Genomic DNA, 111918 nt, shown 5'->3' with positions numbered 1-111918 from the left:
CCTAGGGCATCATCTTAGGACCCAGGGTTTAGAGTTTTTCTCCACACTTGACCTCCTACCTATCCAGGGTTAGTTAGGGAATTCTATGGTACTGTTGCACGGGTTAGCGGGGGTATCCAGGGAACTGTTATGGGTGTCCCTATTTTCATCTCGGAGGACTTCATTGCTCGAGTCCTCCATTTCTCGAGTGAGGGGATTGTTCCCACACACCCCTCTGATAGGACAGAGGCCCTTACGGCCATCTCAGGGAGTCCACCTCTGTCCCCCATAGAGGAGGTGTTCGCAAATCAGCTTTCGGCTGAAATGCGGCTTCTCCTTAGTGTCATTTCTAGGACTCTCTTTCCAAAGACTGGTAGGTTTGACTTCATTTCAGAGAGAGACCTAGCCTTGATGTTCTACCTCCTCCAAGACACTCCCATCAACTTTTCTAAACTCATCTACAAATATCTTTGTGAACCCCTAGACAAACCTAGGTTGAGTCTCCCTTACGGTATGCTATTCACTCTCATTTTTAGGAAGTTAGAGGTCCCTATCCCTGAGGGGGAACCCTCTCGCTCACTGCGTTTTACAGATCGCATGGGTGAGGGGACCTTTCATCGGATGGGATTCCACAAGGTCGGGGGAGTCTGGGTTCGGAAACCATCCACTTCCACACCATCTGACCCTACCACTCATCACTCCCCTAGCCCTGACCATGACTAGGAGCACTATACAGATCTTTCCACCTATCCTTCTACCTCTGGTCCTACACATACTGAGCCCTCCACCTCTACTGCCCCACCTTCTCAGCAGCAGCCCCTGGAAGTTAGAATATCTTCTGAGCAGCTTCGGGAGTTGCGGCAGGAGATAGTGAGGGAGCTGAGGGATGACCTGCTGAGGGAGCTCCGAGGTCCTCAGACTGCTCCCTCCACCGAGCTAGTTCCTTCCTTGGCAGCAGTGGCCGAGATGACTGCGCACCTGAGGGAAGAGATATCCAATGTGCGCAGCCTGGTCCAAGCTCAATACTGGAACATGAGTGACGTCAAGGATGACACGAAGAAGATGCGAGACGGCATCCGACAGGAGCTAGGCAGCCAGAGCCAGGGTGCGGAGCTACTAGCACATGCATTGATCTCCCAGTTGGACACCCTTCAGAAGAGTGTGACCGAGCTTACCACGATCCAGTCTAGGGCCACCTCGGAGATCATAGTTCAGCTAGAGAATTTTCAAGAGGCGCTCAGCTTGGTCTTGCAACACACGAGACTAGGTTCAGGAGCCTCATCCTCAAAGAAATCCTAGTGTAGCTTTGTTTTCTATCTTATGATGTACTTGTTTCTATACTTGTATTTTTTTTTACAATTGTACTCAAATTAGCATCAATACAATGAGTAGACACTTTCTTACAAAACTGTGCAATACTTTTCTATGTTCTGCGCTTCTTTTTCCTATAATGACAAAAAGGAGGAGAAAATATGATGAATTGAATATAAAGGGAATCACAAAAAAAAGAAAAATTCTTAAAGCAAAATGTAATTTGTTCTAAGTGGATTCGATACCTTGAGGCTCATTATCTCTCTGTTGGAGCTCCTCAAGGAGTAATCTCCAGAATCTATTCAAAGAATATTCGGAGATTAGTTGAATCATACTCAAGAACAAATTGTCAGATTTTTCCTCTAAAAGTAAGAATTTAAGCAAAAAAAAAAGATTCAAGATATTAAAAGAAAATTCAAAAATTTACACAAAATTGAATGCATATGTTGAGGGAAAGAATCTGAAATCTTAAGAAAGCGAAATCATTAACTACATATAAACCAAACAATTGATTGCATGATATGAAGGCTTATATAATTCCAAATAAAAGGAGGAGCTTTAATTTCAGGATTTACTGATTCATACCTTTCAATTCTGGATAGATTAAAATAACCAGACATTTGAATTCATTTCAAAACTTTTACTGAATGATTGAGGAATTCCCTTCAAAAATATTTAATGTTTTGTCATCATCAAAAAGGGGGAGATTGTGGAGTGATTGATTATAACCCTATTTGATTTTGATGAGCACAAAGCCATTGAGTATATTTTTTGTTATACTAATGAATTCAATCCAGTATATCAGGCAAAATTTGTAAGAATCCTCTTTTGAGTGCATGTGGAAAACAACTTAAGTCAAAGGCTGAAACTCGAGTCGACTCCGGAGGATTTCGAGTCGACTCCAAGTGTTTCAGATGTTCTGGCACAGGCTCGAGTCGACTCCGGCACACTGTGAGTCGACTCCGACTGAGAACAGACAGCAGGACAGAAAGATGAATCTCAGACCTAGTCACCGAGTCGACTCCTGAAGAATTCGAGTCGACTCCGATGCTTGCCAAGTCGACCCCCGATAGTTCCGAGTCGACTCCAAGGAGTAACAGACAGAAAGACAGAGAAGTTGTTTTTTGGACTCTGAGAGCCGAGTCGACTCCAGAAGAACTCGAGTCGACTCCAACAGTTGGCGAGTCGACTCCTAAAAAAGCAAGAGTCGACTCTTAGAGGAATGCAAGACTAAAAGTCAGAGAGCCAACTTCGGTGTCTGAGAGCCGAGTCGACTCCAGCAAAGTCCGAGTCGACTCCGAGGCAGTTCAACTCCAACGACAGAAGAGCAGTTTTTCGGTCACTGAGAGCCGAGTCGACTCCAGCAAAGTCCGAGTCGACTCCGAGGCAGTTCAACTCCAAAGATAGAAGACTAGTTTTTCAGGCTCTGAGAGCCGAGTCGACTCCAAGAGAATCTGAGTCGACTTGAGGAAGTAAATCCGAAAGAAAGACATTTGGATTCCTGAAAACGAGTCGTCTCCAGAAGGCAGAGTCATTTCCGGATATTGGCGAGTCGACTTCAGAACGGGACAGCACCTTATTTCAAATTCTGAACAGTGGGCGAGTAGTCTCCAGTAAAGCATGAGTAGACTCCAGCAACAGGCGAGTCGACTCCAGATCGAGCGAGTCGACTTCGAACCCAACGGACACTATGTCAGGAGTTGCAGATTGTGCAGAACGGCTCTAAAAGTGTGTCTAATGGTTAGTTTTCGATGGGGATTGCTTAAATAGCAAGAGTGAACAGTAATAGAAAAGAAGAGAGAGACTCCATTCGAAGGAAAAGGAACTTCCACCTACCAAAGTCACTCAAGAGTAAATACAAGAGAAAGAAGGAAGAAGTGCATTGAAGTCCATCCTCCAAACGTCTTCCTCGCATTCGAGGCTTCCCTTCTGACAGCAAATCTTCAGCACACTCAAGAGGAGTTGCAGAGTTCGAGAAGCCCCTTACTTCACATCCAAAAATCTGTTTGAGGGCTTCTAACTCTTCTTTATTCATATTGTTTATATTTGCTTTTCAAGAAGCTATCCTTGTACTCCTTTCAAACTGCTTTTCTTACTTGATTCAATCAAGGGATTGAATCAAGGGTGTTAAGGTTGGTTGGTGAGCCGAGGGTAAAACCAGCATGTAAGGGTTCGATTGTGATTCCGGAAAAACAATCGGGTGGTTCTAGTCGGTGAGCCTGTGAAAACCGACCGAGTTCGTTGTGATCTCGTAAAACAACAAGTTGGGTTGTGAGCTTGTAAAACAACCGGCTGTAATCCAAGGGATTATAGTGAACTCCCAAGTGAAGCTTGGGGAGTGGACGTAGGAGCAAGGGTTAGCTCCGAACTACTATAAAATCTCTTATGTTTGTGACTGTTTCATTGTCTCTTCCATTCCCTTCATTCACTGCATATAGTAAACTAATTAATCCACTTGCAATAAGGTTTAATTAGTTACTCATTAAGTTTTTACTTGCAATAATTACTTAAAACCCAATTCACCCCCCCCCCCCCCCCTCTTGGGTTGTCTTTTTAGGCAACAGCGCTGGAGAAGGAAATACGGGTGCCAAGCTTCGCCCAAAGTGTCTTCCAAAAATAGCTAACGAACTTGACATCACGATCAGATACAATAGTCTTCCGAAGTCCATGTAGACGAACCACTTCTTTTAAGAACAAATCAGCAACTCGAGATGCATCATAAGTCTTCAGGGCATAAAGTGCGACAACTTTGAAAACCTGTCAACAATGACAAAAATAGAATCATGTCCTCGTATCGTCTTAGGCAACCCAAGCATGAAGTCCATGCTAAGGTCCTCCCATGGTGATCTCGACAGTGGAAGTGGAGAATAGAGGCCGGCGTTAGTCTTGGATCCCCTGGTAAGCTGACAAGTGCGACACTGCTTGATGACTCGACTAACATCCCTCCATAATGTTGGCCAATAAAATCGGTCCTCCACCATGCTGATAGTCTTATCACGGCCAAAATGTCCTGCAAGACCTCCACCATGAACCTCTCTAATGATGTGATATTGAAGTGAAGACTCTGGGACACATAGGCGAGTGCCCCGAAAGAGAAAACCATCGTGCACAGAAAATTCTAGGTGCTGCCGTCTATCTTCTGCTGAGATTTCTGCAAAAATAGACTGAAATTGTGTATCTGTAGAATAAGGTTTTTAGATCTTCAAACCCTATTACCTCAGCTTCCAATAGAGTTAGGATACGTGACTTCCGGCTGAGAGCATCAGCGATACGATTTTCTGCACCCGGTCTATGTTTCAGCATGAACGGAAACTGCTGCAGCACCTCAACCCATCGGGCATGCCGTGCACTTAACTTCTTTTGGGAGTTGATGTACTTTAGTGAGTTATAGTCGGTGTACATGACGAACTTCCGGTGTAGGAGATAGTGCCTCCAATGCTTAAGAGTTTGAACCACAGCGTAGAACTCGACGTCATACATGGAGTATCGGCGCTTTGCGTCATTGAGCTTCTCGCTATAGAAGGCGATGGGATGACCTTTTTGACTTAGAACTCCACCAATTCTGATGTGGGATGCGTCACAAGCAACCTCAAATACCTGCTCAAAGTTTGGAAGTCGAAGAATTGGAGCTTGAGCTAGCAGTACCTTGATTTTGTTGGAAATTGTATCCTAAATGTCAATCGTCAGCATGTTGATGATTGAATTTTGTAAATGAATTGATAAATTAATAAAGTGTTATTTGGCATTATTCATCATTTCATTGTACATCTTCAAATGAACTTTTATATGATGAAGTTCTTAGGACTTGTTTTATGATAAAGGAGGATTTATCTTCAAGTCCTTAAAACTGTTCGCGATCAAATGATATGTTGTTACTAGGACGACAGCATTATCGAGATTAGGTCGTTGTGTGACATATATGTTGGTTGTCCTCTTAACCAAGGAGTGTGAAGACACTGATATGTCACACAGGTGAAGTGTAGGAGTACATTTCACTGAATGTGACCAATTTTGGAACTCTCTACTGTCAAAAGATGTTCCGAGTGGATATGGGTATAAGTTTGGCCCTCTGACCTGATATCGCAACCTGTGACTAGCAAGCAACTCACTGTACTTTGGTACCGAACTACCTGAATTTCTAATTCAGTGACGGAAGGTCACTAGGTACAGTCAAGTACTTGCGTAGTCAGTTGTGAGTCAAGATGGAATTGATCCCTCCTGAAAACAGGAGATAATGCCTTATGTTCAATTTAGCAAAACTTTGTCCAGGGTAATCCTTGTGAGGAGTCACAGGATTTCTAAAGTTGAATCACATCATGGATGCACTTATTACAGAGTTGACAGAACTCTGAAATCATCCTGGCATTTAGGAGTCTGATAGTCAACTTTAAAGACCACGCAATAGCACGTATCTAGTAGGATAATGTTTATGGGTATCGATCCACAGAGATTGGGGGATAGTTGTTTTCTAAAAAAAAAAATTAAAAAGGAGAATTTGTAAAGAAAAGTAAACTAAGAAATTTAATGAAAATGCAACTGAAGTGATATCAGTGTGGAGGGGACCTAGGGCAAGGAATTCACCACTAACATCGGAACAAGGGTTATTTATAATTTATTTCGTTCTTGGATTAACATGCAAATTGGCTACAAGCCTAATAAGCATTTAAATAAAAATTCACAAAAGTAATTTGGGCATAATCCATCTTCAGTTGGCATGAAATGTCTACCCTAATCTAAGGTGGCAGCACATCGCATCTTCCCTAAGCATGGACTATCTTATATTTACTTAGTGATTATGAAGAACAGTTGTACGAAAATCATACTTAAAATCACAGAAATTAAATATGATTCAAAAGAAGATATCCATCGAAAACAATAAGTTCATACAATCCCAAGAATATAAAATAAAATATAAAACCCTTAGCCCTTTGTTAGGGCTGCATCCAGCCCTAGTGAGGAGATCAGCCTTCCATGGAGTCGTGGGCGACAGCAGCAGCGATGTAAAAGGCCTTCATCACGACTGGATTCTTCCTTGTTTCTCCCGCCGGCTTCCTTTCCCTCTTGAACTCTATTATTTTATTTCTTTGGGAAATCATTCCCAAAATATCCAAACTATTATCTCTCCCTCTTATTTTTGTGGGAAGTCACCTGAGAAGAGATGGCTGCCGAACCCCAAGCTTCATGGAATCAACCCCGGTGGGAAAGAAGGATGGAACGGAAGAGAATGCCCCTCAATCTCGTCGACTCCCCTTTTTATAAGCTGCCATCACTCCCTCTCTCCTTCCCTGTTTTGATTCTCGGATAAAGATGAACCTTTGCCGTTGCATCGATTCGCTGGGCTGCTGTGATTTGGATTTTGATCCGGAGAGGTTTGAGAAGCTGCGGACGTTGGAGTTGTTCCATTTGATTCTGGACGAATATTGAAAGGATGCGGAAGATCGGCTGGGAGTGATTCCAGAACAGAGGAAACGAGGAATCTGATGACGTTGGGATTCACGGACGGCTGGGAACGAACTCTGTTTTGAGGCAGGGGATGATGACATGGCTGCGAGTTCGGTTGGAGTTTATCCCGTGAAGATGGAGGATAGAGCTGATCCGTGGGATATATGGGATTATGAACGGGATGTACGAGAAATAGGGGATTCGGAGAGGAGCATGGGACGTTGGAACGTTGATGCAGAGAAGTTTGGTTTGTTCGATGGGATACGAGAGCTGGGAGATCCGAAAGAAGGTTCTGGTTTTCATCCGTATGAAACAAGGGATTTGATATGGTCATGGGATGTTTGGATATCGGCTGATAACAGGGAACAGATGCATGGTTTTTTTTGTTGATGGATACAGGAGATCCTTGGAACGGTGAGAGTGATTCTAGAGAAAGCTGAAGTCAGGGATCTGGTTGGATGCAGGATCACGAACGTGATGCGGAGGGATAACGAGATGAAGCTGTGTTTGTTTGGGATAAAGTTGCAGCTGGAACAGGGAAGTTGATCGAAAGATGAAGATGAGAAGAAAGCCATTGGGAGGAACGAGATCCTGAGGTTTGCTTGGATAAGGATGGATCACGTCCGTGAATGGGAGATGATCCAGAAGACGGGATTTGCTTGGGATAAGAATTTAAACTGGTTCGGATGAGAAGTTGACGATGACGTTGGGAAGAAGAGATTTGCCTGTGGACGATGGGATTCTTTTCCGAAGAAGGGAGCTTGGATTCATTCTGTTTCGAAGCTTAAACAGGGGGGGGAAGCTATGACGTGGAAGAAGGATTTAAGGAGGAAGAGGATCACGGAGAAGATGGGATTGAGCTGGCTCTGTTTTGAAGAAAAGATAAGGATGCAAGGCTTGGTTTGATAGAAAATCGTGGGAGACATGGAAGCTAGAATGTTGCCCATGGCTGAGAAGGGATGAGGCTTTGGGATCCGTGCGACTATAGATGGTATGCTGAGAGATAAATAATTAAAGGGATTTGACTGCTTTTGAGATTAAAATAGGAAAATTGGATCCTGTGGAAAAAGAGTTGGAACGAGTAGGAAGAAATTTAGGTGAACTTAGAAAGCACTGAATTTTGGAGAAGAGTTCTTGAAGTCGACTCCGGAGAATGTGAAATTGTAAAATGATATAGTGTCCGTTTATGCTTTACCTAATTGAGCTCGACTCAACCTGCATGCATTAAGCTTAATCAATAAATAATCAAATCAATCTTGAATTACCTTGGATAATTTATTAAAATGCAATCATGAAGGTAATACAATTTTTAGTTAAATTTACAAAATATGTGAATTAAAATAATGATAAGTGCTATGATTAAGATATTAATTTATGCATTATTTAGCACTTATCACACCCCCCAACCTACATTTTGCTAGTCCTCGAGCAAAATAAAATAAAAAAAACTAACTCACTTTCGCAGGAATCGCGATTGCATTTACCGTATGCAATAAGGCTTTAAACCCCTAGGTGGCCCTAGTGGACGATTTTTGTCTCGTGAGGGTTTCCGGCTTAGATACCCACAAACTGTGGTCTCTTTCCAATTTATTTTATCGTTACATAAAATCTAATTTCAAATGCATAAGTGCCAATAATTTCAAAAGCACACAAAGTTTTAATTACTAAGTCAGCCCAAATCCTACGTCAGTATGCAACTTAAGTTGAAGTTATTATGTTTCCGTTAGAGAGTTGTAAGACTTATTTATACTTGGGTGCTCGGTGATATCTAGGCCATACACAAGCTAAGGCTTTAGATTCCCTAAAATACTGATAAAACTAGTAGTTTCCAAGAATTGGTCAGATAAGACCTAATCACTGATTCAAAATCATCCTATCTTGCAGGATTTCGAGAGTTGTGGATGTTTACTTTAATACCTCATGGGCTTTATCTGTAATATTCCAGTTTATTCGAATTTTTACAACGACGGCTTTCACACTATCGTCTTTTTCAAGGTCAATATTATTATTTTTTTTAATTTATTTATTTTGTATTTATAAATAAATTATGCACTTTTACTCTTGTAATGATTCCCCCGTGAGCATTCAGTCAACACTCCCATACCAGATGGCATAAGGTGTTGGGTATTAAGACTCCCCTACGGACCTATGCTCGGGTTCATCATCACAAGCCCGCTGACCTTTGACAATAGGTAACCCTTTTCGATGTACCTCACTAAATTCACTCTCTTTTTTTTTTTGATAATAGTGAATTAGATAGGTATGATTCATCAGGACTCAAGGTTGATACCAGACTTAACAATATAATGTTGAACCTAACCCTTAGAAGTGCAGGCCATGTGTGTCGTGAAATTCCAAAGTAAAAATTATCTTACAACTCACTAAAAGAACTTTTAACGAAAAGAACTCAAGTTGTCTTACTTCTGACTAATCATTGGGCTTTTTAGATTTTATTTACTTTGTGTATTTATCATTTCAGCACTAAGGCATGGAAATTAGGTTTTTTTTTAATAGGTAAATCTTATTCAAAAATGCGAAAATGCGAAAAATTTCTTCAAAAATTTCAATCTTATACCCCCCAACCTAGACCAAACATTGTCCTCAATATTTTTTTGAATATTATATTATTATTTTTATTTTTTATATTTTTTTATATTTTTTAATTTTATTTTATTTTAGTTTGGACGAAAATATGATGCAGATGGAAAATAGAAGCATTTTACCTTAGTTGCATCAGTAATATGAGGACTCCTGCTAAGAAATTAGAAAATATGTAATAAAAAATGCAAAAATGTTCTGCGAAAATTGGGTTGCCTCCCAACAAGCGCTAAGTTTAACGTCTTCAGCTAGACGCAGTGCATCCTTAATTATATCATACCGAGCTCATGTCGAGTTCTCCAAGGAAGAAAATTTGTAGAAAACTGATTGTTGGGCACAGAGTTGACTGCTGCTATGGCCTTTTCTATATCAAAGTCAAAATGGGCCAAGCATGTTTTCAGAGGGTCATCTGCCAAAATATAGGGAAGGGCTTCTTCTAAAAGATCATCCATTTTATCTATTAGGAAGCACTCAACTTTCCTCGTAGGTTGGTCGGAGGCACGAAATATATTCAACTTGACCTTCATATTCCCAAAGGATATATTCATCACCCCAGTTCTACAATTTATACTCGCATTGGCTGTAGCTAAAAAGGGGCGCCCAAGGATCACGGGAATTTGTTTCTTAGGATTAGGCTCATGTTCCACATCAAGGACGATAAAATCTACTGAAAAATAGAATTTGTCTACCTTGACAAGAACATCTTCAATTATCCCACGTGGTGTTTTTACAGATCGATCAGCCAATTGAAGGGATACCGAGGTTGGTTTTAACTCACCTAACCCAAGTTTCTCATAAACTGAGTAAGGTAAAAGGTTGACACTTGCCCCTAGATCTAAGAGTGCTCGATCAATGAAATTATTTCCTAAGACACAGGAGATGGTGGGAGCACCAGGATCTTTGAATTTCGGAGGGGTGTTGTGTTGAAGAATAGAACTCACTTGCTCAGTTAGGAAGACCTTTTTAGGCACATGTGTCCTAGATTTTCGCTTTTGGGTACAAAGATCTTTGAGAAATTTGGCATAGGAGGGAACTTGTCTAATAGCATCAAGAAGCGGGAGATTGATTTTGACTTGTTTGAAAACCTCCATCATCTCCTCTAGTGAAGTTCCTTTCTTGCCAAAGGGAGTGGGTGCATTAAGTGCTTCCGAAAATGGGGCCTTTGGAATGTAAGTTTTGGCAGAAGGTGGACTCATTGAAGAAGAAGAAGGTTTTAGATTTTCATTTGACACATTTCTATCCTCTTCTTTACCTTCCTTATTGTTACCCTCCCCAATCTTATTGTCTACTACACGTCCACTCCTTAGGGTAGTCAAAGCATTGGCTTGTTCATGATGAATTGTATTTAGTTGATTTTCTTGAGCCATGTATTGTCCCCTAGGATTACTCACTGGTTGGCTTGGAAGCTTTCCTTCCTCTCGCTTGTTTAGTGCATTAGCTAGTTGCCCCATTTGGGATTCTAGCTTGGCGATAGATTGTGTGTGAGAGTGCACCAATTGTGTAATAGTTTCCAAACCTTGAAGGGAGGTCAACACTTTCTCCTCAAAGGCTGTGTTTCTTTGATGTGGAGGAGGATTGTGTTGAAATTGAGTCGAGGGACGGTAGGGATGAATATTTTGTGGGGTTTGAAAATTCTTAGGGTTTTGAAAATTGTGGGAGTAGGGTTGGGCAATATTCGAAGCTTGCTGCTTCCAAGAAAAGTTTGGATGATTCCGCCATCCGGGTTATATGTATTAGAAAATGGGTCATTACCCGGTCTGGGCTGTGTTTGGGCAGCATTAACTTGTTCTTGCACAAATTCAGGGAATTGAGCTGCCAAAGGGCACTCAAAAACAGGGTGAGACGGGCTAGAACAGAGAGCACAAACTTGTGCTTGGGGAAAGTTTGGAAGCTGTTCTCTAGACATTAGCTGGTCCAACTTGCGGGATAGTGCATCTACTTTGTCAGATAGACCTATGGACTGGCTAACTTCATATATGGTTCCTTTTCTTTGAGAACTCGGGGGTGCTTGACGAGCAGAGGAAGCATGGTGGAGGAAATTTTCATTAAGGTTCTCAAACAATTGCCATGCCTCATGTTCACTTTTAAGCATGAAAGTACCCCCACAAGAAGCATCAACCATCTGACGGTTTCGTTCAGACAACCCGTCATAGAAACATTGCACTAATTGCCATTTGGGTATTTGATGATGTGGGCATTTTCGGAGTAAATCTCTAAATTTTTCCCAAGTTTCATGAAATTCTTCCCCATCAGATTGGGAGAAGCTCGTGATAGCACGCCTAAATTGGTTTGTTCTTTCTATGGAAAAATATTTTTTTAGAAATTCATGTTGCATTTGAGCCCATGAAAGAATGGAATTAGCTTCTAATGAATGGAGCCACTGCTTAGCTCTATCCTTAAGGGAGAAAGGGAATAGCCTGAGTTTCAGAGCATCATCAGTGAAGTTCTGAATTTTGACAGTGGTGCAGATCTCAAGGAACTCATCTAAATGTTTGTATGGGTCTTCATTGTTGAGTCCATAAAAAGAGGGAAGCATTTGGATGACACTAGATTTAATTTCAAATTGTGCAGCAGCAGTGGTATCAGGTAGTCGAATACAAGATGGAGAGGTATAAATGGAAGGAGTAAAGTACTCCTTTAACAGTTTGGGTTGCTCTTCAGCCATCTCGACAAGTGGTGTAGATCCTATGGTTCTATAGGGGCGGATTTCAGCTCGAAGGGCCCTAATAGAACACTCTATTTCAGAATCAAAAGGTACTAATTCAGAAGTTCTGGAACGACACCCTAGCATACACTAATACCTTTCTGATCAGTCAAGTACAGTCAAGCATGCACTAAGAAAAACACATCAAGTCCTTGTATTTGCCCTAAAATCACTAGACAGCTCCTAACTGGTTTGAAGAGGGCACCTAAGCCTCCAATCCGGTCTAATGAACTAAGTTGACCAGGTAAGCTCCCAGGTAAGTGGGGGGGTCACGATGCGTTGCAAAGGTCCCACTTAAAAACCACTTGCCTCGAACAGATGAACTGTCTCCCTTGGGACAAAGCTTGCCTAGACATCAACTGAGCCACAGAGCGAAATTGGTGTAACTTTCGGTGATCTTCGTCCTATTGAGCTAGAATGCCCCTAGGGGCCAACGTCTAATTGATTTTAATTAAAGTGATAGCTATGTGCGAATTGGTTCACCTAATTTGGGCAAGAATCTGGTGATGAAATTCAGTTCTTATCTTGTTGGGGTGATTGTCCTTACTATGTGCGGATTAATTGGTGTATGTGTATCAAGCATGCATTCACACTTTTACTGAAATTAAAATCAAACAATCACCACAATATTTCAGGCTAATTGGGAATCAATTTAAATATGAAAGGTTCAGATGTTACCAAAGGAAATTTTTCCAGCAATTTTTTTTATTTTAAAGCAAACCTCTACAGCATTCCTTTTCCAGCAGTTCCCTTTTTGATTGTCCCAGATGCTCTCTTCGATTCCTGATCAAATCATACAAAAAAAAAACCAAAAATTAGTAAGAGAGAAAAAGGGGATAAGTAAAGTAACAAAAATAGAAAATATTTTTATTCTATTTTAGATATATATATTATTATTATTATTTTATTTTTATTTTTATTTTAAATTTTTTTTATGAAAAGAAAAACAACTATGCTAGCAATCCCCGGCAACGGCACCAAAAATTGATAGTCAACTTTAAAGACCACGCAATGCACGTATCTAGTAGGATAGTGTTTACGGGTATCGATCCACAGAGATTGGGGTATAGTTGTTTTCTAAAAAAAAAATTTAAAAAGAAGAATTTGTAAAGAAAAGTAAACTAAGAAATTTAATGAAAATGCAACTGAAGTGATATCAGTGTGGAGGGGACCTAGGGCAAGGAATTCACCACTAACATCGGAACAAGGGTTATTTATAATTTATTTCATTCTTGGATTAACATGCAAATTGGCTACAAGCCTAATAAGCATTTAAATAAAAATTCACAAAAGTAATTTGGGCATAATCCATCTTCAGTTGGCATGAAATGTCTACCCTAATCTAAGGTGGCAGCACATCGCATCTTTCCTAAGCATGGACTATCTTATATTTACTTAGTGATCATGAAGAATAGTTGTACGAACATCATACTTAAAATCACAGAAATTAAATATGATTCAAAAGAAGATATCCATTGAAAACAATAAGTTCATACAACCCCAAGAATATAAAATAAAATATAAAATCCTTAGCCCTTTGTTAGGGCTGCATCCAGCCCTAGTGAGAAGATCAGCCTTCCATGGAGTCGTGGGCGACAGCAGCAGAGATGTAAAAGGCCTTCATCACGACTGGATTCTTCCTTGTTTCTCCCGCCGGCTTCCTCTCCCTCTTGAACTCTATTATTTTATTTCTTTGGAAAATCATTCCCAAAATATCCAAACTATTATCTCTCCCTCTTATTTTTGTGGGAAGTCACCTGAGAAGAGATGCCTGCCGAACCCCAAGCTTCATGGAATCAACCCCGGTGGGAAAGAAGGATGGAACGGAAGAGAATGCCCCTCAATCTCGTCGACTCCCCTTTTTATAAGCTGCCATCACTCCCTCTCTCATTCCCTGTTTTGATTCTCGGATAAAGATGAACCTTTGCCGTTGCAATGCGGAAGATCGGCTGGAAGTGATTCCAGAACAGAGGAAACGAGGAATCTGATGACGTTGGGATTCACGGACGGCTGGGAACGAACTCTATTTTGAGGCAGGGGATGATAACACGGCTGCGAGTTCGGTTGGAGTTTATCCCGTGAAGATGGAGGATAAAGCTGATCCATGGGATATATGGGATTATGAACGGGATGTACGAGAAACAGGGGATTCGGAGAGGAGCATGGGACGTTGGAACGTAGATGCAGAGAAGTTTGGTTTGTTCGATGGGATACGGGAGCTGGGAGATCCGAAAGAAGGTTCTGGTTTTCATCCGTATGAAACAGGGGATTTGATATGGTCATGGGATGTTTGGATATCGGCTGATAACAGGGAACAGATGCATGGTTTTTTTTGTTGATGGATACAGGAGATCCTTGGAACGGTGAGAGTGATTCTAGAGAAAGCTGAAGTCAGGGATCTGGTTGGATGCGGGATCACGAACGTGATGCGGAGGGATAACGAGATGAAGCTGTGTTTGTTTGGGATAAAGTTGCAGCTAGAACAGGGAAGTTGATCGAAAGATGAAGATGAGAAGAAAGCCGTTGGGAGGAACGAGATCCTGAGGTTTGCTTGGATAAGGATGGATCACGTCCGTGAATGGGAGATGATCCAGAAGACGGGATTTGCTTGGGATAAGAATTTAAACTGGTTCGGATGAGAAGTTGACGATGACGTTGGGAAGAAGAGATTTGCCCGTGGACGATGGGATTCTTTTCCGAAGAAGGGAGCTTGGATTCATTCTGTTTCGAAGCTTAAACAGGGGGGAAAAGCTATGACGTGGAAGAAGGATTTAAGGAGGAAGAGGATCATGGAGAAGATGGGATTGAGCTGGCTCTATTTTGAAGAAAAGATAAGGATGCAAGGCTTGGTTTGATAGGAAATCGTGGGAGACATGGAAGCTAGAATGTTGCCCACGGCTGAGAAGGGGTGAGGCTTTGGGATCCGTGCAACTATAGATGGTATGCTGAGAGATAAATAATTAAAGGGATTTGACTGTTTTTGAGATTAAAATAGGAAAATTGGATCCTGTGGAAAAAGAGTTGGAACGAGTGGGAAGAAATTTAGGTGAACTTAGAAAGCACTGGATTTTGGAGAAGAGTTCTTGGAGTCGACTCCGGAGAATGTGAAATTGTAAAATGATATAGTGTCCATTTAGGCTTTACCTAATTGAGCTCGACTCAACCTGCATGCATTAAGCTTAATCAATAAATAATCAAATCAATCTTGAATTACCTTGGATAATTTATTAAAATGCAATCATGAAGGTAATACAATTTTTAGTTAAATTTACAAAATATGTGAATTAAAATAATGATAAGTGCTATGATTAAGATATTAATTTATGCATTATTTAGCACTTATCAGAGTCATAGGGATAAATTATATGGTAACCATAGTCTAAGGGTTATTGAATGTTGCTTTGCAATCATTCGGCCTATTCGAACGTCAGGTACTATTGCTAGATGGTCATTTCGATTAGTACAAGAAGTTGTTCTTATGCTACCGACTTAAGTTCGAACCTATAGGGTCACACGTATAGAAGTTTCTAAGTTGATCAAATGGCTGATTGATGATTAAGAATAATTTAAGAGTAATTTGGTCAATTCGATTGACAAATTATCCTAAGCAAAAGTTGCATTAAAATAATTATTGAATTATTGGAGGGTTAATTAGTAATTGGATTACTAATAAAATCAATTTGAATGAATTATTGGACTTTAATTAAGCCAAATTGAATTAGATTCAATTTGGGCTAAATTAGGGTTTGACCTAATTCGATCGGGTTCGACCCGAGCCGATTGGGCATAACCTAATTGATCGAACTTGATCCAATTGGATTGGATTGACTCAAATAAATTAAGAGTCCTTATTTGATGAGGATTAAGTGTCCAAATAATCAGAATTTATTATGGAGAAGAATTCCTAAAATTTAGGACCCTAGCTTTCTTTCTTGGAGAAGAAAAATACCTCATCCTTATCCCTAAAAGCAGTGGTGCCTATCCACTTTATTTTTGGCCAATTTTTGGCATGAGGAAAGAGGAGACGTGGGTTTATTTTTTAGAAAAATACGGTGCCTCAAATCTTCCTAAAAAGATAGGAATCAAATCCCTAATTTGTAGGGACTGCATGACGCATCAAGCAGGGTGGCATGCAGCTAAAGTTTGGGGACCAATAACCCCCTGATATTTAGGAATTCCTGGCACAAGATTAAAAGAGAATTTGTTCACCTCTTAGCTACCGATTCACCAAAATTTTTTGGAAATTTTATCAGCCAAATTCATTGGCCAAAAGATGTGTGAGGCGTGGGGGGTTTTTTGGCTATAAAAGGACCCCACACTTAGGGTTTGTAGAGATGGTCTTTAGAAAGGGTTCTAAATTCTGAAAAAATTCTGAGAACCAGCCACCTTCTCTCCTCCTTCTTCTTCTTCATCTCCATCCTTCATCCTCTCGAAGAAGAATCAAAAGTTGAGTGCTTCGAGGGAGAAAAGTTCAACCACTGCAGCACCTCTGCATGAGCTAGCACTCCTGCAGTTGTGGATCTTCCTAAAGCTTCGCGTGGACTATCCGTAGAGGCAGGATACGTGTGAGGCTATACAAGGTGATCAAGGCATCATCAAAGTTCTCAAAGCAAAAAGGTATGAAATCTGATCTCATTAAAAATTAAAATTAGAAAGCAACTAGGTTGCTGAAATTCTGCATGACTATATGTTAGACATAGAATCATGCCTACTTGTTTAGGATAAATGTTTAAAGTTTTGGATCTATTTTTATTGTAGAGATATGATCTCTAGCATGCATAGGAATTAAATAGTTTAATTCATGCTTCTGCTGTAAAATTTTTAAAAATATATACATGCGACCACCAGGGTTTCCAACAGTGGTATCAGAGCCAGGTTCAAAGTAGTTTAAACATTTATACCTAAAACAAGTTTTCTAATCCTAGTAGTCAAGTAATCTGATTGGAATGATCACCAAACCGTCCGGTCATAGGAGAAAGAAGGGTTCATAACCCTCTTTTGCCATTCAATGGGATCTCTTATGGCGTGTAGGGGTGCCACTGTGATTCAATCCTTGAAGATGAACCACAAAAAGAAGATTAAAAGTAGTTTTAATCTTTGTAATTAAATCTAAAATCATGGATATGTTTAGATCAGATTTAAAAGAGATTTATGATTGATTTAGTTGCTGTTTTTACATGATTAATTAGATCTGAAAAATAGAATGCATGTGATGCATGAGATCTAGGTAAATTCATGCTGATGTATATGTGATATAAAGAACATGAATAAATCTGAAATCATAAACTTGTTTAGATTAGATCTAAATAAAATTTATAATTCATTTATTTTCTGATTTTGTATGACAAATAAAATCTAAAAACAAATGCATGTGATGTATGTTGTTTAAGTTAATTCATATGAGTTTGTATATGTGATATATGGACATAAATCATCTAAGATTTAAACATGAATTAAATCTGAATTTAACATGATTAATTACAAATCTCAGATCTGAAAAATAAGTTTTAAGAATTGAAACTTTGTAGTTAGTATGTAATTAAGAATAATGCAATGATCTGAATTTTCATAAACTTACACTTAATTAAGAATTAAGTGATGATAAAAACCTAGATCTAGAATTGTGAACTCAATTCAATGACATTGCATAATTCGTGGGGCATTTGGATTAGCTCAAATCAAGTTCTTAAGATTGGGTTAGACCTAGGGTTAGAATCAAATATGGTCCAATTAGAGTTAATTGATCAAATCTAATTAAGTAGTAACTAGATTAGGTCAAGAAATCTCTAGGTCAAATACACTAGTTGTAGATTGATCAATTCCATATCTTTGATCAGACCAAGATGGAACTTGATTTAGGCTCTGTGGTTGAGCCCAAGTCATTAGGATGGTCAAAATCAAAATTGATTAACCAATCGGTGTCTAAGGTAAGTTTGGCAAACTCGACCGGTGGTTTTAAATTGGGAGTTACTCACACCGATGCGTCTTTATCAAGTTAATGGCATATCCCTTCCATCGATCTCACTTACCTGGCCGATTTGGTCAATCATTTTTTATTGGATCATTTAATGATTCGAGTTAATCCATGCCTATAAGAAAAATCAGTTTGACTGATTTAGGTGCCTTCTTAACCGGTTTGAATCTAATTCTTTATAATCTGACTTGGTGAAGTCAGTGGGACAATTTAGGTTAATCGGATCTTCTTATCTATCCTAATTTAATCCTCTAAAATTATTAGATCCTTAAAATGAAATAGTTATGGGGATAACTAGGTCATAGCCTCCCATGAAGTTAGATGAAAATGAGTCTAATGTTTCGATAATCATTGGAGGCGCCCCACGCCTGGTGCTTATCGGGCATTGAAATTGTCATTTGATATATGATGAGTCAAGTGTACCTTCAATAGGTGGTCAGGTGGGCCGAGCCACACTCGGGCTTGGTCATCTATTAATTGATTACATGGAACCCTATCATTTAATGGTTGCACCTAACCAGAATCTTCGGTGGAGGCGCCACACGCCTGCCAAAGAGACTGGGGTAAAATTATCACTAGAAATTATTTGGTAAAACAATTGGTTCAGAAAGAGATTGGGGCAAAATTATCACTAGAAATTGTTTGGTGAAACAATTGGTTCAAAACCAACCAATAGGTGCATATGGATTGGCCGAGCCACACTCGGGCCCATATGCGATCAATTGGACTAGTGCTCACTAAAGATTTAAGTATAATTCTTCGAATTTGAGGTAGAGGCTACAAATTTGTATACAATAGTGGGAGGACCTTTAGACTAAAGTCTAAGTCCTTAGGGTATTGTCAATTCATATACTGATAGCCGATTTTCTTTTTATGCAGAAATGACCACTAGTTTGTCACTTCGTTCATTATTGGATAATGACAAGTTGACTGGATCCAATTTCAATAACTAGCTTAGAAAACTTAAGATTGTGCTAGAGCATGAACGGATCCTTTATGAGATAACGAATCCAGCACCTGAGCAGCCTATTGGTAATGCACAGGGTACGATCAGAGAAACTTATCAGAAGTGGCTCAATGACCATATCACTGTTCGATGCATTATGTTTGCTGCAATGAGCGACGAGTTCAGCTGCCGGTTCGAGAATGCCCAGCCCGAAGAAATTGTTCAAGTGTTGAACGAATCTTTTGGCACTCCCAACGACGTTGAAAGGCACAAGACTAGTTGTGCTATTTTCAGAGCACGGATGAAGGATGGAGCATCGGTGACTGATCATGTATTGTACATGATTGAGTTGATCGAGCGCCTGAGCACTCTCGGTTTTCCCCTTCATGATCAATTGGGAAAAGATGCTATACTGAACTCTCTTACTGGTTCGTACCGCCTATTTCTCATCAATTTTCGTATGACGAAACCGGTAGTAAATTATCACCAATTGTTGGGTTTACTACAAACTTTTGAGAAGGATCACCAACTCCTAAAAGGGTTGGTGAATTTAGGGAGAGGTTTGTCCAAGGGTCGTGGTCTCTTTAAGAAAGGGAAGAAGAAAAACAAAAATTAAAAGAAAAAGGTGCATCATGCTGAACAGAGTCAGACTAAGAAGAAGAAGGCTGATCAGAGAGTAAGGCAGAGCGCTTCTACTATAAGAAGCAGGGGCATTGGAAGAGGAATTGTCCTCTATACATTGCCTCTTTTGATCCGAACAGGCTTAAGAAAAGTGGAAAATCAGTTGCCAATCAAGGTATTTATATGATAACGCCTTGTAATTTTTCTATTTGTGATAATTCGATTTGGGTATTGGATACTGGTAGTCCTTTTAATATTTGCAATTCGTTGCAGGGACTTCAGGTCAGTGAGAGGTTTGAAGAAGGAGAAAGATTCCTGAATGTTGGAGATGGAAGACCTGTTCCAGTTCTAGCTTTAGGAATTCTTAAACTTGTATTCAGATCTTATGTAAATGTCCTTAGTGATTGTTACTATTGTCCAAGTTTTTATTGAATGTCATTTCTGTAGGTCTTTTGGCCAAAAATGGTTATGAAATATCAATAAAAAAGGATTATTGCAATATCATTTGGAATGGTATTGCTGTAATGAATGAAATTCTGAGTAATGGCATTTACATTTTGTCACAGCCCGTTCATATAATGTACAAGTCCAATAAGCATCCTAGAATATATAATGTCACGGATGTCTACCTTTGGCATCATAGGCTAGGTCATATTAACAAGAACAGAATGAACAGGTTAAATAAAGAGGGAATCCTCAATGTTAATGATTGTGAATCATTAACAACCTGTGAATCATGCCTTCTTGGTAAGATGACCAAGTCACTTTTTACTGGAAAAGGTGAACGAGCCAATGACTTATTGACCCTAGTACATTCTGATGTATGTGGGCCAATGAGCATAAATACTAGAGGCGGATATGCATATTTCATTACTTTCACAGACGACCTTTCGAGGTATGGTTATGTCTATTTAATGAGACATAAATCTGAAGCATTTGAAATGTTCAAATTATATCGTAATGAAGTAGAAAAATAAACTGGAAAGAGTATTAAAACTCTTCGATCAGATCGAGGGGGTGAATACCTTTATAATGAGTTTTTGACATATCTGGAAGAGAATGGGATTATTTTCCAATGGACTCCTCCTGGTACACCGCAGTATAACGGCGTGTCAGAAAGGAGAAATCGAACTCTATTAGATATGGTTCGATCCATGATGGGGTTTGCTGATCTGCCCATATCCTTTTAGGGATATGTACTTGAGTTAGCCTGTTATATACTTAATAAGGTTCCAAGAAAATCTATGAATAAAACACCACATGAGATGTGGACGGGACGGAAATCGGTACTCTCTCACCTTAGGGTTTGGGGATGTCCGGCGTACATCAAACGTTTGAAGACAGACAAACTTGAACCCAAGTCTGACAAATATTTCTTTGTCGGTTACCTTAAAGAAACTAAAGGATATTATTTGTAAACCTTAAAGAAACTAAAGGATATTATTTCTACCTTACTGAAGAACAAAAGTTGTTCGTAAGCAATAGAGCTGTTTTCTTAGAGAAAGAATTTCTTAGTGAAGGAACTAATAACTCTAATGTTGAACTTAGGGAAGTTCAACATGTAGAAGATCCGACACCATCCACTGAACTAATTGAGTTGGATTTGATTAGATCAGATCCAGAACCCATCTTAGATGCATCATTAAGGCGATCAGGTAGAGTATCATGTCAGCCGGACAGATACTATGGTTTCTTGGTCCGAAACGGGGATCCTGTCGAACTTGATGAAAACGATGAGGATCAGATCACCTACATGGATGCAATGCAGAGGTATGACTCTGATGCATGGCTTGGAGCCAAGCAATCGGAAATGAAATCAATGAAGGTCAATGATGTATGGACATTAGTTGACCCACCCGAAGGAATTAAACCCATAGGGTGTAAGTGGATTTTCAAAAGAAAACAGGGCGCAGACGGAAAGGTAGAGACCTATAAAGCCCGTCTGGTTGCCAAAGGATATTGTCAGCGTTATGGTATTGACTATGACGAGACGTTTTCTCCTGTGGCAATGCTCAAATCCATTCGGATATGCTTGCGATAGCAGCATACTTAGATTATGAAATCTGGCAAATGGATGTAAAGACCGCTTTTCTAAATGGAGATTTAGAAGAGGAGGGGTATATGATGCAACCTGAAGGTCTTATATCTACAGATGAGTCTAAGGTGTGTAAGCTTCAAAAATCCATTTATGGATTAAAGCAAGCTTCACGGGGTTGGAACAGACGATTTGATAAGGTGATCAAATCGTATGGTTTCATTAAGAATGAAGAGGAACCTTGCATTTATAAATGGGCAAATAGTTCTGTTATTATATTTCTTGTTTTGTATGTGGATGACATTCTTCTAATCGGAAATGACATTCCTGCATTAAAAGGAATAAATGTTTGGCTATCATCTCAATTTGTCATGAAGGATTTGGGAGAAGCATCTTACATCCTAGGGATGAAGATTTATAGAGATAGATCTAGAAGATTGCTTGGATTATCCCAATCCATATACATTGATACTATACTGAAGAGGTTCAGTATGATTAATTTCAAGAAAAACTATCTTCCGATGGGCCATGGAATTATATGCTTCAGCAGTGGGATCTATTATGTAAGCAATGGCATGTACCAGACCAGACGTGACATACTCACTAGGGGTAGTGAGTAGATACCAATCTGATCCAGGTAGCAACCACTGGAAGGTTGTAAAAATCATTCTTAAGTATTTGAGAAATACTAAGGACAAGTGGCTAGTCTATGGATATGCTGACTTAAAATTAGTGGGATACATTGATTCCAATTTTCAATCCGATCAAAATGATAGCAAAAGTGTGTCGGGTTATGTTTTTACCCTGAAAGGTGGTGTTGTATGCTGGAAAAGTTCCAAGCAGCATAATGTGGCTGATTCAGTGTGCGGGGCAGAATACATTGCTGTATCCAATGCTGCCAAGGAAGTTGTATGGATGTGAAAGTTCATCACCGAGCTTAGAGTGGCACCCTCCATTGATGGTCCAGTTCTACTATTCTATGATAGCATTGGAGCCATTGCTCAAGCAAAGGAACCAAAAGTACATTAGCAGACTAAGCACATTCTGCGGTGATATCATCTTATTCAAGAGATAGTAGAACAAGGTGATATAGATCTTTAGAAGATCGATGGAAAGAAAAATCTGGCCGACCTATTTACTAAAGTTCTCGGCATCAAAGAGTTCAACGATTACAAGTCGAAGATGGGTATACGATACTGTACCGATTAGCTTTAGTCCAAGTGGAAGTTGTTAGGTATTGTGTCCTAAAAGTCAACCGTCGGCCAGTTGATGATTGGATTGTATATGAATTAATAAATTAATAAAGGGTTATTTGGCATTATTCATCGCATATATTTTGTACATCTTCTTGAACTCTTGTATTGTGATGAGTCCTTAGAACTCTTTTAAAAGATAAAGGAAGATTTGTCAATGAGTCCTTAAACCTATTCGCGACCGAATGATATACTATTACTAGGATAATAGCATTATCAAGAAAATATCGTTATGTGCCATATCGTGTTAGGAATTGTATCCTAAAAGTCAATCATTAGCCTGTTGATGATTGAATTGTATATGAATTATTGAATTAATAAAAGATTATTTGGCATTATTCATTGCATATATTTTGTACATCTTCTTGAACTCTTATAATGTGATGAAGTCCTTAAGACTCTTTTAAAAGATAAAGGAGGATTTGTCTATAAGTCCTTAACCCTATTCGCGACCAAACGATATACTATTTGTTGCCCAGAGGTGCAGCCCAAGAGGGAGGGTGAATTGGGTCTCTTTAAAAATAATTAAAGTTAAAACGTGTGGAGAGTATGAGTTACTGTTATCTTATAGATTCAGCAGCGGAAATAAGATTGCACAAATACGACAATGAATAAAGTTAGAAAACCAGTCAAGAATATGCAGAGGAAAGGAAAAGAAGAACTACAATCACAAACACCAAGGTTTATAGTGGTTCGGTGCACTCCCAGCACCTACGTCCACTCCTCAAACCTAGCTTGAGATTTCACTATAATCCAGCAAATTACAGTCTGATTGTTTTTCGGGCTCACAATCAAAATCTTGTTGATTTTCCCAGGCAACTAACTGAAAACCTTTTGTTTTTCGGGATCACAAACAACCCAGTTGGTTTTCAGATAAACCAACCAAAAACTTTACACCATTTGTTTTTCTGGGCTCACAAACAACCCAATTGGTTTTAGATAAACCAACCAGAAACTTTTTCCTTGCTAAATATTTCCGATTCAGCAACTTCCAATCAAGGCTTGGAAGAGCTTTTACAAGTTTCAAATCAATGAAACTGTTACAACAGCAATTAATCCAACTAAAAGAATGCTGTAACTAGAAAATTTAAAGCTTCAGAGCATATAAAGAATAAATCAATGAAAGTAAAAGCTGAAGCCGATGAAAAAGTTGGCTGTGGAAGAATGTTCCAATATCCGAATAGCAGCTCTTCACGATGCAGTGAGAAACTTCGACTGATCTTCTCATAAGAGAAAGTTTCAGATTACAATGCTGGTGAGAATGATGAACTGTTAAGCTTTCTTCTCTTTTTCTCAGTGGAAACCTTTTGTTTTCAATAGAATCTTTTTTTCTTTTCTTTTTTTTCTCCATTCTGAGGTTCCCTCGTATTTATAGACAAATTCTTAGGCAGAATTTGAATTTCTTCCTTTCCGTTCTAATGAGAATCTTTTTCTATTACAGAAGAAGACAAAAGTCATTCACAGCTTGCCGTTGTGGTCCCAGCAGTACAAGGGTCGACTCATATAACTCAGGGTTTGACTTATGTTCATTCTGGATCGGCACTTCAAAATGTGGAGAAAGCTTTTGCTGTGTCATCTTCAAAGGGTCGACTCTTAATTCTTTAGGGTCGGCTCATCTTCATCAGGAGTCGCCTCTTTAAACACAAGGGTCGACTCATCGTCTTCAGGAGTCGCCTCTTTAAATGCAAGAGTCGACTCATACCATAATTTTTTGGCTGTCGCTTAAACTGAACTGGGGTCGACTCTTCAATTTCGGGGGTCAACGACTCTTCAAGCTTCTCTCAGGCGGTAAAAACTTTCTATTTACTTTAAACTATATAAGGGTCGACTCATGTTTTGCGGGGGTCGACTCATTGACTGTATTCCTTGATTATCAGAATCAACTTAAACTTGTCCTTTTTGCTTAGGAGTTGACTCAAGTTTTTCAAACATAAATCTTAGACTTCTGATCTCCATGGATTAGATTATGATCATTTTCTTTTGGAACATGTCCAATGAGATGTTTGCGAAGAACTTATGATTTTGCAGTGCTTCATTTCTTCTGATTTTTCTTGACTTAGAAATCTTCACTGTGGAGTGATTGAGCAAACCCCCATTTGATTTTGATGAGCTCAAAGCATTTGAGTATATTTTATGTTGTACTAATAAATTCAATCTAGTATTTCAGGCAAATATGTGTGAATTTCTAGTTAAGTGCCTCAAGCTCTGATTCAAAGTAATTTGGATAAGTATTGGACTCAATTTGAACCAAAGTCTGCATCCCGAGTCGACTCCGGAAGATTACGAGTCAACTCTGAGTGGTTTAAAGGTTCTGGCACAAGCTCGAGTCGACTCCGGTACTCTACGAGTCGATTCCGACTAAGAACAGACAGAAAGACAGAAAGAATAGTTTCAGACCCTGTCAGCGAGTTGACTCTAAAACGTTTCGAGTCGACTTCGATGCTTGCCGAGTCGACTCCCGACGGTTCCGAGTCGACTCCAAAGGGTAACAGACAGAAAGACAGAACGATGGATTTTAGACCCTGTTACCGAGTCGACTTCAGAAGGTTATGAGTTGACTCCGACGTTTGGTGAGTCGACTCCGACGTTTGGTCCGAGTCGACTTCCAAAGGAAAGCAGTTTGAAAGGCAGAGAACCAATCTCGGAAATCCTGTGAACGAGTCGACTCCAAGAGTTCCAGAGTCGACCCCTAAGTCAGCCGAGTCGACTCCAACAAAGGGCGAGTCGACTACGAGGCAGATCTGTTCAATAGACAGAGAATCGGTTTTTCGGACACTGAGAACGAGTCGTCTTCCGAAGATCTCGAGTCGCTTCTCAAGACAGCCGAGTCGACTCCAAAAAAATCCGAATCGACTCGAGGAAGAAAACAGAAAGATGGGTTTCTGGAACTCTGAGAACGAGCCGACTCCTAAGTGCCCGAGTTATCTCCAGATGTTGGCGAGTCGACTCGAGGTTTGGTCCGAGTCGACTCCAGGACGGGACAAGCACTTTAATTCAAATCCTGAACAATGGGCGAGTCGTCTCTAGTAAAGCGCGAGTCTACTCCAGTAACAGCTGAGTCGACTTCAGATCGCATGAGTCGACTCCGATCCCAACGGATACATTGTCAGGATGTGCAGACGGGACAGAACGGCTCCAAATCTCTCTCTAACAGCTAGTTTTCGAATGAAACCACTTAAATAGCCAGAGTGAACAGTAGTAGACAACAAGAGAGCTATTCTATCTAAGCATTAAAGCATTTCAACCACTAAGAGCTTCCGTTGAGTAAATCCAAGAAAAAGAAGAAAGAAGTGCATTCAACTCAAATCTGAAAGTGCTACCTTCGCATTCAAGGCTCTACTACTGTCCTCCATCAGTCGGCACATTTAAGAGGAGACTCAGAAATCGAGAAGCCCCCACTTCCTCATCTAAAATCTGTTTAAGGGCTTCTAACTCTACTCTGTTTATATTGTCTCACACTTGCTTTTTAGAAGCTTTCTTTGAGAACTTTTAAACTCTTATTTTATATACTTGATTCAATCAGAGGATTGAATCAAGGGTTGTAAGGTTTGTTGGTGAGCCAAAGATAAAACCAATAGTGTAAGGTTGTGGTTGGTGAACCGGAAAAAACCAACTGGGTTTGATTGTGAACCCAGAAAAACAATCGGTTGGTTCTAGTCGGTGAGCCCGTCAAACCGACCGAGTTCGTTGTGACCTCGTGAAAACAACAAGTTGGGTTGTGAACTTGTAAAACAACCGGCTGTAATCCGAGGGATTATAGTGAACTCCCAAGTGCGGCTTGGGAAGTGGACATAGGAGCAAGAGTTGGCTCCGAACCAGTATAAATTTTTCTGTGTTTGTATTGCACCTTGTCTCTTTCACTCTCTTCACTCATTGCACTAATTCACTTGCAATATATTTAGTTAATCACTCACCTTATTTTTAATTGAGCAATAATTAATTAAAACCCAATTCACCCCTTCCTCTTGGGTTGTCTCCTTGGGCAACACATCTCCTTAAACTTTTGGGATTTTAGAGCAAAAGGGACTCTTCCTCTAGTGCCAATTTATTACTGCTAAAATTCGGCCCAACTATTAGGCACTGAGATGACAAGAATGATGAAACTTTTGATCAGATCATCAAGGTGGGCTTGGACTTGCTGTCAGTCTCAAAGCTTGAGAAGGAGTAGCTAGATGGAAATGGCTGTGCTTGGATAGGAATTCTAGTGTTGGATTTGATCTGAAATAAGGAAGAAAAAGTCCACTTGCCTGAGTGTCTGGTCACAACCCTTTGATGCCTAAGTTAGGCAAGATCTTAGGAAAACAATGGAGGTCTGAGAGAGGCAAAGGTCTGAGGAGAGAGAGGGTCAAAGAGTTATAGGCTAGGTATCAGATGAATGTACTTCGAGGTCCCCCGAGCTTTTTTATTTATAGATGGAGTTTGTTGGAGTCCGTTGAGAGATCGTAGGAGAATCCTAATTGGATTATCTCATATCCAATGTCTAATATAGTGGGCCGAGCTGTAACGGCCTAATATTAGGCAGATCTTAACTGCATGTTTAGTGGTGGGCCACTTAGTGAACCTTAGTACGTCAGCTCTGATCAGATCGGTTAGGGCCTGATTCGGCATGATTCAGGTGAAGTAGTAGCCATGCAGCGAACTCTTGTTGGTTGGCATTTCTCTTGCTTTCCCATCAAAACACTAGGGGCTTGTTTGGTTCGCGGGAAAAGAAGGAGGGAAAGTGTGGTCAACAGGAAAGTAATAAGATGCCTCTTGTTTGGTTGGAGTTTTCAAAAGAGAGAGATGGAAAAGTTATATTCCCATGGAAATATGATTCCCACATTTCATGAGAAAGTCTTTCCTATGAGAAATATGAAAAAGTTACTTTTCCATGAGGCGCAAATCACTCCATCTATATTTTTTTCCAAAAAGACCCTTCAGCATTAAAGAGGCATTAAAGACCTAACTTTTATTAAGGGTATAATAGGAATTACACATAACTTTTTCAGGAAAGTGGATGATCAACCAAACATAAGCACTCTAAAAATCTGTCACTTTCCCATGTTAAACCAAACATGCCAAAAGTACATTCCCAGGCATTCTCTTCTTAGGAATCTTCTTCCCAGGAATCATATTCCTAGGGGGGAAAATGCTTTCCGCGAACCAAACAAGCCCTAGATGAAGACTATAAGAGGACCAAAGAATCTCTCACGTTGCTACTTGAGCAATGTTAGTTACAATTTTTTCCTCTTTCGGATGGGAATGTTAGCACATTTAGGGCCCGTTTGGTTTGTGGGAAAAGAAGGGGGAAAGTGTGGTCAACCAGAAAGTAATAAGATGCCTCTTATTTGGTTGGAGTTTTCAAAGGAGAGAGAAGGAAAAGTTGTATTCCCATGAAAATATGATTTCCACGTTTCGTGGAAAAGTCTTTCTCATGAGAAATATGGGCTCATTTGGTTCGCAGGAAAAGAAGAGGGAAAAGTGTGGTCAGCGGAAAAATAATGAGATGCCTTTTGTTTAGTTGGAGTTTTCAAAGGAGAGAGACGGAAAAGTTGTATGCCCATGGAAATATGATTCCCACATTTCATAGAAAAATATTTCATATGAAAAACATGAGAAAGTTACTTTTTCATGAGGCGGGAATCACTCCATTTTTATTTTTTTTCCAAAAAAACCCTTCAGCATTAAATAAGCATTAAAGACCTAATTTTTATTAAGGACATAATAGGAATTATACATAACTTTCCTAAGAAAGTGGATGGCCAACCAAACATAAACACTTTGAAAATTTGTCACTTTTCCATTATCAACCAAATATGCCAAAAGTATTTTCCTAGGCATCTTCTTCCTAGAAATTTGTTTCATAGGAATCATATTCCTATGAGGAAAAATGCTTCCCGCGAAACCAAACGAACCCTCTGGAAAAGTTACTTTCCCGTAAGTCGGAAATCATATCATTTTTATTTTTTTTCAAAAAAGCCCTTCAATATTAAAGAGGCATGAAAGACTTAATTTTTATTAAGGGTACAATAGGAATTATGCATAATTTTTTCAGGAAAGTAGATGGTCAACCAAACATAAGCACTCTGAAAATCTGTCACTTTTTCATTGTTAACCAAACATGCCAAAAGTATTTTTTCAGGCATCCTCTTTGTAGGAATCTCTTTCCCACAAATCATATTTATAGGAGGAAAAATGCTTACAGCGAATCAAACGAGCCCTTAAAAATTTATGTAAGGTCATGTAACATTTAAGGGTAACAATGTTGGACTCCATCTATTTGACTTTCTATTTAACATGATTTGTTAAGATTGTTTACTAAATTGCCCAACTTTAAAGTTCATAGGTTCGATTACCAGCAGCCTAGAAGTTGATGGTACAAATATATATATTTTTTTTTTCTCGCACCGTGACGGAGAGAAACGTGGTCCGTTAGGTTGCCGTTGATGGGTTTGAGCGGACCCGGAGGATAAAAAAAGACCCAACAAAGTCCCGTAACCGGGTCGTGGTACCAGGGAGTCGGCAATAGAGAAACCGAACTCGTCTCAACCGTCTTTGTTCAGTCTGTCTCGTTGGTGGAGTTCGCCAGCCAAGATGTCGTCGCTGCTATCCATCGGCGGAGCAGCGCTCTCCTTTCCCCCTCCGGCTGCCGGCCGCCGCCGCCCCATTCGTGGCGGCGCCGAGGCCGGCGGAGCAGCGCTCTCCTTTCCTCCTCCTGCAGCCGGCCGCCACCGCTCCATTCGTGGCAGCGCCAACGGCCTCGGATCCGCCCAGGAGGCGGCCCTTGTCCGCCGGGCGGCGGAGGTGGCGGACCTCTCGGCGGGGCTCTCCGCCCCCCACCCCAACTCCGGGTGCCTGATCACCATGGGCTGGGACGTGGTCGGGCAGGGCTTCCTCTACGCGCAGGGCACCAAGTGCGCGGAGCTCCAGGCCGTCGAGATGGCCGGCGGCCTCGCCCGCGGGGCCACCGCCTACCTAAACTTGGAACCCGACGACTGCTATGGCGACCGCACCCCCGTCTCCTCTCTCGTCCAGGTTTGGACCCCCCCGTCTGCTGACCTTCAAACTGCTCGAAAAGCTATTCTTTTTTATGTTTACGGATTAATTGGTCGTGTGGTGTTTGTATGAATGTCTCAAATGTATTCGATGTTATTTGGATTGATCACGTAGCAAGATGTTGGCTTTTGTCTTGGACACTTTTTTTTCCTTTTTATTTGCTGATCATCAAGTAACAAGATCGGTTTTCTGGTGTCTGTATTGATTTTATCAACTGATATTGGTTTTATTTATATCAATTTTCTGTCAACATATGAACTTTGGCGTCATGCTTCCAGTTCAAATACGTCATCTTAGGTCATCCGTTGGGTTTGAATTTAATGTTCGTTTCTATCATCTGTACTCAGATGGGTTCCTTTTCTTTCCCTTTTGTCAATTTTATTACTAAACGGTTGTCAAATCATCATATTTTTAGTTTTCTACCTCAGTAGGAACTTCTTCTTCGTGTTTGAAAGATTTCTCTGTCCAAAATGCGGAAAAGCTTGCTGGGTAACTCTATATGGTCATCTAACCTCATACTTTTGAGCCAATTATGTTCGCAATCGTCATGGTTCTTCATAATGATCAACTTATTGTAAATTCCTGTTTTTATGGTCCACTGAAAATGGATATGTTTGTTTATAATATTATGTTACATTTGAAGAACATTACATGTATATTTATGAGATATTGCATATGAGACATGAAGGGCTGATGTTAGGCTAATGTCACCTGTGTGTTTTGTAACATTTGGAGAATTTTGTGTTTGTAATTGCATGAACAGGATGAATTTTCATCAAATGTGTTCAGTGCGTATGATGTTGATATTCTATCCATTAGGCAGGAATTTCAAGAGTTGTGGTGGGGCTCAGACATCCATTGGAGCACCTGCGAGGAAAGGCGATCAAATCATTAAGGAGTGAAGGTGTTCAAGTTGATGTTGTTGGAGAGGATTTAAATGGTAAAGTATTTGAGGTAATGAAACCTTTCAACCTTCTTTCTTGTAGACTGGTAAGATGAACGAGAGCCTGTGGCTTTTCGCGAAATTACTGAGCTCACTGTTTAGGTTGAAAGAATTTCAGAAAAGATGGATGCCGCAACTTCATCATCCCCATTACATTGCTCATGTCACAATGCATCTTCTTTCCTCTCATGCGTATCATTTTAACATTATTTCATTAGAAAATCATTGCATTTCTGGGGTCTATGGGTTTTAAGGAGGCATTATCTCTATTCTCTATTCTCCAGCATGATTTCTTGCTTATTTCACTATCATGAATGTTGAATATCAACAAATACAATGCCTACATTTAAAGCATTTAAACTCCAATTACAGTGTATGCATGAGGACATTCCAAACCGATTTATCATGAACTGTTCAAGAAACTGAATGGTGAGCGATCAGTTCCTAGAGCGGGATAAGAAGGCTACTGATGGGATCGGGGGAAAAATTTCTTCAGAATTTTTAATATCATAGTTTAAAAGATACCCTTCCTATGATGCTTTAGATGCTTCTTTTTTCTTCTGTATTAGTACATGATGTCCTTTGGCACTTGGCTTCTTCTATAGAATTTGGAAACTACTTTCTTCTGAACAAAATTTATTGATATGAAGCCCAAAGCTTCAGTTCTGTACCCTTAATTTCCTAGTTTTTTGGCTTTCAATAATCATTTTCTCTTCGCATTTTGGATAAACATTTTCCTTTTTTGGAAAATTTGGCTATTGAAGATCCATACATCTGGCCTCAAATAGTTTGGCTGGATGTTTAGGGTATAAAATTAAGGTGATAGCATGCATAAAACAGCTCATTTACAAACCTAAAATGAAAATGATGAAAGGAGATTTTCCTTTACGTTCTGCAGTTCAATTGTGCATATTTTCTGATTTAACTAGAATAAACTTAAAAACTTCTACATTGATTTTGATTTCATTTTGATTCACTCTACATGCTGCTGTATTGTCTCTATTAACTAGAATAGCAAAGGCCATCACCAATCTTTTTCATACAACATGTTTTTCCTTTTGATTCAATGGTTTATTGCAGACTTTCCATATTATAGTCTAAATTCAACATGTGCTGTGGATGCATTTACCTGCCTGACTGTTAATGCATGACACAACTTATTGAAAAGAAAACTTTTGATGCATGACACATATTAAAAATCATTCTCAACTTATCATATATTGCAAATTTTATGCTTAAATTTTGAATCATGCTCTCCAATCCTTCTCTTTTATCTACTCTTTTTGTAAACCTACAAGAGAAAGGCCTTTTTATAATCAATTTCAAACTATTAGTGCGCTGCTTGCCTTAAAAATGGGAGGTTTTAATCCCTAGTCCTTTTCTTACCAATACATGATATTTATTGGTTTAATAAAGCATGATTCAAGTTCAAATCATCATTGCCATTAACTGGGCACTAGTATAGGCTAGTCCTTACTAGTTTGATGTCTGTGATTATCATAGATTCTCATCATTAAAATTTTAATTTCTAGTATCATACGTTTTGAGCATTTATGAATACCACGTAACCTTGTTTTGTTGCTCTTTGAAGGGATTTTTTTGCAGAATTGCCAATTTTAACCCTATGTGTAGCTTTGCTATCATAGTGTTTTTGGGAAATCAGTTGATGATAGTTTTGCTCTTATTGGAAAATTTTGGATATGGAGAGTTGAATACACATTTTATCTTCATGCAGTTGTTCATGCAACAATTTTAAGGTTTACTTTTTTCTCTCTTGCTTTATTTGGCAACTTGCATCTCAACTCCATTAGTCTCTTACTTTATTCCTAGGGATCATTCATTTCATAATTGGAAATATGACCTCTCTTGTCCTTCCCTCCCCTATAAGCATGACCATAAAGATCAGCCTTGTCCCAACCATTTGATCTTGGATCTATGAATTCTCATTTGCCAATTGCTCCTATTAATGCCTAGCTCTAGTATTTTTCCCAGCTTTTTTATATCTTGCCTCACAATTTCTATGCATGCTAGCTTAGGTCTTCCTCTACAAGTTCTATATCCTTTCCCATAAATTTGAGCACCTCTTCTTGCTTGACCTTCGTCACATCTCATTGCACATGTCCAAACCATCTCTCTTGGTTCTCCATCACTTTGACCCTATGTTGCCATGGATGGCCACTTAAGCATCATGTGTAATCCATTGTTGGACTAAGTGGTTCTTTGGTGGTCAAGCATCGGTCAATTTAAAGTGATGATAGCATTCAATAGAAATAACATGTATTTTAGCTTTTAAATTATATATAATTATATCTAATTGAATCTAGAATTTTTGCACTTAACTATATTAGAATATGCATATATTTTGTTTGCATGTATGTGTTTGTGTATATAGGCATATGTTTCTTTTTAGCAATATATTTTATAGTCCAATGACATCTGAAAATTTACATTGGATATAAAACTTTGTTCCTCATATTTTACCGTTGTTCTCTTATAATTTAGTTCTCGCTTTTTCCCCCAATTCCCTCTTCTCCCCTTCTTTCACCATTCCTTCATGTTTTTTTTCATCTCTTTTCTGTTAATTTCTTTGGCATATCTTATCTATATTTCTCTTTCTTTGCTCTTTAGTCAGACTAAAGTCATGCTAGTTTACTTCCTTATAATTTGTCCTATTCTCCTAAGCCTTCTCCTTCTTCACCTTATGGATTTGTTTTTAAAATTCCATTTCTCTCTTCTTTTAGTTTCTTCTTTTTTTCCTCCTTTTATGTTTTATGCCACTTGTTTTCCTTCATTTTGTCTCTCCATCTTTTTGCTTTCTTGGTTTAGGCCCACAATTATGCTTGCTTACTTAAACTTGGAAGTATGAGTATCCTTCATTTCCATTAGTGTTAGTTACCATGGTTAACAAAGCTTAAATTCAAACTCCTTACCTATTTTCTATAATTGTCCACTAGATTATGAATATGAAGCACAGGAAATATTTAAAGTAGATAATTTTTAATTGAGCATCTATTATATTATCATGTCATAGAATCTGTATTATATATAAAAACAGCAGTTTTATATTTGAGGAATACTTGATTCCACTTACAACTGTCATTTTTCTTCCAAAAATTCCATCTGTATCTATTACAATATAGGACTAACTCCTAACCAAATAAATCTGACTTTTTTTTTTCAAAAATAAAGCAATCATTAAAAGAATGGATGAAAAAAAATAATTAGATTCTAGTTGCTCTTCTTAAGGGCGATAATTCAAGGAAAAATATGAGAAAGATTCCACTGTTCTATTACAATTTATGCATATAATATAATTTACAATTTTATATTTCACTATGATATGATCATTTCTCCAATATCATGAATATCAAGTCTTTTTCTAGATTTCCTCATATTTTATGATTGTGGTTATTCTACTCTATCATGATGTTATAATAGAAATTATTTAAGTTTATTTGCAGATTTATATTATATTACTCTTAAATGATACAATTTTTTTCAGTTCAGTTATTAAAGTATGCTACCATAAATGATTTACTTCCTTTTTTGTGCAATTACACATGCATATCTGTTTAAGGAAGAAAAGTGGAAGTAAAGGAACTGCCTAGGTCCCTAATCAGTCCAAGTAGATGCTTAGGTGTTGACTGTACATTTGGAGATCCCTAGTGTCAACGGGCATAACTGAGCCGAGGTTGATCGAGCCTAAGTCTGATCAAGCTTGTTGAAATTAATTTTGAGCTTGAAATTTGAGTTCAAGCTTGATATATTTACCACTATCTTGAACTTAGTTCAAGTTAAATTTTGAATTGCAGCCACGAGTCTTATTGATGAGCTTGAAAAATCCTAAATCGAGCTACAAATCAATTCAAGCTTGAACCAAGCTTGATTCAGCCTGTATTAACATTTAATTTATTTAAAAAATTAAATAAACATTCAAGCTTGGAACAATCTTAGTGCTATGGACCGTTAGATCCAAATCCAAAGGCCACTGTATAAATATATATGCACATTAGCAATTAGGTATATGCAATGTACATTTGAAGGAGGGGAAGTGGATATGTTTTTATGTTGAATCAGATAAAGATAGAGTTTGATTTGTTTGGGAGTTTTATTTTTTAGTTCTTGTAGTCTATTTTGATCTGATCAAGGAGGAGAGATAGGCAATAACGGGGGAAAGAGAGGAAGATATCCACATGTGGTAACTGATATGAAGAAGAGAGCAAGTGGGGTAATTAATGTAAGATAAGCGAGTGGGCATTCTTGGCATAAAAAATGATCATACGAAATCAAGAGAGAATATCCCTTGATATCAAAACTATATAATATATTGAGCCCAATTGAACAAAACCTAATCGAGCCGGGTTTGTATTTGGCTAGGTTTGAAATTAATTTCAGGACTAAATTGCTATTCTATTGTGGAAATAGCCCCAGTATTTGACATAATAGGTGCAAGACATGACAAAAGAACATATGTAAGCAAAGGAACAAAAGAAAGCAAACAAAGAAGATATTATAATTTATATGGTTCACCCAAATTTGGGCTACATCCATGGTTCAAAGATATTGAGACGGCTACTCTAGTATTTGCCTCTTAAAGGATAGTCCGACTCCCTGGAAGAAATCCTTACCCTTCGTAAATATTGAAGGTCCAATACAAATGATCACTTGCTAGATCTTGACAAGAAAAACACCATGTGTCACATCACCAAATCCCTTTTTGTTGCCCAAGCAGCCCTCTAGCTCTCTCTCTTGAATATCTTGCTTTCTTCTATCTTACAGACACAACATTGAGGGTTATTTAAATAATTTTTGAGCAATTAGATGGCGAAATGCAACCTCTATTTGTCTTATGTAATATTGAGATCAAGATCCGCCAAACTGATTTTGGGACCTATATCGGTTAGCGGCTGGTTTAGTACCGTACCGACACTCGGTATGCCAAGGCATGCTGATTCTGAAACGACATGCCAATTTTTTCCCAATGCCTTTTAGGTTTGATTTATTGGTAATCTTTTTTTTTTAATTTTTTTCAATGATTTTAAGTATAATTTAATTTTTTTCATGTTTGTATGACCCCAATACAATCTAAGTGATGCATCTTGTTATTTTAGAGTGATGCAAAACATAAAATGATCAGTGAGATATTGCATGTTATAAGAAGCAACATAAAATATCCTAAAATCAATTAGTGAGATACAAAATATAAAATGATGCAATTAATTACATATATTTATAGTACAACATACATACCGATATCTAAAATCTCTTCGAGTAATGATGCCTCTCGTAGTTATCCGGATCATTAACATAATGAGGTGGCACATTAGCTTACTCTAACCAAACGACATTGTAGTCCTGTATGCTTATTCCATAAGGAACGTGCTCTGGGTTATAACCATTCTCAGATGTTTCACTAAAGCTCAAGCTTTGAGAGGTGTTCCTCTGGCTGATAATATGACTATGGAGGGGCCCATCCTAATATACCGGAAGCAAAATTCAACATGTAGGATGCTCTAGGCTGCGTAGGATAATGCTCAGACGCACTATATCTAAATTCGTATCTCTATGGGTCATAGGTTGCCTGTAGCTGCGGATAATAGGATCCAGTATATGACTCAGAACCTGATATGTTTATAGATTCTACCTGTGTGAGGTCATTGCAGCTGCATTGTGTCCTTCTAAATGACCTCGAGGAGCCTGTCTTCTATATACATCGTATTCTTGCGGGCTTTACTAGATCGTGCACTGTGATCCCTATTCTGTATAGAATGCGTAAACTGGAACTTACTGGTGAATCGAAGACTATCCCACAGCTTTCTCTTATAAATAGTGGTCTCATGTCCTCCACTCCCTCCTTGGCCAGTCACGACCAGAATTGTTATCGCTACTCTTTCTCGTCTTTAAATTTGAGTGAACTAACGCCTCCATACTCTCCATCGAGATTGCAACTACCTTTTTTTTTCTTTTTTGTTGTGCTGAGCAGCTGCCTACTTACTCTTCGTGCCCATCTCTGTTTGGCTATGCTGGGATAGATGTTGCCCTTTGGACTGGGTCGACCAAGTAGCGCGGTGGTCGCATCTATGCAACTCTCGATCATATCTTTAGGAGGATGTCTCGAACAAGGAGTCATGTGATGACCGACTTTCCAGTGACCTTTGTAGCTGATCAGTTGGAAAGATGTGTGAAATGTTGCGATTTACCCATTGCCCTGCATCCATCCTAGCCTTGCTAGCTATAAAACAGGCCGATTGTAGAGGCGATCCTAGCTTATCAAGCTCCAACTTTTGTTGCTGGCCCATAAGACATCAGATCATAGGATCATCCTCATCGTCAACAAAAGTATTGTGAATCGGATTCGTATACTTCAGCTCCACTTCGTCCTGAATGCATTTCAGCCTTAACCTCAGATCATAGTCTTTGAACGTTTCTATGTCAGATGGTTCCTCGGCTTGCTGTGGATGGGGGCGAAGGTGGACTAGTTGCTCTCACAGCCACTCAAGGAGACTGTTTGGGAGAGGATCCGGATAACAAACCAAAATAAATTCATCATTCTGCTGCAAAAATATTGAAGAAACTTACATATAAGATAGTATCATATTAGTAACTATCTAACGTCAAGCCATAGTTATCATTGATACGTAATATACCAAAAATTCATACTTTTCTTATAACAACTGTCGAGATTCCAAAGTTGTCAGTGCCCTCTCTAAAGATTTTTGGATGTGAAAAAGAGCTATATTGTAATTTATTAATCATTGAAGACACGAGTTAACTTACGTATGTCACTTAAGTTAATTTAACTCTTTTGCACATAGGGCTGCGACTTCTGGATCAGGCTCGATCTTGTAAATCACATTACGCAGAGCGGCCAGAAGTTTGTCGTCCATAACGATTCTACGTATGGTGTATTGGAATCTCGGGTTCAGATAGTAAGCTGTAGATAGAGTTCGTAATTGTTTTAGTAAAATTATATAAGTATAAAAGCAGTCTAATTTTCAATATTTTTACTTACTTGCTAGATGCAAGTTCTTACCCATCTGGTAACTCCACCGCTGCTTAATGAATGTACTCCTAGGCATGCATCGAATCTGCCTCCCTGATATGATTTTTTGCCCTCTCCATAATATGATACAAGAAGCCTATCTAGGGATATCTCTCATTGTCCATGGTCCAAAGCACTTTGTATAATGGCTTGATAACTTTTACTATCTTCTCAACTTACTGCTAGAATGTCTATCTCATCACCAAATCCTTTACAATGCCTCCCAATGCCGGCCCTCGCAAATATGCTTTTCTGCCACTCGGCTTTGACAAATATCTGATGTAGGCTTGCTTTTCTCTTAAGGAGGCTATTAAATACAAGATAGTTACTAGCAAACCGTATCACACCTGGTCTCAAGATTTCTCCCCCTGCATACCTCCTCATCAGTGATAGGACCTATGTATGGTTATAAATATATTTAGTAATGGTTTGAATTGTCTCCACTATTTGTTGCACCCTACGAATCTTTGCAATATCCATCAACATTAAGTCAAAACAATATGCAACACAGGCTTCAGAAAAAATGTGGTCACTGCTCCATTAAAATCTTTTTGATGGCTTTATATTGTAGCCCATTATCAGTGATGATCTGCACGACATTCTCCTCTCCTACCTAATTAATCACCTCCTCCATCAATCTGAGGAAGTATATGGCATCGTGTTCCTGATGGGAAGCAACAATCGACTTTTGGAAGAAAATCTTTATATCACAATATGTCAAGAGGTTGATGATGCTCTACCTAGTAGGACCGATCGAACCATCACATATCATTGTTCATCTATATATGGGCCACTTACTCTTGTATGAGGCAATCCACTTCTCTAGCTCATTCTTGTCAAGAAGCTCACCATAGATGTCCTTCGGTCCTATAGTACTTACATTGGGATCGGTAGCCTGTATGGAGAAAATGGCAAATCTATAGTATGTATTGTCTACCGCATTCGCTGGGATGTGGCTGAAGTGGAACTAAGATCCAATAGCTCGCCGCATATCTTTCTTCTTATTCTTCTTTAGTATGGTGTTGACCCTCTGCTGCTTCGAATCTTTTCTAAAAAAGACATGTGGATCTAAATTATGGATGGTAGCTCTTGAAAGAATCTTTCTGGAGGGTTTCTTTATACTATGAAAAGCTCCTAGCATAGATGCAATATGGTCACCTCCTTTACTGACTGCCTTTCTAACTGAGAAGGTCCTCTTGAACTCTGACTTTGCCCTATTGGTCGTAGAACCAGAGTCCCGACTCATTGCGTGAGGGCTCAATTGAGCTCTATGCTTGGCCACCTCATCCTGCTACCACTGATCATGTAGACTTGCCTGAATAGTAGCTTGGATCTGCCTTCTTGTCATCTGGAGTGGACACCTCCTGTAACTCCTTAGAGTAATAGGAAGGTGGCTTTGTCACTCGGCGGTCCATCTTTGCCTTCTTCATGAAAATCTTCTCCTTCATTGCTCTGAAATCAATGAAATGCTTTTTCATCAACTGTATACATCCAGATAACCACCAGCTAGGTGCTATTCAACCTGATTACACCTCTCTTGAACTCTGTGTTGCACCAGTTGCACTTCCAGTGATGCCACCAACCTGAGAGCATTTGCCTGTGATCCCAATTGATGTCATGCTTTGGATCCTTCTTTTTCTTTGATGGCTCCATTGTTGTAGGTTTATCAAGCCCATCAGTTTATTAATTATTTAAAAATAGCAAAATTTTGTTACAATTAAAAAAATATTTTCTACTTTAGAAAATAAATCTGACTTATCTAATACATAGTGCTAATTTTTCATATTTTTTGATTTATTTATATATTTTTAATATCTTTTAAATATAAAAATATATTTAAATATCATAAATTCAAAAAATTATTTTTTTATTTGAGAAAATACTTCTAAAATATGTAATATACTACTAATTTTATAATATTTTGTATTAATTATATATTTTTATTTTTATAAAAAATAATTTTTAAATGCAGATATTTTAGAAAATTAATTTGAGCTCAGATTTATGTAGGACCCTACCATGGATGCTACATATATTTTTCTAAGCACCTAGGCCTGCATCAAAGGCTACTTATTTCTTATTTTTTTAAAAATTTAGGCCTAGGCCTAGGCCGGCGCTCCATCAAGATCTCTCCGATGGTTTTATATTGTTGCCTATTATCAATGATGATCTGCATGATACTCTCCGCTCCTCTAACCCATTATTGTTGTCAAGAAGCTCACTGTAGATGTTTTTCGGGCCTGAAGGATCTGCATCGAGACGACAGTCTGTATGGCGGAAATGGCGGACCTATAGTATGTATTGTCTGTCACATTCGCTGGAATGTGGCTGAAGTAGAACCGGTATCTAATAGCTCGCCATATATACTTTTTTTAGCATTCTTTAGCATTATGTCAACTCTCTATTGTTTCGATTCTCTACTGGAGAAGGCATAATCTAAATCATGGATTGCTGCTCCTCATGGAATCTCTCTAGATGACTTCTTTGCTACCAAAAGCCTTCAGTATAGATGCAATATGGCCACTATCTCTGCTAACACCCTCTCTAACTGAGGAGATTTTTTTAAACTCTGGATTTGCCTTGCTGTTCGCAGAACCGGAGCCTAACTCGTAGTATGAGAGCCCAAATTGACCTCTATGCCTGGCCACCTCATTCTGCTGCCACTGATCATCCAGGCTCGCCTGCATGGCAGCTAGGATCTTTGCCTCGTCATCTAGAGGGGATGCCTCTGACTCTCTGGAGTGATAGGAAGGTAGTTCTGTTGCTTGGCGGTCCACCATTGCCTTCTTGAAATTTTTTTTCTTCATTGCTCTGAAATCAGCAAAATGCTTCTTCATCAGCTCCTTCAATCTGGTTATCCCTCCTCTTTTGAACACTATGTTGCACCAGTTACACTTCAATAGTGCCGACCTAAGAGCATTTTTTCATGATTCAACCAATATTACGCTCTGGTTTCTTTTTTCTTAATGACTCAATTTCTACGGGTTTATAACTACGTCAGTTTATCAATTATTTAATAAAAGCAAAATTTCGTTATGATAAAGATAATTTTGTTACGTCAGAAAATACATCTAATTTATTTAATACATAATACTAAATTTTTATATTATTTATTGATTTATATATTTTTAATAAATTTAAATTTAAAAATATATTTAAATATCATAAATTTAGAAAAATTTTCACTTCAAAAATTACTTCTGAACTATGTAATATATACTACTAAAAAAATTAATTTCAGCTCAGATCCATAGAATCCAACAATGGATGCTACATGTATTTTCTAGGCTCGTTGGCATGCATTAAAGGCCACTTATTTCTCATTTTTTTTTCAAATTTAAACCTACACCACTATTCGCATGATCGCATCAAAATTTGAATAAATGAACTCCAAATTCTGTTGGAGAGTAGTTTTTATGCCCCAAAATACACATCTGATTTTACAATTTTTTTGTAATTTTTATTTTTTAGATTTTTTTCTATTTTTTAATTAAAAATAATTTTGAAATTTTTAAAAATTTTATATAGTTCAAAAATTAAAAATTTTTATGTCATCATGTAGATCATCATAGATCTATAACATATAATAAAATCAAGCCCAAATCAAAAATTTTTGCACGATCTTTCTTTAATTTGCAATTTTCGAGTTATTTTTTCAAGCCTCTGTAAAAATGAGGGAATGAGATTAAAAAGAGGAAGTACACTTTATTTAGGCTTGGATCTTCCTTTTGAAGTACTGAATCGGTGTGATTTTTGCTATGAATGGAAGGAAAAAAGGAGGAAAGTTCTCCATCCCTTAGAAAATGATTCTCGGGCTTTCTCAAGATCATTTTATCAATAAACAAAAAAAAAAGGAGAGGGTCTGGTTCAAAACCGAGTCGACTCGGTGCGAACTGTCTATTTTGCATCATGTTCAAACGAAACCGGCTGGTTTTAAACGGTTCCGGCCTGTTCTAGGTTAGTTCTAGCCAATACAAGTCGGTTCGGACCTTGTCTGGCCGGTTCCGGTTGGTTCGGAACTGGTTTCGGCCGGTTCGGGGCAGGAATCGACTCCAATGGTCGAATCAATCCGGTTTTCCACCGGGTCGGCTTGGTACGGGCCGAATCAGGTGGTTCGGTCGAGTTCGGCCTTCCTTGCCTACAGGTTTATTAAGCACATTAGTTTATTAATTATTTAAAAACAGTATAATTTTATTATGATGAAAAAAGTTTATTTTTTACATAAAAATACTTCTAAATTATCAAATATATAGTGCTAATTTTTCTTTTATTATTATTTATATATTTTAATAAATGTTAAATTATTTTTTTTAAATATCAAAAAATTTAAGAAATATATTTTATACTTCAGAAAATACTTTTGAATTATCGAATACGTAGTACTAATTTTTTATATTTTTATTGATTATATATTTTAACAATTTTTAAATTAAAAAAATAATTTTTTAAATATAAAATTTTTAACAAATTAGATATAGCTCAGATTTATATAGAACCCTACCATAGAAGCTACGTGTATTTTTCTCGGCTTATGGGGCATGCATCAATGGTTGCTTATTTTCTAATTTTATGCAAATTTGGGCCTTGGCCACTGTGCGCATGATCGTATCCAAACTTGAATAAATGGACACCAAATTTAGATCTAGAGTAGCTTGCATCCTCCTAAACAAGCTTATAATTTTACAATTATTTTTTAGATTTTATTTTATTTTTTAATTTTTAATCTAGAAATATATTTTTATATTAAAAAATATAGATTTAACAAAAATTAAAGATTTTAATTTCATCATGTAGATCATTCATAGATCTATATCATATATGAAATCATGCTAAAATCAAAAAAATTGGCATGACTTCCCCTTATTTTTTATTTTTTTGCATTATTTGATGTTAAAAAAGAAAAAAAGAAGAAGAGATGAGGTGGAGGAGAGCCACCTTACCTTGTTTTGGGTTGGAACTAGTCTTTAATTATTGAATTCACCTATTTTTTAACGAAATAGTGTTGGGGGGGGGCTCTGAAAATAAAAATAAGTAGAAGGCCTAAGAAGGCTCAGGAGGCCTTCTTAGGCCTCTTTATTATTGGAAAGAGAAAAGGGGGGGGGGGGGCAGACTAGTTCATACTGGTGCGAACCGCTCACTTCATACTAGAGCGAACTGGTTCATATTTTAGCAGTTCGCATCGGTTCCACTTTGAACCATTCTGTTTGGAGCAATTCTTCTCACTTCTTAGAAATTAGGGCCAAACCATCTTGGTTCAGTTCGGTATGCCCTGATCTAGGCAATTCAAGTTGAATGTCCTCTATTCTTGCTGACATCCCTAGACACTATAATGCCAATCACACCATTACATTCACATTTTGTTCCACCATCTTTCATCTAACCTCACCCATAGCAGTAGCAGATGATGCCTCCAGTTGCTTTTCTATTTTTGCAGTTTTTGAGTCCTAAAAGCACTTGTATAACCCTGTTATGAGTGTACCTACAGGTGAAGGGGTTGTCCTCCATGCCCATCACCCTAGCCACCATTGCTTGACCAGCTACCATGCTTGGGCCCACAAGAGCTGGTGAAGAAGGAGACCACAACCTCATCCTTGGGAACTATTAGTAACACCAGTCTTGCATATGAGTTATACTTGATAATGTTAAATTCAAGTTCCATACCAAACTTATGAGCCTATGTGTCCGACTTTCAATTTTTCCTTTACCCAGTAATGATATATCAGACTTGGAGTATTTTTTCTTAATTTTGTGATGCAATTTTTGATCCGAACATATTTAGATGAGTTTTCTTTCGTGTCATTAATTGTGCTCTAGATAAGAAGAAGAGAAACAGCTACTGTTGAATATGGCAAGCTGAGATTGTAGTTTGATTTCTTTAATATGTCATAGTCCACTATCCTGTTCATGATTTGTAGATTCTCTTTTCATGAAATCTGCTGTAGGCCTGAAGTACTTCCATTTTCTTTCTTATTGTTCATTGCAAGCTCAATAATTGTCCATTTATGTGATATGAATATATGTTGATCTTCAAACCCATAAATGCCTGTTCATTCTTTCAGATATACTGTGTTCCTTGTGCTTGCTTACATAATATATCTATTTGTGTAAATTTAAGTAGAAGGCTGATATTCAGATACCCTAACATGTCATACCAGCTTGTTTATGTGTAGCAACTGATCTTCATGAAAATCATTCTTAATGAAGTATATCATATTTTGTCGCATATGTTATCACCTTGTTAACTTGTTGAAATCATCTATTATAGGAAGCTTTGAAGTCCTGCCTCGTAGTAAATGCTCCATTGCTTTATAGAACTGCATGTCATGTTCCATTCTCTATTCTCAAGTACGCAATGACCTTGGATGGTGAGCAATAAAATTTTTCTTGGGTAATTTATATGGTTCCTAATTATTTATCTTCTCTTCATGTTACACATCTTTTCTCCTTTTTCTTAAAAAAAAAAAACTCCTGCAGCTTAGAAAGAGCATCATACTGAAGATATGTATAATATCTTTGCATTTATAAACTTATAGCTGGGGATTTGCTGGCAGGAAAAATTGCAGCTAGCAGTGGACATGCATCTTGGGTAAGCAGCAAATTGTCTAGAGGTCGAGTTTTTGAGCTGCGTGGGAGAAGTGATGCCATTGTTGTTGGAGGAAATACTGTACGCCGTGATGGTATATCTCTTTGAATAGGTTGTAATTGTGAGTCCATTTAATGAGGAAGTGTTGGTGCCACCTCACATGATTGTATTGTTTTCCTTGCAATCTTAGATCCACATCTAACAGCAAGACATGGAGGGGGCCATGTTCCGGTACGAATTGTAATGTCACAAACACTTGATCTCCCTGAAGAAGCAAAGCTTTGGAATGTCTTTGATGCATACACTATAGTTGCAACACAAAGGGGTGCTCGAAAAGAGATGCAGAAGAATCTAGCAAGAAAAGGCGTTGAAGTGGTGGAATTTGACATTTTGAATCCTAGAGATGTTATGGAGTATTGCTATGACCGTGGATACCTCTCCATATTATGGGAGTGCGGTGGGGCACTTGCTGCACCAGCAATATCTTGTGGTGTCATTCACAAGGTAGATTCTTTTTCATCAGGGAAACTTATGTTTGATATCCATTGTAACTCTTTCATTAGGAAAACTTATGTTTGATACTTAGGAAAACTTATGTTTGATACCTATCAACAAAGTGGTAAAATATGCATATATAATTGTTTTGTAGAATGTATCCAGCATGTGCTTGTTGTCCTGCAAAATCATTTAGAAACCAGTCCCTCAAAGGTCCCATGCTAAGTTCAACTCCATGAGTTATCAAGGCACATCCAACATGTCCTTGCTATCTTGCAAAGATCAATTAAAACACTAGTTACGAATATACAACGTGATATGGCAAATCTTGTAAATACAATTGGGATACACACACGCGCGTTATGTAAAAGAACATTAATGAAGCATAATAAAATTATCACAATAACAGAATCTATACTTCATACAATCACATCGACATCCATAAATTCCATCATTTAGTCATCATTTATATTCATAGATCCTAACTCATTATGCATACAATAAAATCAACATCAAGAACTTTGAGATTAACCATCTATATTACATTAGAAGTGGATTTTGGAGTGTATCAAGGAAGTTGTTTCTTAGAGTTAGAGCCTTGTCATCTCCCTAAATAACCCAATTTACTAAGTGATACCTGGATAAACTCTCGGAATTGATTGAGGTAATGATTTATGATTTTTTTGAACAAGAACATATTAAAAGAATTTTCTGTATCTTTTTCTGGGTTAAGCATTCAGCATCATTTTGAGAAAGGATGCAATAACCTGTATCTATAGTGTTGTGGATTTAAAATTCCATTGTGAAGATAGGTACATCGCACCTATGACATAAGGGCATCGATGATGGTGGGTATAATGGGGATAAAGCTCGCATATCTGCTTCGAAAGAATCTATTTAGGTCTATTTGTTTACCTATACGAGTTGTGTAAACTAGTTGGTTGTTGGATCTGATACATACGAAAATGAATCTACATGGATAATAAGCAAGGTCTGTTGTGCCAAAATTGGGGCTTGGACTAGTTGCCCAGCAGCACGGGTCGGTATGCCCCCTTATCGTTCCATGCTGAGCTTGTACCGACACAATGGAGGAGGCAGGGGAGAGGAAGAACAGGAGAAAAAAAGAGAGAGAAGGGAGAGAGGGAGGGAGAGAAAGAGGGTGGCGGAGGCCAGCGTGCGTGCGGAGGGAGAGAAGGAGAAGAAAAGAGAGGAAAAGAGAGAGCGAGAGGGGGAGGGAGGAAGAGGAAGGAAGAGCGGAGGCTTCACTGAAAAATCGCAAAATTTAAAAAGGAACCTCTATTGGAGCCTCTGTTTTGAACGAAACAGGGATTGAAGGCAGAGCCCCTCCTCCGCGGCCCTCTATGCGCTCGCCAGCCTCCGCTCTTCCTTCCTCTTCCTCTCCCTCCCTCCCTCCCTCGCTAGCTCTCTTTTCCTCTCTTTCCTTCTCTTTCCTTCTCCTTCTCCCCCTCCACAAACTCACCAGCTTTCGTCGGCCCTCCGCACACTCACCGGCTTCCGTCGGCCCTCCGCCAGTCTCCGCTCTTCCTTCCTTTCCCTCTCCCTCCCTCCCTTGCTCTCTCTCTCTCTCTCTTTTTCTCTCTTTCCTTCTCCTTCTCCCCCTCCGCGTGCTTGCCGGCCTCCGCTGGCCTCCGCTCTTTCTCTCTCTCCCCCACCTGCTCTCTCTCTTTCCTCTCTTTCCTTCTCCTTCTCCCTCTCCCCTAGATGCATTTCGTTTCGGTTGCCGGAACTGTTTCGGTATGCCGCCAGTACAGCTCGGTACTCTTCGAACTGTCCTGTTCGGGACAGTTCTGCCAACATTGATAATAAGTAATAGATAGCCCTGAAAAACATTATATTGATGGTCTGATGCAATGGCAGAGATGAAAAACTTGCCTTGATCTTTGACTGATTAGTTTTGGATCATCTAAACCATTTAAAGACCCTCTGTAAGTAGTTCCTCACCATCAGGATTTCTTCTAAAGTCTAAAAGGCTAACACGTTTAACAACTTGCTTCCTACATGGTGTAGCCACGATACAAATAGAACAAGAAACATGATTTAACCTGGCTTCTTAGAAAGGATTGTAAAGTATAAAGAAAAAAGTACATTTCATTATCTTTTGGCTTTTGATTTGAAGTAGGATGACAATTTTGCATTGTTATAATTTTTGACTCTGGCTTTCAAATAGTCAAAGAAACTTAAAAAGGAACCAAAGGAAAAGATTTCCTGATTGTGCTAAATAGAGACAAAGCTGTTTGGGATAGTTGAACATGACTTTAAAAAGGGATGCACATGGGAATGTATGCATTAACTCAAAATATACATGCGATATGTGCTGACAGGTTTTTATTTTGGTTTTGCAGACTAGCATAGAACATGTACTGTGCCAATAACTTTCTGGCATAATATGTATCGTGTAAATGATACAAAAGTAAGCACTTAGATCCTTTTGTTCATTGTATGGACCATTAATGTGCCTAGAAAGGATGGGACAACAATCTTGATAGACTAATAAAGGTACAAATTTTTATTCCAAAGAAAGGTATGACCAAGGTCCGCTGAACCGGTACCGGTAGGCGTACCGGTGGCCTACCGGACCAGTTCGTACGGGTGTCGAACCGGTCTGCTGCGCAAGTGCGCTGCCCAGCACACCTAGGCGCGTGCTCGTGTGGTTCCCAGCGCATGCAAGCGGGCTGCTCAGTGCGGGGAATGCGTGCACGGACGTGCTGCCCAGCGCGGGAAACTGCGTGCAGGCGGGGTTCTAATGGGGGCTTACAGTCGAAAGCCACTCACCATGCCTCTTTTCTCACGCTTCTTGCATCCGCCTTCAAAAAACGCTGATGATGGGCCGATTGTAGGCAATGCCGGTGGAATAACTCAATATAAGATCAACCATGAAAGCAAACTGAATTCTATTCCACTAAATTGGAGAACAAATAACAAGAACAATGAAATCAAAAAAAATCTAGCAAAGAATTGAAAAAATCCCTTCCTAGCCCAATCTAGTGGAGATTGATGTATCTACCACTAGCCCAAGTCCTAGACACAAGATCTAAGGACCGAAATCTATTTGAAGGCCTAACTTCTCAATAACCTAAGTCTAAGGCCTAACCCCTAGACCGAAATCGGCATAATGCTGCCTAAGCCTTACGGCCGATCTATAACAAGAGAACACAACTCTAGAATAATTCTCGGGATGCCTCACAATGGCCCCTTACAATTCTATTTATAGGCTAAGACCCTAGGCAAAATTAAGTAAGCCTCCTTAGATAAACATGGCAAATCGTATTTCCATGGATCCAAGGCCTTTCCACCGTCGATTGGCATGAGATCAATGGTTGAAAATCGCCCAAGAAGAGGTCCTCCCGCAGCTGGTGTTGACTTGGTCCTTAGTCATTGAAGGGTGGGCAATGGAGGGGTGAGATGGCTCGGGTCGCACGGGCTGGGTGCACGGGACGGTGTCCCGGTTGACTGGGTCGCGCGTCCTGGCTGGAAGAATCCCAGTCCGAGAGGGACTGGGGCAGGGCAGGGCGTGCGGCCTGGGCGCATGGGACGCATGTCCCGGTTGACCGGGTCGTGCGTCTCGGCTAGGAGAGTCCCAATCCGAGAGGGATTAGGACTTGGGGGCGCGTGCCAGCCAGCCCGCTAGCCGCCCGCGCGGGCACTGTAGCCGGCGAGGTTCTTGCGGCCGAACCTCGCCGTATTGTAGCAGGCGAGTGCACGCGGGTTGGCTGGCGCGTGGTCACTGTAGCTGGCGAGGTTCGTGCGATCGAACCTCGCCGCACTATAGCAGGCGAGGGCGCGCGAGCGGGCTGGTGGGCTGGCTGGCGCGCGGTCATTGTAGCTGGCGAGGTTCGTGTGGTCGAACCTCGCCGCACTGTAGCAGGCGAGGTTGGCCGCGACAGGATTTGGCTGCGGCAAGGCTTTGGCGGGGCTGCGCGCGCGGCGGGCTTGGCCAAGGATGGGCGTGCTCGGCCGAGGCTTGGGCACGCATGGGCGCACGGTTGGCTCGGCCGAGGCTTGGCGTGCATGGGCGCGGTGTGTGCGGCACGGGCATGGTCTCGGCCGACCATGGATGTGCTTGGCAGAATGAAGAGGCTTGGTCAAGGCTTTCCAAGCAAAGTAGTTGGCCTTGGCTTGACCCTCCATTGGCCTCCTCATGGCCCAATGTCCTCCTTGGTTGACGTGGCCATTTTGGCCTTCGGTTGGCAGATGGTCCTCTCTCAGCTTGGCGCTTCCTCGGTGTTGCTTACGTGGGTCCTCAACAGATTCCTAGGTCGCGCCAAGCGCCGCTCATACCAGTGCGAACCGGTCCAGTTCACAACCATTTTCCACCTCCGAGCTGTACTGGTTAAAGGCCAGACCTGTATGGTACGTGCTGAACCGGCCGGTATGAACCGGTTTAGCATACCTTGGGTATGACACAACCTCATTAATTTATGCAAATATAAAAGGTTTTTTATACCTAATGGAACCAAAGTTTGGAACCAAAGGGAAAGCACATTTTAACATTTTTAGAATAATTAGGTCTTCAAAACTTTGTTACTAAAAAATCGGGAGCGGGTGTGGGAGTGAGATTGGTTGCGGGTGCAGAGATGTAGATATTTAGGAACATGTTTAATAAGAAAACACTTAAAAAGTGGGTGCATGCTTGAGATTCCGGAAACATTTTGAGGTGGGTGTGTTATCCTAGATAGAAGATTCCAACTGCAAGGATTCCAAACTTCATTAAAGGCTGTAAATACAAAAAACTCTTGCTTTATATCAAGTTACTCAGATCACCTCTCATACAACCACAAACATTATATATATGCATGATAGAATCATATAATGATACCCACTCTGCCGCTCTGAAAAAATCTGCAGAGATATCCATAAAACATTGGGTAATTAGTACTGTTTGTTTCATCTTTAGTGTTGAACAATAACTTAATAATGACTTGCTTGAATGAAAACTGTTAAGCATTTTAAATAGGTCTATCCACCTAGAAATAACATAAGATGTAATCCCAAGAGGCTCTATATTAGTGAAATACACTATAACCCACTTACCTATAGTTGCATCTTAATTTGATAGTTTACCCCTGTTTTTGTCCTCGAAACCTCAATAATTTGAGTAGAAGTTTCTCTATTAAAAGGACAAATAAATTTTTGAAATGAGACTGCTTTTGGTGGTCTTATGTGGTTAAGCATTTTAAATAGGTCTATCCACCTAGAAATAACATAAGATGTAAGAGGCTGTATATTAGTGAACTACAATATAACCCACTTACCTATAGTTGCATCTTAATTTGATAGTTTACCCCTGTTTTTGTCCTCGAAACCTCAATAATTTGAGTAAAAGTTTCTCTATTAAAAGGACAAATAAATTTTTGAAATGAGAACTGCTTTTGGTGGTCTTATGTGGTTAACTTTTAATGGGTACGCATTTTTATTGACTATTGCAAGTGGACACATGCTGTAGTATATCTTATGAGATTCCTACATTTCCCAATGATACTGTCTATAATTCTATATAGCCCTGGGCTGCATAACCTTCCATAAGCTTTCCATTACATGATAAAGTGTGATGCTCAAATAAACTTAATGTAGAAGTCGCCAGTTAGACTATACTGTAATTAAGGGGAGAAGGATGGCCTGGAAATGACCTTATGCACTTATTAGCTATCTTTTAGCTGTACTTTCACAGCAGCTGTAAGGATGCAGATACCAAAAGGTTCAAAAATTGTTTGCAGGGGACGATCTATCTGTTATGTTCTTAACTTAGTTTAATTCTTTGTTCATTTTTTCCCTCATATTTCTTGGCTTACCTTGCCTTCATCCTTGGTGATCATATCTGATGAATGGTCAAGTCATTCTGACAATCAAATTGTGTTTCTTTACACTTTTGATATTTGTTAACTTTTTCCTTTCGTGTTTTAACTTGTTGCTGAAAGCTATATCTGGTTCTAAATTTTTAATCCTTGCAAGGACCTCTATTCTTGTGTTATGTGTTTGAACTGGTAAATTTGATGCTATTATTGGCATAGTTCTCTACCGGTAAACTCTTCATAATCAAGGATTTCTGAATGAGGACAGAATGGTTAGCATGAATAGTCTTTCTGTGTGTATCTAGAATCTGTTACCTGTATATAGCTTGCATATTAGTATCTTCACTTCATTAGTTCTTTACGTTCATTTTCAAGCCCAGAATACTGTTTCATGCTCTTGTATGAGGGACGCTTCTTCCATGGCAATCTTTATTTGAATGGTCTTCGTTGCAGGTTTGTGCTTTTGTTGCCCCAAAAATCATAGGGGGAATAAATGCTCCATCTCCAGTAGGTGAACTAGGGATGGTTCAAATGTCACAGGCTCTTAATGTAATTGATGTCTCATATGAACAGGTAAGGCCTCATATTTCTTGTTACACCATGTGCTGATCATAGTTTCTATAATTGAAATTCATGTTGCAATAAGTGTGGCGCAGCACTCAAGTTGAGTGTAGATTTCAACCTTGATCATGTTTATATTCATGGATATCCTAAAAAAGTGTTTTAAAAGGTGGCTTGGTATGCTAGTGGTCAAGGGACTGCATAGGGCATATGCATTATGCAGGTTGTATATGTGGTTAGTATTTTAAATATTTAAGAATAAACAACATATATTAGATACAATTAATAATAATAACAATACAATAACAATGACATCTAGCAATTGGTGCTTATTTCTTAATACTTAAATTCTTAATAACAAATTACCAATAATTATAACATAATTAACATATTGACATTATTGGTACACACATCCAGTCCATCTAAAACCAGCATCAACCAACCATCAACTTGAACCTACCCTATTTGTATGGGCCTCTGTATGAGTGGGCAAGTTTGAGGTCATATAATTCTAAAAAGGCCGCATATGTAGTCACACAATGATTAGCAGGCTGTACATGCAGGGGACCACATAGGCATAAGGAGCTGCATCTGTGGCCTCATGCATAGCATTTTAAAATACTGTCCTAGAAGAAGTTTAATTTCCTAGTCTTCGCTTTGATGCTCCATTTTCTATGGACCACTCTTTCCAAATCTGTCACCTAAGGACTCATTTTCAGAATTTTCTTCGTCAATTATTCATTCCAGAAAATTGATACCATCTTGTTCAAACTCTTCTCATACACAATTTATGGTGCGCAACTTTCTGTTTGTTAGCCTTAAGATTGGTTCACTCCAATTTTTAGGCTGATATCAATAATTATGGTGGCTGGAAACTCGGCAAAGTTGGCAAGTGGCCAACTTCAAGGATAGATCTTAATTATCTTTATGGAGTAATGAAAACAACACATGCTAAAGAGTTGTCTTTATAATTGGGCTAGAATATTAACTTTTTTCAAATTTTATCTAGGAGAAATGGCATTGCTTAGATGTAATTGTGGATTATCGGGTTGTGTTTCTAACTCAAAAATTAGTAGAAGGAAATTTTAGTGCCACCTATGGATTAAAATTGGATTAAATGGGACTAAGGTCCCATTTTCCAAAGCTTTTGGCGAGTCAAAGCACTTTTTGGCCCTCTTAAAGCATTTCTGGATGGCATAGTAGTGTTTGGTAAAAAAATCTGAAAGCTTTTTTGGCTTTGCCAGAAAGCTGAAAATATGGTACGCCATACCATATTGAACCAGCTTGTATAGATTTGCTATACAATACCATACCGGTTCGACATTGGTACACAGTACGGGGAGGCTATTCACACGCAGTACGCCGAACCGACCTCGTAATGGATGCATCGGCATAGCGACAGGGCGGCCCCAATATGGGCCTTGGTATCGAGATGGTGTACCTTGGCTGAAAAGGTTTATTTGAAATGGAGTTTTTTTCCAAAAAGTGCTTTCTTGCAGATGTCATGAAGCTGTTTTAACTTTAATGAAATTTTTGTGATGACTAGAATGCCCATGAACAAATCTCATAATTACATTTGTCCCTTTAAAACATAACACACGAACATTAGCTATATTATATTATTTTATTGTATTGTATTATATTGTATTATATTATGTCATATCATATTATATTTCTTTATATTATGTTATATCGCATTGTAAATATAATAATATTATATTATAGTATAATATTATATTAAACTATAATGTTACATCATATTATTTAACACTACAATAATATTATACTATGTAATAATATTTTAAAATGTAGTAATATGGAATATTACATTGTATTATACTCTACTGTACAATATTATGCAATATTCTTTATTATCCTTTTGTCATACCGAAAGCACTCTCAGTTTGGTTACCAAACATATGTTAAAGTGCTACAGAATTTTAGAAATATAGTTACCAAACAACAAATAACATTTTGTGAAAGCTTTACTTTTTAAAAGCTCCAAAAACTACTACCAATAGCAATCCCAACTAGGGCCTAAGAAATTGTGGAATAACTCTTAAAGCGGTTGGCAGTTTGTTTAAACTTTTCGAAATCAACATTTTTGTATATTCTTTTCTTAAATTAATTTTATCTAAATTTAGTGAACTCTTCAAGTGCTTCCCATATATTTTATCTTTCTAGAACCCAAGGAACCTAATACTTTAAGTGAATCAATTTTTAGGTCTATCATATGCTTAAAATGTTTTTCTCTAAAAATATAAATAGCAATAAAATTAACATGAGAAGTCATTGTGATGCTCGGTAGTCGATAAGAAATGCAATACATTCACCAGTTGCATTAGCATTTGACAATGTGGTATGGGAGTAAGGCTTTGTATATTTGACCCTCCCCAAACCCTGCAGTGATAGAAACCTCGTGCACTTGGACACCTTTTGTTTACCTTCTGATATATACATATATGTATATATATATATGTATATATATATATATATGTATATATATATATATATGTATATATATGTATACATATATATATATGTATATATATATATACATATATATATATATATGTATATACGTAAGCATTAACTTTTCTAAGAGAAATAGAGATTAAGGTCTGCAATCTCGGTATTGGATACTGTACTGATACACTACCGATTTTGTATGGGATGTTCGGTACGCTATGTACCCCGTACTGATATAGCTCTCGATCTCTTTTTCTCACTTTGGTTTATCATGGTACCATTTAAAATTCGGTGGTACATGTTAATATGATACAGTACCCCGGTGCAATGCAGTACCACTCGGTTCGAACCGATATAGGTCGATTCGGGCTGGTTTGAGGCTTATACCGAGCTAAAACCCCATCTTGTCTTGGTTTCAACTGTGTACGGATAGGTATGCCCTGAACCTAGCAATTCGGAATGAAATTACTATCATTGATAGATATTAGTTTTACCCTAGAAACTTACTTAAGCAGTGAAGTTTTATATACTGCTTGAATAGCGGCAGCAAAAAGAATAATATTAGAGAAAACTAAAGAGAAAATAGAATTGGGGAGAGATCAAAGAGATGAAAGAGATCAAATAGGAGAAGAGGTTGTTAGACCTGTCTTCTCTTCTTCTTTCATCAAAATAATTCCGAATTTAGTTAATATTGCAGCCAAAACTCGCCCTCCCATGCCTCGCTCCTTCCAGAAAAAAAAGAAGAAAAAGGAGGAAGCTAGAGTAGACCCACAAGCCCTTTGTATTATAGTTCCGCTATGATTCTATACGAAAAAGAAATAAAACACCCTCAATTTGGCACTGAAATCCTTTCCTTAGATATTGTAAGTTAGGGAATTGAGAAAAGGGGGAGAACAGAAAGATGTAAGATAAAACGTGAAAGAGAAAATCCAGTGCCTTCCCTCACATGGACTGATTTATATACTAAAAGTCTTGTAGAAAAATAAAAGATGAATATACCCTCACTATTTGGGTATATTCTAAACCAATATATATGACACTCTCCCTCAAGCCATTGAATGTATCATATAAGCCAATCTTGGAACATATAAACTCAACCTGATTTTGCCTGAAGGACTTGGTAAGCAAATTAGCAAGCTGGTAACCAGAATGCAGATAAGTGGAAATCAGGGTGCACATTACTTTTTTCATGAACATAATCACAATCAACTTAAATGTTCTTCGCATGTTCGTGAATGACAGGATTGGAGGCAATGTGGTTGTAGCTTGATTGTCATAGAAAAGCTTTAGAGGTTTACCAACATTGAAGCCAATCTCTTGAAGAAGATATCTTAGCAATATTACCTCACAAGCAGCATGTTCCGTGGCTCTGTATTATGTCTCAGCACTCAAATGAGCAACCACTGTTTGTTTCTTACTCCTCCATGTGTGACAAGGTTACCTCCTAAGAAAGTGCATTATGCCATAGTTGACCTTCTATCTATAGGAAAACCAGCCCAATTAACATCAGTATATCCTAACCTAGAGATGGCCATTACATTTATATAGTATTCCTCTTTCTGGAGCTCCTTTCAGATATTTTACAATAGGAATCACATAACTCCAGTGAGCTGCACGAGGAGCCGCCATGAACTAACAATACTCACACACTCACAGCAAAGGAGATAGCTGGTATAGTTATTGTAAGATAATTTAGTTTGCCAAGTAATGACTGTTATCTACTTGCATTGGAAAGTAGATCTCTTTGATCCGCCACCAACTTAATATTAGGATCCAAAGGAGTATCCACTGGTTTGGTACCCAACAACACTGTCTCTTCAAGTAAATCCAGCACATTTTTTCTTTGAGACATGCTGTTTCCAACTTTGGACCTAACAACCTTGATAGCTTAGAAATATCTAAGCTGTCCTGGGTCCTCGGTACGAAATTGTTGTTGCAGATACTTCCATTTTCCGATTTCTTGCTGTGTATCACTAGTGATGAATATATCATCAACATATACTACCAAATAATTCTCCCATGTGTGGAGCTGTGACAAAATATTGAATGATCTATTTTGCACTGCTTGAGTCCAAATTTCGTGACAGCTTTACCAAACTCTCCAAACCATGCCTGAGGAGACTGTTTAGACCATAATTTGCCTCATTCAACTTGCGATCACTCCTAGAATCCCCTGGAACAACACACCCAGGAGGTTGCCATATGTAAGCTTCCTCTTGCAAGTGTCCCTGAATGAAATCATTTTTTACATCCAGCTGAAAAATAACCTAATGAAGGCTTTGATACCATGTAAATTTAGGGTTTTGAGAGAAAGGAGAGATGATAAAGACGTAGGAGAAAATGCGCGAGAGAAAATCTCACATTTCCTCACACAGATTTATTCTTATATTTTAACTAAAAGTCTTGCAGAAAGATAATATACTCTTACCGTTTGGTATATTCTAAACCAATATATATAACGCGTACAAAATATGATGAAAGAGGAAATCAAAAACTCTCTTTCTGGTCAACAACCCATCCAACTCCGTATTCACTTTTTAAAGTACCCCACAAATGCTTTATTTAAGTAATCTGTAGTAGGCTTCAAATCGACTGGAAATCTGAGCTGTTGGATGATGATTGAAGCTCTGAGTTGTACTTGATCATGTCTCTATATCCCTAATTTGCCGATAAGATTATTGCTTGATTAACTAGTTGCACAATTTGAACTCTTTGTAGGCTAAAATAACTAAGAAATGCTTCTTTTATTGCTCCTTGTACGCTCATAAGTCTTGATTACTCTCAATCACGTTGAGCAGCTTAATTCTTTCTTTTGTTTCTCTTCATTTATCACGAACCTATATTTGGTCGATGCTGCGTCATTCCTCCAGAACTCAATTTTGTTTAGTTAGGGATTTGGCATAGGATGTCATCTTTAAAAGAGTCCATGACTCCATGCACTATTGAAAGCAAAGGCTTGAACATCTGGCCTTGCCCATTGTGTTTTGATTTCAATGGTTTCAATGATTTTGATAGTTTCATATCTATGTTTAGGAGTTTCAGTCAAAAAATTTAGAAAAAATTGTGAAAAATAAGTAAAAGTTAGAGAAAAATAGAACCATCGAGGACTCATGTAACATCATGTTTGTCTATGCTATCCAATTCATATCTATGTTTTGGAGTTTCAGTCAAAAAAATAAGAAAAAATTGTGAAAAATAAGTAAAACTTAGAGAAAAATAAAACCATCAAGGACTCATGTAACATAATGTTTGGCTATGCTATCCAATTCACGATGTTTGGATTTATGGTAGTGTGTGAGCTAAAGTATAAAAGTAAGCAAATGATACGCCTTTTAAGGACCAATAAATTTGTTCATTGAGAAAAAAGAACCAATAAACTATGTTAATGGAATATATTATGGTCAATTATTTGCCTACAATTTAATGAAACATTACATATAAGTATCTATAGAATTTTTAATGCAATTATCGCAATTACATATAAATATTGAATCAAATGCAATGATTTCTATCATATTAATATGATGTAAAAACATATTAACTTATGATTTAGACAATATGAAAATAAAACCATAATTTAGCATACATATAAGATTTAAGCTACTAAATAATAAATATGATTACAAGAGCCAAGTGATGTGAATACATCTAGGGTCTATATCTACTACATGGACCTATTTTCTCGTCTTTCCCTTAAAAGATATCTTAGAATTCAAAATAACTTTTTACATATAGGAAAATTTACCTTTGTCTTCAAAAAATTAATACCAAATCACAAATGCTTCCAAATTTCTAAAACTTAGTAGAACTCCATGTTTATATTTTAAGAAAATGCTTGTTGGTTGCTTGCAATTCAATTACATTGGATTTGCAAAAAAGACCCCAAAACTTTCTTTTGGTATTGCAGTAAAAAATGACCACAATACCAATTGCAACTTAATAATATACAATACTAACATATTAAATGTCAATTAATTGTTATAATAATATATACCATAAAATATATTTGTTAGTGCAATAGTAATGTATAATTACTATAATATTGACTAATTTTATAGTAATATAATTTATCATAGTTATTGTTATAGGATTGCAATAATCATTTAAAAATGGTGTTTCTATTGTAATTATAATTATATTATAATAAAACCATATTATATTATATCGATTGTTTTAGATAATTATTAGCTATTAAATCATACATATTACAAATATATTGCAATAACTATTTTGTAATATTATAATAATCTTATAATAATATTACTACTATTATAATTTTAAGCAGAATATAACAATAATTTTCATTATTATATTTAATATGTGATATAATGATTATTAAGCTTATCGTAATAAATACTAAATCATGTAACTATTATCATTGATATATAGTTAATATAATTTCAACTAATTTTGAGAATAATATAATTATTACAATATTTGTACTAATACTAGATACAACTATAATATAACAATAAAATTTCTATCATCATTATGATAGTGCACTAATTGTTATTATACTTTTATTATTATATCATTATAATATATATTAGATAATTGTTATACTGGAAGAGATCATATTATTTAATTAAATTAAAATATTTTATTTTAAAGAATTACTATCTATTTTATGTTATTCCTTACATATTATTGGAAAAATACTTTAGTAGTCTACTTCATTAATGCTAATATATTATTATATTTTAATACAACAACATGATGCAATATAAAATTATACTATTTAATATATCAATATGTGATGATTATATCGTAGATAATATTGTAGTAATATCATATTATATTATGTTACATAACAATATGATGATAACATCATAAACATTGTTATATACAACTATGATATAATAATCTAATTATCGTATAATAATTCAATAGTTTTTGTTGTAATAACATTATAATAATTACAATTATGATCACTATGACATTACTCTCTAGCTAGGAGTTTTCTTTCCTTCTTTCCTTTGTTAGCAGTTACAGTTTCAGTTCAGTCTACGGATAGTGCAATAATTTTTACAAATATTAATTATCATAATGTATAGTATTATTTGTATAAATATGGTCGGCGGAACCTGTTGGGAACCCGCCCATGCCGCAGAAAATTTAAAAAAAATTCAGATGCAGCGGAATGGGCATGCACGGGATCAACGTTCATCTCATGAATTTCAAAAACCATTCGTAGATAGATTAGGATTAAAAACTTTTAAACCATTAGGAAGATCAGATCTTCACCTTGTGCGGGTAGATGATCACCGCAAATTGAAGTTCGTGGTTTAGGATGAAGGTTTGCTTGAAGCCGCACACGTGTCCGGCCTCTACGGGTATCCACACGAAGTAGAGAACCGATCAAAGCTTCCTTGTCTCCCCGAGGTGCTAGCTCCCTTGCAGAGACTACTTTAGATGGCTGATTTCCTCCCTTTGAATCAACCCTTGATTATGCTTGGGAGGAGGAAGAAGAAGGATGAGTCTTGAAGAAGAATCAAAAGCTAGATGCAGCCTTTTCCCTTGCCTGCGCTGAAACCCAAACAAGAGATGAAGGAGGGGCCGCCAAGAGCTTTCTTTTTCCTTATTTGGTTGCGGTTGAAGACCAAGGAGAAGAAGGAGGAGGCCACGGCTGGATGAAGGGGACTTCAATTGCCCTAGGTGCCGCCCCCTTCATCTCCTTTTAAAGGTATGTAGGGCTCCTACAAATTAGGAGCCCTTGATCTTTTTCCAAGAGGGGCGCCGGCCCCTCTTGTGTTGCCACACCAACAAAGAAAAAGGGGAGGGGCGTGCGTGATGGAATGCGTGTGGAGGGCTGAGCATGAATTTCAGAAAATTTTATGCGGAAAGAACAAGTTAAACATTTTAACCCAAAACATACTTGATATTTTAGATATTTTGACTCTGGTACCAGTCGAAGACAGTCTTCAACTGCACATCACATGTGGTGCGGGCTTAGTCCCAATACATAGGGTGACACCTGCGCATGCCTATCAAAGCACTCATCATATGAGCCTCCGGGTGGAGAGCCACGCTTCGTCACACAATCACGCGTGAGAGTTTCCGGGAGTCGGATAGTCCACTAATCCTTTGCTTTGACACCAAATATCACAAAGCCCTCAGATCCCGAGGATTGTGTGATTCAAATAAATATGCATAAATCACAACTTCTTGTGATTTGAAGATTGAGATCATATCTCAACTGTAAAAGAGATAAGATCTCTTACCTTTAGAAAGGGGTTCCTTCAAGGATGCTTTGCAGCCGCATAAGCGTCCGGCCTCGATGACTCGTCCACGCGAAGCTCCGGAATGATCAGCTTTCCGGGGAGTGCTAGCTCGCAGAGAGGCCGAAGGTTGGCTGAAAGGGAGAAAAAGGAAGAGGATGGACCTTCACAGCTCAAGAACTCCTTCTTGGGCTTTCACTTTTAGAGCTTCTCTCTCCTCTCACTCTCTTTCTCTAGTGCTCTTCATCCAGAGAAGAAGGAAGAGGGGTGGCCTAGTTATAGGCCAAGAAGAGGGTGAGGTGTCCCTATAAGGTGTCCGATGAGGTGTCACGTCACACATGCAAGAAAAAGAGGTGTCCTGCTCCGCCACGTGTCACGCATGCAAAGGGGTGAGGTGGCCGGGATGTGGGTCCCACATACAGTATGTGGGTCCCATAAATGCAGGACGTGGGTCCCACATACAGTATGAGGGTCCCACCTAGGCAGGACGTGGGTCCCACAAAGAGAAGGGAGTCCTAGTCATACTAGGATCATAATTGATTTTAATCTAATCTGACTCAAGCCAAATCTGATTTGGTTGGAGGCAAATTAAATATTTTTACCAAACCAATTTTGGTGTCAATTACGGTTTTACCAGTTTCAAATCATATTTGAATTTGTCAAGCCCAATCTCTATTACTCAATCAAATTGAGTCTAATCAGTAATCCAATCAGTAATTAACTTCTCCAAGCAATAATTGCTTAGGGCAATCAGTCAATCACATTGACTATTTTACCTCTAGACGATTCTCAATCGTGAATTAGCCATTTGATCAATCCAGAAACTTCTAAGCGTGTGATCTCACAGGTTCGAAGCTAAGCCGGTAGTACAAGAACACTTCCTGCACTAATCGAAGTAACCATCTAGCAATGGGACCCGACGACCGGATAGGCCGAATAGATGCAAAGCAACATTCTAGAACCTATAGACTATGGTTACCGCATAATTCATCCTCTTGACCAGAAAATACCTAGGGTGGGTTCAGAGTCTGTCTACCCTGAAACGATCCATTCGGAAATATGTTTCAATTCGATAAGTCAAGTGATAGTGATTTGACTTTTCCTAGCCAGGGTACTACTTAATTGAAAACACAAGGCATTCACCCTTATTTCTAAGGGAGGTCAATCCCATCTTGATCTGCAACTGACTACCACAAGTACTTGACTGGATCCAGAAACCTTCCGTCGCTGGATTAGAAATCCAGGTAGTCCGGCACCAAAGTACAGTGAGTTGCTTGCAAGCCACCGGTTGCAATCTCAGGTCTAAAGGATACATATACCCATATCCACTCGGAACAACTCTTGACAAGAGAGAGTCCGTCAATTGGTCACGTTCAGTGAACGTACACTACCATTCACCTGTATACCATACTAGTATCTCTATACTCTTTGGTTTGGAATACAACCAACAAATATGATACACAATGACCTACGCCCGATGATACTATCGTCCTGTTAATAGTATATCATATGGTTATGAACATTTAAGGACCTGTGTGACAAAATCATATTGCATTATACAAAGCAGTCCTAAGGACTTCATCACATCGAAGTTTGTGAAGATGTTCTGGTGATGAATAAATACCATGTTATTTATAATTGATTCAAATATATTTACAATCAACAATTGATTGAATTTAGGACACAATTTCCAACAACTCCTACTTGAACTAAAGCCAATCACTATAGTATCGTATACTCATCTTCAAGTAATGATGGTCAAACTCCTTTACACTGAGGGCCTTAGTGAAGGGGTCGGCTAAGTTATCCTTCCCGTTAATCTTTTAAAGATCAACGTCACCTCGTTCTACTATCTCACGAACAAGGTGATACCGGCGCAGAATGTGCTTGGTGCGCTGGTGTGCCTTTAGTTCCTTAGCTTGAGCAATGGCCCCAGTATTATCCGAATAGACAAGGACTGGTCCACTAAGGGAGGGTGCAACTCCGAGCTCAGCAATGAACTTCCGTAGTCACATAGCTTTCTTTGCCGCATCCGATGCCGCAATGTACTCCGCCTCGTACATGGAGTCCGCTATAGTAGTCTGCTTGGAACTCTTCCAACAGATAGCCCCACCATACAGGGTAAAAACAAATCCAGACACACTCTTGCTATCATCACGATCTGACTGGAAACTGGAATCAGTATATCCCACAAGTTTTAAGTCAGAATCTCCATAGACCAGCTACTTATCTTTAGTATTTCTCAAATACTTGAGGATAGATTTTACAACGGTCCAGTGGCTCTCTCCTGGGTCAGATTGGTACCTACTCACTACTCCTAGCGAGTGTGCCGCATCCGATCGTGTACATATCATGGTGTACATGATGGACCCCACAGCCGAAGCATAGGGAATCCAATGCATACGGTCTCTCTCTAGCGGAGTTGTCGGACAATCTCTTTTAGAGAGAAAAATTCCAGAAGCTAACGGAAGATAACCCTTTTTGGAATTCGTCATGCTGAACCTTTTCAGCACGGTTTCAATGTACATGGATTGGGACAGACCGAGCAATCTCCTAGATCTATCTCTATAGATCTTCATCTCAAAGATGTAGGATGCTTCTCCCAAATCCTTCATAGAGAATTGTGATGAAAGCCATATTTTTACTTCCTGTAGTGCAGCGATGTCATTTCCTATTAGGAGAATATCATCCACATACAGTACAAAAAATAAAACTACCGTACCATTAGCCCATTTGTATATGCAAGGTTCCTCTTCGTTCTTAACGAAGCCATAAGTTTTGATAACCCTGTCAGAACGAATGTTCCAACTTCGAGATGCCTGCTTTAGTCCATATATGGACTTTTGCAGCCTGCACACCTTAGACTCATTTGCAGAAATAAAACCTTCAGGATGTATCATATACATCTGTTCCTCTAAATCTCCATTTAGAAAAGCGGTTTTAACATCCATCTGCCAGATCTCAAAGTTCAAATGGGCCGCAATCGCAAGCATGATCCGAATAAATTTTAGCATTGCCACAGGCGAAAATGTTTCGTCATAGTCAATACCATAATGCTGACGAAATTTCTGGGCAACCAGACGGGCTTTATAGGTTTCCACCTTTCCGTCTGCGCCTCTTTTCTGTTTGAAAATCCACTTACACCCTAAGGGTTTAAATCCTTCGGGTGGGTCAACCAATGTCCATACATCATTGACCTTCATGGACTCCATTTCAGATTCCATGGCTCCAAGCCATTTATCAGAGTCAGACTTTTGCATAGCATCCATATAGGCGACGGGATCCTCATCATTCTGATCGAGACTAATGGGATCATCGTCCCGGACCAGAAAACCGTAGTATCTATCCGGTCGATGCGGTACTCTACCGGATCGCCTAACGGGTGCTACCTCAATGGGTTTTGAGTTTGATCCAATCAAATCAGACTCCAACGGTTCAGTTCTAGTTGTTTGATCCTCTACCTGTTGAACTTCATCAAGCTCAACCTTAGAGCTGTTCATTCCTTCACCAAGGAATTTCTTCTCCAAGAAGAAATCTCTATTGCTGACGAACAAGCTTTGTTCATTAGCCTGGTAGAAATAATACCCTTTGGTTTCTTTTAGGTAGCCGACAAAAAGACATTCTTCCAACCTAGCTTCTAGTTTGTCTGCTTTCAAATGACGGATGTAGGCTGGAGACCCCCAAACTTTAAGGTGAGAGAGTACAAGCTTTTGACCGGTCCATATCTCATATTGAGTATTAGTCACAGATTTACTGCGAACTCTATTAAGAATATAACAAGCAGTCTCAAGTGCATAACCCCAAAATGATAAGGGCAATTATGTGAGAATTTGAAACAATTTGAATATTACCTAATGCTAGAACTGGAACAGTTCTTTTATCTCCAACATTTAGGAATTTCTCATTGTTACCGAAATTCTTAATGACTTGCAGTCCTTTCAACGTATTACAGATATTAAAAGGACTCCCGGTATCCAATACCCAAGTCATAATATCACATACAGAGAAATTATAAGGTGTTATCATATAACCACCTTGACCAGCAACCCTTTGCTGACTTTTCTCATTAGCACTCGAGTTAGCCTGATTCTTAATCAAAGGTCTAGTCGGCTCATCACTATCCAATAGTGATAGGGGGAACTTATAAGAGGACATTCCTGCATAAAGGACAAAACCAAGGCCTTATTAGTAAATGAATCAATTAATCTAAAGACATGGATTTTAGTCTAAAGATCCTTCCACTATTTTATACGATTCAGGAGCCTCTATCTCTAATCCGAAAAATTACTCTTAATTCTTTAGTGGGCACTAGAATCCAATAGGCTACACCCGGGCTCGGCTTTGGTCGGTATCAACCCAAATACACCTAAAGGTAGGTTCAAAACAAATTGTTTCAACTAAACAAATTCCAGTGATCATTTTGCCCCAGAAATCACTTCAGCAGGCGTATATCGACACTACTGAAAGTTTCGGTTAGGTCCAACCATTAACATGTAGCAATCAATGAAAACTATCTAATAGATGGTCAAGCTCGACTTTGGTCGGTATCCAACCGGACCACCCATTCCAATAGTTGCAACTAACTCATCATTATTGTATGACAATTCCAATGGCCGATACGCACCAGTGCGTGCATGCGCCTCCAATGTATATAGACGCATTGGACTCATTATCACACAACTAATGGAAGGCTATGACGTGGTCATCTCCAACTAATGTCAAGATTTGTTTGACTTAAGTTCGGGAGTGGAAAACTCTTTCTCCACTGTGTATACTGCCCCGGCCGAGGTCTTACGAACTCAGTCTTATAAATCATATAGGATCTCTCCTTATCTATCAAGGTCGATAGATTCTATATAGGTGCATACCCTACTTCTACAGTGAACCTACTGCAGCCAATCTACACTGCATGGATCCATATGTCTAGAGACTGTATACGTGTAGTCAAACTACAATAACCTCACTGTGAGCGGCCGAAGCACCGCAGGTCAAAGGACCAGTCACACTACTGCAACATCAAGCAAGTTACTGACGAGTGGATAGACATCCAAGTGACTTCTTGTTTTGGTCACGCTCAGTACCCTTGTTCTCTAACAAGCATCTACACTATTACTTCAGTGTCGCCACGCCGTGGACTCGAGTCTCGTCCATCCATAAGAAAAGCAAAGTATGCACTGATCTCATCGGATCGATCACCGTCCTCATGGGATGTTCTTGAGATGACCAAGATTTGGTTTCTTATCATGCCATATCTCATATGGTGTGGTAGGAACGGATTTAGAGGGAGCTCTATTCAGTAGATAAATTACGGTAAGTAAGGCATCTTCCCAAAGAAACATAGGTAAATTAGTGAAGCTCATCATGGACCGGACCATATCCAATAGAGTCTGATTTCTCCTCTCTGACATTCCGTTGAGTTGAGGCATACCCGGAGGAGTCCATTGTGAGACTATGTCATTCTCCTTGAGATAGTCCCGAAATTTTCTATTAAGGTATTCTCCTCCTCGATCTGATCGAAGAGCCTTAAGGGATTTTCCAGTTTGTTTTTCTACTTCATTTCTGAACTCTTTGAACTTTTCAAAAGATTCAGATTTGTCTCATAAGATACACATACCCATACCGTGAATAATCATCAGTAAAGGTAATGAAGTATGAATAACGACCCCTGGCTAGCACATCGAATGGGCCACACATATCTGTATGTACCAGGGTAAGTATTTCAGTGGTCCTCTTCTCATGTCCTACAAAGGGCAATCTAGCCATTTTTTCTTGAAGACAGGACTCGCAAACTGGATATGACTCGGAAGTCAATGAGCTGAGAAGCCCATCTTTATCCATTTTGTTCATTCTGTCCTCTCCAATATGGCCAGGCCTGAGGTGCTACAAATACTTTTGGTTTATTTCATCCCTGGATCTCTTGGATCCTTTGGCACTCACTTCTTGCTAAGACACATTTACAGATACATCTCTATGCATATGATACAGACTGTCAATCATAAAACCACGTGTGACTATTTTATTTCTGAAATAAACAGAACAGCAGTCTTTGTCGAATGTAAAAACATGACCTTCCTGTGCTAGACAGGAAACAGAAATCAAATTTCTGCTAGCAGCAGGTACATAATAACAGTCTCTAAGTAATAAACCAAAACCAGACGGTAGTCGCAGAGGGTAGGTGCCCACAGCCATAGCAGCAACTTTTGCCCCGTTGCCAACCCGGAGGGTTACCGCACCTTCCGCCAGCATTCTACTTTCCTTTAGACCCTGCATAGTAGTGCATAAGTGAGCACTAGAACCAGAATCTATAACCCAACTAGAAGTAGAGGAAACCGTAAGGTTAGTTTCAATCACGAGCAAGTCTAACATACCTTCTGAAGGTGTGTCTGCCTTCTTGTTCTTCAGGCTCTCGAGGTATGAAGGACAGTTCCTCTTCCAGTGACCATCGATATTATAGTAGAAACATTTTCCTTTGTCATTAGCCTTTTTCTTTTGAACTTCCTTCTTTGGCTTCTTGTCTTTCTTCTGCTTCTTTGCAGGCTTCTGTTTCTTCCAAGTAGACTTTCTTTTGGAACCAGAAGTCAACTCAGCAGCAAGGACATTGCCCCTTGAACTTTTCAATGCTCCCTCAGTAGTTACCAACATGTTTAACAGTTCAGTCTTAGTGCATTCAATCTTATTCATGTGGTAGTTTACTATAAACTGTCCAAATGAATCAGGAAGGGATTGCAAGATCAGATCTACTTGCAATTCCTTGTGCATGTTCATATCGAGCTTCTCAAGCTCCTCTAGGTCCTTGATCATAGTCAGACCGTGATCATGGACAGACTGCCCCTCGCGCATTTTTGCCTTGAAGAGCCTTTTGGACACTTCAAAACGAGCTGTGCGACTCTGCTCACCATACAACTCTTGTAGGTGTGCTAGTATGTCCCTAGCAGTCTTCATATTCTCATGCTGGCATTGGAGTTCATTGGATATGGATACCATGATATAGCACTTGACCCTAATATCATCGTCTGTCCACTTTTCATGCGTCGCATGCTGATCAGTGGTCGGACGTGCTGATAATGTGGAGATATCATTGTCGAGCACATAGCCTATTTTCTCGCAACTCAGAACGATTTTGAGGTTTCTAAGCCAGTCTTTGTAATTTGTACCGGTCAGTCGGTTGGTCTCAAGAATACGGGTCAAAGGGTTTGAGGCTGACATTGTGATCTGCAGAGAGTAAAGATTCTAGTTAGATTTTGTACTTGATCCTAATTTGTTCTAGGATCCTTTTAGAACAAATGTACCTCCCACTATTTTTTCGAATTCCTCACACTTTCCTGGTAGGAAAACGAAAATCCTGCACGACTAGGATTTCTAGTGGGTACTGCGGTCCCACCGATTTACATGCCACCTAACCTAACAGTTATTGGTGACACATAAATGGATGAGTGTACAACTCTTGTACAATGCTTCTCAAGCATGTTGCAGTGCTACTTGGTCTCTAAGTCATGAAGACCTCACCTAACAGTTATTGGTCCTATTCCTTAATTAAGTCAGACCCACCGTATTACCGTAGAAATAAAGTCGTCATTGAGTCCTCACCAAACAGTTATTGGTGCCCAACCCCACCTTTACCCCTACAACATCTCATGTCTATAGAGAGGTCCAGCCCCCCAATGCAATTTACCCACTATGTCCAGCCGAGACAAGTCAACACCAGAAAGACCTTAGCAGCTCTACTATGGTGGAAGACCTATGGACTTAATATTGGTTAATCATGTCTTAGTGTTTGCAACCTTGAGCTCTTCATAAGAGGTAATCGAACAATTAGCTAGGTAAGCAGGTGGAAGGCTCCCCTTACTCAGAGAGTAAGGTCCTAATTAAGTAATCACCTTTCATGCTTTCTAGACACCAATTAGATCAATTAATCTAATATGACTCGCTCATGTTGGTTCACTCTCGACTGATTGAGGAGGTTTTAGTTTAGGTCTCATTGGGATTGCTCTACTAGATTGCATCATATGTAAATCTATCTACCCCGCTTACATTTGCATCACATGCAAACGGCACATTGCAGGCAGTTATAATTGCAGGCTTGCAGCAATAAATAAAAGCTGAATTTTAAATAGGTGATGATCATGGATTCTAATTAGGTCATATTACAAGCACATGCACGTCAATCGATCAGCTGGTCTTTAACTCTTGAATTGGTCCCGAGCCTCCTTGATTCAATCCTTGATCAACTCTTGATCCAATCGCCATCAACCACTCAGATCGCCGTTCATCTCATGTACTATCTTCGACTGATCGTTGACGTACATTATATCACAGAAATACAACCAGATAATAATTTCATCCCTTTTAGGAGGCACGCATGCCCCTCAAAACATCAAATAAGATGCATGCAAGCATCTGAAAAATTACATGACATTACAGATCACATCGCAGGTCTTTACATTTGATACCAAAAGGATTTGCATCCTATGATCATCACCACATGCAACAATTATAATTTTCAGATCTGAAATCTAATTGATTACGTCATCACATGAGTTGCTGATTGTGCAATACATGATTCTAAACCTTTGTAATCTTATTAACAATGCAATTGAATCATCAACTTATGCACATAAAAATCAGCATGCAAAAATCAGCATGCCTGAAATTCTGCATGCAGAAAATTTCAGCATGCATAACCTTTCAAATTTCAGATCTTATACGCCTTTTAATAATTAATCCTAATCTTATATTACGAAGCCTAGGCTTTGATACCACTGTTGGGAACCCGCCCATGCCGCAGAAAATTTAAAAAAAATTCAGATGCAGCGGAATGGGCATGCGCGGGATCAACGTTCATCTCATGAATGTATTTCAAAAACGGTTCGTAGATAGATTAGGATTAAAAACTTTTAAACTATTAGGAAGATCAGATCTTCACCTTGTGCGGGTAGATGATCACCGCAAACTGAAGTTCGTGGTTTAGGATGAAAGTTTGCTTGAAGCCGCACACGCGTCCGGCCTCTACGGGTATCCACACGAAGTAGAGAACCGTTCAAAGCTTCCTTGTCTCCCCGGGGTGCTAACTCCCTTGCAAAGACTACTTTAGATGGCTGATTTCCTCCCTTTGAATCAACCCTTGATTATGCTTGGGAGGAGGAAGAAGGATGAGTCTTGAAGAAGAATCAAAAGCTAGATGCAGCCTTTTCCCTTGCCTGCGCTGAAACCCAAACAAGAGATGAAGGAGGGGCCGCCAAGAGCTTTCTTTTCCCTTCTTTGCTTGCGGCTGAAGACCAAGGAGAAGAAGGAGGAGGCCACGGCTGGATGAAGGGGACTTCAATTGCCCTAGGTGCCGCCCCCTTCATCTCCTTTTAAAGGTATGTAGGGCTCCTACAAATTAGGAGCCCTTGATCTTTTTCCAAGAGGGGCGTCGGCCCCTCTTGTGTTGCCGCACCAACAAAGAAAAAGGGGAGGGGCGTGCGCCCCTCCCTCTTGTGTTGCCCTAGTCCTCCTCTAAGGAGGATTGGGTGGCCCTAATGTGGCTAAGTCCTAATCTAATTAGGCTTAGTCCAAGGGTGAACCATTTTGGGTTTAATCCATGCAAGTCCTAATCCAATTAGAACTTAATGAATCATGACTCAATTGAACTCTTCAATCCTAATCCAATTAGGAGTTATGTTAATTCATTAGATTAACAATTAATTAAGACTTAAGAAATCCTAATCCATTTAGGATTTATTCAATTTCAGTTCTAATCCAATTAGGACTCTTATTTGAATCCGAAGTCCTAATCTAATTAGGACTTCTAGGAATCCTAATCCAAGTAGGACTCCAAGTTGAATTCAAAATCCTAATTTAATTAGGATTGTAGGAATCCTACTCTAAGTAGGACTCCCAGTCCTAATCCAATTAGGACTTCAGGAATCCTACTCCAAGTAGGATTCGTGTTTAAGTCCAATTAATTAATTCCCATTGTTCCTTCTTCAACTGATTATCAATCGAATTGATTACTCGTGATTCATAATCACATTTCAACCATCGGATCGGTCAATACCTCTAGTGTATGTGACCCCATAGGTTCTATTCTGTCTGGTAGTGAGATATATTGCGATCCTTATCACAATATCATTGAAAACTTCTTTCAATGGGTTGGAACAGTTCCAACTCAACTCATCAGGGTTTATCATTCATCAAGATATTCTCTGTGAGTCTCACCATCCACCAGTGACACCTAGCAGCATGTAGTAGCTACCCAGCAGAATGGAATGATGAACCTCTAGGTGCAGTTATCGTATGATACAGTCCTTCCATCATGGATCCCTACAGGACGGAGGTCATGGACAACTCGTCAAACCCTATCGTCTGTCATATGTCAAGATTTATTTGACTTAAGTTCGAGAGTGGAAAACTCTTTCTCTACTGTGTATACTGCCCCGGCCGAGGTCTTACGAACTCAGTCTTATAAATTACATAGGATCTCTCCTTATCTATCAAGGTCGATAGATTCCATATAGGTGCATACTCTACTCATACAGTGAACCTACTACAGCCAATCTACACTGCATGGACCCATATGTCTAGAGACTATGTATACGTGCAGTCAAACTACAATAACCTCACTGTGAGTAGTCGAAGCACCGCATGTCAAAGGACCAGTCACACTACTGCAACATCAAGCAAGTCACTGACGAATGGATAGACATCCAAGTGACTTCTTGTCTTGGTCACGTTCAGTACCCTTGTTCTCTAACAAGCACCTGCACTATTACTTCAGGTCGCCACACCGTGGACTCGAGTTTCGTCCATCCATAAGAAAAGCAAAGTGTGCACTGATCTCATCGGATCGATCACCGTCCTCGTGATGATCCATCGATCAGGAGCATTTAGAAATTAATCACCAATGATACATGGCTCAAATTTTCAACTCCTGAGAATATGTATCATCATCTTATTAATTCATTGGACGATTCATAGACATATAAACAATATGAATGAAAAAGATGCCTTTTATTTATTCAATAATAAATAGTCAAGTACAAAATTATGTTCCAGAATTAACAATGTGTCAGCCAGATTGGCTTCTAGGGCATACATCTAACAGAACCGTCTCAAACCATCCGGTTTGGAGCATCCCAAGCCATACCAGTGACGGATTAGGACGGTTCCGGCAACAAACCGAGACCCCGTCGCCGGAGGGGGAGAAGAAAAAAGAGAAAAAAATAGAGAGCAGGGAAGGGAGAGGGAGAGGGAGAGGGAGGAGAGAGGTCAGGTGGGGAGCCTCCGCCTCCTCTGCGCGGAGGCCGGCCGACCTCTCCTCCCTCCCTCCCTTCCTCTCTCCTGTTCGCCCTCTCTCCCGCCTCTACTGTGTCGGCACAAGGCCGGCATGACAACGCAGAGCCATACCGACCTGTGCTGCCAGGCAACCGATACGGAGCCCGGTACCAACACAACAGACGGTTTAATATATGAAAAAAATAGTTCACCATGTCTAAGTGGTTAATCTTACTAGGTTATTTGCAGGGTTATCACACCTTGTTCAGCATCAACAACCAAGTTCCACATACATCAGTTATAGGCAACTAAACACATACAGTTTTTGCAACTACAATTCCTATTGCAGCAATTTAAACAGAAAACAATTAAAAGCCCCCTAAAGAAAAAACCCAAAATTGACACTACGTAGCTCAGTCTTGTCAAAGGCACAAGGTACACCAACGCGAGGCAACATTGATGGTCTAAAAGAACATCTTTTTGGCACCTTGTAGGAAAGCCCAGGAAAAGCATGTTTGATTGAGATTTTGGGGCTTGGTGGCCAAAAGAGAGAAGGGGCAAAAAGACACTATTGCCGAAAAGGGTAATAGGCAGACAAAGGGAGAGAAAGAGGCAGATCAAATGTTTCCACCATGGCTTTCCCACTAGGTGTTCTTCTTCCATCCAGGAAGTACCCTGGTTTTCCTCCTCATCTTCACTTCTTTCTTGTCTTGTCTCCTTTTTTCTTTTTCTTTTTTAATTTTGGGAGATGGACCAGATTTCTTCTTCTGTCTCTGTCCATTAGAAATGGGGGTTGGAATAAACCATGCACTGTTTCTTCTTCTCCTCCTTGTTGCTGCTGAAACATGTTGGTTTCAATTGAAACTGGATTGGAATGAACTTGTGGCCCTTGTGATTCGTGAACTTTAGTACAGTAGCCACATGTTGAAGCTTTGGATTAGAGCACAATGGTTAACATAAGAAGGTATGATATACCTCAGCAAGTGGCATATCATGTGCATTATATCAGCCATTATTGTCAAGCAAAATAAGCATGAATTTAAGATTGTTTTATGTTTACCTTAGTCGCCATATGGATTTGGATTCAGCTTTTGACTTTAGTCCTGACTTTTGAACATCATCTAAAATAGTGTTAATGTAATCTGTAATCAGTGTATAGGTGCCCGTTGCAATGAATGCAATAAAATATGCTGATCTTTGTTGTTTTCCAAAAGCATAACGGAAAGAGTTAGGGGATATTGCAAGGATTTTGTTCCTCTGGTAGTTCTTGTGTTATCTTCCTTCAAATTCCAAAATGGAAATTTCTGTTGACTTTTGGTTTGTATTGGTAGAGGCCATAAAGACAGCCTTTTTGGTGAGCAGAACCAATTGATTCAGGCACTAGGCTGAAAAATGTGAAAAAATTTTACATGCGCTGCTATGAATCTGCACTCTAGTCTTGGAATTAGATATAAAGCACTCAAACACTGGAATATATAGAAGAACCAGCTAGTATATATTTGGGAAAAAAAAACAGTGTGATATCTGTTCTGGGTTTGGTACCCAGCTAGCCTTTTTACTCCTAGCAAATCCTTCAGCTGTGGCAAGTGCTCACTTTATCTCTTATTCCATCTAGTAATCAACTGAATGAACCATGGTTTATAGCCTACTAGCAGCCAGTAGCTGAGAATTCGGCCCTTTATCTTGTTGTTTGTCAAATTTAGTTGTATACTCAAACCATTGTGCTCCCTTGCACTAGAAACATGTAAGCATGGCTCATAAAATGGAGGCACAAAGCAATGAATCTTCATTCTTGTCATTTCATCCCAAAATTTTGCAGGTACATAATGACTTTTGGGTTATATTGCCCATCAACTCTAGTTGCTCCTTACTGTTTCTCTACCAGAAAGAAAAGGTATTTTTGATGTATCAAGCAACACTTTGGAAGTTGCCCATGCGGAGCAGCCAATTGAGAAGCACATCTGGATAATGCTCGACTTCCGGTTTGGCTCCTTAGTCCATATCTACAAGTCATCATTCTTATGAAAACTAGAACTTCAGGAAGTAATCAAGTCAAAGTATTATGGTTTTAAGTCTTGTACTAGGCATACTGATTTGTGCCAGTGGGAAATCAATACAGTACGCCTCCACCCCCCCCCCCCCCCCCCCCTCCCCCCCAGTACCAAGTTGGTATTGTACCAACACTATACCAGTTGGGTACCAGTATGGGTATTGGTACCAGTAATTAACTTTCATAGGATTAAAAATTAGGGGGTTGAAATGAGGGCCTGTTCCACAGCAACATGCTTCTCTGGTCTACTAATTTTGCCATCTCTGACAACTGCAATACCAACATCCAGTGTACTTTTTAGGGCAGGTGTCAAACTATGAATATCATCCATGGGTTCAGCAAATCTAACAATTAATTCTGCTCTTATAATCTTCATATAAACAATCAAACCTAGTGTGAACCCTGAATTTGACACCATTATGATGGATAAAAAAGAATCTAAAGCAAGGTTTTGGCTCTGACCAAGATCACACAAGATCCTAAGTTGTGAAAGTCCTATGTGGTTAATGTTAGGCTGAAGGAAGAAGGGTTCTATCAGGATTCTAATGATACTAGTGGCTTGCTGTCCTTAGCAAAGATTAGACATATCTGGAAAAATCTAAGATTTATGGTTAAAAAGGGAAAGGAGAAGAGGTTTCCTATGGTTTCGAGGGAAGGTTCCATAATGGGAGATGGGATTTGGGGTTAAGAAAAACTAGGGAGAAGAACTAATGTCTTAGTAAGAATTTTGGTTCGAGAAATAGTATTCTAGGTTCACATTTGACTTTTCCATAATCTAGCAGATTTTTATGCAAATATGCTGTAGAACAAGGGTTTTAGGGATTAGTATCTACTAAGCCTGAAATATATGGTGACTAGAAATCTTTTGTTTTCTCGATCAGAACTGTTGCCCAATTTAATCGAGTATAAAACCATAGATACCTGGAGAGCCACGTGGAACTATAGTGATCATGATGTTTGGAAAATCCTTATTGGAGAATCTGGAGCTTAGTGATACGATGTTAGTGAAGACAGGTGAAGTAGCTAAAGGCCTAGGCTATGATGCAGAAGTAGTTGTGCATTTGATATTGTTGCTGCTGCTTCTCACAAGGCTAGTGCATGACAATTAGATGGCCTAGAATTTTTCTGTGAGCTAGAAAAAACCACAGGAAAAGAGAGAGAATGACAAGAAGAATGCTAGGGAGCAAGAAACTCAAGCATTAGCTGACCAGATAGTAGTAGTTTCATAATATAATTCATACCAACTCAACTAATAAGTATATCCAAACTAATAACACCACCATCAAACAGACTCAATAATTCAAAAATAATAATACGACCATCCAACAAATACAATAATCCAAGTTATAAACATGTCCAACTATATCAAAGAAAACATAATGATAAATTTTTCAATACAAGAGAATTTTAGTGAATAATCGAATCCTCCATTTTGTCTTCTCCAATCCATGAACATATTATGCCTAAGAGAAGGAAAAGGAATACAAGAAAAACATGCTCAATTAATAAAATAATTTATAATATAATTTACAACCATTTATTTAAAGTCTACAATTTTTTTAATACCAAGCAAGGTTCTATAGATTACCTAATCAACATAAGAGTCATCTTCACTACTATCTCATGGAGTTCCTAATTTGAATTTACACTAAATATAAAAGGTATTAAGGGTATTAATTTTCAAGTATGTTTCGTTTTCGGGTTTAGGGCCAGGTTTGGTGTTAGGTTCGGTTTTGGGTTCAGTGTTAGATCGGGTATGGGTCAGACAATTCACCAAAATCGAAACCAAAACCAAACATTTTTTTAATTTTTAAAACCATTACCGAAACTATACCCATTCAATTTTGGTTAAAACTGCTCCATTCAGTTTGGGGATGGGTAATATATGCGGGTATACGTCCTTGTTGACATCCCTACTGCAGATGCAACCTATAGTTTCAAGAGTAAAAAAGGCTCCATAGTAATTTCTCATCAGTGAAAATCTTTGGAATTGAATTATAACCCTGGCTGTCTCTCTTAGCACCGGCATGTTTCATTTATCTAAATATACATGTCATAAAGATGGTCCAAAATGACCTTCATAAAAGAAAGGGTACCCAGCCACAGACACAAGATAGGCATGTCAGACTGAATGTGAACAATAAAGGCATAACTTTGATAAATTAGTAGCTATTTCATTTGCTGGCTTCACATCTATTACCCGCTGAATAGTTTGCATTAATGCTGTAAGTGACTCCGTGTGATGCCTTATGAGATGAACCATCATGTATGCAGACCATGCCCTCTTAAGTGGTACCATCCAACTTCACCTTTGTACCCTAAGATGGTGAAATTTCGTTGCCATACTCTAACAAGTAAAGCAATAGCCATGGTCAAGGGAAAGGTTCTTGAAGAAAGGAGACTAATGCAGGTAATAGAGGAACATGAATGGGGAAAACTGTGCATAAAAGAGTAGGTTCAAAATAAAACAAAGAAAAAACTGAGCACGAAGGAAAGAATCGATTGCCAGGTAGCCAAGGGACAAAGTGGTGTAGCAGAAAGAATATTAGGTGAACAATTAGGATCTGTCCCTTTCCCCATGACCTCCTTTTTCAGGTTAGCTTTTTCTATGCTCTCCTTTGAACATCAAAAGATGTTTTGGATGACATTAATTAGATTTTCACATGGATGACAGATTGGACCAGACATGCTTATAAGTGGATTCCTTCAGCCCATCCCCGATCTCTCACCTATAATTCCACAAGCTGATGAAACTTCTGCTCTTGATCCGGCAGTTTCTCCTTATGATACAAAAATCATATCCTTTTATAAGACATGGGATCTTTATGGAGCGTTATCAAACTTTTCTCCTCATCCTGTGTGGATGCCTGACGAAGATGGAACTTATTTCACGTGGTCAAGTGTAGAACACTATTATCAGGTAATTCTTGTGAACTAGATGATTTCAAACTGCATATTATTTGTTCATAATTTGTGTTGCTACTGAACACTTAGTCATTGTTGGTATTTTTTTTAAAATATTTTATGATATGTTATTTCTTGTAACATTTACAAACAATACTTGAAGTGCTTTCACTTTGCAGGCACACAAATTTGTGGGTGTTGATAGTCCACAAGCAAAGGACTTCATTGAACAAATCAAGTTAGCAAAGAGCCCTGAGGAAGCAGCACGCTTAGGCAGGAAATTGCAGAGAGAACACCCTGAACTGGTATGCTCTACACTGCTAATTGAGGTGTCATTCCATTTTGCTAGACTATCAGATTACTATTTTAACGCTGTTCTCATTCTTCATGTGAATCAAGACTTTTTTATCTGGGATGATGTTTTGTCATTCTGAAAACCAAGAGATAATTTAATCTTGCCTTCTCATAAAATTAATGGGTGCAAATCATGGTCCAAAGTTAAAAGTCACAATTTAGGGAATCTATAAAATAGCTATGAAGCTTTTCTTTGCTAGAAACAATTCTATACTTATTGATGCGATCCAAGAGGAGAATTTGCAGTTTTGGGACAAAGAATGCCGATTTGATTTAGGAGCATTACTTAGGATTAATTTGCTGCATACGTTCTACAAGGGAAAACTGGTGCGGAAAACATTAACAAAGCCTGAAATGGGAAATGATGGTCCGGGAAAAACCTTAATTTAGGAAAAGAGAAATGTGATTCCATGTCAATCATATGTATGTGTGTGTGTATATGTGTGTGTATATATATATATGTATGTATATGTATAAAAATGTATATATATATATATATATGTATATACATATATATGTGCATACACTCACATCAGTCAGTGAATCACTGAAGGGCACTAATTTTCCTGCATTTATATTTGTTTCTCAAATATGAGGGTGATTTTATTGTAATCATAAATTTAATTAACAAAAAAAATCCATATCTTTGTTTTTTGCTTTCTTTCGGTCTTTCTTTAAGAAAAGAAATTAAAGGGATATGATATATAATAATAGAAAAGTGATTTTGTCAAAGTCCATAATTGGACCTATTTAAACTCAGATTTTTCAGTGTCTTTTTTCATTTAGTTTTAAACCATATAGGATTTGGAACCAGGGGCTGTAGCAGAGGAGTACATTGGAACCAATGTTCTCTCTCTCTCTCTCTCTCTCTCTCCACCTTCCCTTTCTTCTTTTGCTTTTAAGCTATGTTTGATGGACCAAATCGAAGGGCTAGAAGAAAGGATGAGCAGTGGCAAGGGGCAATAACACATCCCCCCCCCCCCCCCCCCCCCAACACACACCTTTCTCTCTCTTCTTATATCCATTAGGAGACCTAGCTGCCACCAACTTTTCCGCATCCAAGTTTCCCACGGAATTTCTCTCAAGAAAAATTCTCACCGAGTTTATTCTTATAGAGTTTTATTGAACTTGAAGTTGCATTTTGACTAGCAAATCTCCAGTTAATTGAAGTTGTTTCTGGATTCGTTTTCCCAAGAAAATCCCACAGGAGTGGGAAACCTTTTTCCTAGCATCTATGGTTTCCTGTCATATTCAATGTTTGTTGCCTTTTTGTGGTGCTTTAGTTGTTTGTTCTATTTTAATGAGGTATTTGCTAGTTTTAGACTGTTTTTTCTGTCTTAGTTGAGATCAAAATCAATTGTAGCCTGAAAATCACATGGGATGAAGTGGTAAGGAAGGACCTGATATCATATATCTTCCAGAAAGTATGGCCTAAACAGAATGGAATGGAGAAAAATAATTTATGTAGCTTACCCCTACTGGTTTGGGATTAAGGATTAGATGCGATGAGTTGAGTTGAGACGAAAATCAATTTTAACCCCTTGTCGTATATCGGTCCAGATTCGAATGGTGCAGCCACACAACTATATGAAGACAACACTTTAATAGCTGATTGCTAATTATGGAGCCTTGACCTCTTATTTTCGGTCGAAGAGTTGCAAACCTCTTCTTCTATCTCAACTGTAGAAGGATGTGGTTGTTGTAAAGCAATGCAAGGAGGTAAAGGCAGAGGATGAAAAAGGAAAATAATTTAATAAATATTAATGCTTTCTGCTCTAGTAAATACCATCCACCTTTAGTAAATACCTGCCACCTCTTCTACATTTTTCTCTTCTTCTCATAACTATCGGGCCATAAAGCTGTAGGGTCTGCAAATGCATTTTGCATCCCATTTAGGGTTCAAAAGTTGGAGATAATGTAAAATGATATTGAAGAAGAGTTAATTAAAATAAATGTAGCCACATCCTCTTCTTTCTTATCATTTTGTATTTACCTTCTGCTTTAATCAGTTAACTTCATTACAAGGCTTCAAAAATTGCCTCCAAGATGCAAGTTGTCCTCCATAGTTCATGATTTTTGCATCTCAATCCCCGTCCCTAAAAAAGAAGTCAGTTTCGCTACATGATCTTGGATCTGAACCCAAATTCCAAATTTGGAAATTATTTTAGATAACTGATCATACTTAAACAAAACCAAAAGAGATCCAAATAGAATTTGAGCAAACGCCGACACGAATATAACAAGAAAATGCCAATAAAAGAAGTATATAAACCTTGGCTCCATGTTAAATTTGCTGACCAACCAATTGACCCCAAAAACTTAAGTTGATAGGGAAGGGTCAATAATGTATATCAGGCACACCCCGTTAGCACATGCAACCTCGATTGTGCACATGGAGGGATGACTATGACCGAAATGAGTCAAGGTAACAAACACAATGACTAGAACAAGTGAAGGTAAGAATTAGATTAATTAAATGAATAATTGGCCTTGACCATCGACATACTTTGCTTTGATACCATGTTGACTAACAAATTGATCCAAAGCTTAAGCTAATAGAGAAAAAGGTCAATAATGTATATCAGGCCTAACAAATTTTAGTCGAGTCATTTTAAATAGGGTAATACCAAACCGACTTGAACCACTCAGTTTGGGACGCACCGACGTAAATTGGTGCAAAACTAGGTTGGTAAGACATTTCAAGTTTGTAAGTGGCCTGAATCGGCCCAAACCGCTCTGAACCAAGTGGAACCACCTGGTTCCTTTCGATTCAAAGTGGTTTGGTGCAATGCGTGCCACCCCATGACTAATAAGAGAGAAGGCCATGCTCCTTTCTTCAATAATTCAGCTTCAAGAAGTGGGTTTTGTGAGAAAAAAAAGGTCAAAAGCGATGATTTGTTTATTTTGAGCTCAAATCCAAGCCAAATCGGGTATAATCCCCTCCTTCCTCTTCATTCTAATCCTTTTTCTAATTTTTATACTTAAAATTTGATGAAAATTGGCAAAACCAGGGGAGATCGTGTCAAAATTTTGTAATTTGTTATTATTTCATGATATGTTGTAGTTCTAAAGTAATCTATACATCAAAGAAGAAATCATGATTTTTTGTTGATTGTATAATTTTCGAGATTAAAAATTTAATATAGACACTCTACGAGGAAAAATATGTTACTATGTATTTTGTAATTCAAATCAATTAGATATATGTATTTTCAATCTTAAAAAAGTGAATATTCTATGTTTAATTATTGCATCCATTATGCAATCATATGGTTGTTCAGGACCCATATGAAAATAACATTAAGACACTCTCAAAATCAGAATCTAAAGATCCAAAAACCTTAAAATAACTTTAGAAATCAAAAATTGAAAAATATAAAAAGAGAAAAGGCAAAAACAAAGCATTAGACCAAGGTTCGCCATCTTGGTATCAGACCCCATACCGGTGCCACACTAACACTTTGTCAGTATGTAACGGTATGAGGTCTTTTCAGCATATCAAGTGTCGATGTGCATCCTATACCAGGTATCAGTACCAAACCGGTATGGTACAGTACACTTCGTACTGTCCGGTTTAGGCCGATACGACAAACCATGCATTGAACTAGTATGCATATGTATACCAAGTGTTGGTACAATTTGGCTTTGTACTGTACCATATAGTTATCTAACCACTATAGTCCTCAGTACCATATTGTGGACCTTGATTGTGCATTATAATTTTATTTGAAGTTGTTTTATTATTGGAACTCATTTTGGCATCTTGTTTTGCATTTTCTTTTAGTGGGTATCCTTGTCTAATAGACCATACCTTGATAGAAAGTTGCATGTCACAGTAAAACCCGTTTTTTATCTAGCTTCTATCAATAGTTTTGTTCCCTTCCCTTATTCCTCATTAAAGCTTCAGAGTCTTCACAAGAACTAACTATGCATATGATCCTAGGCCCCGTTTGATAGAGATGTTGGCAGTAAAGCTTTCAGAAGTATAATTTTTTAAAGTAAAGCTTTTTGAAGTAGAACTTTTACAAAAAGTTATTTATTGTTTGGTAACTATATTTCTAAAGTGCTGTGAAACTTTAATATGTGTTTGGTAAAAAAACTAAAAAAGTACTTTTGGTATGACAATGACTATAAAGGACATTGCATAGTATTATACAACAGAACATAATAAAATATAATATATATTAACACATAAATATATGATATAGTATAATATTATTGTAATATAATATAATATTACTTTAATATAGTTAATATAATATTGTATACTATAGCATAATAATATAACATAATTCGATATTATATAACATAACATATCAATGTATTATGATATAATGCAATATAATATTATATTTATAGTATAATATCATTTTTGATATAAAATATTATAATTATTATCATTATATATTAATATTTTATTAATATAATATTTCTTTTTTATACATTATAATATAAAGGGACACTTCCTATAATTATATGATTTTATTATGGGTATTTTGGTATGAAATTTTTTTTTATTAATCTAAAATAACTTTCCAACGTGTTCTAAAAGTACTTTTCCAAAGAATTTCTATTTTGGATCTTTTTTCAAGTAGATGTTTTTCAGTTTTCTGGCAAAGCTAAAACAGCTTTCCGATTTTTTTACCTAACACCTCTATTCAATCCAAAAGTTCTTTTGAAGGGTTAGAAAGTGCTTTCTGGCCCACCAAAAGCTCTGCCAAATGGAGCCTTAATATGTAGGGATAGTGATCTTCAAGTCGGCTCAAGTTCAGGTTGGGTTGACATCATATATCAAGTCCCATAGGGTCAACTTGAACCTGGCCTGACCTGCTAGCAGGTCAAGAATGGCCAACACAAATCCAACCTAAAGCCAAACCTGATGAGCTGTTTTACTTGGCCCAGTTCATCTAATTTTGGGCATCATATTGTTTGGGGAGGCTATTTTTTTCATAATCTTTAGACAAAATGACATGACCCTCCATAGGTCAGGTTGGGTCAGGGTCCCACAATGGGTCGAGTCAAAAATTGCCACCCATGATTGTTTTGTTATTTGTTGTTTTTATATTTTCTTTACAGATTGAGCGTTATTTGATCTCTCTCAACTGAGGAAAGGTTTGGCTTCATCTTCCCTTTGACATAGGTGTATAGAGGCTTTTTAAATGTTGAACACTGTATCTACTTGATATTTGCCATATGGGTGGGAGTTGATGCATAGGAAACAGAAGAGAAAGGGGTGATTAGTTGGCTGGGTTTTCTTCTCTGAATCTCAAGTTTTTCAATATATTAGAGACCATCTAGAACGATGATCATCAATATCCTAAAAAATCTTAGGATTGCATTGAAAGATGCTCGAACTTTTCAACAAGATGTGTTTTCACAAATATGGAACAAATTGTGATTAACTATTATTTATTTGATTGATTATCCAAATACCATATATTTTCCTACTTTTTATTATTTTTATACTATGTTACATGGTCACAGCTGAGCAGTCCACTTTCGAAGTGTCTTACTTGCATCATCAAAAAAAAGTGGAGACACCTGGCATGTTTTTTTGGAGTGTCTTGTAAGAGATGCTTAACTTCTAGAAACAAATATTTAATGAAAAGTGTCCTCAACTTTTTCGATGTAATGTTATCACAGCCATTAATAACTTATCTTTAATCTTAAGTATCACTGCACTTGAATGTGTATCTGAGAACTTAAAACAACTTAAATAACAGCTTAACTAATGTACAACTAAGCAATAAGTTATCTACTATATTATGTGGGGATTGGGTCTTCCCTACTATTTATGTGAGACATAACTTGAAACAAAAACTAAATAACCTACCATAAGTTTTCTTTGTATACTGAAGAGAGAAACTTCTGACTTATCCAGGTACTTGTCTACCTTCTTTCTTAAAGCATTTTGATTTCGCATCTATATAAACAGCTATGCGTGCATACATACGTGTGTGTATATGCATACATACATATATACATATATATATACATATATACATATATATATACATATATATATATATATATACATATATATATATATATATATATATATATATATAATATGTCGTGTCACCTTGTGGATTTTTGGAGGTTGCCATGTTCAAAACTTGGGGGCACCTGGACACGAGGTACCTGTGCCAAGTGCCAAGGAAACACTGTTCACACGGTGAGACCCAAGGCAATTTTGGGCTTCATAACTCCAAAATGGTGTGTAGAGTGCCCCCAGTAACCATAAGCCCTCCCTGTGCGGAAGCCAAACCTGAAAGAAGGTAAGATGATCCCTGGTCTGCAACACAGCAAGTGAAAAACTTTGCCAGCAACCTAACTGGCCACTTCATCTGACCAAATGGTTAGTAGCTATTGAGATGGGGGTGCATAGGTGATGCACTAAAAGTAGTGGAAGAAGTAGAGGGAAGAGAATGAAGGAGATGACCTATTTGTCAACAGGAACGAGATATCATTTGAGACCACTGTCACAATATCACATATAATTCTTCATGTCAGAATATAAATCTCTTGATTCAGGCAAACTAATCTGAGCTTTCTCATGACAGAAACAGCCTAAAACCCTTAGCTTATTTTGTAGTCTCATGCTTGAACTTTGAGCTAACATCCCTTAGTGGCTAGATTAGGAAACACTTCAAGTTATGGTGCCTGAAGAAACCATTTTTGGTACAGGAACAGGTGACTATTGTTTTATGCCTCTGAGACAGAAACAGATCTAACATAGCTTTTTTTTTTTTGAAAGAAGTCTTCCAGCCTATATGGGTGTTTTATTGACTTCTTATGCAAAGATATGTTGTACCATGCTTTTCAGCAAACCAGCATTTAGAAGATAACTCTTGGTTTTCTATTTACCACAAGCTTCTGAAGGGAATACTGCATTGAGTTGTCTGGGCTCCTTTGTGCATATATACACTTGCACTTTATTCCAAGAGGCCTACTGAAGTCCTATGTATCTGAGATATTGCCCATAAAGTGGATTTAATGCTCTGCAACTATCCAGATATCTATTACATGTCTGTTAACTTTGGTAGTCAGGGTGTAAATGAGTCAGGTCGAACTCAGTCAAAAGTGACCAGACCCACTCGTTCCTTGTTCGAGTTAGAATATTGGATCCAGATCCAACCTAATAGAAGATCGAGTCGAGCCCGGTCAGGTCCATGGCTAAAATTTCTAACCTAATAGGTCATTAGAGTCGGGTTGGTTCATGTGTAACCCGATCCCAACCCAGCTCGGGTCGGGTCCGGATCGGGATCAAGTCGGATCCCTGTACTTGTCATTCAACTAACTCATATTTGGAATTAGTTAAGCTACTACAACAAACATATAGACAATACTTTGATAATGAATAAAGAATACAAATGTCAAAATATTATATGCTCAACAGACCTATGGAAAAGGATGCTTAAGCTCCCAATTAGATTATAAATGATCAAACTTCTCTTTTAGAAAAGGTCATACTGCTTATGACTTTACATACTGTTGACAATTTATGCTTAACATAGTGGTCTAAAAAGGTCGTACTGCATCCTCATCCCAATCATCAGGCTTCACAGCATATGGATCTGGAATCTTGGGCCTTTCATCCTAGTCCTCAGGCTTATCATCTGGATCAGGAATAGTCTTGGGAGGGATACGTGCTGACTCAAAATCATCAGCAGACAAGAAGTTTCCTATTTTCTTTTCCTCGCCATCAAACAAAATCCTCAACTCATTATCAGTTTTCAAAATAGCAGTATGGACATGAGAAAGTTTGTCAGATGGGACAGATGGAGGGTACTTGAGATGGTATTCAACAAACTTCCCAGTCTTGGGATTCTTGTGCTTAAGGATGAAATGCATCTTATTTGTGGACCCACACTTGTCAGGTCCAAACATAATGGTAAAGGGAGACTCATTATCAAACTCCTTGGGAGTCCATCCAGCATCCTGACAATGTAGGTATTTCAGAGTAGAGACTGAGACCGACTTAAGCACCCTTCTGGGCCTTAATGGTGTACGGGTTCAGGTCGGGTTGCATCGGGTCGTAGAGTAGGATATCCAAAATTGCCTCAAATATCAAACGGGTCAGGTCGGATCGAGTTGGACCATAATTCAGTAAATCTCATACCCAACTGGGAAAATGGAATGGGTCTAATTTTAGAACCCCAATCGGTTCCATGAGTCATTTAAAACGGGTCGGATCGGGTCACAGATTAACTTGACCCATTTACAGCCTTATCTGGCAGTTAGGTTACCTACAGGCACTGATTAAAGATACCGTCAAGTTACTTTTCTGGTGACAAACATGCATGTGGGGTTGGTGAAATCTGATGAAAACTTGCCTTCGCATAAATCTTTCAATTTTTCTGATTCATACAGTAATCGACCATTTTCGCTATATAGTTGCTTTTGTGCTGGATATTGGTTCTCTTTGATGGTCGAGAAGAATGGTCAAGAAGAACAGTTTTTCTATCTCCATACAACCACATAGTGTCCATGGCATGAAACCATTGTGGTTCAGTTTAGTTTTACAATGGACGTTATGTGTAGAATAATATAATGACCTACTTACTGCTTCAAATATTTTATGGCTGCATCATAAAGGGTGTTGTAACCATTGTAATGGAATGTATTAAGTTATGACAACAAAATTACCACATTATGGATATTTTATAGTCAAATTGTTTGTTTCTTATTCAGGTAATGATATTGTGGGTGTTAAGCGTTGAAGTATCTGTGTAGATATATTGTTAAGTTCTACAGGCAATGATAGTGAAGTAACGGCCCACAGTCCTGTACTTACCATGGTTCAGAAATTCTCTGATCCCTTTTTCTTTTAAAGCAAATTTACCGATCTCACTACTTGGATCCATAATGATGCAATTTCTAAACTAGTCTTCTCTTTGATGTTTCTTTTCCTAATGACTTAACCTGTTTATTTTGTAACACTTCAAACATCATTCATCCATCTCATGTCCATCCAGGTTCGACCTGACTGGGAGTCTGTCAAGATCGAAGTCATGTACAGGGCTTTAAAATGCAAATTTTCGATGCATCCTCACTTGAAGTCCATGCTACGTTCAACTGCTGGCTCTGTTCTTGTTGAAGCATCACCCCATGATCTCTTTTGGGGTGGAGGCCGGGAGGGAGAAGGCTTAAATTATTTGGGTAGGCTGCTGATGCAATTGAGGTCAGAGATTTTAGAAGAAAACTTGGAACTGAGGGCAAAGTCATCTTGATTCACATAAAGATGTAGATTGAAAATGTACATTAATTTGTAGATTGCAAATTGGTCTATAACCTAGTGGTTGCACCCTCTCCACTTGGGAGTGGATTCTGAGTTCAAAGAAGTGGAAAAAAAGAAAGAATCTGGTATTAAGTGGTAAAGGAGTTCAGAAATTTTGATGAGTTTGAAGGTTTGAATCCTCAAGGCCATACTTGGCCCAGCTTCAATTAGGCCTATGGGCTGAACTACAAAAAAAAGATTAAGGAAGAGACAACACATTCAAAGTTATTGGTTCATCAAAAAAGAAGTAACAGCAGGTCTCATTAAAAAAAATAAAACAAAATAAATAAATGAATAACTACTTTGCAAATAAAGGAAGCTAACCAAAATTTTTGGTTAACCAACTTGTTTGGTTCATGGAAAAAATTTTATTTTGCTAGAATATTTTTTTTTGGGAAGCTGATGGGAAGCAAAAACTTAAAGGTGATTGGGCTACCAATTGTGGCTTGTATGGAACTCTGGCAGCTCTTCCATAAATCTTCTTGAATTGTTAAATGGCTGGACACATGCTGTTCCTTCGTCCGGCAATCTCAAACTTGTTGGGGTATCAAATGTCACACTCTAGGTGGATTCTTTTGCTTTTGTTGTGCTATCGACAGTTCTCAACAAGATTCACAATCTTCGTACTAGGTAGTGTTTCAGTATTTTATTGGTTCGGTACAGTATGATATAGTATATTGAAATAGCTTTTTAACTATTTTTTCAATTTTTATCTCGGTACGTTTCGATACGAATGGGTACGTATCTTGGTATAAATCGGTACATCTCGATATAGGACAATACATCTTTGTACGGGCAGTATGAGATTTGTACCGATTTAAAGATATATTTTATATTTTTTTTTAATATGATATGGTATGATACGTTCCATGGTGAGCGGTGCGATAGATGATGGTTATCAACATGCTCTCTTTAGTGTTGGCTTCCTCGACTAGTTTTCACATGACATGTTGAAGATGTCTGATGGATATGGTAGTGAGGCATGTGTACAATGTGCTTGAGATGATCATTTCTTATGTATCCAAGCATCATATCTGCATCGTACCCGGGCTTGCTGGGGCTATGAGCCTAGGGTAGGCATGCATGTCCTTATGCCCAACTTCAAGCTCAATTTAAACATTAGAAAAATAAAACACCCACCTACCCACCTAGGTAAGCTTTAATGAGAGCCCTGCCCAATGTCAAAAGACTGACCAATGTCATATTTGGAGGTAAACTATTTCATCAAGTCTTGTCATGCAAGGCTAAATCATGAGTGAAGGAATCTTGGGATGCCGATTTTGACATAAACATTAGTGCTATGAACATACTAATGGGGCAAATGATATTAACAGGTAGCTTGTTTTAGGGAAAGCAATAATGCTGATTCAACCAGGACTCTTCCTCGCAGAGAAGCTAACATGGTGTGGCTCATAATGGGTAATAAGAATGAGAAAGGTATATCAATGGGATCATAGCTTCTTTTCAGTAAAAAAGAAAAATTATAATGATGAGGGTGGTATATTTTAGATTGATATACATTCTAGCAAAATCTGGCAGGTCTTAGAACCTCTGCATAACATTCTAGCAAGGTCTGGCAGGTCTCAAAACTTCTACATATAAATTATTATCTTTTGTTGTGAAGTTATGTCAATATTTGCTTTCAATGGCATGTCATTTGCACATATAACACTGGATGCGTCGCGATCAGCTAAACTTTTTTAAGAATTTAATTATGGGTTATTTTCTACAAATGATGGCATATATGTAATTAGCAGAAAGAACTAGGAATATTTGGAATTTGATTATAAAAAAATAAAAACGTACAAGATGCATGAAACACGAGCATGAAGGGTCAACTTTACAGCGATAGCGTTGATAATATATATTAACGAGAGCCATGGCATGGAAGAAAAGGTCAAATTAGTCCTCAAAGGGCAAACCTCAACAAAATTTATACCTTTTAGACTAGTTACTCATGGAACATCCATTTAAATATAATCACGGTTCCCACGTTCATCCGAGGTAGGCCTTACCTACTACTAACTCTATACAGCTTAAAGAGTGCACCTACATGAGGGGCAAGGATGGCAATCGAGTTATAAATTAAATCAAAAATTTATCAATCTGAATCTGATCTATTTATTAAATAAATATTTTAATTCAATCTATATAACTTGTTTACGAAATATATCAAATCAGGTTTAATGGGTTAAATAGATTAAGTAAATTTTTAATGAATTAAATAGATTTAAACGATTTAAACAAGTTAAGTAGGTTGGGCTAAATAGAACAAAAATGGATTAAGAAAGTTTAAAATGGATTAAATAGATTTTAAACAGGTTAAATGAGTTGGATCATGATCCGATCTAATTATTAAATGAGTCAAAATGAAACAAATAGATCAAAGGCCTAATTTAGATGAGTTTATCTGTTTATGATCTAAATCCATTTATATCAATATGAACCTACTTAAAGCGATCATTTGTTGATGAAGTTGATAGGTCGGATCATAAATTGCCATGAATATATTAGAAGCATCTGATTATTAGGGAGCATCATCTCCCTCTTGTAGTTTTACCTTATGATATATTAGAAGCATTTGCCGGTCCAACTCCTACTTCCTACCTACTGATTACTAGGGAAACAAAATTATTTCCTCTCCACATGCATTGCTCTCATTCTTGAATAAAATAAAGAATGTGGTTGGCATTGTGAGTTTGTTTATTCCACAGTTGACAAGTTATGCTAGAAAAAAATATGATCTTATTTCCCTTTTGCGTTATTTTCCTTTGGTTAAAAAAATAAAATAAAATAAACTTTTATCCTGTATTATACTATAATCGTCTTCCTAAATTAAATAGTCATTAAATTGTAATCTCGTGCTTTGCATTGTGATATCTTTATTTATAACCGCTAAATTTCCATTCCCATTTTAATTGACCCATGGGGCCACCACTAAAAAAATGCTTTCAATTCTATAGTCATTATACCAACCATCATTACAATTATAATGATGAGCATGGATCCTCACCATAGAACGTTGTGCAGCCCCCGATAGTCGCCATGGATGGTTATCAAATAAGACGATCTATGAACACATATTATATAATACATAATGCGCATTGTTTAATGTCTGTCTATCTTATGGTGGCGGCCATCAAAAGCTACATAGGGCATTGTATGATAGTATTTACTACTATTTTAAAATTATGTATAATATTTAGATTCAATATTAAATGTTGGCATATAATACAAGATATGTTTCACTTAGTTTTTGTGATTAATTATATTCATAGAGGTATTTTCAAATATTTAACATAAATAATAATTTGATTTGGTCATATGGGTTTTGGTGTGGATGCAAATAGGTTGAATAGTATTTGGGTGAATCCATTAGGGGCGGAGTTTATCAAATTATCAATAAATATGTCTAAGCTATATCCAAATGTTTCACTTTGTTAAAATATCTCGTTGAGTCTTAATAGTATTTATAAATACTAAAAAGGAAATGGTGACAATATTAGCATGTTTTTATTTAAGTTTCCTTCTATATATATAGTTTTGAGTTGGTGGATAGCACTCCTCACAATCAATTTTTAAATCTAAGATATGTAATTTAGCAAAACTATTATGATCTACCAAAATAGTCAAGTGATTAAGTAAATATAATTATATCTTTGTTGGGTTTTTTCGAATTATTTATTAATCTTAGAAAAATAAGAAAAGAAAGATAATTAAACTATTGACCTATATCCATTTTATATCCACTTATCAGCATCTAATTTGTATAGGCACCTAGTGGGTTTTTGTTCATATCCGTTCCCATATTAGTTAAGAAAAACAAGTGCATATATGAATATATTGATTTTCTTTCCATTTTCATTTTTTTAGTATCAAATTTTTTATCAATTTACAAAATGAGAAAAGGAGTGTTTAATGACCTCCATCACATTAACTTATATAATACGCACCGTTTAATAATTAATAAGATATAAATATTACAATAAAGATTTTGCAACAAATAATTATATAGGTGTCATATAACATCAACATATAACAATAGCTATCTTTATATTAAATTCTTAAAACACTACCACTAATATTTATGTGCTAAAGATTGTTTCCTTAATAAAGAAAATGCATGACACTATAATATCCTTGCTATAAGTCATTATAATATGTTTCTCTTTTATTTGGTAAAAAAGGTCATTGCCATATCTCATAAATACTACAAGAAAATGGGCCTTTCCCGACGTTTTTTAAAGCCTTTACCGACGCTTAAAAGCGTCGGCGAAAGTACCGCAGATGCTAAACGAATTGTCGCAAAAGCGTCAGAGATGCCTGAGTGGGGAAATTTTTTGCCGAGGCTAACTAAAAGCATCGGCAAAAGTCAAGCTTTGCCAACGCTTAGTAAAGCGTCGGTGTATGCTTTTTTCCGACGCACAAAAGCGTCGGCATAAACTAGAACAGTCGCATGGCGGTTAGTGGCAGGATTTTGTCCGACGCTTACCGCATGTTTTCCCCGATGCTTAATAGCGTCGGTTTTTACCAACGCTTTATCGCGTCGGCAAAAGCATGCCAGCAGGAGATTTTTAATGACGCTTTAAAGCGTCGGGAGTGGTTTTTTTAAAAAAAAAAATTAGAAAAATAAATACAAATTAAGAAACATATTATAGCATTATGAACCTGCATTACATTTACATCAAAACAAACATTCAGATCATTCAAAAAATGCATATTGTCATATATGATGAAATTTACATAAGTTTAGAATTACAATGTATTTTGAAAAATATAAGAAAAATACATATAAAACTTCTTAGATATCTGTCTCAAAAATATCAGGGACCGGATTCAGCACCATCATCATCTCTACGAGCTGTTGAAGTATCAGAAATCTACAAAAAAAAAAATTTAGAAGTTAGGAATATGAAAATCATTAACTAATGAAAATAAGTGATAATTATGTAAAGTCATCAAATATATATAGTTATTTACCTAAGGAGGGAGAAATCGCTGCAACATAGATGAAATATGCTCAAGCTGAGACTGCAAAGTTTGTTGGTTCTGCTTCAGCTCCGCCAACTCTGCCTGATGGCGATCCTTCATATCTTCAATTGTTGCCCGAAGTCTACTAACTTCTGCATTGCTACTATCTTCTCCAACATTTCTTGTATACATTCCCACTGCAGACAACTGAGTAGGGGTAACTCCAATGCCATAACCCCTCACTCGACCATAATGCTTTGGGCCCAATAATTCAGCGAACATCTGAGCTTCGACATGACTGGTCGCATCGGATGATGATGACTCCCTGACACGCTCTGAAATAAGAGTTGTTGCCCTGTCCTATAATGTACAAAAGAAAAAGTCATATTAATGTATGGCAATAATAGAACTAATAATAATATCGTTGAAAGATTCAAAGATTAATACATACAACTATATCTCTTGCCTCCTCCCGAATAAAACTGCCATCTCGGTGGGTGTAAGTCCTCTTATAAAACTCCACCTTACCAGGCTCCCTCCCATTATCATCCATCTACAACAAAAAGTATATTGACAAGCTAGTTATTATAATACATGCTATATGATAGAACAGTTTAAAATAGTTGTAAAGAGTTTCAAAAAAACTTACGAATTCAGCTCTACGCCTAGCATAACTCATCGAGCCTGAAGTATGAGGAACAGTCTGAGAGGCTTGTGCAGCTCTACCAATGTTGAAATATATCTTTCCAAAAAAAGAATAAACAATATATATATATATAATGTATAAATTTGTAATCTATATTATTAGTAAATACAATCTAAGGTATTGAAAAAATATACACAACCTGAACTTTCTCTGAAAATCAGTAGTGGACAAGCTCCCTCCATTGATAAGGGATTACATCAGGAGGACAAACACGAGCCACCTCCTCTTCAGTCATGCCCACGTGCTTCCAGTCTGCCTTTAGTTTCGCCTTATATTCTTTCCATTTGCGGTTGACGGACTTCAGCACCCAATCATGGCTATTTGCAGAAAGGACAAACTTTTTCTACACCAAAGTCAAGAATCACTACAACAATTAAGGGCTGTCGCGACTCTATATTGCCGACGCTAAATGAAAGCGTCGGCAATTTTTTTTTTCCCGACGGTAACTGCCGACGCTTGTAAAGAGAGTCGGGAAAAAAAACCATTACCGACGCTTATAAGCGTCGGCATAGAAAAAATACGACGACGCTTATAAGCGTCGTCGGACTTCACTCCTCCCACCACAAGACCTAATCGATCCCCTCCCCCCACAGGCCACAGCCCTAAATCCTCAGCCCTTCCGTCCCCTTCCGGCGACCGACCCCTTCCGTCCTCAGCCCTTTTCACCGATCTCCGCCGCATCTCCTTCCCCTCCTCCCCTCTCCGTTGGCCTCCTCTTCGTGGACGACTTCCTCCTCCTCCGCCGCAGAGCACTCACACGGCGTTTGAAGTTTGGAGCCGACAAGGATTATCTTCTTCTCTTGCTTCGATCATAGGATCATAGGATTATCTTCTTCTCTTTCAGAAGGATAGAGCTCTGCCTGGAGATATTTATATATCTTTCTCTTTCTGTCTCCTTATTTTAGGAATGTTCATTCATTACTGTATTAGGTACTTGAGATCTACTGCTCTTCAGATCTAGATCTACTGCTCTTCAGATCTCTTCATTGGCTTAGAAATTTGGGAAAGTTATCAAAGGAAGACTTGCTCTCTTATCAGGTACTTGAGAACTCATTTCCCTCTTTCCCTTTTTTAATCTCCGGTTTATGCTTTAGAATTCTCTGTAAATGTACAGATTCTGGCGTTTCCTTTACTTTGTTAGCTTATTTTCTAAGTTTTGAGGTGGTAGTCTTGGAAATATATGGTTTCGTTTGCTCTCTTACTTTTATTTCACTGAGTTTGTCCGATTAGATTATGCATTTGTTTTGCTATTTTGTAACTATTTATTAACTTTTATTAGGCACTATTTTATGCATACTGCTTGTTAATTTTGCTCTCTCATCTTGATAGCTATTTATTAAAAAGAACATAAATTCTCGGCTAATGGTGGTGATTTTGGGATGTGGGAAGAAGAAAAGCAAAGGAGAGGAAATTCTGGAAATATAAATGAATTTTTAATACGTTTTCCATAAATTCTGGAAATTCTGGTTTTCCACAATATTGCACATCATAATACGTTTTTAATGAATTTTTATTTGATCATGATATTGTAAGTCTGGGTAACAAATACTAAAAGAACTGAGTTATTGTGAATGGTTACTTTTCATATATGTATGGTTTTATTAATCAATTGTGTTGGAGGAAAACCAACTAATTTCAATTTCATATTTATGGTTTATAAATGAATCAAGAAAGCGATATTTGGATATGGTATTTCTTATCAATTACATGAGTGAAAAAAAAAAACTTCAGATTTTTACTCTCCCTCTCTGCTGATGTTATGGTTGGACAAGAAACATATTTATTTTATTAAAAGCATTGCCTACACAACTTCTTCACCGGCTACTTTTTTTTTTGACATTATTAATGCGTAGTATTTATTTGATGAAATGCCATAATTGCTGCAGCTATAGGGTGGCTGAATTTAGTTTTCGGATGCGAGTTGCCTCTTTTGTAGTGGAACATTTTGGAGACGTGCTTTGAACCGACTTGTTAGCCGTCCCGATTGCATTGCACAATATTTTATTTTTTTGATTTTATTAGATTTATTCATACTAAATATATATGATCCATTTGTCTAATCAAATAAATAATAAAAACCTTAATTTTTGAATGGCTGGATTTGGCAAATGGGCTTGTAGGTTTTGGACTTATAAATTTATTGCATGTTCTGTTTGGGCTTCAATTATTATGTACTTTTTTTTGTTTGGGTGTTAAATTTGGGCTGTGTAAGATGTTAATTTGGTTCTGATTTGCCTGTTCAGAAGGTCCAAATAGTTTCTACAAGTGCTAGTTATAAGAAGCCCAGTTGCCTAGACTATCAGAACTGAAGACCACTGTTGCCCAGATAGACAACCCAAGAGGGGGGGGGGGGGGTGAATTGGGTTTTAAAATAATTTGGGTATTTAAAACGATGTGGATAAGTAATTAAAACTAGTGTAAGTTATTTAATTAATTACTATGTGCTGTGAGTGATATGAAAGGAAGAAGAATAGAGACACGCAATCACAAACACCAAGTTTTATAGTGGTTCGGAGCTAACCCTTGCTCCTACGTCCACTCCCCAAGTCTCACTTGGGAATTCACTATAACCCCCTTGGATTACAGCCGGTTGTTTTCCAAGCTCACAACCAAACTTGTTGTTTTACGAGCTCACAACGAACTCGGTCGGTTTTTCCAGGCTCACCGACTAGAACCACCCCGATTGTTTTCTCGGGATCACAATCGAACCCTTACACACGTTGGTTTTACACTCGGCTCACCAACCAACCTCAATCCCCTTGATTCAATCTTCCGATTGAACCAAGCAAATACAATGTGTCAATAAAAAGAAGAAACAGAAAAATACAGCTTCTCAAAAGCAGATAAAAGACAATATGAACAATAAATGAAGTTAAGAAGCCTCAAACGCATTTAGGTTGGAGAAGAGGAATGGCTTCTTAAACTTCTGGTCTCCTCTTGAGTGAGTAGTCGACTTGAATGCAGGAGGAGAAGGCTTTAATTGCTGGAAAGATGTAGGTGGATGCAGTAAATGCAGATCTTCCTCTTTTTCGTTGAAGAACACGTTGCAGAGCTTGAATGCTTGATTAGTTGGAGTGGAATGGTTCTGCTCTGCCTTGCTACAGTCTTCTGTGGCTATTTAAACCAACCCCCACGGAAACTAGCCGTTAGAGAGCTTTTTCTGCCCGTTCTGCACACTCTGCGCAGCCTGACAATGTGTCCGTTGGTGGGTTAGAGTCGACTCGCGCGATCAGGAGTCGACTCGGCTGTAGCGGGAGTCGACTCAAGCTTTTCCGAAGTCGACTCGGCAACTGTTCCAAATTTAAATTAAAGTTGCCTTCACGACTGGGAGTCGACTCGTCTTGACCTGGAGTCGACTCGCCAACTTCTGGAGCTGACTTGGCAATTTCGGAGTCGGCTCATCCACTGAAGTCCGTGGATCCAATTTTGAATTTGATCCACTCGAGTCGACTCGACTATCCTGGGAGTCGACTCGAATCTCAGAGCCCGAACTCCCGATTCTCTGTCTTTTGGCTCGTCCAGTCTTGGAGTCGACTCGAACTTCCTCGGAGTCGACTCGGCTCTCAGTTTCCGAAACTTGGTCTTCTGCCTTTTTGATGTGAAGCTGTCTTGGAGTCGACTCGAGCTGTCTGGGAGTCGACTCGAATCTCAGAGGCAGTAACTTGGTCTTCTGTCTGTTGATGGTCGCGGAGTCTTGGAGTCGACTCGCATATTGCGGGAGTCGACTCGAATCTCAGAGTCCGAAAATTGCTCTCTGACTTTTTCTTGTGTTCCTCTGAGAGTCGACTCTCACTTTCTTTGGAGTCGACTTGCCATCCATCGGAGTCGACTCGCGTTTCACTGGAGTCGACTCGAATCTCAGACCCGAAAACTGCTCTCTGACTTTTTCTTTGTGTTCCTCTTGGAGTCGACTCTTACTATCCTGGAGTCGACTCGGTGAACATCGGAGTCGACTCGCGCACTTTGGGAGTCGACTCGTTGACAGATTCTGAGTTGAAGCTTTCTGTTCTTCTGTCTGTTCTCAGTCGGAGTCGACTCGTACAGATCTGGAGTCGACTCGAGCCCGTGCCAGTGAACTTGATACGCTTGGAGTCGACTCGTGATACTCTGGAGTCGACTCGAGTCTCAGACTTTGGTTCAAGCTGACTTCTTAACTTATCCAAAAATTATGAACTAAGCTTGAGACACTTAGACAAGATTTTCACTGAAACACTTAATTGAATTCATTAGTAAACAAGAAATATACTCAATTGCTTTGATCTCATCAAAATCAAATAGGGTTTTAATCAATCACTCCACAATCTCCCCCTTTTTGATGATGACAAAACACTGAGTATATGTAAAGTGAATTGCACAATAAACAATGAAATAAAATCCATAAATGAATTCAAATGTCTGGTAATTCAATTTATCCAAGCTTGAAAGGAGTGAAACAATAAATTTCGGAGTTAAAGCTCCCCCTTTCATTTGGAATTATATAAGCCTTCATATTATACAATCAATTGTTTGGCTTATATGTCATTAATGATTTTGCTTGATTAAAATTCAGATTCTCCCCCTCAACATATATATTCTACTATGTTTTGATTCTTTGAATTTCCTTTTAATGCTTTGAAGTTTTTGAACTGAATTTTTTTTTGTTTTTAGAGGGAAAATCTGTCAATTTGTTCTTGAGTAGGATTCAGCTAATCTCCGAATATCCCTTGAATAGATTCTGGAGATTACTCCATTAGGAGCCCCAAAAGAGAGATAATGAGCCTCGAGGTACCGAATCTACTAAGAACGAATTTGTGTGTTTTAAGAGTTTATCTTTTTATTGATTTCCATTGATTCCTTTTACATATTTTATGCATATTTTTTCCCTTATATTTTCCCCCCTTTTACATATTTTATACATATTTCTCCCCCTTTTTGTCATCATATCAAAAAGGAGGTAATCAAAACACACAATCAAACATAGATCAAAAGGCACATTATTGAAGAAAAATGCGGCTACTCATTGTATTAATTTGTATGTAAGTACATTTCAGAATACAATAAGTAACGTAAAGAAATACATGTCAAAGCAAAATACAAAAAGTAGCTACGGTCTCCTCGAGGATGTAGGTCCTCCTCTCGAGGATGTATCTCCTCCTCTCGAGGATGTGACTCCTCCTCTCGAGGATGTGGCTCCTCCTCTCGAGGATGTATCTCCTCGAGGCATGCGCTCCACGAGTGATTGGATCGCATTGGTCACGTTCTCTAGCTGGCAAATGATGGCCTGGATGGCCCTGCTCTGTGTCGTATCCAGCTCGAGTACTGACTTCTGCAGTCCGTCCAGCTTGTCGATGAGCACATTCGACAAGCGCTCGGCCCCTGCGGTGGTGGTGGACATGTCACGGCCGATGTCATCCCGCATCTGTCGAGTGGTGCTCGTGACCTCACTCATGCTGTGGAACTGGGCCTGTATCAAGGTCCTCATGTTGTATATTTCTTGCCGCACCTCAGCCGTCATGTCTGTCACAGCTGTCAGGGAAGGGACCAATGCGGAAGATGTGGGCGCAGGAGAGGGAGTAGGCACCGCACCCCGGAGCTCCTGGAGCAGATCTCGGACTATCTCCTGCCGCAGCTCCCGGAGCTGCTCAGACGAGATCCGGACCTCCATAGGCTGAGTGGCTGAGGAGGAGGGTCCGGCTGAGGTGGTAGGAGCAGGAGTGGATGGAAGATCTGGATGGTCTGGAAGGTCTGGGTAGTCTGAATCGGGCTCAGGACTGGGGGAAGGTCTGGTGGTCTGTGAGGTGAGGGACGACTTCCTAACCCAGATCCCCTCTCTCTTCCGAAACCCCATCCTGTGTAGGGTCCCTACACGCGTGCGATCAGTCCATCGCAATGCGCGAAAGGGCTCCTCCTCAGGAATGGGAATCTCGTACTCCCTAAACAGAAGGGTGAATATCATGCCGTATGGGAGGGTGAGCCTGGGTCTATCTAGGGGCTCACACATATACCTATAGATGAGTTTGGGAAAGTTGATCGGGGTGTCCTGAAGAATATAAAACATAAGAGCTAGGTCTCTCTCATTTACAAAATCAAATCTCCCTGTCTTAGGGAAGATGGACCTAGACAGTATACTCAAAAGGATCCGCACCTCAATCGGTAGTGAGCTAGCGGATACCTCGTCTAGAGGTGACTGGGGTGGATGCCCTAGAACGGCCGTAAGGGCCTCAACCTGTCCTCAGGGTGTGTGGGAGTCACCCCTACTAATGGAAGGTGGAGGATGTGGGCAATAAGATCCTCCGTAACAAACAGAGGGACACCGGCTACTGTGCCCTCGATACCCCCATCTCTCCGATGGACGGTACCATAGAACTCTCTAACAAGACCAGGGTAAGTGGGGAGATCTAAAGTGAGGAAGTACTCTAATCCCTGTGCCCTAAGCCTATCACCTATGGTGAACCCTTTTCGGGAGAGATAGTCGAAATCGACATATCTCCCGGTGGTGACGGCCTTCCCGGCCAATGGCCTCGCGGGAACCGCCCTAGGCGGGGAACGAGCCGGAGGTGGTTGCCTCGCGGGATCGTGCCGCGCCTTGGAGCGCCGCTCGGGACCGGCCTCGGGTCGGGACCTCTTCCGGACAACGGTCTTACGCGGCATTATGACCTAGACGGAATGAAAAACCTAAAGGACGGAGAAAGGTCGACGGAGGAGGCTTGGGACCGACCGGGGGCGACCTAGGAAGGGATGAAAAACCTATGAACCGGTGAAAGATCGACGAAAAAGGGGTTGGAGACGATCGGGGACGACCTAGGAGTCGGCTCTAGGGCTTTTGAACAGTGGCGGCTTGAGAGAAAAGTGTTTTCGAAACGACAAATCTAGGGTTAAAAAGTCGGATCCCGACTGCGAGTCGACTCCACTGAGTCGCGAGTCGACTCGACCTCGAGTCGACTCCAGAATATGCGCGAGTCGACTCTCCTTATACGCCTGAAGACTTCGAGTCGACTCCCGACTATATGCAAGTCGACTCCCCCTCTGCTGCCATCTTTGCGAGTCGACTCCCGCAAATGTGCGAGTCGACTCCCCCTTAGGAGCCAACTCTGAAACTTACTTGAGTCGTCTCTAACCTTGGCACGCACCTAAAAATCATGCTATAATCGTGCCAAATGAGGGAAAAACACTAAAGTATGATCTGATTTGATGATTATTGAAAAGAAACTCTATTTTAACCACAATCTAGTCATCAAAATCAATGAATCTAGTGGAAACCACCACTAGGATGGATCAATCACTCCTAATCCCCTCCTAAGCACACTAAACTTCTCTTCACTTAGGGGTTTTTTAAAAATATCTGCTAATTGATTATCAGTACAAACAAATTGGAGTGTCACATCACCATTCAATACATGATCTCTTATGAAGTGATGTCTTATCTCAATGTGTTTAGTTCTTGAATGTTGAATTGGATTTTTAGTTAGATTAATGGCACTTGTATTATCACAATTAATGGGAATTTTATCTTGTTTAATGCCATAATCTTCTAATTGTTGTTTAATCCACAAGATTTGAGCACAACAACTCCCGGCTGCAACATATTCAGCTTCAGCAGTAGATAATGCAACCGAGTTTTGTTTCTTGCTAAACCATGAGATAAGATTTTCTCCTAGAAATTGACATGACCCACTGGTACTTTTTCTATCAAGCTTACATCCAGCGAAGTCTGAATCTGTGTATCCTATTAAGTTTAGGCTAGATTCTTTAGAGTACCATAGCCCTATGTTCTTAGTTCCTATTAAGTATTTAAAAATTCTCTTAACTGCAGCTAGATGTGATTCTTTAGGATTAGCCTGATATCTAGCACACATGCAAACACTAAACATAATATCAGGTCTACTTGCAGTAAGATACAATAAGGATCCTATCATACCTCTATAAAGTTTTTGATCTACAGATTTACCTGATTCATCTTGATCTAATTTGCATGATGAGCTCATGGGGGTGCTGATTGACTTGTTTCCCTCCATATCAAACTTCTTGAGCATCTCCTTGATATACTTGGCTTGATTGATGAAGATGCCTCCTTCAGACTGTTTGATTTGAAGCCCGAGGAAGTAGTTCAGCTCTCCCATCATGCTCATCTCAAACTCACTCTGCATCAAATCAGCAAATTCTTCGCAGAGGCGATTGTTAGTAGCACCGAAAATGATATCATCAACATAAATCTGTACTAATAACATATCTTTGTTTTGCTTTTTCAGAAATAGGGTTGTATCTACATTTCCCCTAGAGAATTCATGTTCTAATAGGAATTTGCTAAGTCTCTCATACCATGCTCTAGGTGCTTGTTTTAAACCATAAAGTGCTTTGTTCAGTTTATATACATGATTAGGGTATTGATGATTTTCAAAATCAGGAGATTGTTCTACATATACCTCCTCATTAAGATACCCATTTAAAAATGCACTTTTTACATCCATTTGAAAAAGTTTGAAGTCCTTAGAGCATGCATATGCTAATAATAGTCTAATAGCCTCAAGTCTAGCTACAGGAGCAAAGGTTTCATCAAAATCTATACCTTCTTCTTGATTATAACCCTTTGCTACTAGTCTAGCCTTATTCCTTATAACAATTCCATTTTCATCAAGTTTATTTTTATAAATCCATTTCGTGCCTATAATAGGATATTCAGAAGGTCTCTCTATTAGATTCCATACCTTGTTTCTAGTAAATTGGTTTAATTCTTCTTGCATTGCATTTATCCAATTTACATCATTTTCGGCCTCTTCTATGTGTTTGGGCTCAAAGTGTGAGACAAAAGCTAGATGGTTATTTAAATTTCTAAGGGATGCTCTAGTCCTAACCGGTTGAGATGGATCCTCTAGAATTAGTTCCTTAGGATGCCCGTGAGCATACCTCCAAGCTTTAGTTAGCCCATGATCCACAATAGCCTCTTGGCTTGATGATGCTCCTTCACTCAACTTTTGATTATCATCTTGTAATGCCATCTCATCTATCTTTTCTTCAAGAATTTCAACATCATCATCAAAATTAACTTTCTTACTAGAGGAGATGTCACTAGAGTCATCAAATACAACATGTATAGATTCTTCTATAACTAAGGTTCTTTTATTAAAGACTCTATAGGCTTTACTAGTTGTAGAGTAACCTAAGAATATTCCTTCATCCGATTTAGAGTCAAATTTACCTAGATTATCTTTCCCATTATTATGAACAAAACACCTACATCCAAAAACATGAAAGTAATTAACTTTTGGTTTTCTGCTTTTCCAAAGTTCATAAGGTGTTTTCTTTATGATGGGTCTTAATAAAACTCTATTTAATATATGATAAGAAGTATTAATGGCTTCTCCCCAAAAGTACTTAGGGAGGTTCCTTTCACATAACATAGTTCTAGCCATTTCCTCTAGAGTCCTATTTTTCCTTTCCACAACTCCATTTTGTTGTGGTGTCCTAGGTGCAGAAAAATTATGGGTTATCCCCTTTTTACTACAAAATTCCTCAAATGACTGATTTTCGAATTCAGTTCCATGGTCACTTCTAATGGCTATGACTGAAGACTCTCTAGCATTTGTTACTTCCTTATGGAACTTCTTAAAAACAGAAAATGCTTGATCCTTATGTGCTAGGAACATGACCCATGTGTACCTAGAGTAATCATCTACAATAACTAGACCATATTTATTTCCACCTAGGCTTGTTGTTCTAGTTGGTCCGAATAGGTCCATGTGTAATAATTCTAGAGGCCTAGAGGTAGAGACACATTTTATGGATTTAAATGAGTTCCTAGATTATTTGCCAAATTGACATGCTTCACATATTTTGTTCTTTTCAAATTTTAATTTTGGCAAACCTATCACGGAATCTCTTTTAACTAGTTTAGTTATTGTGTCCATGCTTGCATGACCTAACTTACGGTGCCATAACCAACTAGCATCATTATCTTTAGTTTCATTAACAACTAAACATTGGTTATGTTTTGCAAGATCTTCTAGGTCAACAACATATACATTTCCACGTCTAATCCCTTTAAAAACTAAACTACTGTCATTAGGGTTTGTTATAATGCATAGTGATGGTTTAAACATAACATCATATCCTTTATCACATAATTGACTGATGCTTAACAAGTTATGCTTAAGACCATCAACATATCTAACATTATCTATAAAAGTTGAAGGGATGATTTGAACTTTACCAATACCAATGATGTGACCTTGGTTGTTGTCTCCAAAAGTCACAGCACCTCCCTTCTTAGCTTCAAGGGTGAATAATTGATCCTTATCACCCGTCATGTGCCTTGAGCAGCCACTATCCAAATACCAGCAGTTTTTGTTGACCTTGGCTGCAAGACACTCCTACACAAGCAAATCATGTCAACTTAGGTACCCAAGTTTTCTTGGGTCCTTCATGGTTAGTCAAGTTGGTTCCTTTTGGAATCCATACCCTTTTAATTTTTCTTCTTGATTTACCTTTCCTAAAATTACATACATTTGCTTTATGACCTATAGTTCCACAACAAAAGCAGGTTATTTTCTTAGTTTTAGTTTTCCCATCTTTAACAAAGAAGTTACTAAGAAGTTTTTGTTTATTTCTTGGTTTATATCCTAAACCCGCTTTATTAAATACTGCTCGTTGACTATTGAGTATCATATTTAACTTTTCAGAACTATATGTAAATTTTTCAACTAAGGGTTTGTATTTGTTAAGTTCTTTAGTTAGTGTTTGATTTTCTGTTTTTAGATCATTTAGTTTGTTTGTTAGATCCTTGTTTAAGATTTGTTTATGGTTTTTAAATTCTGAAAATTCCTTAGGTAGTTTTTCATTATCTTTAGTTAAGGTATTAGTCTTTTGAGTTAAAAGTTGGTTGCTTGTCTTAAGTTCTATATTTTCTTTGGTGATTAAATCCTTATCCTTAACTAATTTATCGTATTTATGCAGGTATGATTGATTAGTTATTTTTAGTTCTTTATTCTTAAGATTTATTGCCTTATATTCTATCATTAATTCATTAAAAGCATCATAAAGTTCATCAAATGTAAAATCAAGCTGTGTTTCGGAAGTTACCTCATTTTCATTGGCCATGAAGCAGAAATTGGCCTTCTCTTCTTGTTCTTCATCCGATGATGAAGATGATGTGTCGGAGTCCGATAGGGTGGTGACAAGGGCTTTTTTCTTCTTGTATTTGCTGCCCTTCTTTAGTAAGGGACACTCAGCTCTGATGTGTCCCGGCTTTTTGCACTCATAGCACCCAATCCCCTCATTTTCCCTTTCCTTACCTTTGTCCTTGCGGTAGGAATTTGAGGGGCCTCTCCTTTGATGATAAGCCTTCTTGTGGTTGATGAATTTTTTGAACTTGCGCACAAGAAGTGCCTCACCATCATCTTCCTCATGTTCTTCTCCTTCACTGCTGCTACTGCAAGACAATTTCTTGTTAGATGAAGTAGATTTCAGAGCTATTACCTTTTTCTTGTGGGAGGACTCTTCCTCGTTGTGTTGCTTCATGGTTAGCTCGTGCGTCATTAAGGATCCAAGAAGCTCCTCGAGTGGTAATTTGTTCAAGTCCTTGGCTTCTTGGATTGCCGTCACTTTAGCTTCCCACGACCTTGGTAGACACCGAAGAATTTTTCTGACAAGCTCACTGTTAGTATAGTTCTTGCCAAGGCTTTTTAGGCCATTGACAATGTCAGTAAGCCTAGTGAACATGCTAGTGATTGTCTCATTAGAATCCATTTTAAATAGTTCATACTTATGAACCAATATATTAATTTTGGATTCTTTAACTTGATTTGTGCCCTCATGGGTCACTTCAAGTCTATCCCAGATCTCTTTCGCAGAGTTGCAAGTAGAGACCCTATTGAATTCATTTCTGTCTAAGGCACAGTAAAACACATTCATAGCTTTAGAATTTAGTTGTGCCTTTCTCATGTCATGTTCATCCCAATCCTTTTCTAATTTGGGTACCGTGATACCCTCTACATATGTGGATGGGATGTATGGGCCATTTACTACAATGGTCCACATCTCATAGTCTTGGGCTTGGATGAATATTCTCATCCTAGCCTTCCAGTATGAGTAGTCGGATCCATTAAAGAAAGGGGGTCTTTGGGTGGACTGACCCTCAATGTGGGAAGATCCAAATGGGGTTGTCATTTTGATCTTTTAACTCTTGGGTGGAAGAGTTTAGGCTCTGATACCACTTGTTGCCCAGATAGACAACCCAAGAGGGGGAGGGGGGTGAATTGGGTTTTAAAATAATTTGGGTATTTAAAACGATGTGGATAAGTAATTAAAACTAGTGTAAGTTATTTAATTAATTACTATGTGCTGTGAGTGATATGAAAGAAAGAAGAATAGAGACACGCAATCACAAACACCAAGTTTTATAGTGGTTCGGAGCTAACCCTTGCTCCTACGTCCACTCCCCAAGTCTCACTTGGGAATTCACTATAACCCCCTTGGATTACAGCCGGTTGTTTTCCAAGCTCACAACCAAACTTGTTGTTTTACGAGCTCACAACGAACTCGGTCGGTTTTCCCAGGCTCACCGACTAGAACCACCCCGATTGTTTTCTCGGGATCACAATCGAACCCTTACACACGTTGGTTTTACACTCGGCTCACCAACCAACCTCAATCCCCTTGATTCAATCTCCCGATTGAACCAAGCAAATACAATGTGTCAATAAAAAGAAGAAACAGAAAAATACAGCTTCTCAAAAGCAGATAAAAGACAATATGAACAATAAATGAAGTTAAGAAGCCTCAAACGCTTTTAGGTTGGAGAAGAGGAATGGCTTCTTAAACTTCTGGTCTCCTCTTGAGTGAGTAGTCGACTTGAATGCAGGAGGAGAAGGCTTTAATTGCTGGAAAGATGTAGGTGGATGCAGTAAATGCAGATCTTCCTCTTTTTCGTTGAAGAACACGTTGCAGAGCTTGAATGCTTGATTAGTTGGAGTGGAATGGTTCTGCTCTGCCTTGCTACAGTCTTCTGTGGCTATTTAAACCAACCCCCACGGAAACTAGCCGTTAGAGAGCTTTTTCTGCCCGTTCTGCACACTCTGCGCAGCCTGACAATGTGTCCGTTGGTGGGTTAGAGTCGACTCGCGCGATCAGGAGTCGACTCGGCTGTAGCGGGAGTCGACTCAAGCTTTTCTGGAGTCGACTCGGCAACTGTTCCAAATTTGAATTAAAGTTGCCTCACGACTGGGAGTCGACTCGTCTTGACCTGGAGTCGACTCGCCAACTTCTGGAGCTGACTTGGCAATTTCGGAGTCGGCTCATCCACTGAAGTCCGTGGATCCAATTTTGAATTTGATCCACTCGAGTCGACTCAACTATCCTGGGAGTCGACTCGAATCTCAGAGCCCGAACTCCCGATTCTCTGTCTTTTGGCTCGTCCAGTCTTGGAGTCGACTCGAACTTCCTCGGAGTCGACTCGGCTCTCAGTTTCCGAAACTTGGTCTTCTGCCTTTTTGATGTGAAGCTGTCTTGGAGTCGACTCGAGCTGTCTGGGAGTCGACTCGAATCTCAGAGGCAGTAACTTGGTCTTCTGTCTGTTGATGGTCGCGGAGTCTTGGAGTCGACTCGCATATTGCGGGAGTCGACTCGAATCTCAGAGTCCGAAAATTGCTCTCTGACTTTTTCTTGTGTTCCTCTGAGAGTCGACTCTCACCTTCTTTGGAGTCGACTTGCCATCCATCGGAGTCGACTCGCGTTTCACTGGAGTCGACTCGAATCTCAGACCCGAAAACTGCTCTCTGACTTTTTCTTTGTGTTCCTCTTGGAGTCGACTCTTACTATCCTGGAGTCGACTCGGTGAACATCGGAGTCGACTCGCGCACTTTGGGAGTCGACTCGTTGACAGGTTCTGAGTTGAAGCTTTCTGTTCTTCTGTCTGTTCTCAGTCGGAGTCGACTCGTACAGATCTGGAGTCGACTCGAGCCCGTGCCAGTAAACTTGATACGCTTGGAGTCGACTCGTGATACTCTGGAGTCGACTCGAGTCTCAGACTTTGGTTCAAGCTGACTTCTTAACTTATCCAAAAACTATGAACCAAGTCTTGAGACACTTAGACAAGATTTTCACTGAAACACTTAATTGAATTCATTAGTAAACAAGAAATATACTCAATTGCTTTGATCTCTTCAAAATCAAATAAGGTTTTAATCAATCACTCCACAACCACTCTATTGTGATATATTTATCTTCTTCTCTTTCAGAAGGAGAGAGCTCTGCCTAGAGATATTTATATATCTTTCTCTTTCTGTCTCCTTATTTTAGGAATGTTCATTCATTACTGTATTAGGTACTTGAGATCTACTGCTTTTCAGATCTAGATCTACTGTTTTTCAGATCTCTTCGTTGGCTTAGAAATTTGGAAAAGTTATCAAAGGAAGACTTGCTCTCTTATCTGGTACTTGAGAACTCGTTTCCCTCTTTCCCTTTTTTAAATGGATACAGTGTCATATGACTGTAAATGTGATACACAATGTAATAGGCGTCACTTTATTTTGTGATAAACAAAGAATATGTGCATTGAATTGATTGTATTGGAACTGTATTTGTTTAGGCTAACAGATATGAGTCTGTTCATCCATGGAACTGAATTTGTTTAGTGAAAGCAGAAATAAAAGCATATTGGTTCTATTAGTAGATGTGTAAAGTGATTCTTATATGCAGCCGTTAGCTGGATTGATTTTCATGTATGGTTTTCCGAGAGAGGACAGGTTGTGTATTCTCTCTCAATACCTTATATAATATTTAATATATTTAATATATTACAATGTTTAATTTTTTCGTGGTAGACATATTCTGACATTGGTCGAGCCGCACGAGCATCTCAGACAATTCCTCACACTTCAGGCTCGAAGAGTTATGCGAGGCTCAGAGCTGAATTCGTAAGTTTTTTTGAAACTTTTTGAAACTCTTGTATCATATAGCATGTATCATGATATAGTTCTATAAGATGAAACTCTTCCAATATACTTTTTGTTGTAGATGGAAGACCATGGGAGGAAACCTGGTGAGGTGGAGTTCTATAAGATGACTCACACCCACCGAGATGGCAGCTTTGTCCGAGAGGAGTCGAGAGATATAGTTGTATGTATTTATTAATAATTTCTGCAATGATTTTTTATATATTTTAATTTTTCAAAAATTAATTTGATTGTTTTTGAGAGATATAGGACAGAGCTACATCCCTTATTTCAGAGCGTATCGGAGAGTCATCTTCAATCGGCAACACCAGAGGTGTCGAAGCTCAGGTGTTTACCGAGTTGATGGGCTCGGAGCGTTATGGTCGAGTGAGGGGTTATGGCGTTGGAGTTACCCCCACTCAGTTGTCTGCAGTGGGTAGATATACTCAAGATGTTAGACAGAGTAGTAGCACTGCAGAGGTTAATGATCTGAAGGCAGAGATAAAAGAGTTGAAGCAGAGCCACCAGACAGAGATGCAATCTTTGAGGGCTCAGATTAATCAGATTACATCTTTGTTGCATCAGTTTGTCCCTCCTCAGGTAAATTACTACATCTACTTGAACATTTTGCATAAGTATCATATTTTTCTTAAAGAGTTTAATAATTTTCGTATTCTTAAATGCTTTAGTTTTTTTATTACAGGTTCCTGATAGTTCATCTGCACGTAAAGATGGTGATGCTAGCGACCCCTGAAGCATTTATTTTGGAGTTTATATGTATTTTTTATGCTTTTTGAAGTACATTGTAAACGTAAATTGATAGTATGAATGTAATTTGATAATATGAATGTTTAGATAAATATGTTTGATTTTGTGTATATCTCGCTTAGTTGTGTAGCTTTGATTTTGTAAACAGGGTTTAAAAATTTGGTGCCTCCCTTTTCAGGAATGGCCTGAAGAAGATTATCCACCATATGCAAATGGTCCTGGCTATGTTGTGTCTTCTGATATTTCAAGCTTTATTGTATCAGAATTTGAGAAACAAAAATTGAGGGTACGCCTTTTTCTTTTTCTTTAATCTTCTTATGCTTTGAACATTCTGGAATAGTTAATTTCTTTAGACAGGCTTAGGACTGCTTGAAACCAAATCTTACGTGCGTGCATGATGTTTTTCATCTTTGAAATGATCTTTGTGATGGCTGTCTGAAATCAAAAGACAGTCTCCCATGTTTTTGTGGATTTCTTTACTATTTAATCTGTTAAACGTGCATTCTTGCCTAGGATATGGGTTTCTGTACTCACTGGACAGATGTTTTTTTAAATAAAAAAAAAGTTTTAAAACCTTTCTGGTTTCAATAATTGGTTTCCTTGACATGCCTTTGGAAAGGAACAAAAATAAAACGGAACTGTGTCTATGAAGAGCAAAAAATCTTCCTATAGCAATGCTTTGGTTTCTTTTGTCATTTGCATAAACTGACACCAAAATTAGTTCTCTCGAAATCTGTTAAGGATATTTTTGCAAATGTTACTATTATATACGATGGTGATGAGTTTTTTGACAAGAGATTGCATATGATGCAGCTGTTTAAAATGGAAGATGTGAGCATGGGCATGTGGGTTGAGAAGTTCAACATGACAAGGCCTGTGGAATATGTCCATGATCTTAAGTTTTGTCAGTTTGGCTGCATAGACAATTACTACACAGCACACTACCAGTCCCCGAGGCAGATTTGCATGTGGGACAAGTTGCAGACAGGGAAACCTCAGTGCTGCAACATGAGATGATACCAATGGGAGATAGCAGAATACAGGCAAAAATTTTGCAGTTTTAGCAGTTATACATTTGGTGGATGACACTGGTAGACATGGGGCTAGTTCAAGGATGCTTTCCAAATTCATTTAATTATTTCTTCTTTTTTTTTAATTCATTTTGGTGGAGAATGGTTTTACAGCCTCACTCCACTCTCCCGAGAGCACTTTTCCGGCTTCTCTCCTTCTCGCCGTTCTCCGCGATCCACACCCGGAGGAGGCTTCGCATATAAATAGAAGAAGACTAATCCCCTTCCCTCAATCATTTGAGGGAAAGCAACAGAAAGAGACCGTGAGATGTGGCAGAGCTGCGTGTAGCGAGGCCTTCGCCTCCTCTCCTCCAAGAAGGCGTCGATCGGACGCCAGCCGATCCGCCACTCCCCGTCTACGCCCAGATTTCTTGTCACCAACTCGGTGTTAATTCGATTCTTTATATGAATGTAATTTGACAATATGAATGTTTAGATAAATATGTTTATTTTTGTGTATATCTCGCTTAGTTGTGTGGCTTTGATTTTGTAAACAGGGTTTAGAAATTTTAAATTTTTTTTTTAAAAAAAAATTAATATTCTAACGACGCTTTAAAGCGTCGTTAAAATTTCGACCAGAAATCAATTAGCGACGCTTTAAAGCGTCGCTAAAAGTTTGACCAGAAATTAATTAGCGACGCTTTAAAGCGTCGCTAAAATGTCGCGACCAGAAATCAATTAGCGACGCCTCGTTAGCTACCGACGCTTTAAAGCGTCGTTACATTACAGCTAGCGACGCTTTAAAGCGTCGCTAAGTTTGCAATTGCCGACGCTAAAAAGCGTCGGAAAAGTCTTCGACGCTTTTCTATGCGTCGGAAAATATTTTCTCCACTGTAGCATAGGCGACGCTTTGCCGACGCTTACGAAAGCGTCGGGATGGTTTTTAGCGACGCTTAAAAGCGTCGTTAAAGGCCAAAAAATGCGTCGCTAATGACCATTATTCTTGTAGTGAATGTTATAACAATGATAAATCAAAAAATAAAATTATGATAGTAATCAAATTCAATTCTTTACCTCAATAACTTTAAGAAGCTCAACCTTATACGAAGGAAGCATTTCATTCCATTTCGTATAATTGAGCAGACACAACTGACCCTTCCGTGCAAACGATCCTAGAAAAATCGATAAAATACTTGCAGCCCTCTTGATAGGCTGCCCCAGTTCATTGCATTGGACGACGATATTCTCATCCTCACGTAGACTCCACATGTCCTGTGCTCGAGTGGATCCTCGTGTCCTCCTCACTCTCCCCAGTCCATCTATAAAAATAAAATAAAATATCCATAGATTGTAAGAAAAATTAATATAAAAAATGTAAATCAAATTATTCTGGATGTGCACGTCATCCATATCTGGACAATCAGCAGGTGGCACGTGCTCAGACCGAGACTCGTGCTGATGGGGCTCGTCGGGCTGCTGAGAACATATAGAAATTTTTATCCATAAAATCTTTTAAATGTCGTTTTCTTTTTCTTTTTTTTTTGAATCTGAATCTTCCAACAAACCAGCCGTAGAAAATTTTGACAGCCTGCATATATGCATGCATTTCGCTAGACTAACCTTAATTAACATCTCTGTCTTCTCATGCAGTTCATTAGAAGCAGATAGTTTAAGTGGAGAAAAAGTTATATCAACTCATGATAGCTTGTATACATTGAAATCCACCATGTATTTAAGCTGTAGAGCCACCACCTTGATTTTTTTGGGGGTACGTAGGGAGTGATCAGTTCAACTAAAAGAAAAAATAACAAACATTACACATGTACGTTAGTCTCTTGAGCAACCTACTCCATACACTCCTTGTTTAAGCTGAAAACCCTCAGGAATTGTGTTGCCTGCAAGCCAATCCGCAGCCTGATTTTTTTCATGAGCTATATGAGTAGCCACAAACGTTGAGGCTGTTCGCTTCTACGCAAGAACATCCTGCACCGGATAAGCTTTATACCTGCTATTTTGGTTTGAAACATGAGACTGTACGTACCTATAAAAGAAGGGTTCTAACACGCCACTTTTCCTATTGAGAGAACGTTTTCTCTAAACCCTGGGCCATGGCGTTATTGGAACGCGTGCTATAGCTTGCCATAAATTTCTGGCCAAGCTTCTCCCCAAAGTCAAGTCTCTTCTGATCTTGAAAGCCCGCCAACTTTGCCTCTCGTATCCCAAACGTGCTTTAAACTGGCCCGTGATGGGACCTTGAGTACTGCCCACAACATATGCTTTGTCGTATTTCTTGATAAAACTCTGGCCTTCAAACTTTCATGCATATCGTCATCGTTATCATCACTTGTTGACACCTTTTCTCTCTCTCAACGTGGCTTGTAGTTCTCCGCTCATGTCGCTGTAAAATTTATTCATTCTGAGCAGGAGTCTCATCTGCAGTTGGTGGTCCTTGTCTCATATTTTTCTCATTCCATATAGTTTTATTGTTATTATTATTATTATTTACTTTATGAAGGCCTAAGGAAGCTGGGCCAAGAAAAGTTTATGGTGCATGGGTTATCTAAAGTCTCTTGGCATGCGACATGAGAGAATTGCCATAGTTATGAGAATTGGTGCGAATATACAATGTCATAGTTATCGTGCCAGCATTAGATGGGGCCACAAGCTCTTTGATATGGACTAAAAGGTGCACTAAAACAAGCTAATCCGCAGGTGGAGAATAGTGCTAGCAGGAAGCAGTTTAGATGTCTGCTGAGCTGCATGATATCCCATTCAAATAGCTACTTGATTTGAATCAATGGTCACAAAAATAGCTAGTATATGTAATGATATGTACAATGGTCCCCTAGGTTGATAGCTTTTGCCGGTCACCTTTACCGGCATCTTGTTGTAAATATATTTAATAATTTATATATACAAAAATCTTAATTTATATATGTTTGATAATTTATAGTGCTATTCATGGTGGCCTTATATAATAACACACATACTTCTTGAATTGGACAATAGCCTATGGTTGCGGAGGAAAGAGATTTTTGGTTGAAATGAGAGAGTTGTTTCAGATGTATTTTTGGACCTAATCGCGACGCATAAATAAAGTAGACAAGCACGTAACTACTTAACATAGTATCTTAGCTACTATAATAGATGATTACTTCCATCACAATTATGTTATTTTATTTAAGAGATAAAAATTTGAAAACATTTTTAATCTCTTGGTGACATTTCACTACTATTGCAATTGTATTTAAGAACCTATAATAATTCAGCATGATAATGTTGAAATTTCTCATGAAAGTAGGTTTAATTCCATTTATTATGAACTAATTTTAATTTGATTTGTTACATAATATGTGCTAAGTTATCGACTGAATGAATAATTAAAGAGCCTATAATTAATTTGTGATTATATGGTTATTTTGAACTCTATTGTCTTTGTCATGTAATGTGATGAGTATTGGCATAGGCCTGATTTAGTTAATGGGCTTTGTAAAGGGTGGACCCATTAGCATTACTAACTAGGTTAGGTCCCCACTCCACTATTATATATATCTGCATGTAGAGAAACCCTAGGGCATCAAGGTGTTTGCGTTTCTAGAGGGCACCTATCCTATTGAGAAGACAGGTTTCAAAGAGGAGAAGGAGAGGAGGATCTCTTCTATTTTTGTGCTTTCTTCTTCCGCAGAATATTATTGCA

The 111918-nt window shown here is 38.5% G+C and overlaps 2 protein-coding genes across 2 annotated transcripts; both read left to right on the top strand.

Annotated features, from left to right (window-relative positions):
- Positions 1 to 29345: 29345 nt before the first annotated feature.
- LOC103696140 (cytidine/deoxycytidylate deaminase family protein) lies at positions 29346 to 85973 on the top strand. The gene is made up of 9 exons (XM_008777674.6): positions 29346 to 29877; positions 30718 to 30852; positions 44149 to 44248; positions 44435 to 44560; positions 44657 to 44970; positions 51225 to 51344; positions 75997 to 76242; positions 76406 to 76531; positions 85559 to 85973. Exons 1-9 carry the CDS (start codon positions 29437 to 29439, stop codon positions 85811 to 85813), a joined length of 1863 nt encoding a protein of 620 aa, XP_008775896.4. The 5' UTR covers positions 29346 to 29436; the 3' UTR covers positions 85814 to 85973.
- A 20261-nt stretch (positions 85974 to 106234) lies between these two features.
- On the top strand, positions 106235 to 107258 carry LOC120104782 (uncharacterized). Its single transcript, XM_089926874.1, has 5 exons — positions 106235 to 106254; positions 106333 to 106425; positions 106526 to 106627; positions 106714 to 107043; positions 107147 to 107258. The coding sequence occupies exons 3-5, from the start codon at positions 106526 to 106528 to the stop codon at positions 107195 to 107197; spliced, it is 483 nt and encodes a 160-aa protein (XP_089783000.1). The 5' UTR covers positions 106235 to 106254; positions 106333 to 106425; the 3' UTR covers positions 107198 to 107258.
- Positions 107259 to 111918: the final 4660 nt, after the last annotated feature.

The sequence above is a fragment of the Phoenix dactylifera genome, chromosome 13 (assembly GCF_051530095.1).
Source record: "Phoenix dactylifera cultivar Ajwa chromosome 13, Ajwa_hap1_PhDact_Kaust_v1.1, whole genome shotgun sequence".
Classification (NCBI taxonomy): domain Eukaryota; kingdom Viridiplantae; phylum Streptophyta; class Magnoliopsida; order Arecales; family Arecaceae; genus Phoenix; species Phoenix dactylifera.
This window is presented reverse-complemented; position numbering and strand designations above follow the sequence as displayed.

Excerpts from the sequence above, each read along its gene's own strand:
- LOC120104782 (XM_089926874.1), top strand. The coding sequence starts at position 106,526 with ATGGAAGACCATGGGAGGAAACCTGGTGAGGTGGAGTTCTATAAGATG. Across the intron at positions 106,628-106,713 it reads AGGAGTCGAGAGATATAGTT|GACAGAGCTACATCCCTTAT; the intron begins GTATGTATTTAT and ends TGAGAGATATAG. Across the intron at positions 107,044-107,146 it reads ATCAGTTTGTCCCTCCTCAG|GTTCCTGATAGTTCATCTGC; the intron begins GTAAATTACTAC and ends TTTTTATTACAG.
- LOC103696140 (XM_008777674.6), top strand. The coding sequence starts at position 29,437 with ATGTCGTCGCTGCTATCCATCGGCGGAGCAGCGCTCTCCTTTCCCCCT. Across the intron at positions 44,249-44,434 it reads GTACGCAATGACCTTGGATG|GAAAAATTGCAGCTAGCAGT; the intron begins GTGAGCAATAAA and ends ATTTGCTGGCAG. Across the intron at positions 44,561-44,656 it reads AAATACTGTACGCCGTGATG|ATCCACATCTAACAGCAAGA; the intron begins GTATATCTCTTT and ends TTGCAATCTTAG.